The sequence below is a fragment of the Monodelphis domestica genome, chromosome 2, assembly GCF_027887165.1.
Source record: "Monodelphis domestica isolate mMonDom1 chromosome 2, mMonDom1.pri, whole genome shotgun sequence".
NCBI lineage: Eukaryota > Metazoa > Chordata > Mammalia > Didelphimorphia > Didelphidae > Monodelphis > Monodelphis domestica.
In genome coordinates this window covers 14,339,318-14,455,411 of record NC_077228.1, presented here as the reverse complement: position 1 = coordinate 14,455,411, position 116,094 = coordinate 14,339,318, and the positions used below count along the sequence as shown (strand labels likewise).

Below are 116,094 nucleotides of genomic sequence, written 5' to 3'. Positions count from 1 at the left end.
TTGCCAGGGACACCATCGACACCAACTGCATCACCATCCTCTGCTTCCAACCGTATCACTATCACTTCCCAATCTACCATCACCACCACCTCTATCTCCTCGATGACTACTTCCTCCATTTCTACTACTTCCTCCATTTCTACGACTTCCTCCATTTCTACGACTTCCTCCATTTCCATTACTTCCTCCACCTCCTGCACTGCCTCCATCGCAGATTGCTTCGCACTGCTTGCTTCCTCCTTGGCTTAGGTCTTGGCCCTGAAGAGCCTTCACAGTTGTCTTCCTTGTGAGCACCCCACTGGACTATCTTCTGGGGAGCCTCTGGGGTGGGGGGCACATCTACCAGCAGCTCTTCTAGGGAAGCAGCTTTCGTTTCTCACCCAGATACTCTTGGATCTCACTTCAGAGTCACTGAGGCAGAATGAGGGAACTCCTTCAGCTCTGTCTTAAATACTATCTTGGGTCTCCTGTGAACTCAACTGAATTCACACCTTCCAGAAGGTGTGAACTTCTCCAGAAATTCACACCTTCCAGAAGGTGTGAACTTCTCCAGAAATTCACACCTTCCAGAAGGTGTGAACTTCTCCAGAAATTCAGAATTCACACCTTTCCCCAGAAGAATTCTCTTCTGGGGAAAGGGCTGGAATCATCCAGGGGGAAAGCCAAGTCCTTTGTCCTCTTTTAATTTGGAGTTTTCAAGGGAATGAGGTCTCAAGTTCAGTGAGCAAACAAACATTTATATTTACTTGCTGGGACTTAATTACTGTGCTAAGAAGTGGAGATATAAAGGAAGCCAGTTCATGCCCTCAGGAAGCTTGCAGTTCTAATCTGATGAGGGAGAACCTGGTCTAGACAAGCTAGGAACAAATTCGATTGCAGGAACTGTGTTCAAGGGGCTCACCATTTAATGGGAGAGGCCGCAGGTGAGAAACTAAGCATATACCAAATATACACCGAGTTGTGTTGTTTCAGTGGTGTCTGACTCTTTGTGACCCCATTTGGAGTTTTCTTGGCTAAGATACCAGAATAGTTTACCATTTCCTCTCCAGCTCACCTCAAAGGTATAGAAATTGAGGAAGTGGCTAAAGTTGGATTTAAACTCAGCTCTTCCCCCTCCAGGCTGGGTGTTCTATCCACCCAGCTGTCCCTTTCACAGAGTAGATGCAGGGAATCTGAGAGCAGAATGCACTATCAGCTGGAGGGATGCTGAGAAAGGCCTCATTGGGAAGAAAGGCATCTGAATTGGATCTTGCAGGAAGCTAGGGAACCCAGGCAATGGGTAGAGAGTAGGGAGAGCATTCTGGGCCTGGAGGGACAAGCAATACAAATCTTAGACTTAGAGCCAAATGTAAAAGGAGGAGCAACAAGGAGGCAGGCCCATTTGTCTATCTGGTTAGCTGTGTGGATAGAAGGGAATCAAATGGAAGACTGAAAACTTAAATGCCATATTTTATATTTTATTCTGGAGGTAATAGGGAGCCACTGGAGTTCAATGAGGGGAGACAGTGACATGGTCAGACCTATGGTTTAGAAAAATCACATTAGCAAATCTAATCTAAGTGAAATGGATGAATATTTACAAAACCATAAATTGCCCAGAATAACAAAAGAGGAAACAAAATACTAAAGTAACTCCATTGCAGAAAAAGAAAGGGAGCAAGCCATCAATGAACTCCCTAAGAAAAAATTCCCAGGGCCAGATGGATTCACAAATGAATTCTATCAAACATTTAAAGAACAGTGAATAACGATGCTGTGTAAACTATTGGGGAAAATAAGCAAAGAAGGAGTTCTACCAAATTCTTTTTATGACCCAAATATGGTTATGTTACCTAAACCAGCAAGAACAAAAACAGAGAATGAAAGCATAGGCCAATTCCTTAATGAATATGTGTAAAGCTTTTAGATAAAACGTAGCAAGTAGACTACAGCAATATATCCCGAGGATCATTCACTATGACCAGTTGGGATTGACACCAGGAATGCAGGGCTGCCTTAATATGAGGAAAACCATCAGCACAATTGATCATATCGATAACCAACCTTACAGAAATCACATGAATATCTCAATAGATGCAGAAAAAGCCCATGACAAACACACAGCATCCATTCCTATTAAAACACTAGCAAGCATAGGAATAAATGGGCTATTTCTTAAAATGAGAAGTAGTATATATCTAAACCATCAGCAAACATCATTTGCAGTGGGGATAAACTAGAAGCCTTCCCAATAAGATCAGGAGTGAAGCAAAGATGCCCATTATCGCCTCTATTATTCAGCACTGTCCTAGAAATGTTAGCTTTAGTGATAAGAAAAGAAAATGAAATTGAGAAAACTAAACGATCACTCCATGCAAATAATAGAATGGTATCCTCTGAGAATCATAGAGAATCAGCTAAAAAACTAGTTTAAATGACTAATAACTTTAGCAAGATTGCAGGATGCAAAATAAGCCCCCATAAATCATAGCCTATCTATATATTATTAACAAGCCCAGCAGCAAGAAATAGAGAAATTCCATTTAAAATAACTCTAGACAATATAACTTACCTGGTGTGAAAGGGAATTCTTCATTCTCTGTCTATTTTGTGTTAATCAATCAAGAAACCCCTACTTAACACTTTGTTAGCCATCAAGTAAGAGAGTTCACAAGTCACTTACTTGGAGAAGGAGGAGAATTCACAAGTCACTTACTTGGAGAAGGAGGAGAATTCATAAGTCACTTACTTGGAGAAGGAGGAGAATTCACAAGTCACTTACTTGGAGAAGGAGGGGAATTCATAAGTCACTTACTTGGAGAAGGAGGAGAATTCACAAGTCACTTACTTGGAGAAGGAGGAGAATTCACAAATCACTTACTTGGAGAAGGAGGAGAATTCACAAGTCACTTACTTGGAGAAGGAGGAGAATTCATAAGTCACTTACTTGGAGAAGGAGGAGAATTCACAAGTCACTTACTTGGAGAAGGAGGAGAATTCATAAGTCACTTACTTGGAGGAGGAGAATTCACAAGTCACTTACTTGGAGAAGGAGGAGAATTCACAAGTCACTTACTTGGAGAAGGAGGAGAATTCGCAAGTCACTTACTTGGAGAAGGAGGAGAATTCACAAGTCACTTACTTGGAGAAGGAGGAGAATTCACAAGTCACTTACTTGGAAAAGGAAAAGGAAGAGAATTCACAAGTCACTTACTTGGAAAAGGAAAAGGAGGATAATTCACAAGTCACTTACTTGGAGAAGAAGGAGAATTCGCAAGTCACTTACTTGGAGAAGGAAGTAAAGCTTCCTCAGAGGGGAGAGAGAAGCTTTAAGGTAGGAAGATAGAGAAAGGATAGAAGTTTTAGATACCACGAGGGGGATGACGGAGTCGAATTAGAGATATGAGGTGGCAGGAATGAGTCACAAATGCATGTCTTATTAAATGTCAATGAGCCACAGCCAAGCTTTGATCAATGGACCCTTCCAAAGGCTTTTTACCAGTCCAGAGATCCAGGTTCAATACCACACAGGTTGGAGAGATGATAGAGAAAGATTAGAGATGGAGCCTGGCCAAAGGCCAAAGGCCAGGCTCCAGCAAGGACAGGCATCAGTGCGAGCTGGAAGGGAGGAAGAGCAGAAGAGGGAAAGGCAGAGCTGGCTGGGGCATATTTAATCTCTTTGATATACAAATATACACAGTACATAGGGATGATTATCATTGGTTAATGACAAGGTATAGGTGTGGTTTCCCTTAACCAGGTGAGCACAAAGAAACCTGTGTTCCCGCCTAACCTGGGAGAAGCTGGGGTCAAGGGTCAGAGGCTTTCCCAGCCACGTGCAATACTGAGCTTGCTCAAGACTGAGCATGCTCTCTTCTAAGGCAATCTGTACATACCAACTGTTTCCCTTGCCCATAGCTAGGGGTGGACTTCTACAGGAAGAGAATTCACAAGTCACTTACTTGGAGGAGGAAGAGAATTTGCAAGTCACTTACTTGGAGAGCTCCACCCTTTTAACCCAATCAATCAGAAAACTTGTGAATCACATGATAAAAAGTTAACACCTTCAGAGGCTTATGATAAGAGTTGACACCTTCAGAGGATAAGAGGTGTGAATCCACAGACCAGCCCCCCTGGGCTGTGCTAGGCAATTTGGAAACTATGATTGCCCCTGTGAAGAGGGGAAGGGACAAAAAGGACATGATCTTCTTTGGCTAGAGGTAGTCATTGTCATCCTCAGTAGTTGTCTTCAGCTGGTGACCTGCCTCTTGGAGATAACTTGGGGCTTGGACTGCCTCTTGGGTGAGTGAGTAACTGGCCTTCTTTTTGTGAAGATTGGATTTAGCTCTCTCCTGATTGTAACAATGAAGGTACTTAGTCCTTCCTTGGTTGTGAAGATTAAATTGTAATTCCCTGTCTATTTTTGGATTTAATCCCCAAAGTGTAAGCATGGTACTTAAAACTGAGTATAGAGATCTGTCTATTTTTAGATTTTAATCCCCAAAGCGTAAACACAGCACTTAAAGTGGAGTATGGAGATCTGCCCATTTTGGATTTAATAAAAAAAGGTGCAAACACCCATTTCACACAATGAGAGGAAGGTCTGTGACCCATGTGTGAAAGAGTGGGTGACAAATCAAAATCCACTGACCTTCTTCTGGGTGGCCCTAGAGCGGAGCATGGGCTGTGATTAGCAGATGTAAAGATTAGGGGAAGTGACACAAGAGAAAAGGTCTTTGAAAGAGAGTGACTAGGGCCTGAGTTCAGAGCTTCTGGAAGTTGAACTTGCACTTCCACTTCTGCTGGAGTTCTGTTGGCAGTTCTACTGGAGTGGAGAATAATTCTTCATTCAGAAGAGTGCTGACTGAACTTATTTCCTGGTGACCTTGTTCCTTTGAACTGGCACATGGTGAGTGTAAAGGCTGACTCCTTTTCCCTGGTGCCTCCGGAAAGGCCCATCATCTTGGAACTCTTTTCCCTTGGTTGGGACCTCTGAATTCCTGCCTAGCTCAGAGGAAGCTGGAGGAGCCATCTCTCTCCTTTTCTTGTCTTTCTCTTTTCCTTAATATCTTCCCTCCATTGAAAAATAAACTACCATAAATTCCATTCTGACTTTAGTCATTCATTTTGGGATTTAGTAATTAAATCCCTGGTGACCAACTAAATATTTTTAGTCCAACCATAAATTTAACACTTTCCTGGTGTCTGGAGAGAGATTAGTTTTGGAGAAGTCTTCTCTTCTTGGAGGAGGCCATGTGAGTGGAACTCTGGGTCCTCTGGTTGAGGGTTAATAAGCCCTGCTGGGCTGAGCCGAGCACTGGAACAGTACTTAAGAGTGATAGGGTAGACATCTTCTCTACCCTCTTTTTGTGTTTCTCTACTTTCACTCTTTCCATCCTTTTGTAAATAAAAGCTATTAAAAGTCATTTTGACTTGAGCTATAATTTAAAATGGTGACCACCATATTATTTTAGAATTCCCACATATTTTAGTCAAACTCTTAATTAAATTCCTTACACCCCCTGGCAGTGCTAGACAATTTGGAAACTGTGATTGGTCCCTGTGAAGAAGGGAAGGGACAGGAAGTGATGTGGGAAAAAGGACCATAAAACATCCAGAACTTCCTGTCCTTGTCACTTCTCCTTTGGACTTCTTCGTTGGAGGACTTCTCAGGACTACTGACTTGGAGAGATTTCTGCCTTGGTGGCTCTGTGAAGAGACTCTCTCACTGGGCTTCAGTGGGACACTCCCTTCAGGGTGAGTCCTATGGAGAGACACTTTTCCTTGGATCCTGCATTGGCTTGCTGGTGAGTGACTCAGACTTCCATATAGAGATTGGAACTTTGTCAGGGGGTGAGCTGAGTTGCATCGGATCAGCACTTAGGGTAGGCTAGGCAACTCCTTACCTCTTTCCCGCCTACATTTCATACTTCAGCTGTTTATCTTCCTTGTTATAAATAAAAACTGCTAACAGTTTTTTTTTCTGGCTTAGGGATAATATTTTTAATTCGGTGACCACAAAATTGAATTTATAACTCTTATTTATTCAAAACCCCAATTTAACCCTTACACTGGGAATCTATTTGCTAAGACAAACAAACACATAGGAATTATGTGAACACAATTACAAAACACTTTTCATACAAATAAAGTCAGATCTAAACACGCTCTATCAAGATAAGGTCAAAATGGGTATATGATTTAAACATAAAGAGTGATATTGTGCATAAATTGGGGAACATAGAATAGTTTGCCTGTAAGATCTATGGAGAAGAGAAGAATTTATAAACAAACAAAAGATAGGGAACTTTACAAAATGTGAAATGAATAATTTTGATTATATTAAATTAAAAGGTTTTGTACAAGTAAAGCCAATGCAACCAAGATTAGAAGGGAAGCAACAAACTGGGAAAAATTTTTATAACAAGTTTCTCTGATAAAGGTCTCATTTCTCAACCATATAAAAAACAAAGTCAAACTTCTATGAATCCAAATCATTCCCCAGTTGATAAATGGTCAAAGGATATGAAAAGTCAGTTTTCAGATGAAGAAATCAAAGCTATCATCAATCATATGAAAAACATGTTCTAAATCTCTCTCAATTAGAGAAATACAAATTAAAACAACTCTGAGGTACCATCTCACATCTATCAGATTTGTCAATATGACAGTTAGGGAAAATAATAAATGTTGGAGGGAATGTGACAAAATTGGGACACTAAAGCATTGCTGGTAGAGTTGATTCAATCATTTTGGAGAGCAGTTTGGAATTATGCCCAAAGGTCTATAAAAGAATGCCTACTTTTTGATCCAATAATACCACTACTAGGTCTGTATCCCAAAGAGATTTAAAAAAATGGGAAAGGACCTGTTTATACAAAAATATTTATAGCTGTGCCTTTTGAGGTAGCAAAGAATTGAAAACTAAACAGGTGCCCCTTAATTGGAGAATGGTTGAACAAATTGTGGTATATGATGGTGATGGAATATAATTGTGCTATAAGGAATGGTGAACAGGATGATATGGTTTCAGAAAGAGCTGGAAAGATCTATATGAACTGATGCAGAGGGAATTAAGCAGAACCAGGAGAGCATTATACAAAGTAAAAGCAATATTGTGGAATAATCTATTGTGATAGACTGTGCCACCAACAGCAATTCTATTATCCAGGACAACTCGGAGGAACTTATGAAAAAGAATGCTCTCCATCCCCAGAGAGAGAACTATTGGAGTATAAATGCAGGCAAAAACATATATTTATCACTTGTTTATTTGGGTATATGATTTGGGGTTTTGTAGGATTATTCACTTACAAAAATGAATAATATGGAAATGTATTTTGTGTGATAATACATGTATAACCCATATAAAATTGCAAGAAAATCACATTATCATCTTTGTAATAGATGATATTGGAGGGGGTATATTTGATGGTTACTAGATAACTAATGGATCAGGTAGTTATCTTCTTTTGTCTTACCCTCCTCCCTCTAAACCTCCCTTCCTCCCTCTTCTAATCTCCCTTCTTCCTCTCTTTTCCCCTTCAGTTTCTCCTTCCCCCTTCTTCTTCAGCCTCCTATTAAGTCACTCAGAAGAGCTATGCTGTTTCAGAGGAAATACTCTTTTCTTTATCTCAAGTAAAGGTTTATTGGGGAAAACAGGAAAGATGGAGGATGGAGGTAAGAGGGGTGGAGGTTTCCCTATTATCTACAGTGAGTCTTAGGTTGGAGAATATTGAGAGAAATGGCAATTCAGTCACTACCATGAAACAGCGCTAGTCAGAGAGAGCTATATGGACTATTGTCCTTCTTCTTCTGTCTTCAAATCAGACAACTTGATTATTCCAAGTCCTAGAGATAAACCCAGCTTCTTCCTTCAAAGTCACCACCATCAGCCCAGAAGCCCACAAATCAGTCAGCAGTTGGCTCTTGCCTTCAACTGTTTCCCGGTCACATTCCAAATGGAATTTTCCTTTGATTGACAGCTGATCAATCTCCAGCTTCTTGTCTTGGTGCATGCCTTATAATTTCTCTCTTCTCCACAGAGTGAAGCAAGATTTTAGACAGGAAAAACAGTTCAGAAGGCAATGGTCCAAGAGAAGGTGATGAGGGCTTGAACCAGGGGATGTAGTGGCTGCTTAGGTGTAGAAAAGGGGACATATATGAGATGCTGTGAAGTTTTGTTGTGTGATAGTGAAGAGTTCATCTTGACACCAAACTTTTAGACCTGAGTGTCTGGGAAGATGGTTGGAGTCCTCAACAATAATCTGGAAGCTTGGAGAAGATGGGGAAGGTGGGCAGGGTGGAAGGAATGATGAGTTCAGTTTTTGAGTCTGAAATATCTACAGGACTTTCAGTTCAAAATGTCCCCAAGACATCAGAGATCTGTAAGAAACAATGAGCAGATGCATTTTTTAAAAACTTGGAAAGAACTACATGAGATAATAAAGAGTGATATGAGTAGAACCAAGAGAACATTATATGCAGCTAGAGATGTAATATTTGAAGAGTAACTTGTGAATCTTTGCCTCCAGAGAATGGCCTGAAAAATAGAAACAAAAGACATAATCTCCCCATGGTGTGGGGAGGGGAGAGAGGAGCTGAGATAGCTGGAAATAAATTCTATTAATAAAACTTAAAAAAAAACAAAACCAAAAGATAGTTGATGTTTGATTGGTTCAGTAGAGAAACTAGGGCTTTATATCTGAAAATCATCTGCAAAGAGATGATAATTGAACCCAACAGCTGATGAGCTGGAGAGAGAAGAGGAAAGTCCGAACTTGGAGAGATGATAATAATAGCTAGCATTTAAATAGCTTTAAGGTTGGCAAGTCCCTTTCTATATGATCATTCACTTGATCCTAACATCGACTTTGGCTGTTTTTTCCTCCATCTATTCACAGATGAGCAGGACATTTTTCAAAGTAACATGATGTACTGGGGGAGATTATTTCAGCCAAACCCTAGAGAAGGAATAGATGGGTGTTGTGGGTCCTAGTGGGCATGGGGAGAGCCTTCACTTGAAGCCCTTTCCCCTTCACCCCGGGAGAACTTCAGAGAACTGGAAGACTGAAAAGTTTTCATTGACACCCCAACAATGTCCCTGGGTGGAGAACAAATTAGATACACAGAAGACTGAGATACACAGCTTCAAGACTCTACAAGAAAGCCAGCAGAAATGCATCTAGAGGACTTCAGTTTCTGGGACTTGGTTTCTTCAATTGTAAAATGAATGACTAACTAGGTGACTCGTAAATTCTCTTTAAACTCTAGACTTTGGATCCTATGAGTTTTGGAGAGCCTTTTGAGCACCACCATTCAGTCTTCTGTGTGTGGGGAGATGGGGGGGGGGCGACTAAAAGGGGGGGGCCTTGATTGGGCAAAAAAAGCAAATTCAGAAAAGCGACACAACTGACAAATTTAGAGAGCCATCTGCTGGCAGCCCCTGGTAATCTGCTTAATTTACGAGGTTTCCGGGTCCAAAGTAATTGACATTCTCTCCAAGGTACCATAACCAAATTTAATCTAAGATACCGACACATAACACTAAGTATCAAGTCCTTCGGCATCTCGCAGAGTCATCACAGCCTAAAGCCGGAAGGTGTCTCCTGAGACGTTTCTGGGCAAGACTCTCTTCCATGACTTCTTGAACAAGTGGTCACCCAGCCTGGAAGGAAGAATTCTGGTCGTTGAGAACTTCCCCCGGGGGCTCATTTCAGTCTAATTATTCGGAAGTTTTCCTTTACATTGAGTCCCAATCTGCCTCTCCTCCGACCCAGGGCTACTGCTTCTGTTTACTCATCAGAATGACTGACATTTCTGTATCCTTTTAAAGTCTGCAAAGAGCTTTGTAGATCTTATTTCAATTAAGCCTCAAAGCAGCTGCGTCAGGCAGAACCATCCTTCTGTAAGAATGAGGATGCTGAAGTTCTGAGAGGGTCCTCAGGAGTTCAGAGGCAGGGTTTATCCCAGGCATCCGACTCCAAGAGTGATGGGGGATCCTAGGGCTCTAGCCAGAAGGGACCTCTGAGGCCACCTAGCTCAACTTCTCCATTTAATTTTCCTCCCACTTCTCTTTATTACCAAAAGGATGTGATCGCAGATGTGGATGAATCATTATTGACGTTAAAATCAGCCCCAAGAGTGCAGTAAGAATGGGATGCTGGACTCTGCTGCGGGCATTGTCCCTGGGGCCATGGATGGAGGAGAGAGAGCTGGTCATGTTGAACTTATTCCTAGGGGTTAGGGAGGTGGCCCTTGGGCTGTGGGGAGGGATGAGAGTGGTTGGCATCTCCTTCACTGTGACCTGGTCCAAGTTTCTTTCTCATTTCCCAATTTCCTGCTCGTCTGTCAAATAGCCAGAAAGGAGCTGCTACAATGATGATGGATCAGCTCAGTTTCTTAGCTAGGGAAAGACTGGTGAGAGAGAACAGGCTTAAACAAGGAAGAGTTCGGAGACAAGTGTCCTAAAAAGGAAGTGGAAAACCCGGGCTTTGGAAGCCAGAGCAGTCCATTTGGAGTTAAAATGCTTGGTAGTTTGGGAGGTTGTGAACAAATCACAGGCTGTGCCTAAATCTTGTCTTCCTCATCCTTAAAGGAGTCAGACTAGATGATGACTGAAGCCCTTTTCACCTCTAATCTATAATCCTTTTACCTTTCCACATGAATATGTTTTCCTCACTTTCCATAATCTAATCCATAATCCCAAATGCTGTTTTAGAATAAGTGAATTGCCATTAGAACCTCTGTTTTAACTTGTCCCCAGGAATCTTTGAGGATTCTACATAAGGAATAATGGACTGTAAGACACTACCTAGTTCCTTGAGGAGAGCATCGTATGTTGACATAATTTATATATATTCCTTGAATTTGTGTTCATATTTATATTTAAGTCTGAAATTTGTGTAAAATATTATCTTGCCTGATTACTGGAAAAGAAAAAAGAAAAGCTGAAGTCTGGTTCTGACTTTGCCATTGATTTCCTGTGAGACGCTGGTTAGGTAATTGTTGTTCATCCTTCCTTTCAAAGAAGATCAGTGACCTCCAGGATGTCTTGACTCATATGTGAATTGAATTTAAGTGAGGCAGAGTTGTGTAAAGTCCATCAGCCTTAGTCTGTCTTCCAGAGCCATCCAAGACCTGTGGCAAGGCAAAAGTCGGGACTACTGGTGATGATCTAGGATTCAGTGGATGACCTTGATGTCTTCCATGTCTGACCATGGTCATTCAGGACACTGTCTGCCCGTTCTTCTCAGGGAAGTCTTTACACATTTAGAATAGATATTCCCCATAATCATGGACAGCTTTGAGGCCTCTCTGTTATCCCCAATCTTATTTTAGCCAGCAGGCAGTGGTCCTTGCACATGCTATAGCTTCTTTGGAACCATAGGTGAGAGTTGAGTGCCATCAGGACACCAAAGGTGGATGAGCAGCCCTCCCACCAGAGGTACCAGTCCTTCCTAAATATCCCATACAAACAGGAAATATGAGATCCAGATAAGGGAAACGATCTATCTAAGATCACAGGGGGAGGTTATTCCTGTCCCATAACTGGGACTAGGTTTCCTGAATCCCAGATTTATCCCAGACTTAAATAAATCTGAATCCCAGATTATCCCAGACTTAACTAAATCCCAGATTTATTTAAGTGACTTCTTACTGGCTGAGAAATCTGACTAATTGGTTAGATCTGAATGCCCATGAAGGTCTATTGAGTTCTTATTGGCTGGTGAACGTTGATTGTTCAAAGTTATTATCTATTTTTCACTTGTTTCAGTCCAGTCTTGTGACCCTATTTGGGGTTTTTCTTAGCAAAGATACTGGAGTGGCTATTTCTTTCTCCAACTCATGTTACAGATGAGGAAACTGAGGCAAATAGGATTAAGCAAATTGCCCAAGGCTATTTGCGTCTAGAGTATGTCTGAGCTAGAAGTGTCTGAGACTGGATTTGAACTCAGGAAGATGAGTCTTTCTGATTCTAGGTCCTACATTCTATCTACTGTGCCACCTAGCTCTCCCAAAGAGATGTTACTAGTCTTAATTCTCATTAATTTATTGGCCAATAAATTCCTAATGGCCATTAGTTTTATTAACTACTTAGCTATTTGTCATAACTCATTTCTTGCTGCTATCTTCACTGGTCATAAGGTCTTTTAAAAATATTTTATTTTTTTCCCAATTACATGTAAAAACAATTTGTGGCATTCATTAAAAAAAAGTTTGAGTTCCAGATTCCCTCTTCTCCTTCTCCTCTCCCTTCCTTGCAAAGGCAAGCAATTCAAAATATGGTATACATGTGTAGTCATGCAAAACATTTCTATATTAGCTATGTTTTGAAAGAAGACACAGACCAAAAAACTCCCAAGAAAAATAAAGACAAAAATTTAAAAGAATGCTTCCATCTGCATTCGGACTCCTTCAGTTCTTTCTCCACAGGTTGGTGGAATTTTTCTTCATGAGTCCCTTAGGATTGTCTTGGAACTTTGTATTGCTGAGAATAGCTAAGTCATTTACAGTAGACTGTTATTAAAATATTGTTGTTGTTGTGTATATTGTTCTCCTGGTTCTTCACTTTGCATGCAAGTCTTTCCAGTTTTATCTGAGAGCATCCTGCTCATCTTGTCACAAGGGCTTAATAACTTGGTACAGAGTTCTTATTGGCCACAAGTTTTCAATAGGATCATGAGTCTTTATTGGTTCCAAGTTCTTATTGGTTATTGTGATCTTGGTAGCCACAAGTTCTTATGAACTGATGGGGGGCACTTATCCAGAAGTTCTTATTGGCTCATCTAAGTTCCAACTATACACTATATCACTAGAAAATCAGGTTTTCCCCTCTAGATTTGAAGAACAAGAGAAAGAGGAATCTTTCCCTGGGAAGGCACTGGTAGGAAAAAAATCTGAATCATCCCTTCACCTTTGGAAGTGTGGGAGCCAGGGGAAGTCAGGAGGATAACTCATCTTTCTTCCCTAGTCTGAATTTCCCTAGAACCTCATTGATCTTGGGCTGAATCTCCTCTGGGGACATGATTGAGCCCCAGACTCTCACTAGTCCTGATGCAGGGGTACCAATTACTTCTAGAAATTCTAGGTATGTTCCTCCTAGAAGATTCAGCTCCATTTCTGAAGGAGGTATTGCCCCCGGGACCATGGATGGCAAACCTGCTTAACTTAGGGAAGAAGAGAAGGGAGGGATGGAAGGAAAAAAGAAAGGGATAAAGAGATGGAAGGAAGGAAGGAAGGAAGGAAAGAAGGAAGGAAAGAAGGAAAGAAGGAAGGAAGGAAAGAAGAAAGGAAGGAAGGAAAAAGAAAGGGATAAAGAGACGGAGAGATGGAAGGAAGGAAAGAAGGAAGGAAGGAAGGAAGGAAAGAAGGAAGAAGGAAAGAAGGAAGGAAGGAAGGAAGGAAGGAAGGAAGGAAAGAAGGAAGGAAGGAAGGAAGGAAGGAAGGAAGGAAAGAAGGAAGGAAGGAAGGAAAGAAGGAAGGAAGGAAAGAAGAAAGGAAGGAAGGAAAAAGAAAGGGATAAAGAGACGGAGAGATGGAAGGAAGGAAGGAAGGAAGGAAGGAAGGAAGGAAGGAAGGAAGGAAAGAAGGAAGGAAGGAAGGAAAGAAGGAAAGAAGGAAGGAAGGAAAGAAGGAAGGAAGGAAGGAAAAAGAAAGGGATAAAGAGACAGAGAGATGGAAGGAAGGAAAGAAGGAAGGAAGGAAGGAAAGAAGGAAGAAGGAAAGAAGGAAGGAAGGAAGGAAGGAAGGAAGGAAGGAAAGAAGGAAGGAAGGAAGGAAAGAAGGAAGGAAGGAAGGAAGGAAAGAAGGAAGGAAGGAAGGAAAGAAGGAAGGAAGGAAGGAAAGAAGGAAGGAAGGAAGGAAGGAAAGAAGGAAGGAAGGAAGGAAGGAAGGAAGGAAGGAAGGAAGGAAGGAAGGAAGGAAGGAAGGAAGGAAGGAAGGAAGGAAGGAAGGAAGGAAGGAAGGAAAAGCTTATTAATCACTGTGTGCCAGCACTGTGCTTAACAGTGGGATTCAAAGAGAAGCAAAAAGAAGGCAGGCCTAGCCCTGATGAAGCTTCCATTCCAATGGGGAAGACAACACACAAAAGGGAGCTGAAAAGGGTGGGATGGGTGGGTGGAGAGGTTGTTGCAAAGCCCAGAATGCCAGGAACAGGTCCAGGAGGGGAATGAAGGTAGGCCAGTCTGGCCAACACAAATAGAGGCTCCACAAAGACATCAAAGGAGAAGGTGCGGGGGGTGAGTCTTGTGGAGGTATCTTCCAGGTTGAGCAGGCTCCAAGGAAGGCAGTTCTAGGGCAAAGCAGTCCCTGTGGCTGCTTGAATGAGGGCCTTTCCAATATGACACAGAAGCAAAGGTGTGATTTTGTGGTCCAGAAAGCCAGAAACAGGTCCAGGAGGGGGATGAGGCAAGCTAGTCTCCTGTGGGGAGGAATGCAACCCTCCCATCCCTAACCAATGAACTCCAGGGGTTCCCTAATGCCTCCAGAATCAACTCTAAATGCTCTACTTGGCTTTGGATGCTCCTTCCCACCTGTCCGGTCTTGTATTTTACCTCCTTCCATACCCTCGACTCCCCGGTGACCTGGGCCTACTTTCTGCTCCTCACACGTGTCCATCCATGTCCCAACTCTGGCTCTCGTCACTGGCTGCTCTGGCGTGGGGAAGGCCTCGGCCCCACCTCTTGGTCTCCTTTAAGTTCACGTCTTCACTTCTTCTCTGGCCCTGGCTGAGCTTCTCGCATCCCTGAGGACAAACTTCTATCCCAAGATAGTGCCATATAGTCGGTCTGTCTGTCTGTCTGTGCTGTGGTTTGCCTGCCTGCTGCACCACGTGAGAATGAAGCTCTTGTTGGTAGCAGCTCCCCAAATACCAGTCACTTAGAAAGTCCCAAACGCGGGCCTTGGCTCAGACCCGGTCTGTGAGGCCAAATAAAGCAGGTTTTGAATGAAAGACAAAGAGCTCCACTTTGGACTTGGGAAGCTTGAGATGCCCTCAACTAGGGATACGGGATGACCTCAGCAGAGAAATGGTCACTGAACTTTGAGTGCTGGTGAGATCACCAAGCAAAAGTAGAGAGGAAGAAGGGAAGAGGCCAGAAAGCCTTGGGAGACATCCAAGTAGGGGGGACCTGGAGGAGGACCCCTAAAGGAGACTGAGGAGGAGCGCCCACAGAGAGGAAGGGATCTAGAAAAAAGCAACGCCACCAAAGACCCTGAAGCTGAGAGCATTTTTTGGAAGATTGAATCAACGGAGTCAAAAGCTACTTTGTAAGCCAGAAGGATTATAGCACTATCTGACTGGGAACTAGTATCATAATTAGTTTTCCCTCCCTGATTGCTGCTGCTTCCTTCTCTCTCTCTCTCTCTCTCTCTCTCTCTCTCTCTCTCTCTCTCTCTCTCTCTCTCTCTCTCTCTCTCTCATTTTCTCTCCTTCTGTCCCTCCCTCTCTCTGTCTCTCTGTCTCTGTCTGTCTCTCTCTCCCTCTCTTTCTCTCTGACTCTGTCTCTCTGTCTGTATGTCTGTCTCTGTCTGTCTCTCTCCCTCTCTCTTTCTCTCTGTCTGTCTCTCTCTGTCTCTCTCTCTCTCTCTGTCTCTGTCTGTCTGTCTGTCTCTGTCTCTCTGTCTCTCTCTCCGCCTCTCTCTTTCTCTCTGTCTCTGTCTCTCTGTCTGTCTGTCTCTTTCTTTGTCTCTTTTTCTCTGTCTCTCTCTGTCATCTCTGTCTCTCTGTCTCTCTCTCTCTCTGTCTCTCTCTCTCTGTCTTTCTCTGTCTCTCTCTCTTTCTCTCTCTCTGTCTCTGTCTCTCTCTCTGTCTTTCTGTCTCTGTCTCTGTCTCTCTGTCTCTCTCAATTGTTTTAGAGTTAGCTAGGTGGCTCAGTGGATAGAGAGCCAAGCCTAGAGATAGGAGGTCCTGAGCCCAAATCTGGTCTCAGACACTTCCTAGCTGTGGGACCCTGGGCAAGTCAACCCTACTTACCCATTTGTATTGATTCCTAGACAAAAGGAAAGTATTTTTTAAAAAAAGAAATGATTTTTACGAGCATTTGTTATCTCCCCCTCTTACTCCTTCCTTTAATTGAACAATAAGAAAAAAATCAAAACCTCATAAAAATGAGCATATTCCTCTATTTGCCTTGTCCAAAAATATTTGCCTCTTCTTGCCCTTTAATTTCATCACATCTCCAACTGTGAGTCTAAATGCCATTACGGTGTAAGCAGAGATTTTTGGAGCTATCCACACGCTGACCTGACTGTAAAATAACATGATCAGGAGATGGAGCAATTTCTGCAGATGTCCTTGGAGAGGGAATGCATAAGATGTCTATGAGGTGCCCGTAGTTTCCGTGACCCATGTCGAGATTCCTCGTAGCCATGTGGCTAAGAGGGTGCGTGCGTTGGGAGTCGAGGGCCACGGGTTCAGATCCCGACTCTTCCACTTACTACCTGCGCCATCCCAGGGAAGCTGATTAACCTGTCTGGGCGGTTTTTCTCTCCTTTGTAAAATGAAGGGGTTGGACTGGTTGGCCTCGGAGGTCTCTCCCAGCTCCAAAAGGATTTGGCTCCCCATGGCTGGAGTTTGGAGACGATTTTCAGAAAGCGAGAGAAGCTCTAATTATTCTCATCTTCTGAAATCTCCCGGGGCTGAGCCTGCAAAGCTCTCTCAGTGTAAATCAGGTCTGGAGCGCGGGAGTGACCTGCATAGTGATGAGGGATGTCCTGGAGGGCTTGCCTGTCATTAACATGCTCGTCATGGCTCCTCCTGCCTCTGCCTCCTGAGATTTATAATGAGCTTCACACAAATGCTGCCTTCAATGAGACGGGTAATGGGGCGAGAAGAGGTCTTCCAAGGTGTCAGGAAGGAGATGTTTTGACAGGAAGATTAGCGCAGCCCGGCGAAGTGGCGTCTTCTTCGCCTACCAGGGAACGAGCCAGGCAGATGAGCCTCCACTCGGGACTCTCCTTCTCCCCTTGGACGATCCGTGCGACGCCGTGATAACACAACACGGCTCAGTCATCCTGCAGGCTTTCCCAAGTGGTCCAGGATGAGTCCACAACCAGCATGTAAAACGATGCTTCTGCTGTGTATAAATGAGGTGGAGCGACAAATTCTTTTGAAGCCAGACAGAGCCTCAAACACAACAAAATGAGATAACTTTGTAAGGCGCTTTCCAAACATTAACTTTGTTGTTTAGTTGTCTAAACGTGACCCTGTGTGGAGCTTTCTTGGTGAAGACCCTGGAGGGGTTTGCCATTTCCTCCTCCAGATCGTTTTACCGATGAGGACTCTGAAGCAAACAGGGTTAATGACTTGCCCAAGGTCACACAGCTAATAAATGTAGTCAGTAGCTAGTAACTTTGCAAACCTTAAAGTGCTATGAAAATGTGAGCTTTTATTATTATCTCATTTGTTTTTGTTTTTAAATAAACCCTCATCTTCTGTCTTGGAATCAGTACTTTGTATTGGCTCCAAGGCAGAAGAGTGGTCAGGGCTAGGCAATGGGGGTCAAGTGACTTGCCCAGGGTCACACAGCTGGGAAGTGTCTGAGTCCAGATTTGAACCGAGGACCTCCCGTCTCTAGGCCTGGCTCTCCAGCCACTGAGCAACCCAGCTGCCCCCTATTATCTCATTTGTGATTCTCATAAAAAAAAACAAGCAAATGTGAGATGAAGGGTGAATGTCTTCAGAGAATTACAAAGTTAGCAGATTAAAACAGTGATTGGCTAAGGGTTGAAGGTGGGGAGGAGAGGATCCTGCACCCTGGGAGGGGTTTCTTACAGGCTCCTTTCCTCCTCATCCTCGAACCGCATCCGGTGAAGCTCCATCATCCCTTTGTTCAGGCAAATGTTCAAGAGACCTATAGCATGGAACAGGAGAAAGCTTTAAACTGGACGTTGGGGGAGACCTGGGTGGGTTCTTGCCTAGTTCTGAGACCAGAGGCAAGCCAATGGACTTTTCTGGGCTTGTTTCTTCACCTGTAAAATTGTGGTGGTAATACTTGTGGTCCCCGTCTCATTGGGCTCTTCTGAGGATCATGAGGTCTTGAGGACCAAAGCCCTTAGAAAGCCTCCAGCACTGCCGAAGAGGGCGTAATGTATGAGGGCTCTCTGTCCCAGAATCAGGCTGCCCTAGCTCATCCTCTGGATTCCAGGGGTACCTCTGAGGGGCTGCCGTATTGCTTTGGACTGCCCTCTGTTCAAGCCCTCATTCCACGGGTTCTTCCTGCTGTTAGCCATCAGCGACGGCACCATTTGAGAGCAATGAGCTACCAAGGCACATCTGTTTGAAGTTAGAGCAAGAAGAGAAATACACACCTTTCCCCCGACGTGCCAGGGACACACTCTTCTCCGTAGCACGCGGAGCTCACAGTTAACACAGTTCTTTAAACATTTTAAAATTTATTTTTAATTAAAAAATCATTTGAAACCCAATTCTTAAACAACATCCGTCCCACCACGGTTCCTCTCCAAACGTGTATGACCACAAGCGTGGTAGGAGGAAGCCTCTCCTCAGCTACCACTGAACTGGGGCAGGAAACGTTGTTCCTCATTCCTCTGGCCAGTGAGGCTGCTCTGGTGGCTTGGACTCTCCTCGGAGGCTCCTCGACCTGACCCTTCTTTCAAATCCTGCAGGGCGCAAGCCCAGATGAACTCACTTCACCTAAACGGCCAGACCAATGCCCGAGGACGTCCTCTATTACACACGTAAATGCTCTGTAAAGGATAACTATTATTATTGCTGTCGTGATGGTCATTAACAGTAACAGCAACACAAAGACGGAGAAAGGCAGCCCTGCCCAAGGGATGGAGGGCTGCCTTGGACGTGTTGGCCACCTCACCCCGTGGACGGAGTAGATAGTCAGGAAGACCGGAGTCACGTCCCTCCTCAGCTCCTCAGACCATTCTGTAAACCCTCACAACATCCACCGTACAGGAGCGCCCCAGGATGCCCCCCAATCCGAGGAATAAATCTTTGTAAGAAAACAAGGACGTCCATCGTCCCAAGTCTACAGCATTCATCTCGTCACTGTTGTGAGAGAAGGAAATGGCAACCCACGCCAGGATAGTTGCCAAGAGAATCCCAACGATGAGGTCAGGAAGACTCCCATGGCTGAAACGACTGAACAACAGCGTTGCTGACACGCAGCTGGAGCGTGTGATCCCTGGGCTAGAAGCCCGTCTCTTCTCCCTTCTCCAGACCGTTTCCCAGGGGGACTGCAATTGTACCCCCAAGGCTGGTGGTTGTCTAGGGGATCCACCACCTTCCTCAGATAGTGCTATGACTATCCCCCTTATCAGAGAGAAATAGAGCCCGAGAGCTGGAGGAAACCTTAGAGACCTGATCAATCCAATCCTTTGCTTCGATTCTAATCTGATACCCCCATTTTACAGATAAGGGAACTGGAGCCCGGACTGGGACTTGCCTCCTTCAAGGTCACAGATTTCTTGATTCCCAAATTCATCATTCTTTCCTACTTAATGTCCTTTTATGTATTGGTGTCAGCTTTTTACTATAGATAAGAACGATTAAATACTTCTAAGGTGCCATGAAGGTAGCTAGGAAGCACAGTGGATAGAACAGCAGGCTTAGACTCAGAAAGACCTGAGTTCAAATCTAGCCTCAGACTCTCCCTGGGTGTTCCTATGCAAGGCAACCTTGAATGCCTCAGTTTCCTCATCTGTAAAATGAGCTGGAGAAGGAAATGGCCAACTGCTCCATTAGCTCTGTCACAAAAATCTCCAAAGAATCAGCCACAATTGAAATGATTGAACAATAACAACACAGAGCCATGGTATCATTGGCATGGGCACAGATCACAACCTGTGCCATGAATCCTGGTGCACATCATCCACACAAGACCCGCCAAGTGGATTATGGGTCTTTTTCTAGGGTGTTTGTATTTTGTGGAAAACAGAAGACGACTCTGGCTATCCATCTGTTATTCTTCCCTCTCTCCACTTGGCTCTCCCCTCAGTAGTGTGGATGACCAGCCTCCCTACTTTCCCAGTCCGATTCCCTCCATATTATGCCCTTTTTGGAGTCCTGCTTGGTTTGGGTGCCTCGTGCCACTTTCCATTGTTTTTGAGTTACCTGGCACTGGCTGATAAAACACAATCACCTCGAGTGCAACAGAAGGATCGCACAGAGGTTCTCTGTGAGGCTGCAAACAAAGGACTTCCCCGTCGACTCCCAAAGGCAACAAGAGATATAATTTGATGGGAAATTGGGTCATCTGGTCTTGCAGAGCTCCTAATGAATATAAGAGAAAAAAGAGATCCTGGAGATAATTACAGGCCATGAGCCAATAGAGAATAGAAAGGCAGAGAGATTCTGGGAAGAAATCAGTGATATTCTTGGAGTCGTCTACATGAATAGCATCACTCGCTGACCTTAATGTGACAATGGCCACAGGGAAATTGTGAAGAATATTTGGGGCAGATTGGAGATTTTTAAGAGGCCACAGACTTGTAGGTTACTCAGAAGGCTTGTGTATGGGTCAGAGATTTTATTTAAAAGTTAAAAAGTTCTGTAAATGGTGAGTACTAAATATCACAAAAATAAAACTGTGTCCCAAAAGTGAGGGATTGGTTACTGACATGGGACTCATATCAGAAATGCCTCTCTAGGGGGCAGCTAGGTAGCTTAGTGGATTGAGAGCCAGGCCTAGAGATGGGAAGTCCTGGGTTCAAATCTGACCTCAGACACTTCCTAGCTATGTGACTCTGGACAAGTCACTTAACCCCCATTGCCTAGTCCTGACCACTCTTCTGAAGCCTTGGAGTCAATACCAAGATGGAAGGTGAGGGTTTAAAAAAAAAAGAAATGCCTCTCTATATCATTTGAACACAAAGAATATGGTAAAAAGGTCACAATTAACATTGGATTTGAAGAAAGACTAAATAAAGATGAGAAGATGACTGTGAGCAATTGCTGTAGCTTGAAATTGTCTCCTTCAAATGAATTGTTAGTGTTCTTGAGTCATTTTCAGTCATGCCTGAGTTGTCATGACCCAATTTGGGGTACTATTGGCAGAGATACTGGAGTGGTTTGCCATTTCCTTCTCCAGCTCATTTTACAGATGAGAAAACTGAGACCTGCAGGGTTAAATGACTTGCCCAGGGTCACACAGCTAGTAAGTGGCTGAGGCTGGATTTGAACTCAGGAAGAGGAGTCTTTCTGACTCCAGGCCTGATATTCTATCTACTGCATCACCTAGTTATCCTTTCAAATGAGTAGTCAATAAAAACAACAACTGAGAAAAGGAAAAATGCAGAGGGTACTGTTTATGAGAATTACCACTTCCTGCAAAGGTTAAAATGATGTTAAACAGTTGCTACAGTGAAGGAGATTAAAATAGACCAGAAACTTCCTTATTGAGGGTAGGACACCTTAATGGCACTGTTTGAATCCAGCCACCAGATTAATTTATTGCTTACTTCAGGTCCTAGGTTGTGCTAGCTAGAAACCCAGGCATAGCTGAAGCGTGATGCAGGGAATATAAGGAATTTTCTCCTATTATACATCTCATGTCTCATGTGGTGACAGTCTCTTTGCTGGTCCTTCAGCTACTGCTTCCTTTCCCCTTTGTTTGAATTCTAAATGATATGTAACTTACAGATGTTTGGGGTGAGCGGACAGCCCCTTTTTTGGCTCTGGCTTCCACCGGATGATTTAATAATCTTCTTTCTAAATTATTCCAGTTATAGATTTTATTTTCAGCCAAGATCAGCATACTCTGGTGACAGGGATGGAGGCTAAGACACACAGAACATGAACACTAGTGTATTTGTGAAATACTGTGGCCTGGGATGGCAGAAAGATAACAGGCAATCCTTCCTTTTAAAGCAACAAAGAGCAGCTGAGATACAATGCAAGACCCAAACAAGCCATCTTTTCCCCAGAGCTTTCATTGGTGAAACTGGTAAAAACTCTCTTATATCCTTACAAATCGCCATTGAAGCTGTGATTTCATTTCATTAGGAGTGTCCTCCTATGAGACAGACATTAACCCATCCATTCCTGCACATCCTGTGGGACTAAATCAGGTTCTTCTTAATTAGGTTCACCAATCCAACTATTCTGGAGGGCAATTTAGAACTATGCCCAAAGGGCGTTAAAAGACTGTCTGCCCTTTGATCCAGCCATAGCACTGCTGGGTTTGTACCCCAAAGAGATAATAAGGAAAAAGACTTGTACAAGAACATTAACAGCTGTACTCTTTGTGGTGGCAAAAAACTGGAAAATGAGGGGATGCCCTTCAATTGGGGAATGGCTGAACACATTGTGGTATATGTTGGTGATGGGATACTATTGTGCTAAAAGGAATAATAAAGTGGAGGGATTCCATGTGAACTGGAAAGACCTCCATGAACTGATGCATAGTGAAAAGAGCAGAACCAAGAGAACATTGTGCACAGAGACTGATACACTGTAGCATGATCGAATGTAACTGACTTTGCTACTAGCAGCAATGCAGTGACCCAGGACAATCCAGAGGAACTTGTGAGAAAAAAACACTCTCCTCCTCCAGAGAAAGAACTGTGGGAGCGGAAACCCAGAAGAAAACAGCTGCTTAATCACATGAGCCAATGGGGATATGATTGGGGATGTAGACTCTGAATGACCATCCTAGTACAAACATCAATAATATGGAAATAGGTCTTGATCAAGAACACATGTAAAACCCACTGGAATTGCTTGTTGGATACAGGAGGGGTGTGGAGGGGGGGGGGAAGAACATGAATCATGGAGCCTTGGAAAAATATTCTAAATTAATTAATTAAATAAAAAATTTCAAGTAAAAATAGGTTCACCACAGACAATCCTTCCAACTTCAGGTTTCATTTCCTCATTTTCTCCCAGCACTGTGGAGCACTCTCATTGTCTTACTGACCTTCCTCTCTCTTGCCATATGATTAACTCTTCTTAGCACATACATCCTTCATAGCATCTTCTACTCTTGTTTTTCTTTCAATTTCCTTTTTGGTTGTTTTTGTAACCTGTTCATGCCTACCATTTGCCTCTCCATTACTCTCTGTGTGAAACTAATCTTTGAAGAAAGCAATGCTCCATGTCTTTCTGCCAAGAAGCACCCAGGGGGAAACATTAGTATTGAAAATATGATATAAAAAAGAAAAAAATATGACCTTGGAAAATCACAGAATCTTAGATTAAGAGCTGGAATGGACCCAAGAGGCTATTATGTCCGATTTTTTCACTTTATAAAGAAATTGAGGCAATCAGAGATTAAGTGACTTGCCTAGGGTCCATTCAGTAAGTATCTTCAACAGGATTTGAACTTAGAGTCTTCTTGCCTCCAAATCTAGTACTTTTGCTTTAATGGGAAGCTTGGCATCAGCAAAAGGGCTTTGTAATTTCCCGACATCAGTTCATCCCACTCTCATCCTTTTCCTTTTCTATTCTGGGTCCAGCTCATTGTCTATCTGTTTGTATTGCATCTCCCTGATATGTGGACTGTTGGACAAATTCTATTATATGTTCATCAAATTTTATCTGGATTCTGTACTGGATTTCTACCATCACAGTGGTGAATACCTTAGTGAAGTAATGTTTCCCTGTTTTATGGATCTTTATTTATTTATTTATTATTGGATTCACTGAACAGGGTCATTTCTATTATTGCACTATACAAGGAATTCTGAATGACCTTGCTATATGAATGGAATACAACTGGCTGTAAAAAAAGGAAAAAAAAGTCTGTAAGGGGGCATCTAGGTGGCACAGTGAATAGAATGCCAGTCCTCCTGGAGTTGGGAAGACCTGGGTTCAAAACCTGTCCTCAAATACTCTCTAGCTGTGTGACCCTGGGCAAGTCACTTAACCCTGTTTGCCTAGCTCTTGCCCTTCTGTCTTAGACTTGTTACTAGGACAGAAAGTAAGGGTTAAAAAAAAAGCCTGTAAGGTGACATTTTGTTTTACCAAATCAAATACTTTTTCATGATTGCCAAATAATAAACACAATGGAACTTTTATTTTCTATGTTGATCAAGTGAATATGAAATAGCAAAGACGTGGACCATGGTTGACATCTTTTTGTTCCTCACTAATACTCTCAGAGGATGCTCATGATTTATGTAGAGATTCGGGGCTCTCATTAAGATTTTGTATAGATGAAAAAACAGGTGTATAGATTGGGAGTTGTGGATATTTTCTTGCTCACAATTTTTTGAACATTAGTATGGTTCCACTTTTGTTCAGTATTTGATATTTTCCCTTCCTTGAGATACCTTATATATCAGACTCTCACCAGCTTCATGATTGTTATCATTTCCATCATGGATCTCTTCTGTGTATATGGTCCATTGTGCTTGAGTTTCCCATCTTTGTTCTCTTTCACGAGAGTCCTACATTCTCTAATAGTAACTAAGGAAATCTGATGTTAGGGTCCAAGGATGGTGACTTTGTTGTCAGTGAGGGGAAAACAACTTCTCAAAATGGTTTTTACAGATCTTTTCCATTCTTCTATTATAGCTGTGCATAACTGGTTATCTTTTTTTTTTAACCCTTACCTTTGGTCTTAGCATCAAAGCTTTTATTGGTTCCAATGCAGAAGAAAAGTAAGGGCTACGTGATGGGAGTTTAGTGACTTGCCCAGGTTCACACAGCTAGGAAGTGTCTGACGCCAGATTTAAACCTGGAACCTCCCATTTCTAGGCCTGGCTCTCAATCTATAGGTTATCTTTCAAGCTTTATTTAAGCTGATTTGTATTCTCCACTGCTTCTGCTTAATGAAATTATATTGCTTATAATCATTCATCATCTTTCTTCATAAGATTTTGCAGATCAGTTTACATTTGTACATGGTGTTACCTTTGGCAGTCATCTTTTTCTTTTGTTTAGTAAGTCAGATGCTTACTAAGGCACTTTCTGGACTAATTTTGTCTCCTTGTTAGGGCAATTACTTTCCCTTGGCTAAATTTATGAATGGATGAAACAATTATAGTTAGTGTTGATGTCATTTCCGTTGTCCATTTCCCACTGTTATGGCAATTACTTTCCCTTGGTTAAATTTATGAATGGATGAAACAATTATAGTTAGTGTTGATGTCATTTCCGTTGTCCATTTCTCATTGTATGGCAATTACTTTCCCTTGGTTAAATTTATGGATGGATGATGAAACAATTATAGTTGGTGTTGATGTCATTTCTGTTGTCCATTTCCCATTTTTATTTTTAGTGACTTAAATAACTCATTTATTTATTTTATTAATATGTGCTATATTCTTTTATCAGTATTATTTTTTCTTCTTTTTTACAAATTCTGATCTTAGCTCTGAGAAGTTGATGAACTATGATTCAGGCATTATTCCTCAGCAATAATAATTTTTTCCTACTTGTTAAAATGTGTTCAGTTTTATTCTTTATGATGTTATTTGGGGTTTGCTATATCCAATACCTTAGAATTCTTTTTTTTAAAGTGTTCATGTTATAGACATATGAGGCACCTCCATAATTTTCACCACTTCAGCCTTTCTTGTCTCTTTCTCCTGGATCATACTTTCATAGAAATTCTCCTTATTCTTGCCTTTTCCATCCTTTGCATGGAAATCATGAAGCATTTAGCATATGCTGATTTAATTTGGACAGTCTTTAGAAGTTCATAATAGAATTCCCCTATCACTTTGTATTCAGCAACTGATGCTGGTGCAAAACCTGCAGTTATTTTTAAGGTTGCATTTCTGGAAAATACTTTATCATTATTACTTTAATACATAATGACCAATTATCCCTGGAAATAATGTTTCTTGTAGTTCACCCTTTTATTCAGCAGCAGGTTCCATCTTCCTCTTGGTTTGGTTAATAAGAATGATGTCCAGGGGGCAGCTGGGTAGCTCAGTGGATTGAGAGCTAGCCTTAGAGACGGGACATCCCAGGTTCAAATCTGGCCTCAGACATTTCCCAGCTGTGTGACCCTGGGCAAGTCACTTGACCCCCATTGCCAAGCCCTTACCACTCTTCTGCCTTGGAGCCAATACACGGTATTGACTCCAAGATGGAAGGTAAGGGTTTAAAAAAAATGATGTCCAGATTGGTGTGATTCAGCCCTTCTAGCAATATGTACACTAATTGCTCATTGGATGATGTTTTCACATTTAGAATACTAATAGCCAAATGGAATGCTCTTTCTCTCTCTTTTTTTAAAATGCTTATCTTCCATCTTAGAATCTATACTGTGTATTGGTACCAAGGCAGAAGAATGATAAGGGCTAGGTGATGGGGGTTTAGTGACTTGCCCAGGTTCACATAGTTAGAAAGTGTCTGAATCCAGATTTGAACCTAGGACCTCTATCCTCCGAGCCACTTAACTGACTGCTATCTTTTCCTTTTAAATGGAATCATCGCTCTTTTAGCTCTACAGCTAAACAGGATACTCTTTGCCATGTCCAAGCCTTTGAGTCACACATGGTTCCAAAGTTCCCATATGGACCCCCCTGACTAGGGATGTCAGTTTTCTTCAGGCTCCCATAGGCATAAGAAGTCTCATGCAAGGACCCTTATAAAACAATTTAGTCTTTGCTACAGTAGGATAATAGTGCAAGAGATGGGGAGCTGGAAGGATCTCAGAAGCCCCCCTATTTTATAGATGAGGAAATCGAGGCATAGGGAAGGAAGTTAAGTAACTTTGCACATGGGGAGCAAGTGGCAAAGTTGGGATTTGAACTCAGGTTCGGTGACTCCTCGGTCTGTCTTCTTTCCATCGAACCATGTTGTCTCTGCACCCACCCTGCATCCTTATCACCATAATAGCTCATCATGGTGGAGCTCTTTTTTCTGTTTGCTCATGTTTCCAGGCTCCTTCTAGACTTTGCACTTGATGGGAGGGCTGTTCTCTGCCGCACTTCTGTAACAAAGATCCGAGGGAGTCCCATTGCTGCTTCAGTGGGCTACTGAACGTCGTGTAGTTCTAGGATCTCAGGGACAGACTAGGGGCTTGCAAGGGGGTCTGACTGTTGCCCACCTTGCTCGAGTTCTGCATGTTCTCAGTCTGGATTCGGGTTTGTCCAATCCAGGAGACTTGCTAGGCTCTTGCCCTGTCAGTAAGTTGGAAAGCTTAGCTGGTTCAACGTAACAAAGGTGTAGGATTCTTCATTGGTCTGAGCTTCTTGCCTTGGCTATTCCTCTTCAGGCTGCGGTTTGAGCCCTGCCACTGGCTTCTGAACTTCCTCCTGGCTAGGTCCGCCGCCCAGGATGTCCCTGCTTGCAAAAGGCGGCCCCCTGGCCTCCTCCCTCGGCTCCGGATCTGTTCCAGGACCAGGTCGTGGGCCACAAAGCCGGCATTCAGCGCCTGTCCTCACTGCGGAGCCCCAGGCTGGGTCTGGCAGGAGAGCGCGCAGGGCTTCAAGTGCGAAAGACTCCTCTTCCTGGGTTCAGATCTGGGCAGCTTTTTGACCCTGGACGAGCCACTTGGCCCCGTTTGCCTCAGTCCCTCCCCTGTAAAATGAGCTGGAGAAGGAGATGGCGACTTGCCAATAAATCTGCGCATAACGACTGAACAACCACCGAGTGTGGGTCTGCCGGTGCCCAGGAGGGCTCGGGGACCCCCTTCCGGGCTGACGTTCTGATGCTCCCTGATTGCTGGAAGGTCCCGCCCGCCACGGGCTCCAGCCCCGGTGTCTCCAGCGCGCCAGACCTCTCCCTCTCTGTCGTCATGTCGAAGGGGCTGGAGCAGATTTTCTGCATTTCTCCATCTGGATCAGCCTGGCGCATCCTACAGAACTGTGTGGGGGAGTTACGGACGGAAGCTGCTCTCTAGTCCACCACCTCATATTCTGGGATCTGTAATGACAAACGTCTCTCGCGCCCCGGGAGCGGATCAGACTCTCGTGTTATTTAAAGATAAACGTGGCTTGAGCCATACTAAAGTTTTAAAAGAGATGCCCAAAGTGTGGATGGGTGGCTCAGTGGACAGAACGCCAGGCTGCGACAGGAGGTCTGGGGTTCAAATATGGCCCCTGACCCTTCCTAGCTGTCTCATCACGTGACCCCGATGGCTTAGTCCTTACCCCTCTTTTTGCTTGGAAACACTGCCTCGTGTGCATTCTAATCTGGAAGAGAAGGGGTTAAAATAAATGAGCGCCACAGCCTTTAAGAGGGAACCGATAAGAAGAAGGATCAGGAAGCATGCGTCCCCAGTGACTTGAAACAGAAAGCCTTCGTGGTTCAGGGGCAGAAACTGAAAGGAAGGCCAAGGAAGAGGCCAGCATGACCCATTGGGCCTCTGCGGCTATTTTAAGAGATGATTTAGGCTGGTATCATGTTTCCTTCTTTAAGAGTTGAGAGAAGTTTCTAAACGGTCTGTTTCCCCCCCACTTTCTCCTTCCCACGCTTGTCCAGTAGCAGATGCTGCAATACAGGCTGTTCATGTCTTTTACCTAGAGGCTCCCTGGATCTTCATTTTTGCTTCACAGATGGAGAGGCCAAAGATGATGGGGAGATGCCGAAAAATGTAAATTTGGGCAGAAATCCAAACTTCTGTTTGAACGTTAGAAAATTTCTATAACTGGGGGCTGTGAGCTATGGTGATTCCACCTATAAATTTTCATCTCCTATGTAATCCGCAAATAGCAGAGAAAAGGACCAAGCAACACACACACACACACACACACACACACACACACACACACACACACACACACACACACACATATTTGCTCCTAGCCCCCAAATGAGCTCACTGTTGTAATGGAGAATAGCTGCTTATGTCTAGAGAGAAGGGAGGTAAATTGGGAAGCTAAGTGTTTGGAAATCACCTCCCTGGGAAGAATTCGGTTCCACCTCTCTCCAAGAGGGAGGAAAGAGAAGAAAGAATCAAGTACCCGCTGGTGAGCCAGCCCTGCTCTCCTCAGTAGCCCCCAGAAACAGAAAGATGAAATCATGTTTATTTCTGCCTCTTCTGAACTTCTTACAATCCCCCCCCCCCCCCCATGTTTCTCCCCTCTGGTTCCTGAGTTCCTCACGCTAGTCAAGTTTCTTAATATACAAAGTTATCCCAATGGTTCCCCGTTGTCTCTACTTTTTCTTTAGAAAAAGGTCTATCTTTCCAACAATATTCCACTAAGTCTCAGTGATACCTGCCTCCTTTTGTTAGAACTTCTCATTTCTGTTGGGTAGGCATTGGGCCATTTGCCTGTAGACATAGGAGGCCAAGGGTTTTATTCCTGGCTCTTGGTTTTCATTTCCTATGAATGATTATTTCTTGAACCCTTACGTTCTGTCTTGGAATCAATACCCAAAGCAGAAAAGCGGTAAGGGCTAGGCAATTGGGGTTAAGTGACTTGTTCAGGGTCACACTGCTAGGAAGTGTCCAGGGTCAAATTTGAACCCAGGACCTCCCGTCTCTATATATGGCTTCCTAGCTTCCATTCCTAGGAATTCTCGAGTGTCTCAAATGTTCTTCTTCATTCACTGTAGCTACTCTCTGCGGTATCGAATGTGGGTCTCAGAGGTGCAGTTCCCTTCTTAGTCTCTTCCCTGACCTATGGAAATGAGCAGCGAGGGAGTCCCTCACCCCCTTTTCCCTTCAAAGAATCAGGAAGACGTGCAGGGGGACGTTAGGAGATGCTGAGGGGAAGTGCTGCCTGCGAGGGGCCCCTTTGCCGTTAGGTTGTGATGCTCAATTAAACAAGGAAGCCCAACCCATGGAATTGGCCTTGAATGAGTCAGATGATTGGTCAATAGCAGGAGATGTAGCACGGGGGCCTCCCCATTGGCACAAACCTTGGCCACGTCTCCTGTCTTTCCCGGAGTCTCCTTCAGAGCCCGGGCCAGCAAGCGCCTGTTAGCCCAGCTCTTCGGAGCGGAGCAGCAAGCACAGCTGGGCGGCTGGGAGAGGCCCCCAAGCTAGGGGTTTTGTTCTGCGCATGAGTCAAGCCCGACAGCATGGGGATGGTGGCTGGAGTAGCGCGCCATCTGCTGGGGAAAATGGTGCACTGAACGCTCTTGTTGGTTCATGGGAAAGTGATGTTTCTAGAGGTCTATAGAAGGATTTATTATATGTAAATATATGAATTTACATGTTATATATAAATGCATATAGAGCATATGCACTATTCCATCTATATCTATATCTTTTACAAAGAAGTTTTAGAAATATATATGCATATATAAAACTATTTCAATACAATTAATGTCCTTCATAATCTGGGTTTTATTTTATGCCTTTAAAAACACAATCCTGAGGAAGTGTCCATCATAGGCTTCATCAGACTCCCCAAGAGTTCCATAACACGCAAAAAAAGTTAAAAAGACCCCGTGCCAAGGAGATATATAAGATCATATTAAAGGAAAGTAAAATACAAAAAATAAAAAAATGTACAAATATACACTAACAGGGGGAATACGCACAGCTGGGGAACCAAAAAAGGCCTTTTGGTGGTTGAAAATTAGAGATCTACAAAGAATAATAGAAAAAATGCTCTATTCCCATTAACCGTAACCCTAAATTCCAAGTTTAATGATATTAGTGGAGAATGATTCCACTTCCTAAGTACCTTTTGGAAAAGGCTTTGAGTTCCTGAGATAAATGATATTATGTGTGTACAATATATTCTTTTTATGGATAGTTCTTTTTACAAAGATATTTTATTTTACCAGTTACCTGTCATACATTTCCACATAAGTTTTCCAAACTTAAATGATCCAAATTGTCTCCCTTCCACCCTTCCCTTTCCTTTTCAGAGCTAGCAAGCAATTTATTCTGGGTTATAGATGTATTATCATGCAGAACACATTTCCATATTGTTCATTTTTGTAAGAGAATACTCATATAAAACCAAAATCCCCAGATAAAAACCCAAATAAAGCAAAGTGAAAAATAGCCTGCTTTGATCTGCGTTCTGACTCCAGCAGTTCTTTCTCTGGAGGTGGGTAACATTCTTTGTCTCAGAATTGTCCTGGATCATCAAATTGCTGAGAATAGCTAAGTCGATCTATCACAGTTGATCATTCCCCAATGTTGCTGTTACTGTTGTACGATGCATACTTAAGCAACAAATCCTCTTATCTTGATGGATAGAGACCTGGACATTATGGTTAATCAAATATTTGTTTACAGTGAATCATTAGATACTGACCTCTAACCCAACTCTTTCTAACATGGTTAATTGGTCCACTGAAAACATGTTTTAGGTGCAACAACATCATGGGGAAGGTTCTTTTCACAGTAATTGTGTTGTAAGTGGGAGATACGTTTTAGGCAATCAACTCCTACAATAAAGGTCTCAAGTTTGTCTTTATTGGGAAATTAAGTCTTTAAGAAGAACCCATGGAGCTGTTCTCTCACAGGCAACAAGCCAGAAGTATGGGAACTCTGTGAAGATCATGAGGTTGCAGTGTTAGGGTGTGCATTCACATAGTACTGGGAATATTTGCTGGGTCTTACCAAGGACAGCTCTTCTAGGTTCCATGGGACGGCCAATGTGGGTCTCCATCCCCTAAAACGAACTTGAGCTGATAGAAAATATCTCCTATTCCTTTTTTTTAATCCTTACCTTCTGTCTTGGAATTAATATTGTGGTGGTTAGGGGTAGGCAGTGGGGTTAAGTGACCTGCCCAGGGTCACCCAGCTAGGAATCCTATTCCTTTTTGGGGAGCGTTGGCTAGACCCAAGTTATCCCATATACATAAGTCTTTGAAGCCAAGGGCCATTTTGTTTTTGCCTTCATATCTCCATGCCTGGCACACAGACACAACGCTTGTTAATTAGGCAATAGTTTTCCTAGTCCAGGTCTTGAGTGCCTTGTACAAGAACCTCACCCTCACTTAGGGGATTATTCCATATACTTCCTATTTTTAATTTTTGAAGGTTAGATTACAGATTAAGTAAAGGTTATTTACCTAATAATTACCAAATGGCTCTGGAGGTTTCTCAGTTTTTAGATCTTCAGTCATTTTGATTCTCCCACATAGATGAGTGGATTGAGAAAAAAGTACAAGTAGAAGCTAAGCTGCCCGAGGGAGCCTTTGCCTCCGCCACCCAATCTCTGCTCCTTCGGCAGGTTGGGCCAAAGTCTGAAATGTTCTCTGTCCCACATTCCGACCTCCGTCATCTCCTTCGGACCTTACTACAACCTTGTGAAGTGTTACGAGTATCCTTCCTATTTTAGAGATGAGGAAATTGGCCCTCGGACCAACGACGAAGTCATTTGCCCAGGGTCACACAAGTCCCAGCATTTAGGGCCACCAATCTCCTCATTTTTCTCTCCATTCCCAAGTACAAGCACCTTTCAGTATTCTTGGCTGCCCGTGGGCTAAGGGTGCACCATAGGGTATTTCAGTTGCACGGTGCTGGAAGGAAGCAGCTGCCAACTTGTACACAAGCCATTGACCTGAACAAGGTCTTCCAAAGGTGTGTGTTGAAACAAAGTGTGGAAGGTAAAGAATTTAGTAACCTCCTAAAAGGCACATGGGAAGAAGGGCTAACTTTTTGTTTCTCTTGGTAATCCTCTAATCTCTCATTTAAGATATTCTTAGAAATGAGGATTCACCTAAATTTGGATTTTGATCCTTAATTATATCCATTTCCCTATATTGATGCCTTTATATATATCTATATTAGCATCTACACTTATTTTCCTTTTTCTTCTTTCAAAACAAAAGGCATTTAATAAAATGGCCCAGCAAACAAGGTGGCAAAGAAAGATGTCATTGTCACCCAAGATCACCATTTACCCTATTTTCCTTTTTTATTGAGTCATTTTTTTGGGTTTGTTTCCAGTTACTTACTACGAAAAATGGCTACGAATATTTTTGCACAAGCAGGTCCTTTTTTTCCCTTTCATGGTATCTCATTGTTGTGGAAGGAGGTCTGATTCAGGAGCCATTCGTATCACCTGGGCCCTGAGATCACCCTGGTCATATGTGTATAGCCAGCACTTGCTACCAAGAAAGAAAGAAAACAGTGCCCAGGGTAAACACCGCCTGACCTGGGCTGAGCTCCAGCCAAGTCCTTTTTTCATGTGACCCAAGTTTCGCCTCGAGTTCCTATTTAAACCCCAGCTCAAGGTCAGCCACAGCAAGGGGGCAAATTCTTTTTTGTTCCAAGAGAAGTGCTAATTTACTAAGAACAAATTCCTGGTTCAAGCTGTTAAATTCCCAGGAAACGGAAACATTCCTATGCCAGGATCCCAGGATGCAGGCCCCATTCGTGTAATCGTATCCTCAATTCATGTTCCCATCTTCTACCATCCAAGCAAAATCCCCATTTCTCCTCTCTTACTGTTGGAAAAACTTGAACTGTCTGGGGCTGTCTTGAAAGTATTCACTTCTATCTACCTCCACGTATTCTTCAGTAAAGCTCATGGCCCCAAAGTCAACCATTCCTATTATAAATTATGTCATCATAGGGAAACCTTTGAATTCAAGACCCAAAATCTTAGGGTCAAAAAATATGATCACTCTTGTGATTCTTATTATGCTGATGGGAGACAGCATAGTGTTAGAGAGTCTGCCTTGAATCCAAGAAGACCTGAATTCAAATTCTCCCTCTGACACTCTAGGTAAGTCACTTAATCTCATTTTCCTGAGTATTAAGATATAAACTGAAGAGAAGACACTGGCCTAACTGGGTAGAGGGATTGAGTTCCTTTCCTATACCAATATAAACATAAGTCCAAACTCTATACCTATCATAGATGGCCATATTACGGTCCAAAATCCAACTCTCCTTTTCCAAAAGATTGTAGGTTTAAGGAATACAATGGGACAGTGACTTTAAAATGCCAGAAGTTGAGGTTGTAAGATCTAGAGCTAGAGGGTATTTTTTTTTTTCCAGATCATATAGTCCAGAGGTTCTTAATCTAAAGTCTATCGACCAAGGTCTATGGATAGATTTAAGGGGGTCTGTGAACTAGGATGGGGGGAAATTTTCATCATTATTTTCACTAGAATCTAAATGAAATTTAGTTTTTCCTTCAATTCTTTAAAATCATTATTTTGGGAAGGGGTTTATAGATTTTCTCAGACTGACAAAGGGGCCCATGACTCATAAAAGGGGTTAAACTAGAAAAATGCAGAACTATTAAATAGCCAGAAAAACCACTCTTCAGTTATAAATAGGAGTTCTACATTGTACTCCTGGGAGTGCCACTTCCCTAGGTGACAGCTCCTAAGGACAAAAAAATTTGGGGAACATACATACCCTTTTAGGGGAACTGAGGACCAAGGATGAGAGAGTAGAGTTTAAAGAAAGATTCTTTTGCACAGTAGGCAGCGTAGCGTCAGTCAGCGTTTGATCCTTGGGAAGGAGGGAGTGATATATTGGGAGAGGCTTCTGGAGACTAGAAGAGACACTCGACTTCAGCTTGGGCCTTCTTCTAAAACTACAAGTTTGGGGACTTCTAGATTCTACATTGACAGTTCAATTGACCAATTAAATTCTTTTCATATGTCAGCAAGGTTATGCTTAAAATTCTGCAAGCTAAGTTTCAGCAATATGTGAACCAAGAATTATCAAAAGATCAGCCTGGTTTTTAAGAAGCAGAGAAACTAGAGACCAACTTGCCAACATTCACTGGATTATAGAGAAAGCAAGGGAGTTCCAGAAAAACATCTACTTTTGCTTCATCGACTACACTAAGACCTTTGACTGTGTGGATCACAACAAAATATGACAAGCTCTCAAAGAGTTGGGAGTACCCAATCATCTAAGGAAATTGTATGTGGTCAAGAAGCAACAGTTAGAACTGAACATGGAACAACTGATTGGTTTAATATTGGGAAAGGAGGATGATAAGGCTGGGTATTTTGTCACCTTATTTATTTAAATTACATGCAGAATACATCATGAAAAATGACAGGCTGGATGAATCAAAAGCTGGAATTATGGTTACTGGGAAAAACGGCAAGAATCTCAGATATGCAGATGATACCATTCTGATGGCAGAGTGAAGAAGAATTAAGAAACCTTTTAATGAAAGTGAAAGAAGAGAATGTAAAAGTTGACTAAACATAAAGACACTAAAATATTGGCAATTGGTCCCATCACTTCCCAGCAAGTGGAGAGAGAATAAATAGAAGCAGTGTTAGATTTTATATTTTTGAACTCAAAGATCACTGCAGATGGCAGTAGCAATGTATGGTTGTGAGAAAGATGAGCCCTGCAAAATTGATGCTTTTGAATTGTGGTGCTGGAGATTTTTGAGAATTCCTTGGATAGCGAGGAGATCAAATCAGCCAATTCTTAAAGAAATTACTTCCAATTGTTCATTGAGAGGACAAAACTGAAGCTGAAGTTTATGCATTTAGTCTATAAAATGAGAAGACAGGGCTGTGTGTAAAAAAACTCTGATATTGAGAAAGACTGAAGGCAAAAGGAGAAGGAAATGACAGAAGATGAGATGGATAAGGTCATGGGAACAACAAACATGAGCCTGGACAGGTTTTGGGATAGAGTGGAGGACAGAAGGGTCTGGTATACTGTGGTCCATGGGTTCATGAAGAGTCAGATGACCAAATGATTGAACAATAACAGCACAACAGGTGAATCTATTCATTCAATGCCTGGGGTTGCTCTAAGAAAGGTTTCTCCCTAGTTAGAGGATGGCTTGAACAAACCTTATCTTTCTGTCCATAGCTAACCAGGAAGCAAAGAACAAAGCTCTATCCTTCCCTTCCCCCTTACCTGGGTTTTAGCTAAAGACATTTCAGGAACTTTGATAAGGCATTATTACTAAATGATGTTGGCAAGATCAACTTTATATATTCCACATGTGGTTTTCAATGTTTGAAAAATTTAGAAAACACTAAATTATGCATTTCAAATGCATATTTTATGATTAACCTATGCTGAACATAATTTAATGTGTTTTTTTTTTTTGAGTCATCAGAACGGACTTTATTTTGTAAGCTTTTATTAAATACCTCTGTATAGGACACTGAAGGATACAAAGAGAGATGAAATAGGTCTTGCTTTCAAGCAACTTATAGTCCACTGGGTAGGATGCCAAGCATACAAGGGATGGAGAAGGACTTGCTCTCTGCCCCACATCAGTGGATATAGTCATAGATGGTCTAGAACAGTCACAAACTTTTAATTATGCATGGGATGACGGTAAAGATGCAGATATCCCCTGAGCCCTTCCTGACCTGAGACCTTCCCAATTCTCTAGTCTCCCAACTCATTTCCTACTGTATGATGCAGAGCAAGCGAAGTAGCCATTCCTCTGAAAGCTTTAAAGCTACTTGGCTACTTCGCTTGCTCGTCGGAATTTGAAATCGTAGACCATCTGGACACTTGCAAGTCTGAGAGGAAGTTTAGGGCATATTCTGGAGGGGGGGGCGATAAACAAGAATCAATTTTTCTTTCCACAGCTACAAAAAAAGAAAGAAACCCGAAACCTTGCCACAAATATGCAAAGTCAAGCAAAAAAAAAAAAGGAATCCTCTATTGTCCATGTTCACAAATGGATCCTCCACTCAGTACCCTGGTTCACAGGTTTTCTTGGAGTAAAAGGCACATTTAGGTTCTCCTAGCACCCAACTCTTTATGGTTAGGTTTACAGAACAATCCCGAGGTCCCAGCGCCCTCAGAACAACCTTTAGAGAGCGCGGCCTGATGGGAATGGGGGGTAGGACTTGGCTACGATGCGATGCATGCTGGGGCTTGTAGTCATCGGGTTGTTGGCAGGAATTTGCAGTCAGGGCGTACTGCATACTGGGTCTTGGAATCCTGTGTGGGTCTAACCTCGGCGAGAGCCTTTGCGGGCCATGCTGGGATTTGAAGTCAGACCGGGACAGAAGGGACAGCTCATTTATCCCGGAGAAATACTCCTCAAGTCAAGCCGCCCTCCTTAGGAGCAATGCTCGCCCGCGATGGGAAGAAAGAAGGGAATGAAATAGCCCGGGGAAAGGAAAAGAAAGGATGTGGGTGGGGCCGTTGTCATGGCAGCCGGAGGAGAGCGTCCCCACGCTAATACCGGAAGGGGAAGTGTTGTTGGGAAAGCCGTTCTTCTTGGGAGCGGAGTGAGAGCGGGAGGGGCACGCCCTTCCGCCTACGGTGGCCCGGAAGGCAAAGGGGAAGAATTTTCGCTCTTGGGAAAGCTGACCCATAGGTGGCGGAGTGAGAACGGGAGGGGGGCGTGCCTTTGGTTTACGGTGGCCGAGAAGGCAATGGAGAAAAGGGTTTGCTCTTGGGAAAGAGGCCTGTAGCGGGAGGGGCGGACCTCCTGTGCTTACGGTGGCCTGGAAGGCACTTCACGTGCGTCCTTTCTTCTGGGGAGAGAGCCAGGAAAGGCGGAGTGAGAGCAGGAGGGGGCGGGGCGAGGTCCGGGAGACGGAGAGAGGCCGGTAGGGGGCGGGCTCTCATGCCTACGGTGGCCCGAAAGGCGGCGGGGGCTCGGGATGGACGGACGCGCGGAGCAGACGGCGGCAGTAGGTTAGTGTCTCTCTCTGCTCCTCTTCCTGTGGGCCCCGGCCGCGCCCCAAAGGAACGGATAGGGCTGGCCGCTGAGGGAGGGGGTCGCCCTGGCAGCTTCTGATACGAAGGGGGAAACTGAGGCCCAGCGAGGGGGAGCGTATTTCCTGAGGTCCGAGGTGAGATTGGAACTCAGGACCTCGCCCCTCCCCCTCCCCACCCCTCTGTTCCCGCGGCTCTGGGACTCTTCGCTCGTGGGGGGCGGAATGGGCATTGAAAGTAGTAGAACTTGAAGTGGATTAAGTGGATACCTGTAGAGGGTCAGCATCCTCCTAATTCTGGTGCAGGTGCCAGGCTAGAGTGGTAGAATGCTCAAAAGAGGCCGATGAAAAAGAAAACTTCTGACAGAATAAGTAGGATTATCCCGTAGCGGAGGCCTTTTTGGGTAACGGGCACACGATGTCTTGGAAATGGTCCTTCCCGAACAATATCGCGTCATTATATTGTTACAAGTATAGAAATAAGATTCCCACAGTTAGTAATGATGAATCCTGTAGTTCGTCCCGAGGCGCAGCTGCCAGCTCATTTAGAGATGGGACTGAGGACCCGGCCCTCTGGTGGGTGTCAGGGGCCGGACTGGAACTCCGGGGACTCCAGGATGGGGGCTGTCGGAGCATTTATGAAGTGCCAACTGAATGCTGGGGTCAGAGATGGGGGGAGGCGGAAAAGGGCTCCTGGGGACCCTGTGCCCTCCTTTTACAGCTGGAGAAACTGAGGCCAAGGGACCACAGCTAGGTCAGTAGGAATGCCAGGTCCTATCCTGGAGTTTCCTGGTCAGAGGGCGGGATGGGTGAGTTGGGGGGTATGGAGGAGGGATTCTGGGGGAGCACAACAGCCCTGAGCCTGAGGAAAGGCCTTTTGGTGCCAGTGGATGAAGGACTGAGTCAGGAGAGCTCTGGGGTGACAGCTAGTGGAAGGAGATCCAGGCAAGGCAGCCCCCTAGCAATGAGGGGGTGACTTTGGGGCTCCTGATTCCCATCTTTCTTTCCAGCATTCTCTGAAACAGCCTGAGATGGAAATGCAGCCCCCCCCCCCCCCCAACCGTCCTGGACCACCCCCTCCCATCCCTGCTGCAGGCTTTAGAGTACCCACATCCCTGTTGGTGGGTTTTTAGGGGACTCCCATCCCCATTAGCTTTTTGCTGAGTCTTGAGGTCTCATGGCACCTCTGTGGCAGGGCAGCCACTGACCCATGGCCTTTGGAGCGTTGCCTGGGGCAGAGGAGGGGAGGGACTTGTCCAGGGCTTTGCAGCCCCCTGTGGGGTGGGGGGAGGCCCTGCTGCTGGGCAGGGGGGTGATTGCCATGATGGTGGGAGGTTGGACTGACCCTGGGCGGGTGACGCATGCCTGACTTCATGGCTCTTAAGGCCGAGACTGGGCAGCCACAGCAGGGGGAGGCCTGGCCTGCCATTCCCACCCAAGTTCCGAGGCCTGGGGCGGCTCCTTGGCCGGAGTGGCCCATCCTGGCTCCGATTATTGGGTGCTGCCGCCGCCGTCGGTCCCAGAGGTGCCCTGGCCCTCTGCAGCATCAGCTCTCCTCCCACTGTGGGCTGGGCCCCGTAGTGCAGCCCCAGAGATGCTCCTTGTGCCATCGGAATGGGCCGAACAGGAGAGACTCCAAGGGGAGTGCCGAGACCACAGGGCCGAGTCTGGGGCTGACGGGGAGAAGCCAGACTGGGGAGGGGGCTGAGCCTTCCAGGTGGGGGCAGGCAGAGACCCTGGGTCAGGAGGGATGACAGATGTGGCACCCCCTCCCCACTGGCAGAGGATCCCACAGAGGGAGGCTGGAAAGGCTGAAAAGGCTGAAGGTCCTGGGGGAGGAGCTCCCAAGGAGCTGGGGGGAGGCTTTGGCCAGCATTGGAGAGACCAGAGGGGGTGGCAAGTGAGTGGACATAGCGGAGAGCCAGGCTTCAAGAGGATGGTCTGTGAGCTTGAAAACCGAGGTATGAGGCCACCCCAAGCTGATCAGTCCAGGTGACCAGACGGATGGGGCGGCCCAGCTTGGCCGGACTAAAGAGGGTTATCGAGGGTTTGGGGGAGGCTTCGGGGACAGACAGAACAAGTCCTCTTGGGCTCGGACAGTCTGAGGTGCGGCATCCATTGGGCAGGGGATGGTGGCCGCAGTGATGTGGCCTGGATGCAGGTCTGGGGGGTGACCATGGTGGAGCCCTTGGGAGCCTGGGAGGGGGGCAGGCCAAAGGAGGAACGTTCTGGGCCTCAGACTAGTGTTTCTTTAAGTCAGGATTGTTGGGGGCCGCCAGGTGGCTTGAGAGGTGAAAGGTCCCAGTGTGGCCTCGGCCCCTTCCTGGCGGTCTCACCCTGGGCAAATCACTTCCCCCCTGCTGCCTGGGGCTCTTCTGCCCTGGAGCCAACACACAACCCTGACTCTAAGATGGAAGTCAAGGGTTTACACCCTCCCCCACCCCCACCCCCAGACTTTAGGAATTATTTAAAGTTTAGTCGGATTTTAAAGAATTAAAAGTAGTAGTTGTGTCATTTTCAGATTTGGGCCCATTTTCCTTTTCTGTAGGATGGGAAATGCATTTCAGGGGTTCTTGGGGGTTCTCTCTGCATCTCTTCCGGCTACTCAGCCGCTCTGGGCCCCTGCTGTGAACCTTGAGCCTCCCCCCCCCACCCCCCTCCATGGGCTTAGGATGCTGTGTTTGATCTCAGCCTGGGTTCAAATCCTGACTCTGACCTTCCTGGTTTGGTGCCACCGGTGGGTAATAACAATAATGTTAGTATTAATAATGACAGTCCCTGAGAGTCCTCAGATCTAATTCTTTAGGGCTTTCAAAGCAGTTGACATCCTTTCGACCACCTGGGAGGGCTCATTGTCCTCATTTCATGGCAGAGAACTCAGCCTGAGAGAGGTTAAGGGACTTGACCAGAGTCACACAGCTACTTCCTGTGGCCTCCGTTTTCTTCTCTGTCAAATGAGGGGGTTGGACTACATCGTCCCCGAGATCCCTTTCGGCTCTGAATCTGTGATCTGCCTTCGTCTTTTGTGGAGATGGAGATTGTTATTGTTAACCCCCAAACGCCTTTCCTGGTGTTAATTGATTCACTACCACCCATCTCCATGGCTCTTCCATTCACGATACGAAGAAGAAGCGTTCTCGCAGCCTGCTGTGGAGTCCAGGCTGGCTTCCTGCCACCTTTGTAGAGATTGTCCTCAGGCGGTCTGGTGGATTCTGGATCCAGAGAGAGACTCGGGAGTCCTTCTTCTCCTTCGTTCCTTCGTCTGACAGATTCTTGCTGAGCCCTTGATCTGGGGGGGCCGCTGTGCCCCCTGCCTCTGCGCTCCCAAAGCTGATGTAGTGGGAAGGCTCCTGCCTGAAGAAGCTTCTCGGAAGGAGGAGGATGAACCAATGAAAAGTCATCTATCGGGGGCTTTCCATGGGCCCCTCACTGTGCTGTGGCCAGGACATGAATAGGAAGAAGGAGATCTGTGCTCTCAGGGAGCGCCACACTGAAACATCCTCCTTCAGGCCGTTTCTGGTCTTCCGGTCTCCCCTGTTTCTGGTGGGGCAGCAGACGTCCTTCAGAAACCAGACGCTGGCGTGGCTGTAGTTCCAGGCAGTGTCAGGGCCACGTAAAAGCTTGGAGGAAGCGATACAGGCATCCTGTGGAGCCTCACTTCCAGCAGGGAGAGAGCCGGTGCTGCTGGCGCTTGTCCTTAGTGGCAGGGCTGTTACGTAAAGTTGCCATGAACACTGTCACTTCCAGGAAGAACCCAGGGTTGCTTCCTTCTAGTCTGGGGTCCTGATGGTCACTTGAGTGCTTTCTGTGAGTTTCCTCTTTTTCTGGATGTCCTGCATTGCTGACTCTGAAACATTGGACTTGTGGCCGGCAGGGCTCTCCATGGCCTTTGCCTGCGCACAGCTTATCCAAGGCATGTGTTCTCTGTAAGGCACCTCGCAGCCTTTTGGCCTTATGAACATGATGTTGGAGGACCTTCAGACAGTGAAATCACCTCCCTAAAGCCCCCAAATGCAAACATCATGGCTCCAAATGGACTGTGGGAAGAGCCCTCGCTCATAGGATGGGACCTGAAACAAGTCAGAATGTAGTCTTGGTGTACCACAGCTGGGACTACGTGTTGGGAGGCTCTCTCTGTGTGGATCTGGGAATCCTGGGAAACGGTCTTGGGTATTGATTTTTTGGGTTACAAATAACGATGCAAATGCAGACTCCACAAATCGTGGGAATGGAGTTTGGTTCTAGGAGGAGACAGTGGGGCAAGCAGAGGTTCCTGCTCAGGGCATTCAGGGAACAGCAAATGTCTCCTGATGCTCGATGGGCCCTGTCTGCAGGGGTACCAGGAACTGTGGGAGATGTTGAGTTCTCAAGGGGGAGCTGGAGCTTGATTTGTGGGAATGGGAAACCTTGGATGGTTTCTGAGCCGCTGGGTCCCAGAACCAGCAGGGCTCCTGGAAGATTCGTCCTGGAAGAGGGACCCAGTAAGAATCCCAGCCTGGAGGCGAATGCAGTGATGAAAAGTGCCCAGGGTTGGAAGAGAAGGACTTGAGGACTTAGACATAACTACGAGGAAGTTGTCGGAGTGGCTTATGGTCCTTATGATGAAATAAATCTTTCAGTGCCTGAGGACCTAAGAAGAGAGCCAGGCACTAGTCAGGAAGACCTGGGTACAGATATATTCCTGGGTAAGTCTCAGGACCTGTGGCAGCACTTTAAGATGGTGAGGCACCAAGGAGCTGTTGATCAGCATTGGTGGATGGAATTTCCCTGCAGGATGTTCCCTATTCTGATGAAATCTTTGCATCTGGACCAAAAAAGCCCAGTCTGAAACTGATTTTAAATGAAGGGAAATGACTTCTTGTTGACCTTTTCTTGTGGGTTTAAGATGACAGCAGAAGAGGCCTGGAATGGGGGCTTTTTGGGCTGAGAAGAGCCATTGAGTCTTCTGAATGAGTTCAGACATTTTTTTTTGCCCCATTGTGTGGCCTGTGACACTGATTTGTAGTTTTTTCTGCTTACTCCTACCTCACTTTCAGTGAACACTTTATATGGCTACTGTTTTCTTTAAAAACAAACAAACAAAAAAACCTCTTGTAAAAAACCCTGAAAAACCAACCAACCAAAACCCTCCTGTAGACAGGTCAGGGAAATAGAACTGAGATAGGAATTTGAAGTTTGGGATTCTTGTTGACTTTGGCAGAGCAGAGAGAGACTCTTGCTCATTTAGGCAACTTTCCCCTTACCTCTCTTTTTTGCCATTAGCCAGATGAAATGAGGGAGAAAACTACAGGTTTTTCAATCCTCTGTTGAAGATACCAGAACCTTCCAAATAGAATCAAACTATTATTTTTGTTAATGAACACTTAGTCAATAGCCCATTAATAAGTGCTTTTATAATTATTATTCCTTAAAGCTATTCTTGTAAGGTTGTTATTTTCTGCATTTTATAGATTAGAAAAGCTAAGCTACTTAACACACTTCAGCATGCTAGAGGTGGACCCGGTCAAGAACTGCTCTTCAGGAGGGAGAGAGAATGTTCCCAGCTGCCCTTGGGAGTTCACGCTCCCAGGGAACTGAAAAACACCCCAAACTGGCAGACAGGATTGATGAGATGAGAAGAGATCTAGAAGGTTTTGTAGGACTATAGAAGGGCAAATGGCCAGTTTTCAGGAAAGGGAAGGAGAACAGAATCTGGGAACTTTGTCAGTGAGGTTGATTTAGAATGGTTCTTGCCCAAATCTGAGAATAAGTTACTGGAGAGATGGTTAGGGAACTCCTAGAAAGGGAGTAATTATCATTCTAGCCAAAGTGATCTTTCATCAAGAGTGGGTGCTTCTAGCCCAACCCCACTTCATTTTTTGATGGGGTCACTGACCTGGAAGATTAGGGGAGCACTGGAGGCGTAATTTATCTTTATTTCAGCAGAGCAGTTAAATAGTTTAACACTATTCTTGTGCCCAAGTGGAAAAAATATTGACTAGATCAGCAATTCTCAAACTTTTGCGTCTCGGAGTGCTTTACATATATTTTTTAAAAACACTTACCTTAGAGTCAATACTGGGTATTGATTCCAAGGCAGAAGAGTGATAAGGGCCAGGCAATGAAGGTTAAGGGACTTGTCACACAGCTAGGAACTGTCTGAGGCCAGATTTGAAGCCAGTATCTCCGATCTCTAGGCCTCTTCTTTATATTCTTAATTATTGAGGACCCCCTCAAATAGCTTTTGATTATATTATTAATATAATTATTAACATATTCTATTAATATTTACCATATTATAAAATCTAAACATCTTAATATTATTATGAAACTGGTTTTGACTTCATAGTCCCCAAGAAGGTTTTGGGATCTCTGGGATCCTTTGACCACCCTCTTAAAACCACTGGACTAGATGATACTTGGATTGGAACATCAGAGATCTGAGGCTGGAAGGACTCTTAAGGGCAGGCTGATCCAACCCCTCATTTTACAGAAGGGGAAACTGAGGGCCATGGGGGCTCTCTGACTTGGCTCCGTAATGGTAGCTAAGCAGTGCAGTGGATAGAGTGTTGGACCTGGAGATAGGAAGATCTGATTTCAAATCCAGGCTCAAACACTCTTGGCCATTCACCTAACTGCTATCTGCCTTAGTTTTTTCTGCTGTAAATTGGGGATAATTCCTCCCTCAGAGTTGTTTTGAGGATTACCTGGGGTTGTATTTGTGAAGTGCCTAGCACAGGGCCTGGTACACAGTAGGTGCTGAATAGATGTTTGTTTCTTTGCTTCTTTGGCCAAGGTTTAGAGGTTGTGGGTGTTAGAAGTCTGGCCTCTTCCCAGGTTCTCTAACTTCGGCATCAGCACACTGTTCACCATCAGACCTGGGCATTTATAAGAGGTTGGATGGCTAGACCCAAAGCACCGCTGGCAAAGACTTAGCATCTGCCTGGAATGGGCCCTTGGAGCTGTTTTCGGGTTGGGGACGCCTGTGACAGCCAGGCTGGTGAAGCCCGTGGATACTCCTCCTGGGTCTGCTTGTAAATATATAAAATAAAATACATCTTTGATCCCCCCCTTTCCTTTTTTTGCATATCATCGTATAGCCCTTAATTCCCCAATCTTTCCTATGAGTGATTCTTCTAATTCAGCGGTTCTCAACCTCTCAATTTGTAGCAATGAGAATACATAATGCATATCAGGTATTGACATTCCGAATCATAACTGTAGCAAAATTACAGTTTTGAAGTAGCCACCAAAATAATTTTTTGGTTTGGGGTCACTGCAATATGGGGAACTGTATTGCGGGGTCACAGCATTAGAAAGGTTGAGGACCACTGTTCTAATTACTATAATATTGAATACACTTTTTGAGAGTTACAAATAACATTTTCCCCATATATTAATATATATAATTTGATCTAATTATAGCCCTTAAAGAAGAGAGTTTGAATTAAAAAAAACAAAACCCAACACATTTTTCCTCTTTTCCCTCTCTTCCTTATTTACCTTTTTCATGTTTCTCTTGATCTTTGTGTTTGAATATCAAACTTTCCACTTAGTTCTGGTCTTTTCTTTACAAATACTTGGAAATCTATTTTGTTGAATGCCCATACTTTCCCCTGGAAGTATATAGTCAGTTTTGATGGATAGGTGATCCTTGGTTGAAGACCCAGTTCTCTTGCCTTCTGAAAATCATGTTCCAGGCCTTGCGGTCCTTTAGTTTGGAAGCTGCCAGGCCTTGTGTGATTCTGATTGGTGCTCCTTGGTATCTGAATTGTCTCTTTTTGGCTTCTTGTAGAATTTTCTCCTTAGCTTGAAAGCTTTGGAATTTGCCAATTACATTCCTGGGAGTTTTCTTTTGGGGATTTAGTGTAGAGGGTGTTCTATGAGCTCTTTCAATGTCTATTTCCCCCCTTGTTCAAGAACATCAAGGTAGTTTTCTTGGATGATTTCTTGTAGTATGATGTCAAGATTTCTGTTTATTTCTGGCTTTTCAGTAGACCAATGATTCTCAAATTGTCTCGTCGTGATCTGTTTTCTTGATCTGTCATCTTGTCAGTGAGATATTTTATGTTTTCTTCTATTTTGTCAGTCTTTTGACTTTGCTCTATTAATTCTTGTTGTTTTGCAAGATCATTGGTTTCCAGTTGCCCAAATCTGGTCCTTAAGGCCTGGCTTTCTGTTATAATCTTTTGGTTTTCTGCTTTAATCTTTTGAATTTCCTTTTTGGTTTGGCCTATCTTGCTTTTCTTGGCTTCCAGCTGTTTCTCCAATTGGGAGTTCTTGACCCTCAAACTGCTATTTTCTCTTTGAACTATTTCCCACTTTTCTTGCCAGAAGGCTTCCATCTTTTGGATAAGCTCCAATTTAAATTCTTCAAGAGCTTGTGGACAATTTTCATTTTTTGGGAAGGTTTTGGCATTGTTTGAATTTCCTCCTGTATTTCTTCTGTAGCCTGGGTTTTTCCATAAAATTTTTCGAGGGTCAATGCCTTTTTTTTTTGTGGTGGATGGAGGTTGTGGCTCCTTTGTGCAATTTGCCATCACTGTGGGGGGTTTTCCTTCCCTTTTTAGTCAGAGATCTGAGTGAGATGGGCAGGCTCTCTGTGTATGGAGTCAAGGAGCAAGGATTTTGCCTGAGGCAAGTTCTCGAATCTCAGCAGCTTCTGCTGTTCACTGCCCTTCTCTGTGCCTCCTTGCCGAGAGCGCCCATGGTCTGCGCTCCCCAGCCCGCCGGGGTTTCAGGTGCAGCTTCTGCTGTTCACTGCCCTTCTCTGCACATCTTTGCCAAGAGCGCCCATGGTCTGCACTCCCCAGCCTGCCGGGGTTTCAGGGGCAGCTTCTGCTGTTCACTGCCCTTCTCTGCACATCTTTGCCAAGAGCGCCCATGGTCTGCGCTCCCCAGCCCGCCGGGGTTTCAGGTGCAGCTTCTGTTCACTGCCCTTCTCTGCACATCTTTGCCAAGAGCGCCCATGGTCTGCGCTCCCCAGCCTGCCGGGGTTTCAGGTGTAGCTGCTCTCAGGGGTAGGTTCTCGGTATTTTTAGTCAGCTCCCAAGGACCTAGAGGTGCCCCTTGCTCACTCCAGAGGTGTCCCTCGCTCACTCGCTGATTCTGGTGCTCACTGGCTCTGACTCTGGCTCCGTAGGTGGGGTGGGGGAGGGTAGATCAGCTCACATTTGAGTGGAAGCTTTTTCACACCTCCTTATAGTGTGGAAATGCCCGAGTCTCACATACCTTCAATGTTGCGCCCTACTGTAGAGTCCCTTCGTTCTTATGAACATGTTTTTTTTGGGTCTTTGGAGGTAGTCTATATCGGTGGGTCTGAGGAGAGGAAGCGTCCCGCGTCTAGACTGCCGCCATGCTTACCCAGAAGTCCATAAAATAAAATGCAAAGGAGTCTGAAGGGAATCGGTCCTACTGAAATTGTTTAAAAGTCCTGAATCACTCTGATTCTCCAGGAGTGTCCTGTGGAGTCAGCTGCTGCTGCTGCTGGTGTTCTGGCCGGTGGCCAATGGCTGGGCGCTCCCCTGGTGGTGCCCAGCGCAGTCTGTGGTGCTGGAGAGGCTCAATGAGCTGTTTGGGTGCCCGAACACTCCAATGAATGACTTGGAGGTCGGAGAGCTGAGGGGCCCATCCAGAGAGATCCTGCATGCAAGGCGGGGTGGGGAGATGTCAAAGCCATGACAGGGTGTTCGGGGAGAGGCCTGCCTGCGGGGGAGAGGCCCGTCCACTTGCCCGGCACCAGCTTCAGAGGCTAGACCTGAGCCAGGAAGTGCTTTATTGCAATTGGATCCTTTTCTCTCAGACCCCCTCACGGCCTTGTGGGGAGCCCCCATGGGTTTGGCAGGGCCTCTTAGAGGCTCCCTCTTAAAAGAAGGGGGGCAGATCCAGAGGGTGGCTGCAGTGTCCTTTTGATGGTCACCATCTAAAAGAGGCCCATACCCAGGAGGTGACCGCATAATCATAGAAATGACGTTGAACATGTAACCACTTATAGGAAACAAGCCAGTTCTGTCTCCAGGCCCCGGGGCTGTGGAACTGTGGCTTGAGCTGAGTACCAGGAAGAGAGCCCAGCCCTTTGGTGCCTTGTCCGGATGACTCCTGGCCATGTTTCCCTCCATTCCTGGAGGCAGACACCTGGTTTGGTGGCTTCCTGGGCCCTGGCAAAGAGCCCTCCCTGCTGGCACCGTCAGCGCCTGTTTTTCAGATGAGGAAACTGAGGCTGTGGAGGGCAGCCCTGGTCATGGAGCCGGTGAGCTTTGGGGGCTCTTCAGGTTGGGCTGTTGTAGAATGGGTGATGGGGCCAGCTTGCTACTGTGGCCTCCGCCCTCTCCTGGGCAGTGACTGAGGACTTGGCTGGCTGGGGCTTTTATCCAAAGCTGTCCCTCAGCCTGGGGGCTGAGCCCTGTTGGGAGAGGACGTGTGGCGACCACCGGCTCCTGAGGCCCTTCTGCCACAAGCTCTTCCTGGGTACGCAATCCTGCATGCAGGAAACGTTGGGCCGCTGCCTCCCTGATGCCCTTGATGTGGATCCGAGCATCCCGGACGGGCTCTTCCAAGCAGGGCCTCTCAGACTCCAGCCCTGATTCCCTCATTGTATCTTCCCCCAGAGAGTTCCCCTTCCAGGCCTTCTGCTTCCCAGCATCGGCTCGTGGCCACTGCTTCATGGGTCAGTGAGGAGGCAGAGGAGAATCTGCCTCCGCAGGGTGGGCAAGAGCAGAAAGGCGGATGGGCCCTTCTGGCCAGGGAGGTCTTTGCAGCCTGGGATCTTCTCTTGCCGGCATAAGTGCTGCCCAAACAGAAGAGTTCTGGGCCCAGGAGTGCGTCCTAAGAAGTCCTTTAGGCGGTATAACAGTGTCTCTGAGAGGCTTTTTATTGGGGTTCCACAGGGAGGACACAGGGTGTACCAGGGACCACCAAGGGACCCCAGCCCTGGGCCTCCCCAGGAAGGTTGGGCCCTCTTAGGGGGCTTCGTAGGATCTTCTGTGCCTGCAGTGCCCAGAAGGCACTCGAGCATTGGCATTCTCCGATCAGTTGGGTCTGTCTGTGATGTCACACCTGATACCTGCGGTGCTCAGGGAGACGGTGACAGCATGCGTAAGTGACGGCCATTCCTTTACTCTGGCAGAAGATCCAGCTCAGGATGGGGGAGATTTTTGGAAAGCAGTTCCGTGGGCTCAGCTTGCTTCTGCCATTTTGCAGGGATGCCATTGTTGTGTTTCTTTGGCCCCGGCTCAGGCTCAGCGGATGTGAAGCGCAGAGCTGGCTGCCTGGAGGGACTTGGCTCACTTCAGCTTGAGGCTGTGTGTACTCCTTCCCAATTCTACCACATCAGTCCTCAGAAGAAACAAAACCGGGGGATGCTCAAAGGGGGATTCCAGAGCACTTTGTTTGGCCAGGGGGTGACTGGAAAACAATGTTGAGGAACTTGCGCTTTTCACATGACTGAACCAAGGCACTGGATTTCCTTAAATGTTATGAGAATATAATTTTTTGTCCTTTAAAAGAGGAAAGGAACTCCTTTGTCTCAGCAATTTTTCTTTTCCTACAGCTTGTTTAGGGATTTTGCAATGCCATCTTGTAGTAAAATATTTTCTTAATAACAGTTTTTGAGTAACAATTTGTATAGCATTATTATAATTTTGGGTACTTAGATTCTGGGACATAGCCCTTTGGAAATGATTGTAATTTTCTGGTTTTTGTTGACTTAATGATATACCCACGTGAGGGGACACCTTTCAAGTTCCAAGTCATTGACTCCCAGCCTTCGGATTTTAGGAAGAGTTCATTTCTGCTAGAGAAATAAAGTGGGAAGTTCCGCCTCGTCTCCTTAGAGCGAGTTGGGGTTAGAATCCTGTTATAGGAGGACTGGTTACTACCGAATTGTCCTTTATCAGAAGAGCTGCAGGGCTTCCTTAGTTTGGCTTTAAGATGGAGCTAGTACAGGTTTACAGAAAGTTTGCGGGGTAAACCCTTGTGGGTCTCTGACTTTGCTTAGCCAAATTAATGGACACAAAATAGCTAAAGTGATTTGTTTGAGATTGATGGCCAGTCACATTTCTAATAATGGAGGACCTCTAAAATAGGAATTATGCCTAAGAAAGATAGCAATTCCAGCTACCTTGCTGGCCTAGGACATCAGGAACCCTAATGAGGTAAAGACCAGTGAACTAACAGCAGGGAAGATGAATCTCTAAGCCCTGACTTACTCTGCAGCCCCTTATCTATTCCCTCTCCCCTCCTTTCCCCAGTTCATGAGGGATACACAAGAGGGTTCGCAACAGAACTCCACCTTCTCCTTGCTCTCCCCTCCCTTCCAACAGGGCTAAATGCTGGGGTTATAAGAAAGAGGCAAAAGACAGTCCCTGACCTCAAGGAGCTTACAAAGATTTCAGCAGAAAGAAAATCCCTTCAGAGACTGTGAGCAAAGTAGAGAAACCATCAGGGAAAATGCTACTGACAGAAGGGAACAGGGCCTCCAGGAGCCCCACCATCTATTAGTAAATACAGCAGAGGACCCCATGGCCTTCCAGGAGAGCAAAGAACCACATCAGGATGCTCCTGGATGATTTAGAAGAGAAATAAGAATTGGAAAAGTAGGATTTATGGCCTGCACAACAGAAATAATTGGCAGCCTAGAATAACAAATCCACAATGGCAAGTCTCACTAAAGAAACAAAAGAGAATTATTAATTGGGAGTGCAGATACATAGAAGTGAAGTCTCTCGAAGAGGAGCAAAAAACAATAATGTTAAGATAAAACGAGCTTGGGGCAGCTAGGTGGCTCAGTGGATAGAGCACCAGGCCAAAAGACGGCAGGTGCTGGGTTCACATATAGCTTCAGATATTTCCTAGCAGTCTGACCCTGAGCAAGTCACACAGTTGCCTAGTCCTTACTATTCTTCTGCCTTGGAACCAATACTTAGTATTGGTTCTGTGTAATAAACTTTATAAATAGAATACTTTTAAGTATTGGATATTCAATAACTCTTACAATTCCAAGATGGAAGGTTTAAAAAAAAGATAAAACTCGATCTCTAGGCAAGCAAACATATTCCTCTCAAAGGCAGGATCCGTGGAGATACTGAAGGACTTGCAGGTCCCCCAGAAGAATATCGGCTCAAACAACCTGAGCATCAGAATGCAGAAATGACAAGAAAATTGCCCAGAACTTCTGAGCCCAGAAAAAGTGCCCATCTGAAGAATCTACATGTTGCCTCCACAACAAAAAATACCCTTTGCTGCAAACTCCCAAGACGCAGAGTGGTTCAATTGAGCAGTTCTGCTGATAAACAACAACTCCTGCCAGTGATGGGGAGAAAGACCTTTGAATATAAAGGAACGGACTCTGTGCCCCAGAAACCAGGGGAGGTGTTGGAATAGTGTGTTCTGAAGATCCAAGGACCTGAAGAGTAGCTCCAAGGAGCCATCTCCGCAAACCCAAGCCTAACCATTAATAAACAAAGATGAACATTCAGTAAAAAGAGCTATTTGAAGTGTTCCTAGAAGAAAACAAAAACTAAGAAAATTATTTGCCTTTCAAACACCCCAAACCACAGAAACTCAAGAAAGGCAAACAGTTCAGTTTGATGAACATTTATTGAGGGCCTGCTCTGTGCTATGCTCTGGACATACAAAAAGGGACAAAAAATAGTCCCTGACCTCCAGGAGCTTCCAGGCCAGTGGAGGAAACAAGCAGCAAAGAAATATCTAAAAAGCAAGCTATAGGTGGACAAATAGGAAATGATTTAAAGAAGGAAAGCCCTGGACTTAGAGGGGTTAGGGAAGGCTTCCTGTGGAAGGCAGGTTTTTAATTGGGTCTTAACAGGGAGGTCAATAGTTGGCGTAGAGGTGGAAAAACATTTCAGGCAGGGAGGACAGCCAGAGATACAGAATGTCTTGTTCATGTAACCTCCTGGAGGCCAGATGATGAGTAAGATTAGAAAGGCAGGAGGTGAGGTGGCTGATGAAGGACTCCCAGGACAACAAACAAGGGTGGAAGGTGAAAGCCAGATAAAAGTGATGGGGTAGAAATTGGCCCAAACCGTAATGAACGTTCCCTTGTCTCCTGGTGAACCAGTGGTTTGCAAAAGTGCATGAGAGGAGAGATGAGGAAGGGGAGAGAGGAGGATATGATATTCTGAATTTAGCATTGCAGGGAATAACTCCTGTCCTGTGGGAAGAAGTGAGCCAAAGGAGGATTGAGACTGGAGGAAAGAAAAGGGGAAATGGACTCTCTGGTGGGAGGGGAATCCCACTGATGACTACTCCCAGGGGAAGAGGCATATTCTATAAAGGGAATATTCTATAAAGGGAAATGGATTCCGCAACCTTGGATCCAGCCCTCAAGGGTTTGGTGCTTACTGAGACTGTCTCGGGAGAAGGAGAATCTGGGCTCAGGGGCCAGTGACATCTAGATGAGTGGGAGGACACAGACATAGAAAGGAGATTTCTTGGCAAAGAAAGGAACAAAAAAATGATGATGGGGAAGACAGAGATTGAGAACAAATGACATAATTATGGGATGGAGGAAAATTCCAGTTATGGGTCAATATCCTTTCTATCCCTTACAGAAATTGGTGTTTTGAAGAGTAAAGCATAACAAAAAGAGGACCCCAGGGGGCAAGATCTATCAGATAGTGTCTTGGAAGTTAGTTAGAAGCTTTAATTCTATGTGGAATGCTGAGATTAAAGAAAGAAGTGTAATGATCATAAGTCAGTGAATCAACGAATAAGTCTAGAATAGAAAGAAAAGAGAATAAAGAGAATGAAGCTGATGGAAGGGCAAGAAATTTTTTTTTAAGAAAAATATGTATAAAATGAAATTAAGAAAAGGAAAGCCTAATGAACAAGACAATTTGTGGGGGAGAAGAGGAAGGAACATTTTACTTGACTACTTAGCCTAGGAGAGGAAAAAAGGGGGAGGGATTAAATAATTAGATTTAAAAAAATGAGCCAATAAGGTAAGTAAAACTACAAAACTAGAGAAAGGGATAACAAATACAAAAGTGAAGTGGACTTGAGGGTGAAGGGAAGAGAGCAATGGGAAAAGGCTTGCCTTAAAGTAGTTTTTAAAAAGCACTTTTGAATCTTTCTTTAAGGGGCAGCTAGGTGGATTAGTGAATAGAGAACCAGGTGTGGAGATAAGTCCTGGATTCAGATTTGACCTCAGTTACTTTCTAGCTGTATGACCTTGGGCAAGTAACATAACCTCAATTTCCTAGCCCTTCCTGCTATGACAGAAGATAAGTGTTTAAAATAATAAAAAAAAAAGAATCCAAAAAATCATAGAAACAATATGTTAAAATGATAATGCTCAAACAACACACAATTTTGGGGTTGCAGCTAAAACAGTTCTCACAGGAAAAAGCATATCTATAAACATATTAGCAAAATAGAGAGGATTAATGAATCTGAGACATTTTAAAAATTAGAAAACTAACAGACCTAAAATAAGCACCAAAGAGGAAATGTTTAAAATTCTAGGAGAAATAAATTGGTAACCTCCAAAACTATAGAAAAAAGTAAAACTAAAAGCTGATTCTTTGAAAAGCCTGATAAATCTAATTTAGCCTATCTGATTTTTTAAACTCTTACCTTCTGTCTTAGAATTGATACCGAGTATTGACTCCTAAGCAGAATAGGGCTAAGCAATTGAGGTTGTGACTTGTCTAGGATCACTCAGCTAGGAAATGTCTGAGGCCATATTTGAACCTAGGACTTCCTGTCTCCAGGCCTGACTCTATCCACTGAGTCACCTAGATACATCTTGCCAATCTGATTTTTTAAAAAGAGGGCAATAAATAAGATCAATAAAATGGCAAATAAGATGATTTAATAATGAGAACTAAAGAAAATGATCAGAACCTCTTCTGCACAATTATATGACTGCAGTTATACAAGAAAACCAAGAACAGAGCCGAAAAAATGAGAATACCTTAAAAAAGATAAAACATTTACACTAACAGTAGACTCAGGTGGAGGTCTTAAAGTAATCCAACCTCAGAAAAGGAAATAGAACTAACTATAAAGGACTGCCCATTTGGGAAAACAAATGTCCTGTCCCAATGGATTGGCAAGTCTTTAACAAAATATAACATTCTTTTGGGATAAAAGCCCAACAGAGAGTAGGCATAGAGAGACCTTAAAAAAAATCATAGAAAGTATTCAGAACCAAAAGTATGCATCCGTGCATCCTATGTAACAAGGACACTTGGAACCTTTTCCATAGAGATTCCATCTAGAAATGAAGCTAGGGTGCCTGCTTTCTCCATCTAAGATAGTTCTGGAAATTCTAGCAAAAGCGGTAAGACAAGAAAATGAAATTAAAGGTACACAGTCAGGTCAAGAGGAGAGAAAACTTTCTATTTGCTGACTCTATGATGATTAACTTAGAAAATCCTTCAGAATCAGCAAAGATACTTATTGAGACAATAGTTTGACCAAAGTTGCAGACTACAGAATATGCCCTCAAAAATCAACAGCATTAGGGGCAGTTGGGTGGCTCAATGGATTGAGAGTCAGCCTAGAGATGGGGAGTCCTGGGTTCAAATATGGCCTCAGACACTTCCTAGCTGTGTGACCCTGGGCAAGTCACTTGACCCCCCATTGCCTGTCCCTGACCACTCTTCTGCCTTAGAGCCAATACCCAGTATTGATTCTAAGACAGAAGGTAAGGGTTTAAAAAAAAATCAATATTTCAGTATAACAAAATCCAAGAGGAAATAATATGGAAATCTCATTCCAGATAACTGTAAATTATATAAAATGTCTGAGGATCAGTTCAGCAAATTACAGAAAATGCTTTTATAGATTCAATTATTAAATGCTTTAAAAAAAGAATGGATAACTGGAGGACTATTCAGTGCTCATGACTTGGTCGTGCCAATATAATAAAAATGATAATGCTACCAGAGTTAATTTATATTTTTAATATTCTGTCAAATTATCGAAGGGATACTTTACAGAATTTGACAAAATAATAGCAAATTCCTTTGGGAAAATAAAGGATCTAAAATACCAAAGGAAATCATGGAAAAAAGTAAAGACTAATGGGGAACAGCACTTTCAGTCCTTACACTATATTATAAAGCAAAAGTCATCAAAACCATCCGGTATTGATTAAAAAACAGAAGTAGATCAATGGAACAGACTAGACTAGGAAGAATCAGACACAGTGGAACTTAATAGCCTCATGTTCAATGAAGCACAAAATAAATTACTTAGGTGAAGACAGAACTCCCTATTTGATTAAAACTGTTGGGAAAACTGTAAAGCAGTCTGAGAAATTGGGTTTAGATCAACACCTACCGTCACATTTCACGATGCATTCTAAATGGATATGTGACCTTCATTTTAAAGATTCCACAGGAACAAAATGGGAAGAGAAGCAGTGGGGTCTTCATCAAAGGTTAGGGGGAATCACTGAAAAGAAATAGACAGCTTTGATTACACGAAACTGAAATGCTTCTGCACCAACCAGATTAATGACTTTTGGGGGAAAAAATCCTTGTATCAGATTTTTCCAATAAGGGGTTAGTATCCAAGATAGATAAACAACCCACAAATACAGATATGTCTGTATACTTATAGACACATATATGGGTATTCGGATATAGGTATCCATGTGTGTATATGTAGCCGTATGTCTATAGCATGTCTAGACGTGTATGCATGTATCTATATATTTCTTATTTGGTGTGTGTGTGTCTGTGGGGGTGTCTGTGGCATTCAAGGAACACTAGACCCTCTGACAGGGGGCCTTTCGGAGCCCTTTTCAGGATGGCTCATCTGCCTTTGGTGCCCCGCTTTCACCCAGTTCTCCCCTCTGGCTCTGGAGCCAGAGGGTGTAAGGGCTGCACCGGGTAAAATCATCTGTGCAGACGGGCTAACCCCAACGAGGTGCCCCCCATGATGTGGCGGGTCCTCTCAGGAATGAAAGATGGGCAACAACACGTGTAGCGAGCGCAGTTAGCAGGTCTTTTTTGAGAACGGTTTCTTCCCCTCCTTTGGGCACGTGTCTGTTGGTGCTTTGGTCATTTGCCAGTAGATAAATGGCTAGAAAATAGGAACAGTTAGTTCTCAGAGGCAGAATTGCTAACTGTTACAACCCTATGAAAGCCCGCTCCAAGTCCCCGGCAATCAGAGAACTGCGGATCACAAACTGCTGAGGTTTCACTTCACATCCTGAACGCTGGCAAAGATGATGAAAGAGAGGAAGTCCGTTTGGGGGGACTGCGGGCAGACAGGCATGAGCACATGGTGGAGCCCCTTTGGAAAGGAGGTTTGAATTGTGCACCTCACCCTCGAATTCAGGCCCTTTGACTTCAGGCTCACCCTCCCAAAAGACCACGGAAAGAGCATCCCCAGCACATGTACACTTAGGGGAGGGCACAGACTCGGAGTCAAGGCCGATGGCCATTGAGTGGAGCTGTGGCCTATTCATGTCATAGGATGTTACCACTGTGTAAGACATGATAGATGGGATGGATACCGAGAGGCTCGGAGAGATCTCTCTGCCCTATAGAGAGGGAAGCCCGAAGAGCCAAGACAACAGCAGAGCCAGAGCCCGGAGCCATAGCCCGGAGCCATCCAGAGCGCCTCCAAAGAAGGGGAAGCGACACCCCCTCCTTCACAGAGGTGGAAAGTCAGTGACCTTTATCCAGCCCTGTGCTGAGCCCTGGGGCCAGGAGGGCAGAGGACCGTCCCCTTTGGGCCCGGGGAGCCGGACGCAGGGCAAAAGGAAACGATGTACCCAGGGAAGGCTCTGGAACTAAGAGGGTCTGGGAAAGGCTTCCCCCAGAAGATGGATGATGGCAGCTGGACCTTGAAGGAAGCCAGAAATGGAGGTGAGGGGGGAGGACGGCAGGAGACGGAGTCACAGCGAGGAGGCCGATGGTATTGGATCAGCGTGGAGCGCCGGAGATGGGAAAGGTGGTGGGGGGCTACGTGGCGAAGCGCTCTGAGCACCGGGCAGACACCTTTAACATTTGGTCTTGGGAGCCGCTCAATACCTGAGTGTGGGCGCGACACAACCAGACACAATCGCTTTAGGAAAACCACTGAGATGGGGAGGAAATCGAGACTTTCAGTGGGTCAGCTGAGAGGGAGACGAGACGGCGGCATCTGTGGGGGAAGTTAGCCATAAAGCCAGAAGAGAGATGCCAGATAGTGAGGATGGAAAGAGAAGTTGAGGGTCTTTGGAGGAAGGGGGGATATGGAGGCAGCAGGGAAGGAGCCAGGAGCAGAGGAGAGACGGAGGAGAAGGGGTAGGGTGGGAGGGACAGGGGGGCAAGCTTCTGGGGGGGCTGGGATGAGATCCGGCCTCTCGTACAGGCCAAGAGAAAGGCCTTCACGTGAGATGAGAGTGAAAGGGGCCATGGGGCAGAAGGGGGGATGAGAGAAGAAGGAGCTCATCAGCAAAATGGGAGGCACGAGGGAGAGCCCTGGGTGGTTTGGAAGAGAGCTGTTGAAGGAGTGAGAGGGATTGCCCGGCAGCGGTGAGTGAGGGCCGGGGGGAGCTTATGGCCCTGGCAGGATGGTGCTGTGCCTTTCTAGTGTGTGTGGGAGGGAAGGCAGGGAGGGTGGGAGTGCCTGACCCAAGGCTGAGGCTTGGCAGGGCATCTCTGACACTAGGGGGATGGGCACGTGTGGGAACTGGCTCGCCAAGAGGTTATGATGGGCAGCTAGTGCAGGACTGATGACCCGGGAGAGAGCGGAGGGTGAAGGACGGGGAGTCACAGTAAGGACCAAGCACAGGCTTTGTGATATTGAGGGAATACGGAAAGCCCATTGGCAGGGAGTCTTTTTTTTTGTTTTTTTTTTTTTAAATATATTTTATTTGATCATTTCCAAGCATTATTCGTTAAAGATCATTTTCTTTTCCTCCCCCCCACCCCCCATAGCCAACGCGTAAGTCCACTGGGCATTAGATGTTTTCTTGATTTGAACCCATTGCTTTGTTGATAGTATTTGCACTAGAGTGTTCATTTAGAGTCTGTCCTCTGTCATGTCCCCTCAACCTCTGTATTCAGGCAGTTGCTTTTCCTCGGTGTTTCCACTCCCATAGTTTATGGCAGGGAGTCTTTTTAAAAAAAGACCCTCCCCTTCCACCTTAGAATCAAGACTGTATTGGTTCTAAGGCCGAAGAGCAGTAAGGGCTCCACAGCTAGGGAGTGCCTGAGGCCAGACTGGAACCCAGGACCTCTCGTCTCTAGGCCTGGCTCTCCATCCACTGAGTCATCCAGCTGCCCCCAGTGGTGGGGAGTCATTTCAGAGTTCCTGAACATTTAGAGGCTGCATTTATCAGTGGGTATCGGCCAAGTGAAACATTTAGGGAGAAGGACCCAAGGGTGCATTCAGAGCCATGGGCAGTCCGAATGAAGGAAGAAGGAGTGGTGATATTTGGAGCAGAAGGAGGGGTGATATTCTCCTTCCCTGAGGCAGAAGTCCAGGCTGGAAGCTTGACGAAAGGGACCCTCTGTCCACCCCTCTGCCCTGGGTGCCGCCATGATGAAATGGAGCTCCCTCTGCCCCAAGAGGCGCTAACGCGCCCCCTTGCTTCCCACCCCTGCAAGAGGCTGGAGATCCGGCAGAAGCCCTGGGGAGATGAGGGTGGGGTGGCTGTCCTCTCCCCCTCTCCCTTCGGAGGCTGGAGGTCAGGCAGGCATCAAGTGTCGGGGGATCGTGCCCCTTCTTCCCATTTCCCCGGAAGGGTGGAGATCAGACAGGGCCCTTGGAGGGCTGTAAGGCCCACAGTTGTACATCATACATGTTTTCAGACTTTTTCAATGAATCAGTCACACGGATTTTTTTCTGCTCTTTGTTGTCTTTAGAACATGCTGTTTGTTAAATGGAGCGGCTCTCTGGGAGGGGGAGAGAGAGGGATACTGGGAGAAATTATGGTGACACAAAAAGAAGACATTAATAAAAACAAATTGAAAATTTTGGGGGGTGAAAGCTTGTTTTCCTCCTTTGGAGGTGAATGTGGATTTGGCCGGCAGCAGTATTCTGAGAAAGGTCTTTGTATTGCTCAAAGAGCCATTCTAGAAACTCACTTTGGATTATTTAGAAATTTCTAGTGGACCCAAATCCCATATCCATGTACAAGGTGTGACCTTGTTAGATGGATCAATGGCTGCCTGCGGCAGCCTTTCCATCTCTTGCCTCCCACAATCCCCACCTGCCCAGAGATGGCCATCCTCGTCCCTTGTTCTGGACAGCAGCCAGAGTGCCCCGAGCGGCGGCTGCTCTCTGGTGGCCAGGCGGGAGAACTGCCTTCCTGCAAGTTCCCCTCCCTGATTTTAGGCTAGAAGTACTGCAGGCAGGCCTTAGGCTTGCCTTTACTTACACACGCCGTTAATGGTCTTCCTTTTACTAGCGTGGCTGGTAAACGTCTGGGATGCGATTTTCCTATCCAAGAAGAGATTTAGAAGATGAAATGCGATGTGGCAGGGCACTGGCGCTCTCCTACACTGTGCTTGAAGGTACCCAGAAGCCTTCACCTGCCTCTTCATCTTCCTCTCGCCAGACTTGTTTTTTCTTCACAAAGACGAGAGCCCCGGCTTGTATTTTCTTTTTTTTTTAAACCCTTACCTTCCGTCTTGGAGTGGTCAGGGCTAGGCCATGGGGGTCAAGTGACTTGCCCAGGGTCACCCAGCTGGGAAGTGTCTGAGGCCGGATTTGAACCCAGGACCTCCCGTCTCTAGGCCTGGCTCTCCATCCACTGAGCTACCCAGCTGCCCCCTCCCGGCTTGTATTTTGTAGCTTTCCTGCCATTTGCTCGTAGGCATTAGAGCAATGTTGTGGCCCGATTTCTCCTGCTTGAGCCGGTCACTCCCATAGGCTGCCGCGGGCCAGCCTCGAAACCTAACCATCGTTTGGAAGGGAAAATCGGTTTCCGTGCAAGTTCCCAACGACGTAGTTACACATGATCTTTACACGTGATTTACACGTGACCAGGGCCAGGGGTTCCCCAGTGATGATGTGCAGTTTGGTTGGGCTCGTGTCAGTCGGAGCCCTCGGGCTGCCTTTCGTGATGCGGCTTTCTCCGAGGTGTCCAGGGGGTGGCTGCCTGCCCTGACAGCTCCTGCCTTCTGGCGCTCCAGGCCAGTCTCTCAGCTGGGGATGGCGTGGAGCCCCTCACCCGCGTCTGTAGAGGAGTTTTCTCCCCTGGGGTGCCCTCTGCCGGGAAGTTACAGGTCCTGGCTCTGCCCCCTCGCCTTTTCCACGGCATAGTGAAGAGGGTGAGCACCAGGAAGAACCTGCTTCTTCCTTATTTAGCTGTGTGAGCTTGGGCAAGTCGTTGAACTTTGCTGCCTCAGTTTCTGCATCCATAAGTGGGAGCAATAGCACTTACCTCACAGTTACTGTGAAATGAATGGATATTTTTGAAGCATTTTGCAAACCTAAAAGTCCTCTCTAAACGTTCTTCTTATTAGCTGTTATTCTCCAATACTCACTTAACAGGAATCATTGATGTAATTATCTTGGTCATATGAGGTGATGTAAGTGGACAATCAAATTTTTACAGGGTGATTTCTGGGAATCAGTTTTTCTGTGCCTCCCCCCCTTTTTCCCTTCTACTTGATTGCTAAGTAAAATGCCTTGGGAGAGAGCAGAGGCAGGGGCTGCCCTTGCTCATATTCTGGAAGTCATCAGAATGAACAGTTTTCTTACAAAATGGATGCCTTGTTTTAAGGCCACAAAGAAGGAGCTTTGTGACAAAACAAAAAGTATAAGAAGCAGTGTTTTAAAATGAACGTTGTAATAGAATAGAATAAATATAAACAGGTAAATATAAATAAACTAGAATCTGTATATTGTTAGAAAAATAATTTTATCAATACTTTTGAGGAGATCTTTATAACTTGAAAGGTTAATGTTCTGTGAAATATTCTTTCCATAGAAAGTTAACTATGCATTATGATGAAGAACTGCAAATATTTTCAGATCTAATTTATTTTCCCTTCAGAATATATCCCTCGCTCCTAGCTTTGGTTCTGAATTGCCTCTGAAAACTCCAAGAAGTCTTGTTTTCAAATCAGAGCCTATGCAATGTCTCACAGTTAGGCCTCCTTCAGTGATGGAGAGTTTGGGGAATGTGAAGAAATGCCTTGATTAAAAAAAAAGTTTCAAATTCTTATGAAAACAGTAATCTGTTTCATATAAGTAAATGATTCCATTCTGAAAATAACCTATTTTTAAATACAGATTCCACTAGCCTTCTCTAAATACAAATAAAATAAAATAAAATTGTGGGTAGCTCATGAGCCCCAGAGTGGAGGATGTCTACATACTCTACCCAGGTTTGTTGTACAGTCGAGAGCTATTGGAGGAGATTTTTTGTTTGCTTTTATGTGATAATTTTATTGTTGTGTATTTGGAATTAAATGTTTTCATACTTAAATATTCATAGAACATATGATCACTTTCTGTTTCTATAAAGTGAAGGTTTTGACGGCTCTTTTCCTCAATGGGTTTACTATTTAAACATGGTGAGGCTATTTGGCGTCGCCTACTCTGCTTATATGTGTGTCTGCACGTATGTGTCGTGTGTGCGCGCGTCTGAGAGACATGCTTATGAGTATCTGATCTCTTGTGTTTGTACAGGAGGAAACGCACCACCACAGAAGAGTGCAACCAAGGGATGGCTTTCTCTCTAGTTGAACATGGAGGCCTCAGGATCGGATGAAGTTGACAAGCTGAAAACTAAATTCATGTCAGCATGGAACAACATGAAATACAGTAAGTTTCATGATCGTTATTGTGAAACGATTGAAACCTAAAGCTAAACAAATCAGCTAGTGGCTAAGGGCCTTGATTCCGTCAGAAAGACACCGAATTCCACTCTTTCCGGGGACATTTATGGGCTGTGTGACGCTGAAGCTCTTCCAGCTTCAGTTTTCCCCTCCGACCTCACAGAGTTGTTGGGAGAATTAAATGGGGTAATGCATGGGAAGAAAGTGATGTGCACACTGTAAAGTGCCGCGTAAGCGTTAGTGATTACTGTTTGACTGTTAGAAGATCCGGGGTAAAGCATTTTCCTCCAAGGGTAAGTTCTGCCGAAGGTTTCAGAGGGATCCACAAGGCTTCAGCCTAGACACTAGAGGCAAGCTGGAGAGCCTGGAGGGAGGGATCAGGTGCATGTGGGGAGCAGAGGGCCTGGCAAGGAGAAGGGGCTCGGGGGATGATGTTAGAGATGGCGCCTGGCGTGGAGGAGGCATCAAATAAGTGGTCGAGGCTCGAGTGGGTGAGGAAGAGGAGGACCTGCTCTCTGGCTTCCATTTTCTCAGGAAAGTAAGAAGGGGGCCCTCAGCGAGGGAGGGGAGCTTGGGGGAGAGAAGGGAATGGAAAACTAACATGGGGGATGGTCTTGTGGGACAAAATGGGGGGTGCCCTGGGGGCTGGGCAGACTGTGCTGCACAGAGAGAAGTGGGTGTCTGGCCTAGTGGACTGGTGCTGGCCATTTATCTTGGACTGGCTGTTTGGTTCCTTTGTGCCCTGAAGTACTTCGTTGGAATGTGGCTTGTTCAAGAATTTGCCCGAGTTCTTGGGCTCTTTCTAGGGCCCATTTATTTATCTTCCACTTTCTCTTTGTTGGTAGTGTGGCTTTCTTTAAACACTTGATTTTAGTGAAAACGAATTGGCACAAAGGACCTTTGTTTTGATTTGTGTTCAAATATTTTCCTCCTCTCACACATAGAGTGATAATTGTCAATTAATGTGTGGAGCTGGGCAGAGCAGAATGCTTTCATCATTTTTAACTCGCCATATTTTCATGCTGAAGCCTTTTCTTTTCCTTCTTTCTTTAGGCTGGGTGTTGAAAACAAAGACATATTTCAGCAGAAATTCACCAGTGTTATTGCTGGGGAAATGTTATCATTTCAAGTCTGAAGGTAAGGGTCCCACATTTGCAAACAGATTGGAAATGTTTCCTAGAAATTCAGTGTGAATATGTGCTCATCTTCAATTATTTTCATTGTTCCTGGGGATCTTGTTTTGGCCCATTTTCTTCAATATTTACACTTCTCAGTAACAATTCTCAGGGCATAACCTGCTGCCTTCTCTTGTCTGCTGCCACTTCAAATGTTTGCTCTTTTCTTCCATCTCAGCGCCAGGCTATGGGGCAGGGTCCGGGTCTTCGGTTTCTTTTGCTTCCTTCAGAGCACCTGGCCTCTTTCTGGAGACTAGCAGTAAATGTTACTGAGTATCAGCCATGTGCCAGGCTCCGGGCTAAGTCCTGGGGAGACAGAGATAGTGCCTGTCCTCAAGGAGTTACAGTCTAACGGGGTGAGAGAACACCCAAGAGGAAGCCAGCTTAGCGTGTTGGAGAGAGGCCTTCCTCTAGTAGGAGAAGGTGTTGGGGGGAGGATGATGGCTTGGGAGACAAACCTCCAGCCAACGGGCTTTGCTTTTTTTCAGTCTGGCTTCCGATCTCCTCATTCAGCTGAAACTCCCGAGTCACTGGGGATCTGAGTTGCCAAGGCCCGCGGTCTCTTCTCCCACTGGCCTCTCCGCAGCACCTGCCCATCCTCCCACGACCCTGGGATCCCTACGCATCGAGGGTTACCTGCGGAGTGCCGATGCTAAGGAGAAGGGCTGTGGAGGGAACGGGCAGTCCTTGAAACTGCCCGGGGAAGTCAAGCCGGGTGTCCTTTTCCTACGCCATTCTGGCCTCAGTTTATTATCCATCTGTAGTGCTTATCCAAGATCCACATATTGATGGACTAATTAGATGGGCTCTCATCCAACTGCGTGTCGTTATCTGAGCAATATGCATTCTTAATCTTGCCGCTTTTTGCAGGGCCTTCGCCATTCTCTTTTATGGTCCTGTGATCTCCATCAAGTAGGCTCTGAATTGTTGACTTTAACTGAGATTTATGAGGTGCCCACCGAGTGCCCGCCCTCTGCTAGGCGCCGGGACCCCCAAGGGAAAGCCCGACAGCCCTTTCTCTGAAGGCTCCTGCGTGCCTCTGGGGGAGGCAGAATGGAGACAGCTAAGCCAGCGCCCACTTCGACAGGGGGATTTCTGAGGGCCGCTGTGGGGGTCTGGGCATGGGGAAGAGGCCCTCTGTGAGGGGCAGCGTTTGAAGGGACTGGAATGGAGCCAGGGATTCCTAGGGGTGGAAGTGAGTGGAGGGGCGAGAGTGTTGATGAAGTGCAGACTGGGCCGAGCCCTCCAGTGAGAAATGCTGCGAGTGGGGAGGCGCCGGAGCCACCAAAGCTCCAGATGAGGGACCATCCACGAGCGGAGACTGACCAAGAAAGGCCCTTGAGGGTGCAGAGTTACAGGCCTGGGCCCTAGGGGAGTAGACTGGCACACGCCTTCCTGGCCTTACTTCTGGGGAAGGCTGTGCACCTGGTGGCTGGGCAGTGGGTAAGAGCGTGGCTAGGGATGAAGGGAGAGGGGCAGGAGAACCTGGTGATGGATGTTCGCAGAAACGAGAAGGAGGCCGATTAGAGCGGATCATGGACACGCCGGACAGTGAGTCTCTTGTCCTCTGCAAGGAGAAGATGCAGGAGGCCATTTTTGCCTTTTGAAGGACTGAACGTCTCCTCCAGAAATCCGTAGATGTTGCCCGAAGGAGGAGCCAGATCTGCCCTGGAAATGTTCGTGTACAAACGAGATTTTCACAGACGAAACCCGCTTTGCGCGAGGACGCTGCTCAGTGGGAATAACGTGCCACGAAGCGGCTTTGGACCCTCAGAGTGGCCGCCTACGCGCCCGAGGACGAGACGGCCCTCCCGGGAAGCTCGCCGTGACCGGACATGGATTGGGCCCGTTGAAAACTTACTGTGCTTCGTTTACCGAGGGCTCCAGTGCCTCCAAGCAACGGGCAACCAGTCGTCCGAGAGCCGGCGAAATCTAGAGTGAAGTCAATTGAGCCAAGTCGTTCCTGCCGACAGGGAGAGTCATCGTCGCGCTTTACGTTTGCGTAACGCCGACAGCTTGCTAGGCGCTTCCGCTTACCGGGTCCCCCTGGACCCTTCCCATGGCCTCGCGCAGTCGGTGGGACAGATGTTGTTCCTGCAGATGCTTGCTTTACAAGCCTGCTCTGCCAGGGGTCCGTCTGGGGCTGGGAGAGAACTCATCCCGCTGGACGGGTCACGGCCTCGCTGGGAGGCTCCAGAGGCTGCCCGTGCTTGGGCCCGCTCGTCCCCCTCCATGGCGGGCGCCTTGTCTAGCATGAATCTCATGCTTTTGTTTTACAGAAGAAAACGACCCGGCACCCGTCGGATCGGGATGGGCAGGAGAGAACGAGCACGTCGTCATTTATGGGAACGTAGAAGAATTCCGGAGAGATTTCATTTCTAGAATATGGCTGACCTACAGAGAAGAGTTTCCCCAGATCGAGGGCTCAGCATTGACCACTGACTGCGGATGGGGCTGCACATTGAGGACTGGCCAGATGCTACTGGCTCAAGGACTCATTCTCCATTTCCTTGGTAGAGGTAAAGTGTTCTCCCTTTGGTCATTCCTGCTCTTGGGGGGGCTCCCTAGACATTCTGGCCAGGCCCGAACATTCCCTGAGGCTTAGTTCCTCCTTATTGACCCCCTGATGTTGCACATGGAATTTACTATCAAGCCTTTGGCAAGTTCTAGGTCCAGTTTGTGATATTGTGTCCCCACTGCCTGTCTCTTAACAATTTTTTTAAAACCCTTATCTTCTGCCTTAGGATTAATACTGTGTATCAGTTCCAAGGCAGAAGGGTGGTAAGGATTAGGCACTGGGGGTGAAGTGACTTGCTCAGGGTCATGCAGCTAGGAAGTGTCTGAGGCCAGATTTGAACCCAGGACCTCCTGTCTCTGGGTCTGGCTCTCCATCTACTGAGCCATCCAGCTGCCCCTCCCCCCCATCAAATTTTTATTTGAGCATTTTGTTTTTTTACTTTTTGATATTTCTGATGAACTCTGACCTCCCCCCATTACTTTTCCTGGTAATAAAGAAAACTATTTAGCAGAACCAACTGAAACAAATATATAGATAGATACATATATCTATCTATCTATCTATCCATCCACCTATCTATCTATCCATCCACCCATCTATCTATCTATCTATCTATCTATCTATCTATCTATCTATCCGTCTCTATCTATTCATCTAATCTATCTATCTATCTATCTATCTATCTATCTATCTATCTATCTATCTATCCATCCATCCACCTATCTATCTATCCATCCATCTATCTATCTATCTATCTATCTATCTATCTATCTATCTATCCATCTATCCATCCATCCATCTATCTATCTATCCATCTATCTATCTATCTATCTATCTATCTATCTATCTATCTATCTATCTATCTATCCATCCATCCATCCATCCATCCATCCATCTATCCATCCATCCATCTATCCATCCATCTATCATCTATCTATCTATCTATCTATCTATCCATCCATCCATCCATCCATCCATCTATCCATCCATCCATCCATCCATCTATCCATCCATCCATCTATCTATCATCTATCTATCTATCTATCTATCCATCCATCCATCCATCCATCTATCTATCTATCTATCTAGATATATATAGAGAGAGACAGAACGACAGACAGATAGATAGACAGAGACAGACAGACAGACAGAGAGAGAGAGAGAGAGAGAGACAGAGAAGGGAGGAATATTGGGGTGAGATGCCGCCTGTGCCCCTTCCTCCTCTGTCTCTCTGTCTCCTCTCTATGGGTACATATGTGTCTGTCTCCTCTTTTTCTCTCTCTATGTGTATATAGGTATATATGTATCTCTCTCTGTCGCTGTCTCCTTTCTCTCGTCTCTGTTCTTCCTGCCTGACGTCTCCTCCCCAGACTGCACATTTCCATTTACCGATGTGCCAGTCCTCATTGGTCAAGGGCAGCTGCCCCCTCGTGTCCCCTCGTTCCTCCTTTGGGCCGTAGTTCTCTCATTTTGTTCTTCCTGAACGACCTCTTTCCATTTGTTCAAAAAGAGGAACTTTGTGATTGAGCAGCCAAAGAGACCTGGCAGTAGAGTCAGGAAGACCATAGCTAAGGGCTGCCTCTGACTCAGGCTGGCTGTGAGACTGGGTGAGTCGCTGCACCTGTCTCGGTTCCAGACTACTCTGTGAGGATAAAGTGCTAGGAGAGGGCTGGTCCTCTGTGGTCAAGGGAGTTCCTCCACAGTCCCAGGGAAATCCCAGGGCTACTGCCTAGCCTGTCCCTGCCCTGTACCTTCCTTTTTATTTGAGCATGGTTATTTTTGTTATGCATTTGTTTTCAAAGAGATTCTTTTCTTTTTTTTTTGTTTCTTGTTCTTTTTCTTGTTAATTATATTTAAAAATGCTTTAATCATCAACTGTTTCATTAAGAAATTCCTACCCATTGTCAGTCAGTATTTAGGAAGCCCATTGGACTTGCAGTGACTCTCAAGGATGCCTTGTGGAAGTCTGAACTTTACAGTGTTTTTTTTGTTTTTTTTTTACCTATGATATTTTGGCTAGTTAGCTACTTTACCTAAACAGTGAAGTATATTTTGCTTTGATTTATTTCATAATTATTTATTCTAATACAAATTTTTATTTTTTGCTGTTAAACTTTGAGATACAGTTCATAGATTAGTCAAGATTTTTGTTTTTGGTTCATTTTTTTAGGATAAAAGATATTTATGATCTCATTTTATTCCTCTACTGTTTACCTACCAAAGCATGCATTGGTGAATTAGGTTTTGAAACTTGCAAATTATGTGTGTGTGTGTGTGTATGAATTGCATATATATGTTCTATTAGACTTTAATATAATTATTTAATATAACTGTCTATCATTTTGCTAATAGAAAGGTTTTAAAACAATATAATAAATAATGGAAGGAAGTTGTAAAATCCTTTTTCTTTGGAAATCTTAGTCTTTTTTCTGGGGCAGGTTAGCTATAATCCTGTGTGATGGTGGAGCAATGCTGAATGCTTTCTTAAGGCCCCAGTGGGCTGGCTTTCTGATTCTGTGGTTCCTCTTGTCATCTTGAATGAAATGCATATTTGCTCCTCACTAGGCTAAAGTCTGTCCCGGCCACATTTGTATATATTTGAAGCCTGTTTGGGTGTTCTTTATTCTATAGTTGCTTCCTCAACCCTCCTGCCACCATATATCTCTTCCTTGTTGGAATGTAGTTAAGCTAAGCCAACCTGAGGCAATTGTATCTGACTGATAGTTTATAGAACATTCTACCTAGAAGAGTGACATGAATCTCTTCATCTGTCTTCTGCAACCAACGTTGAAGACTTCTGACTTGGAGTGATGATAGAAAATATAGTGACAGGGCCCTTGGAAATCATTGAGTCCAGGAACTCTTAACCTTTTCTGTGCCTTGGGTTCTAGAAGGAAATGCTAAATTTAATTGAGATTCAGGAAAATAAAGATGTAATTTTCCCCATTCAAGTTCATGGAATCTCTGAAATTCCAGATTGAGAATCCCTGATCTAGTCCATTCCCCTGAAACCCAGAGAGGTGTAGAATTGGGACATATGTGACCAGAACTCAGAGATTTCTTCGATCCTAGTCAAGCTCTCTTTCTCCCTCATCGTGAGGCCTCAATAATTTTTCTCCAGAAAAAAAAAAATCTTTTAGAACCGCATCCCCCATTCAACTTATGTTTAGTCCATACGTGTAGGAAAATCTCATTCTTTTATAACCTTTGCTATTTACAAATATCATAAATGTTTTGTTCTCTTGCTAAATCTGTTTTGCTTTTTTAATAGCAAAGACGATGTGGTTGATAGAGATAATTCCAAGGGTAATTTGAAAAGTGTGGCCTACTCAATACAGTGTAGTTTACTAGTTTTAATAGGCTTCATCTCTGTTTAGTTTTGTTAAAGTTTGGCTGTTTAAAAAATGAACACCTTGTTTTGAAACTACTATAGCTTGGACCTGGCCAGATGCACTAGACATTGAAAACTCAGATTCTGCATCATGGACTTCTCACACCGTAAAAAAACTCACAGCATCGTTTGAGGCATCCCTTACAGGAGAAAGAACACCCAAAGTCCCACCGTCCATTCTGAAAGAACCACGCAGGACAGGCTCTGAAGATGAAGAAGGCAGAAATGAGCTCTGCCACAGGAAGATCATCTCATGGTTCGGTGACTCCCCATTGGCCTGCTTTGGCTTGCATCAGCTAATTGAATATGGGAAGAAGTCTGGGAAAACAGCTGGAGATTGGTATGGCCCAGCTGTTGTTGCACACATTTTAAGGTAAAGTTCTCTTAAGATTCTCATCCTGTGCTAGAGGGGAGGGAAGGGGTGGGGGAGAGTGAGAAAAAGGGGAAGGAGAGAGAGAAAGAGAGATTGAAGGGGATGGAGAGAGAAGATGCAAGAGTTTTCCACCAGATGTAGTAGAGCTTTTCATTTTTAACAGTCAGAGGATCTAACTTAGAGAATTCTTTTTATTTGCAGCTCAGAGAAAGCTCAGTACAGCTCCAGCCTAGTCTGCCCACTCATCCCCTACTCAGTTTATTTACTGAAACATGCCACTTTTCCCCTGGCTGGTCGCAAATGTCCAAGGTCTCTTTAAAGCTCTGGCTTTCAGTCGATGGAGCACCTTATTGAAATGTTCTAAAAACTAACAACTCTTTCAACCTTGAAACATGCATAACATTATAGATTTTTTTTTAATACTGTAACCTGGGGGCTGTAATGTACTGATAGTGTAATGAAATGTCAGAGTGAAAATTGATGTTTTCAGCATTTCTTTGCACACATCAGATCCTTGTGAACTGTAAATGTATGGGACTATTAATATTATAATTATATCATAGTAAAAGTAAAGGGTCTGTGACATTCAATGTGGGCGGAAAAAAGTCGAAAGTCAAATTTCACTCTACTTTGCGTTTTTATGTGCCATTTATTTGGATACTACTTGATTTTTTGTTTTTTATGGTCTTAGGTGTTCTGTGCATGTCCCAGTATTGTCATAAACGGAATCATTAATATGTCATCCAAGTATGAGGGGTCAAGGTGCAGATGTAAATTATTCCATTTAGACACATCGATCAATTTTAAATTTTTCTTAAGTCTTGACTCATGTCTTCCTACACTTCGACATTTTACAAACTAAGCCACGACAGGCAGAGGCTTAGCTCCTGTTGTCTAGTTTTTGTTTCATCAGCATAATAATCAAATGATATTTATTATTCCCGAGTTGGCGTAGGATTTATGAAAAGTATAGTAATTCATGGGCTCATTTCTACCCTCCAGGCCTTCCTCTCATTATGACAGCATAGACTGGAACACATATATAATAGAACCTAATTTAATCTAGAGAATATAAAGCTATCCTAGATAACATCAGAAGAAATACTTCTGGGGAGTTGATCCAACCTATCTTTATGGTTATTTTCCATATGAATCTTTTTTTTAAATCCCTACCTTCCATCTTAATTCAATACTATGTGTTGGGTCTAAGGCAGAAGAGTGGCAATAGAGGCTAAGTGACTTACCCAGGGTCACTGAACTAGGAAGTGTCTGAGGCCTGATTTGAACCCAGGACTTCCCATCTCTAGGCCTGGCTCTCAATCCATTGAGCCATCTAGCTGCATTTCCCTCCCCATACCTCCACTATTCATTCTTAAAATAGCTGTATGACCCTGGGCAAGTCCTTAACCTCTGTCTGCCTCAGTTTCCTCTAATGTGAACAAAAGATACTAGTAGTACTTACTCCTCAGGGCTGCTGTGAGGATCCAATGAGATCCTGTTGTGCAGTCACTTTGCAAACCGTAAAGTTCTCCAGAGGGGAGCCGCGTGTGTGTGCGTGTGCGTGCGTGTGTGCGTGCGTGCGTGTGTGCGCGTGTGTGCGCGTATGTGTGTGTGTGCGCGTGTGTGTGTGTGTGTGTGTGTGTGTGCGTGTGCGTGCGCGTGCACGCTGCCATCTTTTCCCGGTGGTCTTTCTGGCCAGTTCTCATGGCTGACGAGCCGTCCCCCGGATGGCGCTTCACAACAGAGCCCACTCTGCTTGCTGCTTGGCTCTCTCCAGGGGCAACGTGTCTGCTGGTCCTTCCGTGGCTCCGCAGCTTCCTTTTCCCTTCTGGTCCACCCGGGCGAGGATGTGCGGAGGAGCGGGATGCGCTTCCCCTCCTCGCTGGCCGCTGCACGCGCAGGAGCCACGGGTCAAGTTGTTCGGGCCCGTCTGGCCGCAGGGGCGCTTCCCATGTCAAGTGTGCGCTCTGCCGGGCCGCTCCCCCGGCCTAGGTGATGGCGCGTCTCCAGGGTGCCCCGAAGGCTGCCGCCCGCCCGCGTCCTCTTCCCTCCGCCTCGGCCCGAGCCCTTTGAGGCCGGCTCCCGGCGCCCAGGCGCTGTACTTTGCTGCTGACCCGCCGAGAGCGGGCCCGATGTGTCCGCAGGACCGTCCCCAAAGCCTCTGGCAGCTTCGCGTTCTCCCGGCAGAGCCCCGGAGCACCCCGGCTCGGCTCTGGGCCACCCGTGCTTAGAGCAGGGCGTGCTGTTAGAGCGAATGAAATTAGGCCAGTTGTGGCTGTTTTTAATAGTTTAAAACCCTTACCTTCTGTCTTAGTATCCTTTCCATGGCAGAGGAGCAGGCAGGGCTGGATGATTGGGGTGAAGGGACTTGCCCAGGGTCACACAGCTAGGAAGGGTCGGAGGCCAGATTCGAACCCAGGACCCCCTGTCTCTAGGCGGGGCGCTCTCTCCACGGCACCCCCAACTGCCCCACGATAGGAACCTGATACATGCTTTTGTTGAACTTGAATTTGTTGGGACACTGGCTTAAGTGGATCAGAAGGTGCCGTAGTAATGGTGCCGGCACCGTATAGCGGGCGCGGGCCAAGAGCCTTCCCTGCTGTTTGGTCCTCACAGCAGCCCCGGAGCCAAGTTCTGCCATCGCCCCTGAACAGCCTTGGCCGGGCACGCCTGGCGCGGGCCGAGATTCTCGGGGAAGCTCAGCATTCCCGCCTCGGCGTTCCAGCCTGGGCTCCGGGCGACGGCAGCTCCGCCTCGCTGCCGTGCTCGCTCGTGGGCCTCCTTTGCCTCGTTTTTGGCTGAAGACAGGTCGGTCCGAGAGTGAAGTTGGGTTCTAAAGGAGAGTCCTGTCTGCTCTTGTCTTTGCAGAAAAGCTGTGGAAGAAGCCAGACACCCCGATTTACAAGGAATCACCATTTACGTGGCTCAGGATTGCACAGGTCGGTAAGATCCCCAGCCTTGGCCCCTCTCCCAGCCTGGGTCCCCACAGGAGCCGCCGGCCCTGAGGGGAGGGAGGGTCCTTGGCCCCTCTCCCACGCTCTGTGTTCAGCCTGGGTCCCCACAGGAGCCGCCGGCCCTGAGGGGAGGGAGGGTCAACAGAGTGTGTATTCTGGAAGCTTCTATTGATTAAAAGTCCATCTCGAAACATTCACTTCCCTCATAAAGGCGTAACCAAAGTATGGACAACGACAAATGGTGGGGAGCTTTTCGCCAAGATAATGACTTTTAGGGGAGAAAAAGTATTCTTTCCTCCGCCCTTAAGGAGCCGTGTTTTGGGATATGGCAGTGAAATCTGGCTGCCTGTGGCTGTTTCTGGACTCCCGGTTTGCTGTCTGTGTTATTTTTTATTTCATCCCGAATAGATAAAGTTTGGAGCTTTCCTGGGGGTGAGAGAGAGGCCTCGCCCAGTGTAGATACCCCGGAAGGGTCAGTTTTTATTTTTTAGGAGTGCTGTTAATGTCTTCTGTACATTTGAATGCGCTCCAAGGGAAGTCCTGTTGGTCACGTGTGCTAGTTGAATGCTCGTGATGGCCTTGGGCTGTCCAGAGTAGAACAGACTTGGCCCGAGGCTGCTGGGCTTGATGTTGGTGATCTCAGGGCCCCTGAGCAGGGGCAGCCCGCGCTGGCAGCTTTAACCCTGACTCGTGAAGCGCCCCGCTCTGTTTTGGGGCACGTTGTGCTGAGCTCAAGTCTACCTCCCCACAAATGCTGCTGATGTTTGCCATAGGGGCAGGAATGTTCCCCATTTAGGTGACAGCCCTTCAAATAAAGATGCAGAGGTGGGATTCGTGGCCAGGCCAGGCCAGGCCCTGTGCTGCAAATGGATTCCAGCCTTGAACCGCTTTCCCAATAGAAGATGGCGGTTTGTCCCCACCAGAGCAGCTCCCCACGGCCCTGACGGCTCCTCCATTCTCAAATCTAGGTATATGGGGAGCAGGGGTGCTCCGATGCTCTTCAGATTGCCTTCCTTGGTTCTGGAGCTCTCTGACCTCTCCTTTAATGGAGCCCTTTGGAAGACGGCTTCCCTCTGATTTGTCCTGGCCTAGGCTGGCCTTGGCTCTCTCCTTCCCTGTCTGCCAATTTTTTCATAATATTGCTTTTTTGTACACATTCTCAGTCAACCTGCCTGAATTTCTCACTGTTCTGTGTGTCTATATGTTAAAATCTGAGCCTGGTGGTGGGGAGGGAAAGCTGGGTGGCTTAGTGAATGGAGAACCAGGCTTGGAGAGGGGAAGTCCTGGGTTCAAATCTGTCCTCAAGCACTTCCTAGCTGTGTGACTCTGACAAGTCACTTAACCTCCATTGCCTAGCCCATACCACTCTAATGTCTTAGAACCAATGCCCAGGTTGATTCCAAGACGGAAGGTAAGGGTTTAAAAAAAAATCTGGACTTGTCGGGGCATTGTGTCTGTAAAGATTAAAAATGGGGAGTCTGGCCATAGGTTTAATGCATTATTAATCAGAAAGGAGAAGGGGAGAAAGATGAGAGAGAGACTAGAGGTAAGTCGCTCCATAGTAAAGATTAATAGAGAGCCCATTTTGCTGACTAAGGCCTACCCTTTCTTACCGCAGCGTTGGCCTTGTGTGTCTGATCTGTCTCCCTCCTGGAAGCCAAGAGCCTTTCCTTCCCGCATTTCCCTTTTTAATTCTACTAGCTCTTCCCTCCATAGGGGCAGCTAGGGACACCTACGCTCATGCTGGGCATCACCAGGCCCTTGTGGATGCCATGAAGGGGGCGTGCATCTATTCTTCTTCTGCCACGTCTGAGGATCCATCTCCCTCTTTGGGATCATTAATGATTGGTTGTGTAGAGTGCATTTTGTGCTTGGAGATCTCCTCATTGTCTTTCTTCCAACTTCCCATTTAGAGATCCAGGTCATGAGGACCCCATTCTCTTAGTTCTACTTCATGCCTTTGATTTTGAGGGAAGATTATTAACAGACTTGGGTTTTTTGGTTTGGTTTCTAAAAACACTAGAAAGACTTTTTTACTATATATTTTATTTTATTTTAAAATTTTTATTTTTAAGTATTTTCCCATGTTTCCATGTTTCATTTTTTCCCCTCCCCTCTTCCCTCCCCTCTCCAGAGCCAACAAGCCATTCCACTGGACTGAATAAATATTGTCCCTCGATACCTGTTTCCATATTACTGATTTTTGTTATAGAGTGATCTTTTAAAGCTTAAACCCCAAATCACGTACCCATATATACATATGATAAGTGATGTCATATGTTTTGCTTCTGTGTTTCTGCTCCCACAGTTCTTTCTGGGGATATAGATAGCGTTCTTTCTCATAAGTCCCTCTGGATTGTCCTGGGTCATTGCATTGCTGCTAGTAGCAAAGTCAGTTACATTCGATTGTGCCACAATGTATCAGTCTGTGTACAATGTTTTTTTGGTTCTGCTCTTCTCTCTCTGCATCACTTCCTGGAGGTCTTTCCAGTTCACATGGAATTCTTCCAGTTCATAAATTCCTTATACACATAGAATAGAAAGACTTTTTTTGGTTTGGTTCTAGCTTTTAGCAAATGAAAATGTGTATGTATTTTGAAAATGTCCTATTTCATATTAGGGAGGCAGGCTTCTGCAAATGGGCTTCTGAATGTCAGGGATAGGCACTGGAATTCATTCCCCTTCCAGGGCAGGAGATTCCCTCTGCCAATCAGATTCTTAGAGTGTGGATGAGAACCCTGGAGTGATCATTTGTCCCAGGACACACAGAGACCAGACTGGTTTCTGGGCCAGCCCTTTAGCCACTACTTCATGCTTCCTCTCACTGAAATATTGCCCCTTCTTCTAAGGGCAAAAGGCCCCAAAGAGCGAGATGCCCTGAGGGAGAGAGAGGGCAGGTCCACCCTTCACTTCTCCTTTGACAGCCATCTCTTAGGCCCTGAAGGGCACACACCAAGAGCCATCAGGATTATGTCCAGCCGAGCCCTTGCTGCTGTAAGAGTTAAAATGGTTGAAGGTCATAAACTGTAGTGAGTAAAATAGTGGAAGATATAAATTGTGATAGATATAAGAGTGGGTGAGTAAATTGTGACTGCAGAAAATGTTTCACTACAGTGTCTTGGTTTTAAATCAAATATAAGGTGGTCGCCAGGGAATATATTCCCAATTATTCAAATACCCAAGTCAACTGGGTTTTATAGAGATTTTAATTAATACAAATGTGGAATTAAAGAAAAGAGAGAAAAAGGGAATAAGTATGAAGGGCCTTAAGCCAACATGGCCTAGACCTGAGTCTTAAGAGAGAGAGATCAGTCAGTCAGTCTTTTATCACTCACCACAAGATTTGTCTTAAGCAAGGATGTCTGGGGAACAGAGTCTCCCCAGAGGGAGTTCCAGCCAGAGTCAGCCTCCCAAGGGACTTTTTCTCAAGAGATCTTCAAAGGGCCTCCTCCAAAAGGATCTATCTCCAAGGATCCAAGGCTCTAAGGATCTCCAAGCCTCCTAGGATTTAAGGATGCCTTGCTCAAGAGATTTCTTTTCTTATATAGGGGTTTTTTTCCTATGTCACCTCCCCTAAGTTCTTCCATCTACCAATCACTGTAGATGTTTTCCAAAGGACTGCCCATCTGAATTCCTGCTAAGTCGACTAATCCCTTTAGTAAGTTTGAACCAGAGAAAATGCTGCTGTGTTGACTAAACCCCTCAGTAAGTCTGAACCAGAGAAAACACAGCTGAGTCGACTAATCTCATTAAGAGAAAACCTGCCCGACCCTTTTAGGTACCTAGCATCCCATTGTAGCAATTCTAAAAACCGGCATGGCTCAAAGAACTCCTTGCCTTATTATAAGCATGGGTCCAAGTACTTTCATTGTTTAGCAAGGAGTTTTCTCCCCTAAAGCAGTCTTAAGTACGGGTGGAGTAGAGGTCCTCCCATTTCTGATCCTGGCGAGTTCTCACATCAAAATGGGGAATGTTTCCAGTAGGGAATTTGTTCCAATGGAGGATTCTTCAATGTGGAAATTTTTAACATTCACAAGTCTGAGAAATTTCAAGAATTACACTGCTATCAGAGAGGGAAGCAGTCATTGTAGAGAAGGGGCCCATCTTTCTCAGCAGCAACAACTGCTGGCCAGCATTCCTCAGTGGGTGAGTGAGCCCTGAAGGTGGCAGCAGCTCCCAGGCCTCTGGCCCTGCTACCGACCCAGCCCTTATGGCCATCCCCCGAGGAGGCAGTCCTTTTGGGGCTAGTGGTGGGGCTAGCTGTGCCTACCCATTGGTGACCCCGGAGCAGGAAGCCAGCCTGACTGAGGGACGGACCAGAGGTTGTGTGTTCCAGGCTGGTTGAACTGCCATGTCTGATCCTGAGGGATAACCCTGAATGCACGGGCCTTTGGAATGGCAGTATATGCAGCCCAGTGCCTGCCGCTGTTATCCTCAGAAACAATTCCTCTGGACATACATCCTGGCAGGTGTTTACAGCTAAAGGCCCCTGCAGAAAGTCCAGCCTTCAAGGCCCTGACCCTGTCCAGTGACTCAATAGCCGAAGCTGATGTGATTTTATCATTGGAGATGACACAGAACAGCCACAGCCTCAGGATCATGGGACTTGTCTGCCTCAGAGCTGAAAACTTCTTTTGGGGTGGTTTGGAGTGAGAGCCAAGAGCAGGGACCGTCAGACTTTGCACAGAGACAGCCTATTCATTAATTCGTTCAAACTGGTAATTTTGGCTCTGTCTGGATGAGGCAGACGCAGGAAGGTTTCTGCAGTCTGGATCAGAGAAGAGGGGCTGGATCCTGCAGAAGGCTGCGGGGAGCAGGGCTGGGGTGTTCGGTGACAATCAGCAGTGTGCTGGAAGAGCCGAAGAGAGGAGTCGAGGCAAACTGACCATGCCAGTGGCTCCCTAAGGGTCTTTGGTGTCAAGGTGAAAATTAATGGTTGGACAATAATTTTATCAAATTATGTGGTCGCCAATATTTATTATATCTTGAGTCAGAAATGTATTTACAAAACAGAGAGGAAACAATAAAGTAGAGAAATGTGAAGGGGATAGAAAAGTTATCTATCCTATCTAATCCAGGCAGAGATTAATTAGCTTTCAGCCAGGAAGGCCAGCAGTGAATAATCATGCGGCCTCCTGCAAGATGCTCTCTAGTCAGTCCGGGAGTCAGAGTCCAAGTTGAAGCGGAGCTCCAAGCCTATGATCCAAGCCTCCGTCCCCAGCGAAGCTCCCTGGAAGACTCTCCAGGCAGGAGTCTATCTCCACAAGACTGCCTCAAGCCGTAGGATTCATGGCTTTTATGGTGACTTCCTGTCCTTTCCCCTCTTCATCGGGGCCAATCACAGTTTCCAAATTGTCTAGCCCTGCCCTGGGGCCAGTGTTTGTAGTGAGCTTCCTGACTGACTGAGTTTCTGAGGGCATACACTCTGATCCCAGCATTCCCACATTTGGGACTGAGTAAGTCCCAAACTTACTCTCTAAGTAAGTGACTTGCTAGCTTGCCACCTAGCGCGAAGTAGGGTGTTCAGTCTTTTGTGGATTCAGCTCAAAAGTAGACAAAGGAGAGTTGTCTTGTCTTCCCGATCTAAGTAGGGTACTTAAGTGAGGGTTAACTCAAAATAGTCCAAGGCCATAAAGGATTCCCTTTCACCAGTGTAAACTCAGAGAGAGCAAAGAAGTCTCTTTTACATTGGGAGACACTGGACAATCTTGCCTATTTTGCTTCGGGAGAGGTTGGGATGCTGTGTTGCTGTGCCAGAGGGTAGAGGGGCATGTCACTGAGTAGGAATCCAGAGAAAAGTGGGGGAGATCTAATGGGGGTTCATGATCTCTTTTCCAGTTTACAAAGCGGATGTCATTGACAAGCAGGGCATTTCTGCGGGCCTGGAGACTACTGAAGACAAAGCCATTATTCTGTTAGTTCCTGTTCGACTGGGAGGGGAGAGGACCAACATGGACTACTTAGACTTTGTGAAGGTAGGAAACCGAGCGCCGCCACTGTTTAAAACAGCCACCCTGGCGAATGGGAGAAATACTCAGGCGGGCAGCCTTCCTTCTGTGAACTGTGTAGTGGTGACTTTATAGTCCATGTTGTCAAGTTTGACCAGAGATGTTAGATCCCAGAATCCCGCGACCAGACCTAATTGAAGCGCACCCCGCGCTCTGTGGCCAGGTGGAGGATCCTCTTTCTCTTCCTCAGTTACGCAAGGGGAAGCCATCCTCACAGATTCTAGATGCAGTTCAGGGCACCTGCCTTTGCGACGTCTGGAGGGGTAGTAAACGCCACCTCTGAGTGAAGCCACCGGCAAATACTCAGATATTCAAACATGCGCTTTTCTATCGAATCGAGCTATTTTTCCTTACTGTTGATTTGTTTTCTGGTGCTACCAGGAGGTCAGTAAGAGCGGATTAGAATGGCTCTTTGTAAAAGGAGAAGCGATGAGGTGAGATGGCCGCCTGGGCTCTGCCAGGCAGAAGTGCTTGGTGGGAAGGGAAAGAAAATATTCTGAAGAAAGCTGCATTGGACTCTAGACTCCCTCTGCCCCCCTGGCACTGCGGATACCCGTGGAGTCCATGGATTATCCACGGGTTATCCCTCCCTTTTTTTTTTTAAACCCTCACCTTCTGTCTTAGAGTCAATACTGTATATCGGTTCCAAGGCAGATGAGTGGTAAGGGCTAGGCAATGGGGGTTAAGTGACTTGCTCAGGGTCACCCAGCTGGGAAGTGTCCGAGGCCAAATTTGAACCCAGGACCTCCCATCTCTAGGCCTGACTCTCAATCCACTGAGATACCCAGCTGCCCCCTTCATTTACTTTTTTTAATTATGGAGAATCTTTTTTTTTTAGGAAGAGTCTTCTTATTTAAAAGTTACCTTAAAAAGAATACTTTTACCTTCTATCTTAGAGCCAATAGTATTGGTTCCAAGGCAGAAGAACATAGGGGTAGGCTCCTGTGGGTAAGTAACTTAGCCAGGGTCACAGAGCCAGAAAGTTCAATGGCTAGATTTGAACCCAAAACTTCTTGTCTCTAGGCCTGACAGTCTAGCCACTGTGCCGCCTAGCTGCCCCAAATAGTTGCCTTTTCAGAGGAAACTATTGTTTGGTTACTAAAGTCCTAGAGCACACACTAGTCTAAATTTTAGTCCTCTTATACTGAATGCCAACGTGTCTCTTCTTTTGTTTGAAGGATAGTGGCTTAGGCGACTGGTTAGTTTTCTTGGGATTTCATAACACTTCACCTAGTACTAATGATGTTCTAGAATATATTAGAGACATTTAAAGTGACAAGATTCCCATTTTAAAGAATGTAGGATCTACTTAGATGGTAGGATTATTTTCTGTAGTAGGAACCCTTCATAGATATTTTAAAGAATAAATTATATGGTAAACCAGAAGCTCAAGTAGAATCCTACTACAGGTAGAGTAAATATATTGGATAATCTTTTTAGTTGTCCTTGTAATTAAAAAAATTATAAGAAATTTAACAACCATCAAAGTCAAATAATCAAATAAAATAATACATAAAACTCTTAACCTTGAGCAAAGTAGAGCTAAATGAATGGAAAATAAATATTTCTCCCAAATCAATGTTGTTTAAAACCCTTTCCAATCCTATCAAAAGTTCCATTATCTTTGACTCGTTTTCTTTTAAAAAATATAGTTGTCTAGAGTGGTTCCTGTTATACTAATTTCACTTTGTTTCATTTAATAAAGGTCTTCCCGTATTTCCATTTAGTATTTATACATTTTTATACTACCATTATATTTCATTACATAAACATACCATAATTTACTCATTTTCTTATCATTTGTATATATGATTATGATTATATATATATATATACATATTGTATTTTTTTCTGTTACAAATAAAGTACCTATGAATATTTTTTGTATAAATAGGGATGGTTTTTCCTTTATCATAATTTTAGGAATGTCCTAAGATCATGAATTTCAGGGCCAAAAGACATGAGCCATTTTGTCACTTGTGTTGAATATTGTCCTAGTGCTGTGTTGGTGAACCTATGGCATGTGTGCCAGAGGGGACTGCTCCCCTCCCCCTTTCTACCCTGCCTGAGGACTTTTCCTATGTGACCCACCCCTCTGCCCACTAGCCCAATAGGAGAACTTCCTCCCTCCCCTATCTAGGTAAGAGGTGGCTCCCAAGCAGTGTGAAGGTGTAGTTTGGGCACTCGGGCTCTAAAAGGTTCACTGTCACTGTCCCAGTGCTTTCTCAAATATCAGCATTAGTCTCCAGGCCCACCAAAAATGTAATGTTCAAACTTGTTTTGTCCCACCAACATTGGATTTTAGAATTTTTAGTAAATTGAGAAATTTTTGCTATTTTTGCCATTCTGATGTATTAGGGCTATCTCGCTTTGTATTCCTCTGATTATTGGGAAATCCAAGCATCTGTTCTGGTGGTTAACAGTTTCTTTTTTCATAAATAGCCTATTCTTGTACTTTGACCATTACTCTATTGGAGAGTGTGTATTATGATTCTTAAAAATATATGTAAAATTAGCCAATCAGCAAGCAGCTTTTAAATGCCTATACTGACTGCACTTCTGGTACATGAATACCAAGAGTAATAGCAGTTCTTTATAGATTTTGGTGTCAGACAATTATCCATTATGTTTATTCGGATATTTTCCCCGATAGCTTTCCTTTTAATTTTGTGTCTTATGTTATATACATTTTTTTTGTTCTTTGTAAACTCATTGGTTTTATCTTAAAACTTCCATTTGATTGATTTTAATTTTCTTTCTTTCATTATCAAGGCAAATATATTAGATTTCTTTTCCATTAAATAAAAATTTCAGTCCCTTTTCCAGTTATCATTTATAGTGTTATATGGTATGAGAAATAAATCCAATTTACTATTTTCTTGACTATGTGATTATCCAAATTTCCCCCATTTATTTTTGACTGGTTATTTTTTAAACATGTTTTTTTTTTTAATCAAAAACTAACATGGGTAATTGCTCAGAATTTAGGTCTAGAGAGTTTTTATGAGCATTGCTTTATTTTGAAATTAGTAGATCTAATAATAATCTTTTCCCACAATTCCTAATGTTTTTCTCTGTCTACTTTTTGGAATCAGTTTTTTTAACCAGTTTGATCCCATTCCACGAAATAAACTATTGTTACTTTGATTGGTCCTGTGTAAAATCTATCAACTTGCTTGAGAAGTCTTGACCTATTCCCTTGACCTTACCATGAGGCTGTGACTACTTAAACACTAGCTGTGTGACCCAGGAAAGGTGATTAGATTTTTCTATGCCTCAGTTTCCTCCACTGCAAAACCAGGAGATTGGTCTCGATGGCCTCTAATATCTCTTCTGTTCTTTATTTATGACCCCACAAGGCCTTGGGTTTTTAGGGTCAGTAGAGCCAATGAAGGAGATGATAGCCCTAATTATTCCAATAAGTGCTTTGTTTTATTTTTCAGTTCTGATTTTTACCTTAAATAATATTTTCGTAGTGAATGTAACACTGATTAAACCTTGGTAGAAACATCTTTGTTGCCTTAAAAAATTAACTTTCATTTTTCTGTTGACTTTCATTAAATATGAATTAATTTTTGTTGACAGGGAATTTTAAGCCTTGAATATTGTGTGGGCATCATTGGTGGAAAACCTAAGCAGTCATATTACTTTGCTGGATTTCAAGGTTAGTGATTTAATAAGATTATGTTTCTTCACAATTTTCTTTAAAAACGCGGAAGTTAATATGGGATCACTTGGAAACAAGATGATTAAAATAGCGAAATGAGTGCCTTATTAATTCATCAGCTCCACTCAAGTCCACTCATTTGTCATTTGCCCCACAAAGTAATTGGATTCCGTAAAATGTATGTTTAATTTCAGTCGTTGCATAAACAAGACAAAATTTATGGTTTCCCAAAACTTTAGAAGCCGTTGCTGTTACAGTCTGGCAGTTGTTATTTACAGATTTACTTTTTAGCAGTTTTTAGTGGTGCTGCTTGATGTTAAAATGACAAGCAATACGGTCTTCCTGTCAGGATAACGTAGCACAATACATTTTTCATATGCAAACTCTAGAATATAATTGTGTGTTTGTAAAAGTAATTTTATCACCCCAAATTAAATGACAGTCTCATCACTTTATAAAAATTCTGCTTATACAAGCATATTTGATTATGCAGAAGTTAATCTGTCCTGTGAAAACCTATGTTTCAGTCAATGAATATCAGTCTGGCGAGCTGGTACTCCGAGGAGGTTTAAAAAAAAAACTGTTCTACATAGAAATTGGATTGTAAGCAGCGTAATAATAAGGTGTTTTTTGAATTACTTGTCTTCTGTTTTGTCCTTGTAGATGACAGTTTGATATACATGGACCCTCATTACTGCCAGTCTTTTGTAGATGTCAGCATAAAGGATTTCCCTCTTGAGGTACTCTCGATAAAGAGTTGGTCCTGTTTTCCTTCCATATGAATCAAATGCTAATTATTTAGAGATGTTCTAGGGAGAGCTGCTTTTACGGTGTTAGGGTTACATATTGTTCATCAATGTTTTACTCCTCGTAAAGCCACAATAAACAAAAATGGCCAAAGGTTAAATGCTTGATGCAGAATTTTAATTTATGATATACTTAAGACTTCATTTATCTCTGTCTCTCTCTTGTGGATACCAGAACCTCCCTGCTCCCCCTACCTCCCCCCAGCCCCCTAATATAAATGATCATGACTCCAAGTAATTTTCTTGAAAAGACAGCTGGGCTGGACCCAAGACCTTAAAGTGTTAAGCATATTAAAAAAAAAGAAAAAAGGAAAAACATTAAGAGAGCAAAAGTGGGGGAAGGTCAGGCATGATAGATTGAGGGGAGGAAAAATATATTTTGTTAAGTAACAGGCATGTTGGTGTAATTAGTTTTAAGTAGAATATATTAATTATAATTCAATTTCTTTTGAAAGAAAATTTTAAAGTTTTAAAATCTCTGCTTTGGTTGTTTGCTTTAGCCTCAGGGTTCTTCACCTTTTTTGTATACAAACTCCTTTGGCAGACATTCTGGTGCTTTGTGGACCCTTTCTTGGAGTAATATTTTTAAATGCATAAAATGCAATTCATAAGATCATAAAGGAAATATTTAAAAAGCAAATTTATGTAGTGCAAGTCCAAAATCTCTGTTTCCAGTATTTTTTTTAATGCCTCTATCATTCTGTTTAGCACCATAAATTAGAAATTTGGGAATGTATATAAATGAGACACATGGTTATTGTTTTCTTTAGAGTTACTTCTATTAACAGGGTTTGAAAACATTTTAAAATAAATTTTATTGATTTTACCCAATATCTTTCTCCTGTCCTCCCAGAGAGCTAGCCACATAACAAATAATGTTTTCAAAGAAAAAGAGTAGAAAAAACCCCAGCAAAACGGATCATTCTGAAAATGTGTAGTGTCCCACAGCCTCGGCAGATCTCTTTCCATCATTCTCTTTGGACCATTGCATTTACATTGTTGAAGTCATTCTCTATACTTGTCTATTGGCTCTAGCACGTTTTTTCTTCTTAATTCTTTTTTACCATGATATCTGAATGGATCAGTAAAATTCAGGGGCCTGACAGGAAGCTGGAAAAGGCATATTGAGTATTTCTTATATTACAGTACTTCTGGCTAATAACGACACTTGATGCTCTTTGTGCTTGGCTGTGTCAGGCTTTCCTGGGTCATTTTTTTCAATTTCAAAAATAAGTTTTATTTTTTAAAACTTTGCTTTTACTCTTCAAAGGTGTTACCCTGCCAGAACTGCCTCTTGTGATAAAGAAGTGAAACAAATACACACATTAATCATGTTTGGCACAGTGTGCCTATTTATCCATCTGTGGTCCACTTTTTCTGCAGAGAATTGCATCATTGTGTCTCTGGCAGCCAGCCTGGTCATTCTATTGATTCAAGTTTTGATGTCTTTTAGGGTTGTGTTCTTCTTTCTTAATTTTTTTTCAATCAACAAAAATTACTTTTTCTACTTCCTATCTCATATTCTCTCCCCCCGCCCCCCCCCCCCCGACTTAGAGGGAAAGAACTCCCCACCCCCAACAATTCCTTTTATAAACCTTTATGATCAGACAAAATTCATTCTTATGTCTTGGTCTTCACTCTGAGTGTATCAGCTCTCTATCAAGAAGATATTTCATCACGACACCTTTGGAGTCATGGCTGATCATTCCAAGGATCATCATTTCGAAGTTTTAGGAAGTTGTTCATCTTTACAATATTTTGTATAACTTGTTCTCCTGTTCTGCGTACCTCACTGTCGCTGATCAGTTCATTCAAGTCTTTCCAGGTTTCTCTGAAGCCATCTCTCCGGTCAGTTCTTTCAGTGTGTGTCCCATCACAGTGATACTTTCTTTGCCTGTTCAGCTGGTCCCAAACGGATGGGCAGCCCCTCCGTTACACCTCCCTGGAGTTTGACTTCCTAAGGACGGCGCCCTCCTCTAATCTCCTCCTCCTCATCTTTCTTTTCTCCTTCCCTTCCTGATTCTCCCTTGAGCGAAATGTAGTTCTGTGCCTTTGTCCAGTTTTCCTTTCTTCGACTCCTTCAGGTGGTTCTGGTATCAAGCAGCCCTGAGCCATTTCCTCCTTGGTGGTTTGGCACTCTATGCTCTAGCTATGGGGTGATTTTCTCCTCTCTCGCTACCCCTCCGGTGGACTTTCCCCTCTCCTGTCCTTCATCTAAGGTCACACCCCCCTCGCAGGCCCTCTGCGGGGACGGCTGCCATCTCGAAACATCTGTCCTCGTGCAGGCCTCTGGGATGGCTTAACGTCATTGCTCGGGGTTCCTGTGCTCGCACTCAGACGCTTCCCTGCAGCTCTGCTCTGCTCGTTAGGAATGTTTGGAAATCTTCTTTTTCATCAAAGGCCCATGTTTCCCCTTCTTCTCATTTTTTCTGGGCAAGTTATGCTTCATTGTAAGCCCAGATGAAGCCTCCCAGGGACGTTGTAACCAAACTGTAGAACTTCCAGAGGAGAGAAGTGTCTGAGACTGCCACCTCCAGGCCTGACTCTTCCCTGAGCGGCTCGTTGCCCGGAATGATAGCGTTTTGACCTTTTTGGCTCTGTTGTTGTTCAGGCAATTCAGTCAGGTCCGACTCTTTGTGACCCTGGGTGCTGTACTGGCCGTGGCCTTTTCTTGGCAAAGAGACTCAAGTCGTTTGGCCATTTCCTGTCTGGTGGATGAAGGCAACCAGGTTAAGTGACTTACTCAAGGTCACACAGCTAGCATGTGTCTGAATCTGGATTTGAACTCGGGTCTTCCTGACTCCTGGCCCAGCAGTCTGTCTGCTGAACTACCTGCTGTCTCCGGATTATAAAGTTCATAAGGCAGCATCTCACCAGAATGTGGGGAAAGAATCTAAGAAGCTGTGCAGCACTTTTTTTTTTGATGGAGACTCTGGTCGGAGATTGAAATAATTTATTTCTAAAGTTGAAGAATTTTTGAATCCTTTTTTTGATTCTAAATGTTTGAATCAAAGTCGATTCACAACTAGAAGGATAGCTTTACACTTCCCGGTCTTTGGGGGCTTCACTGCTTCCTAGTTCATCCTGTGATGGTGCCTTTGCTGCGGACGCATGGGCAGGGAGGCCCGGAGTGTGTGGTCCCACTGGGCTCCTTCGGATTGCTGTGAAAGCCGCCCTCTGCCGCCAGCTTTCCCTCCCAGGCAGGCCAGCACCCACAATTCCTGTCGGCGGCCTGGGGGGAGGGGCTCTCCAGCCGGGTTCCTCAGCAGGGAAACCTGGGAGCCCGGGGCCAGGAGAGCCAGTCACGGGGGCGCGGGAGCTGAGCCTCCCCTGCGACCCGAAGGAGGAGCAGATGCGGCCACGTCCCCCTCCGCCGGCTGCTGAGCTTCTCCTCAGGCGAGGCCCTCTCCGAGCCTTCAGGCCCGAGAACCGTCCTTCCCCACCCCTTCAGAGGGGCCTCGTGAGCCTGAAGACGGCGTACTTGTCCAGGAGCCGCCGCCGCCGATATGAGCTCCTGGGAGAAGAGGAAATCGGGGGCCGAGCTGAGAGCCGCCCCTCCGGAGAGGGGCAGCGGCTGAGGGGAGGCCGAGGGGAGGCCGAGGCCGAGAGCCACCCCTCCAGAGAGGGGCAGCGGCTGAGGGGAGGCCGAGGCCGAGAGCCACCCCTCCAGAGAGGGGCAGCGGCTGAGGGGAGGCCGAGGCCGAGAGCCGCCCCTCCAGAGAGGGGCAGCAGCTGAGGGGAGGCCGAGGGGAGGCCGAGGCCGAGAGCCACCCCTCCAGAGAGGGGAAGCGACGGTGGCTGAGGGGAGGACAAGGCCAAGTCAAAGCTGAGAGCCGCCGCTCCAGAGAAGGGAAGCGGCTGAGGGGAGGCCGAGGCCGAGAGCCGCCCCTCCGGAGAGGGGCAGCGGCTGAGGGGAGGCCAAGGAAAGTTTTACAGGAATCAGCCGTGTGACCGAACAACGAAAAGTACTTGTTCCAGGGGACGCGTGACTTAGAAAAGGCCGTCCAGCCATTCCCCTCCCACTAGCCATAAGCGGGAGCCGTTCCCATCCGGGGCCCCTTTTCCTGCAGTCAACCCAGGAAGGGCTCCACTTTGGACGTGGCCCTCTTCCGATGAGGTGGGAAAGCGCTCATTGGGGTGGGCCCAAGGCCAGGGCTTGCAGTCTGCAGCTTCCGGGCCGGGCCGGCCTGTCCTAGAGTGCGTCTCGGTTGGAGCATCCTGAGAGCTGACTTGGCGCGGGTGCAGGCCGTGCTGGCCGGGACCTTTAGAAAGCGGTTTAGTTTCCGGGTCACCGAAACAGGCCTAGCAAAGCTCTGCACTGCCGTGGGGAGAGGTCGGTGCCGAGTAAGGCCTGCGCCAGGCCCGATTGTCCGTGTGTGCAGACACTGGTTGGACCAGAACTCGGTGCGGGGACGGACGCGGACCGGATCCCAGCCACGCGGCTTTCTCTCCCCGTCTCCGAAGCTGCGGCCTTGTTGTTACTGAATCCCACCAGTGGGCGGCGCTTTGGGAGTCCGGTTGGGGTTTCTTGGCAGACCCTGGGGTGCTCGGCCATGTCCTTCTCCAGCTCATTTGACAGGAGGAAACAGAGGCCAACACGGGAGAGGGACTTGGCCAGGGTCACTCAGCTGTGCCTGAGGCCGGATCTGCCCTCCAAAAGATGAATCTTTCTGACTCCGAGCCTGGCACTCTTTCCTCTGGGCCGCCCGGCTCTGTACGGAGCGCGCACGTGGTGGCCCAGGAGCCCGAAGCGGGGCCGGCCGGCCCTGGCAGTTCTTCGGGCCCCCGGGCTTTGCCTGGCTCCTTTCACACAGGCGGCTTTCGAACGGAAGTGGAAATCTTCTCCCCAGACCTCATGTCTTGACTCTCCCTCCTTGAAGCCTGCCTTGATTCCCTCTGCCGAAAGCTCCTTCTCCCTCTCTTCTCTGATGACGGTCAGTCCGCTGCCCCCGATCACGCCTCCGTGGGCGTAGCAGAGGGCAAGGGGCATGCCTGGCATGGATTTGGCATGAGGAGGAAAGCCTCCACCATGCAGGGTGGCACCCGCTCCTGGAGGAACAGAGGGGCCAGTGACTTGGCCAGGGTCACACAGCCAGTATGGGTCAGAGGCAGAACCTGAACCCACCCCTTCCTGGCCCTCTTCCGGCCCTGCAAGGCCGCTCCTTAGGAAACGGAATTTTTTTTTTAAACCCTCACCTTCCGTCTTGGAATCAGTCCTGTGTATTGTTTCCAGGGCAGAACAGTGGTCAGGGTTAGGCTGTGGGGGTCAAGTGGCTTGGCCAGGGTCACGCAGCCAAAGTGGAACTGAGGCAGAACCTGTATTGTTTCCAAGGGCTAGGCCGTGGGGGTCAAGTGACTTGGCCAGGGCCACCCAGCTGGGCAGTGTCTGAGGCTGGGTGGGGGCCCAGGACCTCCCAGCTCTAGGCCTGGCTCTCGACCCCCAGGCGAGTTATTCACTAGATTAGTGCTTTGGTGAAGGGAAACGAGTTGGGCATTTCCAGGGAGATTTCTCCGTATGTTAGGATTCACCGTTGGGAAGGTGGAGGGACGCCTCGTGCTTTAAGCCGAGAGAATCTGGTGAGGCTGGAGCTGGAGCTGGAGCTGGAGCCAGGGGAGACGCACGCCCGGATCCCGGCTCGCCCCCTCGCTGAGGCTGGGTAAAGAGCTCTCCTTGCGCCGGGCCCTGCCCTGCCGTCCTCGGGGGCGCCCGGGTGCTTTGCCCCCCCTCGAGCCCAGGACGATGTCCGTAGGCGGCTGGGGAAGGGGGGGCGTCCGGAGGGAGCCGAGGTGGGCCCGGGGAGGGGCCGCGGAGCGTTTGGCCGCCGTGCTCCGTCCATAGAGCGTCCCGGCTGCGTGTCCGGGGAGGAAGCGGCTCCGCGTCTCAGCCGAGCCGGACACTCGAGCGCGGCCTCCGACTGCGGAGATGACAACCCGCGCCAGCCCTTCGGGGCCCCCCGGCCGCGGACGTCTGCCATCTTGCGGCTCTTCTTCCCTTGGGCGGATGGGTTGGGTGCCGCCGGCCCTTGCGCAGGGCCTTGGCCGAGGGCATTGGAGGGGGGAGGGAGGACGATGCAGAGGAGGAGGACGGCTTCCCGGCAGCGGGCCGGCAGGGCTTGGGTCAGAGGCCCGAGGAGCGGCCATAGAGAGAGAATCAGGACTGTGCAAGGTGGCCGAGCGAAGGAGCAGCTGACAAAGCCCGTCCGTGCTTTGGGCCAGCGGGAGGCTCGCCGGGACGGGTTCAGAAGGGTTTGGGCGGCTGGGAAATGAGCAGCCTGGCCGGGCCAGCTCGCCCCGAACGCTGCTTCTCACTGTTAACCTGTGCAAATGACATGCGTTGCTTTCGTCTCCTAAAAGAGGGTTTTTTCCCCATTGCAGTCCTTTCATTGTCCTTCTCCAAAAAAGATGTCCTTCCGGAAAATGGACCCGAGCTGCACCGTGGGGTTTTACTGCAGAAACGCCCAGGACTTTGAGCGCGCCTCCGAAGAGCTCACCCAGGTAACAGCTAGCGCTGTAGCGAGCCTGGCCGTCCCCGCGGTCAGTGCTGCAGCCGCAGCTCTGGGGCCAGGGCTTTGGGAGGGCGGGCGGGCTGGGGAAAGGGGGCGCCCGTGCCTCCTGGAGAGTTCTGCGTTCTCGGGCTGCTCCCTCGCCTTCTCATGAACATACTGGTGGAATCGGGGGCGAACCGGGAAACGGGGAGGCACGGGGACCCCTGAAGCCCCTTTGAACGGCCAGCTGGGCAGCCAGGGGCCACTAGGTGGCAGTGTTGAAATAGAAATGCGCTGGCAAACGCTACCCCGTGCAAGCAATTAGATGCGATTCCATTTGAAGAGGATTTTAAAAGGGCGATCCCTCAGGGGGAGAGGAAAAAATTAATGAAGGATTTGATCAAACCAAATTGTGCATTATTTCTTGTTAGTGCAAGTGCTTCTCGATTCTTAAAAGAGAAGATGGTCTTTTGGGCGCCCGCAGAACGGAGTTATCACATGAGTCGCAGTGTTCCCTTCCCGTAAACTCCCCTAACACGATCTCTCACTTAAAGGAGATGTGAAATGGGTTTATCCAACTTCTTCTCAGTATCGTTAAACGTGCACATTTTTCTCTGGTCTCTGAGTACCGCTGAAACATTCCCTGAACTTTAACGGCCAGCAGCGCCTCGTGCTGCCCAGCGTCCAAAGAACTGGCGCGGGGGGGAGGGCGTCGGCAGCGTCGCGTCATTGGAGGCCAGGCCTGCTTTTGTCCATGAACAGAACACGACTCGGTTTGAACGTGGGCTCAGGACAGTGGTCAGCGGCTCCGGAGGCACGTTTGTTGTCACTTAATGCTAAGGCGGAAAGAAGGCTCTGCGGCCACAAACCCATTTTTCACGCGTGAGAAAAATCAAATGACTGAAGTGAAATCAAAAGTTTCCTTTAAGTTATGTTTAGTTGACATGACCTGCCATGCAAAAGAAGAAATTTAACGGGTTCATGGCAGAAAAATGAATGAGGAGAGGAGAAAATGAGATCCGTGAGAACCTTTCCATGGGCTTCATTTTTCAGTTGTCTTCCCTTCCAGGCTCTTTTTTCAACATGGCAGGCCAAGAACACTGAAACGTCTATTTCCCCAGGCTCCAGGGTCTTCTGTTTGACAACAGGGGGCAGAGCCTCTATTTCCAACTGCTCGTGAGCGAGATTTGGTTTTTTGTTTTTGGTTTGTCCTTTGTTTGTCTTGATAAGGCCCTAAAGCAGATGCTAAAACAGACCGAAACGCTTAGAGAATAATAGGAATAACAACAATAATAACTAAAAAGCTATCACTCATATCGTAAATAAGATTCAACAAGTGCTTTATAAACAGTGCAATAGTGCCTCCAAAGCCACACAACAGCCCTAGGAGGCAAGTGCCGTTGTTATTCCCAGTTTACAAATGAGGAAATTGAGGCAGACAAATTCAGTGACTTGCTTAGAGTCAAATGTCTGAGTATTTGTCTGAGTCTGAATTTGAATTCAAGCCTTCTTGACTGCAGGTCCGGCCCCCTGTGCCCCGGGGTGCCCCCTTGCTGCCCGCGTAGATACCCGTGGCTGTGTAGGGCTCCGTGGCCCTATCCGTACGGATGCCCGTCTCCTCCTCCTCCTCCGTGGTCCTTTTCTGTGTCTGCCCTTTGCTGGGGGAGCTCCAGCCTCCACTGCCCCAGAGGCATCCTGGTAGTCCTCCTTTGAAACGGTGGAGCCACCACAACCACGCGTGGGTGGGAAATGTCCCACCCAATGAGGAGCCGGGACCGCCTGGGCCAAGGGCTGCCCGCACGTCTGTCGTGCCTCTGGGGGCGCTGTTTGGCCCTGCGGTGCCTGCGCTTCTTCCTGGGTGAAATGTGAAGCCTCCACTCTATGCGCGAGTGGTTTGTCAGGCGCTCAGAACGCTGCGGAGCACGCCGGATTGGGCAGCCTTGGGGTCCGGCGGGGCCTCCCACCAGCCCTGGCCCTCTCGGCCTCTGGGTCCTGGTCTGTGACGGGAGCGCGGAGGCTGGAGGTCTGTCTGTAGGTCTCCGTCCTCCGTCAAACCCATCAGGGATGCTCGGAAGCCCCTTCAGCAGGTCCTTCCCTGATTTCTGGGGCAGAAGCCGTAAGAAGTGCGGCGAGAAGGCCTCGGGCAGCCCTTGTGGTCTTTCTGGAGGGCTGAGCCGGGACTGTGTCCCTTTTTGAGAGTTGTTTTTGGCTTTTCTCTCACTTTGGTTTCTGAATCGGCCCTTTTCAGAGGAGGCGTTCTTAGAGGAAGGAGGAAAAGGCCCCAGTGGAGGGCAGCCGCCCCTCTGGGCCAAGGCAGGGGGCCCCCAAGCCCCTCTCCCTTTCCAGGGTCGGCCTTGGCTCCTGGGGCTTCACGGCGCCATCCTCGGCCTCTCCTTGTGTCCCGTCCTTGGTCCAGCAGCCCTGCTGGCTCTTCATTGGCGCTTTGTCAGTACCTTTCCCGTGCGCTCGCCCGCGGCCTTCGGGCCCCACTGACGGGCCCCGGGTTCCAGGTGTTGCTACGGCAAGCTCGCCGCGACGAGGCTTCGGTGGGCGCAGATTGTCCTCCCTCCTCCCCCGCACCGGGCGCCCCGTGCGGGGTCTCTGGGTCAGACGGGCGCGCGGTGTAGCTTCCTTCCTTCCTTCCTTTGCTTTTGGGGAGCCGGACGAGGCAGGAGGCAACAGAGGGCGCCTCATGAAGGCCGTCGTTCTCTGGAATCGGCCCCTCGATGCTGCCATTCAGCTGGATGGAGGCCTTTTGGTGAAGATGCTACAAACTCCACGTGATAATTGTGTAGTCCGGAGTCGAGGGTGAGCCAGCATCTCCCCCAGCGGGGAGCACGGCCGGAGCCTCCCCCGGCCCTCCCGCAGTGGAGCAGGCCCCGATAAAGCCCCCGTTTCGCCTCTTTTTCCTGTTGAGGGATCCCTCCGCGGCCTAGAAAACGGCCAAACGGGGCAGGCCTCGGGGTGCCCGAGAACATCCCCCGAGACCTCAGCCGCTGTGCCCAGGCCAGGCCGGGCGCCCCGACGCGCTGCCTCTTGGAGGAGTGGAAGAAGGAGGCCAGTCAGGGAGGAGAAGGGCGCCGCGCAGGGGGCCGCCGCCGTCCCTCGTGGCCAGGGTTCCGGCCTCGGTCACTCTGGGAGATCCCGGAACGCGGCCCCGCGCCCTGCTGGAGCCTCGTCCTCCGGGGCAGTCTGGGAGGCCATCCGTTCTCCGGGCTGCTCTTCCTGGCCGCCGGGCTCCAAGTACTGGAATCGGGGGGTACCAGCCGATGGAGACGTCTGGGGACGGCCGGTGTGGAGGCCGAGGAGGCTCACGGAGCTGGGGCAGAGCTGCCGGGCGGAGGGGGAAGGCGAATCTGAGGCATTTCTGGGCAGCGTCTCGGGGCGGGAGCCTGGTCAGAGAGGTCCGGGTGCGGGTCTGCCCTCGGAGCGCAAGGGGCCCCGGCCATTAGCCGCTTGTCCCTGAGCCTCCTTGGTACAGCGGGGCCTCGCTGGAGAGGGAAATGGGGAGCCCAGGCTGGGGCTTCAGCCCCCCAAATGCTGTAGGACACGCCTGAGCGAGTGAGCAGCGGGGCGCCAAGCCCCGGGCCAGCGCCTACAGGTGGCTCACAGAAGGCCAGTGCGTGCCCTGGGGGCAGCACCGAGAGGGCTGGAGCCCCGCAGCCCCCAGGGTGGGCCTCAGGCTGTGGCCCTCTCCAGAGGGAATGTGGAGGGCGGTGGCAGACCTTCCAGTGTGGAGATGCTGTCACCCTCGGTGGCGGGGCCGCGCTGGCAGTGCCCTCCCCAGCGTGTGCCCAGCTTGCACAGGACGCTCTTGTCCCTGCCCCCGACAGTGAGCTGGGGCGGTGCACGTGCCGAGGCCTGGTCACTGGTGCGGTGTCCGCGCCTCTCCGTCGCTCGGAGCCCTCTTCAGCGTCCCCCCCGAGTGACCCTCCTCAGCCTCGGTGCCCTGCTCTGGAAGTGGGCCCCCAGGTCCCGTCCGCCTCTACACGTTGAATCCTGTGCAGAGGGCGCCCCGTCTGGCCACGCACTCGCAGCGACTCACGGCGAAGGCGGGGGAAGCGGGAGAGCCGCGGCCAAATCACGGACCAGCTGACCGGAAGGGGCCGGCCACAGAGACGGAGGAGACTCCAGAGTGGGCCCAGCGGCCCCGCACGGGAGGAGGAGACCCCTGGAGGGTGCAGGGGCCCGAGTCCGGGAGGGATTCGAGGCGGTGGAGGGGAGGAGGCACCGAGGGAGCCACGGCGCAAGCATGGAACCAGGCGTGGAGAGGACGTGGAGCGGGGAGGTAGGAGACCCAGAGTGTGGAACAGACACCGTGTGTGTGCCCGTGTGTGTGTCCGTGTCCATGTGTCTGTCCATGTGTGTGTCTGTGTCTGTGTTCGTGTGTGTGTGCCCGTGTGTGTGTCCGTGTCCATGTGTCTGTCCAGGTGTGTGTCTGTGTGTCTGTGTTCGTGTGTGTGTACCCGTGTGTGTCTGTGTCCGCATGTCCATGTGTATGCACTCGTGTGTGTGTGTGTGTGTGTGTGTGTGTGTGTCAGGGGCAGGGCAGGGGGAGGGAGAGGTGGTCACGAGGGCATCTTGGACAGTTCTAGGGAGTTTGGGAAGAGGGACACGTTTTCAGAAAAGATCATCTACGTTTTATTTTGGATCCCCCGTAATCGAAGTCTGTTCTTGAAGTAAAACCCAGCTTGAAAAGATTCTATTTCTGAAGTCTACATAGTATGTGGTCGTCTTGATGCTTCATTTCGCCCGTTACATGCCATAAATGTCGACCTGAGTCTCCCCACGTCGGGGATCCCGAGTGTCTCCCTCGGCCGTCTGGGGAGGCTCGAGTGGGATCTGTTTATGCTGTTCCTTTCGCAGGGATGGCTGTAAATCGTGGAATGCTCCAGTGTAGCCAAAGAATTCTTACCTTTCGTCTTGTAGCTGTTCCTACGCAGAAGAGTGGCCAGGGCTGGGCCACGGGGTTGTGACCTGCCTGGGTTCACACAGTTGGGGAGCGTCTAAGGGCAGATTTGAACCCGGGACCTCCCGCCTCTAGCCCTAACTCTACCACTGAGTAAGCTAGTTGCCCCCAGTGGATGCATCTATAACTAAATTGCTGGACAGCCGATGAAGAAGCAGCCCTCAGTAGGGCTTCAGGTTGCTGCATGGTCATGGAACCAAAAGAAGTCGGGGTGCAGGGACCCCCCGAAGCTTGTGGCCGCCTGGAGGCCCACTGAGAGGCTGAGTGGGTGTCCGCATGCCGCTGCTGGTGGTCTCTGCTGTGCACTGCTGTGGCTCACGGATGCTCCTGGTCCCTGGCCAGGCGAGCCAGCGTTTCATGGTGCTGCTTGGAGGCGCGGCTTTATGTGCCCTCAGCTGAGGTGCCCCCAGAGCGCCATCCTCAGGCTCTGGCCGTCTTTCTGGGGGATTCGCCTCCAGGCCTCACCCTCGGCTCAGTTCAGTTCGGCGGGCTTGTCCTGTGCCGGGTTCAGGAGCAGCCCCGGCCCAGCTGGGCAGGAGCAGCGTTTTACAGGCTGCTGGGACCCAGGCAGGAAGAGGAGGCCCGGGTGATGCTGGGGCCCCCTCCAGGCTCTCCGCAGGCCTTCCCAGGGGAGAGCCGAGCTCCTCGCAGACCTCTGCGGCTTCTCTGGCAGTGCCTTCCTCTCCCCGGCCGCGCGCTAGCCACAATCGCATCTGCGCCACCTTTGTGCACAGAGTCCTGGCTGCCCCGCCAGGCTGCAGAGACAGCTTTTTCCCCCTCAGCCTTTCCCCCTTTTGCCCCTCACCCTTCCTGACCCCGAGAATACGGGGCCCCACACAAGTCCTCAACGTGCTGGCTAGATGGCTGGAGATCGGGCTCCCCATCGCGCTCCCCATCGCGCTCCCCATCGGGCTCCCCATCGCTCTCTCCATCGCTCTCTCCATCGCGCTCCCCATCGGGCTCCCCATCACGCTCCCCATCGCTCTCTCCATCGCTCTCTCCATCGCTCTCTCCATCGCGCTCCCCATCGCTCTCTCCATCACGCTCCCCATCACGCTCCCCATCGCGCTCCCCATCGCGCTCCCCATCGCGCTCCCCATCGCGCTCCCCATCGCGCTCCCCATCGCGCTCCCCATCGGGTTCTCCATCGCTCTCTCCATCGCTCTCCCCATCGCGCTCCCCATCGCGCTCTCCATCGCGCTCCCCATCGTGCTCTCACCTGTTTTCGGGCTCTTCCAGTACTGTCTGGCCTTCCATGCCCGTCGTGCCGGTGTCCCTTTCCAAGCTGGCTCCGCGTTAGCACCTTCCCCGTGCTCTGAGCTTCCTCCACATGTTCCCTGTTCCCACCTTCTCCCCTGTGGGGAGAGGGGCTCCCCCTAAAGAGTGACCCCGACCCCTCGTGTGGGGCCAGGGGGGGCTTCAGTGCTCGTTCACCGATTCCCAGTGGAGCCGTCCGGCCTGGTCGCCCTGCTCGCCCCCCTCCTCTCTTGTGGTTCTCTGGGAGGGGATGGAACGTTTAGGCCCAAACAGGCCCAGAGGCCCAGTGTTGGCCCCTCCTCCAGCCTGCTGGTCCCTAGATGGGTCCTCACGCCAGACCTTTCCTGCTCTTGAACTAAGTCCTGGAAGCAGTGGTTGTTGCTGCCTTTCCCACGGCTGTCTCTGAACACACGGGCCCACGGGCGCCTGGATGTTCAGAAAGGCCATGAAAGGTCCGTCAAAAGGCAGGACAGAATCGCAGTCGGATGCGAGGCCTCGGGAGCCAGGAGGGAAGGCCTTGACGGGACCGGCGCGTCCCCGGGCAGCTCCCGACTTCTGCCCTTTTCTGCACGTTCTCTTTGGCCGTTTCTTCCTTTCACACCTTCTTTCTCTTGGTAGGATCTAATTAAACGAGGTGAGACGGAAGAGTAAAACAGAAAAGTCTGTAAAGGTCCTACCGTCGGCTTTTCTTTGCGGGTTTGCTTCTGACAACAGTGTGCGGAGTCGCTCCTGCCCGCCTCTGCTCGGGCGTTTGAGCCTTTGCTGGGTCGCATCCGAGTTCTCTCAGGTACAGATGACACGCGCAGGTCGGACTGCGTGTTTGCCGTGTCATCGCACGCCGGAGGGCGTCGGCCAAGCTCAAGACGTTGTTGGTGACCCCGCGCCAGCGTGTGGACGTTCCGGGGGGCTGGATTGGGCCTCCCCGAGTGGCCTCTTGCTTTTCCCTTTGTGAACAAGGCAGGGGCCCAGCCGGGGCTCTCGGGGTTCCGTCTCCCACAGACGGCCCTGCAGGCCCTTCCTTTCCGCAGAGCGTTTTGGTTGTGAAGTGGCGCCACGGCGAGGCTGCCTTCAAATCCTGCCTGATGTGCTGCTGATTGTGGTCTGACTTGGAAGGAGCCAGGCAATGGCCGTCTCCCAGGGGAATCGGTGGGGCGGGCTGCGGAGGGGGCACAGCACCCCATTCCCAGGAGGCCTCGGGAGAAGGCCAGCTCCGAAGGGGGACGCCCGCCGTCTGTCTCCACATCCCCGAGGAGAGGACTCCATCCGAGTGACCTGCCCGATGGTGACGGGCACTGCTGGAGAAGCACCGTCAGAACGAGAGAAGGCTCGCGCCGACACCTCCGAGGAAGGCCGTCCCCGCCCTGCCCGAGTCCTCCCCGTTGGACTGGTGGGCAGCTTGTTCAGTCTGGCACCAGAGGAGGAGACGCCCGAGGCCACCCCCGCCTTGGATCTCTTTAAGCAAAAGCCAGAGGAGCCCACAGGGGAGAGGAACAGCCTCAGAGGCCCTTCTGATTCCCAGGTGGTGTTTTCTCATTTAAAGATGAACTGAGGGGGCAGCTGGGTGGCCCAGTGAATGGAGGGCCAGGCCCAGAGATGGGAGGTGCTGGGTTCAAATCCGGCCTCAGACTCTCCCCTGTGTGACCCTGGGCAAGTCACTTGACCCCCATTGCCCAGCCCTCACCCCTCTCCTGCCTTGGAGCCAATGCACAGTATTGATTCCAAGATGGAAGGTGAGGGTTTAAAAAAAAACAAAGATGAACTGACCGAGATGTTCCTTGAAGTGCACCAGAAAGTGACTTGTCCAAAATGGCCCAGCTGCTGAGTGGCCTTGACACTAACCTAAGTCTTCAGGCTCCTCTTTGTCCTGTGCTTTATCAGGAATTAGTAGAGTCACAAGTAAAGAGGATGCAGCTCCCAGGGTAGGAGCAGCAGAGAAGACCTTGTAGACCCAGGCCAATGGGCAGGCACTGCATGAGAACTGGGTATGTTGGAGAGGCAGTCATTTGAATGTCAAAGGACCTCTATTTAAAGTCTGAGCCCAGAAGGAAAGAAAGATCCCTGGGGACTGGGGACTTCTGGGGGATGGCCTTGAGCCAGAAGTGGGAAGAAGGAAGCAAGGAAAGAAGGAAGAGGGAGGGAGGAAGGAGAGAGGAAGGAAAGGAGGAATGAGGGGAGGAAGGGGAAGAAAAAATAGGGGGAGGGAGGAAAGAAGGAAGGAAGGAGAAAGGAGAGAGGAAGGAAAGGAGGAATGAGGGGAGGAAGGGGAAGAAAAAATAGGGGGAGGGAGGAAAGAAGGAAGGAAGGAGAAAGGAGAGAGGAAGGAAAGGAGGAATGAGAGGAGGAAGGGGAAGAAAAAATAGGGGGAGGGAGGAAAGAAGGAAGAGGGACGGAGGAAGGAGAGAGGAAGGAAAGGAGGAATGAGGGGAGGAAGGGGAAGAAAAAATAGGGGGAGGGAGGAAAGAAGGAAGAGGGAGGGAGGAAGGAGAGAGGAAGGAAAGGAGGAATGAGGGGAGGAAGGGGAAGAAAAAATAGGGGGAGGGAGGAAAGAAGGAAGGAAGGAGAAAGGAGAGAGGAAGGAAAGGAGGAATGAGGGGAGGAAGGGGAAGAAAAAATAGGGGGAGGGAGGAAAGAAGGAAGGAAGGAGAAAGGAGAGAGGAAGGAAAGGAGGAATGAGAGGAGGAAGGGGAAGAAAAAATAGGGGGAGGGAGGAAAGAAGGAAGAGGGACGGAGGAAGGAGAGAGGAAGGAAAGGAGGAATGAGGGGAGGAAGGGGAAGAAAAAATAGGGGGAGGGAGGAAAGAAGGAAGAGGGAGGGAGGAAGGAGAGAGGAAGGAAAGGAGGAATGAGGGGAGGAAGGGGAAGAAAAAATAGGGGGAGGGAGGAAAGAAGGAAGGAAGGAGAAAGGAGAGAAGAAGGAAGGAATGAAAGGAAGGATGGATGGATTTTAGCTAGTCCCTACATGTGTTCAGAGGTTTGGGTCAGCAGAGACATTTAAGGGGTAGCTTTTTCCTATGGCTGCAAGTGGTGCTAAGGGAGAGGCTGCCCTGAGGAGATTCAGGGGGAGTCCAGATGCCTGATTCTGTCCCAACTGAGGGTGTCTTCTCTGTCCTTTGTGCAGGTACTGAAGGCTTCCTCCAGAGAGAAATATCCATTATTTACTTTTGTCAAGGGCCATGCCAGAGACTATGATTTTACCTCCACTCCAACCAACGAAGACGACCTTTTCTCAGAAGATGAAAAGAAAAGATTGAAAAGATTTAGCACAGAAGAGTTTGTCTTGCTCTAAGGACATTTTTCATTAGAGTATTAGTAGCAATTCAGAACATTTCTTTGAAAATAAAAAAAGAAAAAAAGAGAAACCTGCAACACAGAAACGGATCTATTTTTGTAAATATTTTAGTGATTTTTAAAACGTTCTTTCACAAAAGAGCATTTGAAAATATACATTGTCAAAGATGTGTCTATTTCTGAAAGCCGACTGATTGAGAGAATCTTTGTTGCTAATATAAATCCGGCAGTCCTGGTGAATGCTGAGTGGATGGTGGATGATCTGTGTATGTGTTTTCTGAATGAATCCCCCATATTCCAGTAAACCATGGGCTGCCTGGGGGTTTTGTCTGGCACGTCTGTGATCTTGGAGCTGAGGCCACTGCACACCGACCGCGATCTACACTTGTCTTCCTGATGGACAAGACTGGACGACTAGCCCCTGATGTCTCCTGCCTTCCACTCCCCGTGTTAATACAACCAGAGGCTCCATCTAGGTCTACCTTGTTAAATCTAAATAGCAATTATTCATTGTAACGGATGTAATTATATAGTCAGAATTGTGCGTTAAGCTGCTCCTTAGCAATATGATTTTATAATGGCTGCTCCTTAAGCTTAACATGGAACCGTCTTATGAGAAGTGACTATGAAGTATTGGCTTTCCCCCCAATTTTTAAAGCGGATGTTATTAATAGTAACTGCAGCCAATCAGGCCAGATAAAGGCAATTATTACATGGGAACGATGTTTGTTTCCTGTCTCAACCACGTCATTTTATTAAGACTCGACTTGTGCTGTGGCATGAAAATCTCAGCTGAAACCCTGGAGGGGGAAAGCCAGTAAATATCGTTGTTTGGGAGCTGTCCATCCTGTGACCTCTGGGCTGTGACTGTAAATCAGCCCAGGAATGTTCAGTCACTGAGGCTATCCTCGAGATAAATCTCCCTTAAGTAGTAGTATGCTTGCACTAAGAGCAAATTTGTGATTTAAAAGTGCAAGAACTCGTATGGAGCCAGGATTGTAAAATAAATGCGTTAATAAAGATGTGAGAACATTAAATGCCTTCGGTTTGGTTTTAATGTTGGGATTATTTTAGGCCTTCCATTTGAGAGAATCATTTCTCAAATGAATCCTGTTTATTTGTAATAAAGGCAAATAGTATTATTGCTCTACAAGCAAAATATTAACTTTTTTATGAAGCTTCCCTGGCTCGGTGGAAATTGGTGGTGAATTTGTAAAAGTGCTCGTGGGCACTCCAGAGCCGCCGGTCTCTATCACAAAGGTGACTTGCTAGGCTATGAAGGCTGAAACAGGGTGGAGGGTGGATTGCTTTAATAAGACCTGGGCAACAGTTTGAAGTGAAGATGTTTTACTGCAATAAAGAGAACATTTGAATATCCCACGCTGATCTTTGGTCGACAGAAAATTGGGCCAAAGAACCATAGAATTTCAGAGCTGGAAGGGACTTGAGTAGCCATTTCATCGAACTCGCACCCAAAAAGAATCCTCACTACAACCACCCAGTCACTGGTCATCCAGCCTCTCCTTAAAGATCTCTAGTGAAGTGGAACTCAGTCCCCTTAAAGCAGCCCATCCCTCTCCCTGGAAGGTCTTCAAGATAAATTTTGATGTGATCCATTGACGATTGGGTTGGTCTAAATGGTCACTTTGAGGCCTTCCAACTCAAAATTCCATGATTCTCCTTTAGGTTACCTGATTGTTTGAAAGCTTTTCCTCATTTTAAACTTCAATTTGACCCTTTTGAACTTCTCCCCCTAGCTTCTCATTCTGCTCTGTCCTCTGACACTAAGCTGAAGAACACGGCAGATCAAAGACCGCCATCACGCCAAGCCCGAATCTTCTTTTTCCAGTTTAAACAGTCCCATTTCCTTCAGTGGTCCCATCTGGACTGGACTCGGAGCCCTTTGCAATTCTGGTTGTCCCCATTGGAACGCTCTAGCTTATCAAAGCCGTGTCTAAAATACAGCACTCGGAGTTGAGCACGAACTACCAGTTAAGCCCTTCTTGCATTTCACCATCATAAACGAGCTTTCTTGGTGTGATGCTCGATTTGACAGAGCGGCACCCGCTGCAGGCTTCCATTGCTTTTTGGTCATATCATGAGTGTCCTGGTCACAGGCCTCAGCAGTAAAGCCGTCACACAAGGATGTCCACAGGCAAAGAAGGGCCAATTTTAAGTTTTCTCCATTAAAAAGTGCCCAGGAATGTACCGTTAGGAGTAGAAAGAGGATGAGGATATTGCTGTTTCTCATCGCACTGAAGCTTTACTTTGCAGAGGGGTTTGGAAGAGGAACACGTCGTCTGAGCAAATGTCCTCAGGACACGGGCCTTCAGCATCATCCCATAGATAACCGAACATCAGAGCTGCTCTAGCCATGGCTGACCACATGTTCCTCTTGCTCTCTGGGTTTTTGTGACACTCATCTCTTGGTTCCGCTGCAGACTGTCTTCAGTCTTCTCTCCTGGATCACCATCCATGTCCTGCCCTCACATCTAGACTGTCTTTTTTTTTATCATTTTAAATTATTTTATTTATTTTAAACCTTTGATTCCAAGGCAGAAGAGTGGTAAGGGCTAGGCAATGGGGGTTAAGTGACTTGCCCAGGGTCACCCAGCTGGGAAGTGTCTGAGGTGAGATTTGAACTTAGGGCCTTCCATCTCTAGACCTGACTCAATCCACTTAGCTATCTAGCTGCCCCTAAGTCCCAGACTATGTCTTTATCAACATCTTCTTGGTGACCTCCTCAGTTCTCATGGGTTCAGGTCTCAATTCCCCCTGGGAAGCCACTCCCAGATCTCTATGTCCAGTCCTGAGTCACAAGCTGTTGGGCATTTTAGATGAGTCCCCAGCCCACATCTTGAACTTAATGGTGTGAGTGAGCAAATCACTCGAAGTTAGAGGTGAGGGTAGAGTGGAATTTGCTGATTATGTGAAAAAGCTGGAGAGGAAGAAGTCAAAGAACAGAACGAAATAGCTTGGGAAAGGACTAAGGGTGGAAAGATTGGCAGTTTCCAGGAAGAAGAATGGATTTAGGAGTGCGGTATAGGAAGTTATGGTCATACAGAGTCATGTCAAGAATTTTTCTGTAGGGAAGTAAACATGGGGAATGGTGAGATCTGGTAGTATGTACCCAATACCCTCATTTGAGGGGCCACCTAGTTGGCACAGTGGATAGCGTGCTGGACCTGGAGTCAGCAAGTCTCATCTTCTTGACTTCAAATCTGATCTCAGACACTGACCCTGGGTAAGTCCCTTAACCCTGTTTGCCTCAGTTGCCTCATCTGTCAAATGAGCTGGAGAAAGAAATGGCAAATCGCTCAAGAATCTTTGCCAAGAAAATCCAAACTGAGGTCAAGAAAGAAAGAGAGCACATAGTAAGTGCTTAATAAATGCTTGCTTGCGTGCTAGCTTTCCTCCCTTCCTCCCTTCCTCCCTTCCTCCCTCCCTCCCTCCCTCCTTCCTTCCTTCCTTCCTTCCTTCCTTCCTTCCTTCCTTCCTTCCTTCCTTCCTTCCTTCCTTCCTTCCTTCCTTCCTTCCTTCCTTCCTTCCTTCCTTCCTTCCTTCCTTCCTTCCTTCCTTCCTTCCTTCCTTCCTTCCTTCCTTCCTTCCTTCCTTCCTTCCTTCCTTCCTTCCTTCCTTCCTCTATCCTTCCTTCCTTCCCCCCCCTCTCTATATATATTTCATTCTGTTTTATTTCTTCCTCTCCAGCTTTTACACATAATCAGCAAATTCCACTCTACCCTCACCTCTGCTTTCACATCCCTTATTCTTCCGTCCTATCACAACACATCCCTTAACAAAACTGTGATCTACCTTCTCTGCTCTTCCTAATGCTGCTGGCTGGAGTTGGAGGAAGGTCCACCACCACGTTTGAGTCCTAAACAGGTTCTTAACTGACTTCAGGTGGGTTCTCACTATAGTGAAGAAAGATTTATTCCTCCCTAACAGATCCCCAGCCCAACAAAAGCTTTCTGAAATATTCTCTTCTCTCCTCAAGCCTCTTGATCTTGCTAGCCCCTTTCAGAGGAAAATCTCAACTGTTCTTTTACTGAGAAAATTTAGGCCCTTGACATCATGTCTCATTCATTCCTCCTTTCCCCATCTCTGACAATGAGGCAACTCTTCTTGCCAAGGCTAAGCTTTCTATAATGTGCCAGTTGGTCAATAAACAGTAAGTGCCTACTATGTGTCAGGAACTGTGCTAAGAGCTAGGGATAGAAATGAAAGAAAATCCATGCCCTTACAGAGCTTACACTATTTTTGGGATAGGGAAGCATGCCTAAAAGGTTCTGTGGATTGAGAGCCAGGTCCAGAGATGGGAGGCAAGACTGGTTTCAGAAACATTCTAGCTATGTGACCTGGAGTAAGTCACTTATCCTCCATTGCCTAGTCCTCACTGTTCTTTTGCCTTGGAACCAATACACAATATTGATTCTAAGATGGAAGGTAAGGGTTTAAAAAAAACTGGAAAGAGAGAGGGAAAGGTTCTTTGCAGGGCCAAAGGAATGCAGTGGAAAATGAAGAGATGGCTGGCCTGGGCACCCTCCTTAAATGAAGGCTTTGGGCAAGTTCTGCGATGCCTTGCAATCAAAGGAACAGAGTTCTTTTTTATTTTATTTGATTCTATTTTCAATTTATTTAGTTATTTATTTAGTCAATTTTGAACATTATTCCTTAGTTACAAGAATCATTTTCTTTTCCTCCCTTCCCTCCCCCCACCCTTCCCATAGCCGATGCACTATTCCACTGGGCATTACTCGTGTCCTTGATCAAAACCTATTTCCATGTTGTTGGTGTTTGCATTAGGATGTTCATTTAGAGTCTCCATCCCCAATAATATCTCCCTCGACCCATGTAATCAAGCAGTTGTTTTTCTTCAGTGTTTCTACTCCCACAGTTTGTCCTCTGCTTGTGGATAGTGTTTTTCTCCTAGATCCCTCCAAGTTGTTCAGGGTCACTGCATTGCCACTAATAGAGAAGTCCATTACATTCGATTGTACCACAGTGTCTCAGTCTCTGGGTACAATGTTTTCTGGTTCTGCTCCTCTCACTCTGCATCACTTCCTGGAGGTTGTTCCAGTCTCCATGGAATTCCTCCACTTTATTATTTCTTTGAGCACAATAGTATTCCATCACCAACATATACCACAATTTGTTCAGCCATTCCCCAATTGATGGGCATCCCCTCATTTTCCAATTTTTGGCCATCACAAAGAGCGCAGCTATGAATATTCTTGTACAAGTCTTTTTCCTTATTATCTCTTTGGGGTACAAACTCAGCAGTGCTATGGCTGAATCAAAGGGCAGACAGTCTTTTATTGCCCTTTGGGCATAATTCCAATTTGCCCTCCAGAATGGTTGGATCAATTCACAGCTCCACCAGCAATGAATTAATGTCCCTACTTTGCCACATCCCCTCCAACATTCATTACTTCCCTTTGCTGTCATGTTAGCCAATCTGCTAGGTGTGAGGTGATACCTCAGAGTTGTTTTGATTTGCATGTCTCTGATTATAAGAGATTTAGAGCACTTTTTCATATGCTTATTAATAGTTTTGATTTCTTTAACTGAAAATTGCCTATTCATGTCCCTTGCCCATTTATCAATTGGAGAGTGGCTTGATTTTTTGTACAACTGGTTTAGCTCTTTATAAATTTGAGTAATTAGACCTTTGTCAGAGGTTTTTGTTATGAAGATTGTTTCCCAATTTGTTGTTTCCCTTCTAATTTTGGTTGCATTGGTTTTGTTTGTACAAAAACTTTTTAATTTAATAATTTTTTATTTTACATTTTGTGATTTATTCTAGCTCTTGCTTGGTTTTAAAATCTTTCCTTTCCCAAAGATCTGACATGTATACTGTTCTGTGTTCATCTAATTTACTTATAGTTTCCTTCTTAATATTCAAGTCATTCACCCATTCTGAGTTGTGTAGGGTATGAGATGTGGATCTAAACCTAATCTCTCCCATACTGTCTTCCAATTTTCCCAGCAGTTTTTATCAAATAGTGGATTTTGGTCACAAAAACTGGGATCTTTGGGCTTATCATAGACTGTCTTGCTGAGGTCACTTACCCCAAGTCTATTCCACTGATCCTCCTTTCTGTCTCTTAGCCAGTACCAAATTGTTTTGATGACCTCTGCTTTATAGTACAGTTTGATATCTGGGACTGCAAGGCCTCCTTCCTTCTCATTTTTTTCATGATTTCCCTGGATATCCTTGATCTTTTGTTCTTCCAAATGAACTTTGTTATGGTTTTTTCTAATTCAGTAAAAAAGTTTTTTGGCAGTTCGATGGGTACTAAATAAATAAATTAATTTGGGCAGGATTGTCATTTTTATTATGTTGGCTCATCCTACCCATGAGCAATCAATGTTTTTCCAATTGTTTAGGTCTAGTTTTAATTGTGTGGAGAGTTTTTTGTAGTTCCTATGTAGGAACAGAGTTCTGAGGGTACTGATGATGGATAAGCACCAAGGCTGAGGAAATCTTACAGGTTGATGAAGTTTTTGATAACAAAGTTCCTGGATGATAGAGAACCTTCATGATGGAGAAATCCCAAGATTACAGCCTGATGGGAAATGAAATTTGCCCTTAATTGCATCTCTTTCTGTCTTCTCCAGTAGACTGTCACCTCAAGCGTCATACTGTTTCTTTCTCTAATCTTCCATCTCTCCTTGTCTCCAGGTCCCTTCCTCACTGCTTCCAAACATGTGTGTCCCCACATCTCCTGGCTCTCTCATCCCTTCAAGCTAGCATTCTCTATCTCTTCTCTTTTTCCAGCCAAATTGCTGTCTCCATGTCCTCTCTTCTTATTTCTCAAGCCTTTGCGATCATTTGACTGAACCTTCTCTCTCTCCAGTTCGGAATGATCTCTTAATTACTAAATCCGATGGCATTTTCAGTCCTCATCCTTCTGGAGGAGCTTGTCACATTTGACAGTTGCTTACCCTTTGACTCTTAGGTCTTTCTCTCTGTTGATTGTCCTGCCTTTTTGACTAATCCTCTACCTCCTTGTTAGTTAATCACGCCTATGATGTCCCCAAGGATGGGCACCTTGTTTCTTGAGGCTCTGTCTTGGGCTCTCTTCTTCCTCTTACATTTTTTCCTTGGTGACTTCATTGTCAGTGACTCGGAACTTTGGGTCCAGCCCTGGTCTCTCCCCTGAATGTCAGCCCTTCATCGTTAATTGCCTGTTGGGCATTTCAAACTGGATAGCTCACCAGCATTTTAGTTCCGACTGTCCAAAATAGAATGAGTTCATTATATTTCTCCCCAAATCCTCCCTCCTCTTTTCATGGAAGGTCCATCCTTCTAAGAGTCTTCCAGTTGGTGCTTTGGCATAATCTTGAACTCCTAGACTCCCCTCTCCCTATTATCCAGTCGTTTGCCAAGGCTTGCTGTTTTAGCGTGCACATCTCTAGCATCCTGTCCCCTTTCTCCACTCACAGTCCCTACATTAGTTTCAGGCTCACACTGGACAGCTAGCTTTTATCAGCTGGGCCAATCGTGAAGTCTGCAGTCCGAGCATTTACCTTCTCCTTGGAAATAAGCGAGTATTATAAACGAGGACTTGGGTTATTGGTCTGTTCTTGGGTTAAGAAAGTGATGGAGAAAATATTCACCACATTGCAGATTACATTTTAAAACTCTTCAGAGATCTCATTGTTCAACATTTACCAATATGCCCCTGGCTCAGGCCCTTATCACCTCTCTCCTAGACTTCTGCAATAACCTCCTAATGGAGCATCTTACCTTGTTTGTCTTCACTTCCAACCACCTTGCACCACCCATGCCAAAGTACGTTCCCTCCAGCTCAGCTCTGGTTGCCTTAGGCCTCTAGTCAACCTAGCATATCTATAATATAATAATCAATCTAGTGCTTCCCTAATTGCCTGCAGGATCAAACGTGTACTTCTCTGATTAGGTTTTTTTTTAACCTTACCTTCCATCTTAGAATCAATTCTAAGATAGAAGAATGGCAAGGGTTAGGCAATGTAGGTTAAGTGACTTGTCCAGGGTCACACATCTAGGAAATAAGTGTCTGAGTCCAGATTGGAACCCAGAACCTCCAGTCTCCTGACTCGGTTCTCTATCCACTGAGCCACCCAGTGCCCCTCTGATTACTTTTGAAGCCTTTCAAACCTTTCTTTGTGTCTAGCCTAGCACATAGTAGGCAAGTCAACAAATCAAGTCAACTAACATTTATTAAAGTGCATGCCACCATGTTAAGTGCTGGGTATATAAATACACAAAGAAAGACAATCTTTTGTGCTCAAGAAGCTTTCATTTTTTAAACCCTCGACTTCTGTCTTGGAATCAATACTGTGTCATGGTTCCAAGGCAGAAGAGTGGTAATGGCTAGGCAATGGGGGTCAAGTGACTTGTCCAGGGTCACACAGCTAGGAAGTGACTGAGGCCAGATTTGAACCCAGGACCACCCATCTCCGGACCTGTCTCTCAATCCACTGAGCCACCCAGTTGCCCCCAAGAATCTTTCATTTTAATGGGGAGAGTCAGAATGAAGCTGAAAAGCAGGCTTATGAGGAGAGAATACTGGAAGGGTGGAGGGTATTTCCAATGTGTTAACCTCAATAGCAGAATGAACTTTCAGGGTAAAGAGGTTTCACTATAGAGAAAGACCAGGAGTCAGGAGTCCAGCCTGGAGAGAAGTTGCACGAGACAAATACTTCTTGACTTGAATTGGTCATTGACGATGAATGACGAAGAATCAAAAACAGAACTCTGATTCTCTCTAATTTTTAAAAAATAGACCCTTAAATAGACCCAAGACTTTTGTCTTGGAATCAGTACTGTGTATTGGGTCCAAGACAGAAGAGTGGTAAGGGCTAGGCAACAGGGGTCAAGTGACTTGTCCAGGGTCACCTAGCTGGGAGGTGTCTGAGGCTGTATTTGAACCCAGGACTTCCCATCTCTATACCTGGCTCTCCTGAGCAACCCAGTTGCCCCCTGATTATCTCTAATTCTTGTTCTGTTTCTGTTTTCTCTTCCAAGGAGAATGGACTCAGAACCAGAAATGACTAAAACAGAAATAGATGATGAGTCCTTGATTCTAAAGATGGGCAGGAGGATAGTCAGAGAATACCCAACTGCTTAGACTTGATGAGTTCAACTCCTCAGGCTAAGATGAACTCCATCCTCAAGTATGGAAAACAGCATAATAATAACTCTCTGATGGGGTTCTGAAGTCTTTGAATCTTTGAGAGATCTTCCAGGACAACAGATAAAGTCTGCAGGATTAGAACTGGAGAGAGGTCCAGACTTTGTTTGTTAAGGAAGAGAGAGTGGAGCGTGTAAACTAGAGGTCAGTAGGCTTGACTTCGATTCCTGGTAAAATTCTAGAATGTGTTAATGAAGAATTGTTTAGGGAACATGCAGAAAAGGGAATGCCAGCATGATTTTGCCATGAATGGGTCATGGTGCACCTTTGCTCCAGGCCTCTCTGGACACGGTCACTAGACTGGGGCTTTGGGAGTGCTGCTGATAGAGTTTTCAAAGACGTTAGCGCAGTATTTCTCAAGATCTCTCCTCCTTTTCTTGTGGAAGGTGAGATTGGCTAGTTTAGTGCATTGCACTCAAATCAATGGTTTGATGCCAACTTTGAAGGAGCCTAGTGGAGTGCACCCAAGCCTTGTCCTGTTTAACATTGTTATCAATTGCTTGGTAGAGGCATGGATGGCCTAATTATCTCATTTGTGGGTGACACCAAGGGGACAGGAATACTTAATCTACTGGGTGATATGATCAGGATAGAAAAATGACCTTGGCAGTCCAGAGCGTTGAGCTGAATCTAATAAGATGGAATGTAATGTGGATAAATGTAAAGTATCACATCTGGGCTCAAGCAATCACATTCACAAGTCATGTATGGGGGCAGTGTAGTTAGGCAATACTTTATTTTTTCTGAAAAAGATATATAATATATATATATATGTGTGTGTATGAGAAGTTTAATAGGAGTTAATCATGTGCTATGTCAACCAAGAAAAGAAATGTAATTACATTTTATTTTAAAAAATAGCCCTTACCTTCTGCCTCAGTATTAATTCTAAGGCAGAAGAGTAGCTAGGACTAGGCAATAGGGATCAAGTGACTTGCCCAGGGTCACACAACTAGTAGTGTTTGAGGTCAGATTTGAAACCAGCTCCTCCCAACTTCAGGCTTGGCGCTCTATCCATTGTACTACCTAGCTGCCTCACAGGACATATTAAGAAAGATATAACATCCGAGATTTAGGAGGTGATGAATTGGCTGTTCAAACCATAACTATAGTATAATGTCAATTCTGGGTGCTACTTTTTGGAAGTGCATCCATGATGCCTGATGAAGGGTCTAGGATTTATTCCACAGGCAGACCAGTCAAAGGAACCATGAGTGTTTAGCCTGGAGAACAGAAAACTTGGAGTGTGAGAGCTATTTAAAATTATCTAAAGGGAAATGATTAGATTTGTTTTCTTTGGTCCCAGAAAGGCAGTGGGAGGAGGTAGTGAGGAGTCAGGATAAGTCTTCATTTCAAGAAAATCTTCTTACAACAATGAGAGCCATCTCCAAGGGTAACCGGCTCCTAGAGAGCATGGGTTCCTTTTCCCCAGAAATTTTCAAGTAAAGATCAGCTCACTATCTAGCTGCTGTATCTGTTTTCCAGGAGATTCTTTTCTAGTCTAGAAGATGGTCCTTAAGGTGCTGTTCAGATCTGGGATTTTGTTGTTCTGTTGCCAGTGAAGAGATGAGCTCAGTGCTGTGCATGGATAGCACAATATGGACAGATGAATGAATGAAAAGTGTGATCCTGGAGGCTGACACATTTATCCAGCCTGTGCCAGACAATACACAAACTCTTAAGGAGAGTATTAATTTGGCTTTTAATTTTTATTCAGAAAGTGCACTACAGAATAGTCCCCTTCAGGAGATAGCACAGGACAGATTAGAATATTCAATGTATACTACTGACTGCTAAACAAGATCCGGATGGATTGCCATGTACGTTTACAGATTTATACATGATAGTGATAGAAATTAGACCTTTAATTCTTTGGTCTGTTAGTGTTTCTAAAACACTTTAAGGTTTGCAAAGTGCTTCACATGTTGTCTTACAACAACCCTCTAGGGCTACCGTTATTGTCCCTTGTTTCTAGAGGAGGGAACAGGCAGAGGGTAAGTGATTTGCCCAATCCAGGTCATACTGCTATTATATGCTTCAGGTAGAGTTTGAACTCAGATTTTTCTTACTCCAAGACCAGCATTCTATTTGCTGTGCCACTAACTAGTGCTATATCTATATCTATATTATCTATATCTATATCTATATCTATATCTACATCTACATTTATATCTATATATCTATATATCTACATCTACATCTATATCTACATCTACATCTACATCTATATACATATCTATATCTAAATCTATCTCTATGTCTATGTCTATGTCTACGTCTACGTCTATGTCTACGTCTACGTCTATGTCTATGTCTATGTCTATGTCTATGTCTATGTCTATGTCTATGTCTATGTCTATATCTATCTAATGTGTGTGTGTGTTTTTAAACCCTTATCTTTTGTCTTAGAATCAATACTGTGTTTTGGTTCCAAGGCAGAAGAAAAGAAATGGCTAGGCAGTGGGGGTTAAGTGACTTGCTCAGGGTCATTAGGATGTGTCTGAAGCCTAATTTGAATCCAGAACCTCCTGTCTCTAGGCCTGGCTCTCAATCTATAGGTTATACTTTAATTCTTTCAACCTTAAAAACAAAACACAACACTGCTTAATTGATTTAAACATGAATGGATTGGGAAATCCTAGACGAGATCACCTAACGTTTAAAAAAGAAAGAAAAGACAGCACCCATTTCAGCACAGGGTTGATTCAGAATCCTTAGCACCTTTCCTCTCCCATCCATCCCCAAAGAAGCATGGAGCATATTGCTTGAGAGGTTTCTTACAGAGAGGTTTATGCCTTCATCAGAAATGTTGAGATTCCTGCAGTTGTGACGTAGTGGACAACATGTAGGATTTGTAATCAGAGGAGTCGAGCTCAAATGCTCCTTCTTTTACTTACCGACTACTTGTACCACTTCAGGCAACCCTTTCAGTTTTCCGGTACAGTGGGAAGGTTAGACTTGCTGATCTCTTGTGGTCTCTTCTAACTCCAAATTTACAATCGCAAACCTAAGTGATGGCTCTGGAGTAGAATAGAGTACCACATTGTCTTTAGGAAATATGAACCCCTATGATAATGGTTCATGGTTGGAGACAACTTCTCTACAGAGGGCCAACCGGATGTCGTGAAGACTGTGATAAAGGCGCCTGGAGCTTGGTGGTACTTTGTCCTTCCTCTCGCTAGATTTAGAGGGACTGTATATTCTGGGTTTTGATTTTGTTTTGAACTCAGAGATTTTTTTTTTGTTCCTTCAGGTTCTGACAGTGGGTAAACTCAGTAAAACTGATGGATGGTCTCTTTCAGCCAGGAATCAAGGGAAGTCAGAAAAGACAGGAGTCTGAGACAGGTGTTCTGTGAGAAATCACACCAGAAGGATTCTCGGCTTAAGAAACAATTGTGAGACCCAGGATCTGAGCATTAACATTTCAGAAATGAATTTTTAAAAATTCTTAATGGGACTTTTGGATGGTTACGGTTTCTCTTCTCGGGTGTTCAGGAGATTTGACACTTTAAATTCCCCTTTGTCATGTGCTAACCACCAGCAGGCAACCTGGAGACTTATCATTTGCTGAGTGACTGAATGAAAAGATCCTTTATGGTATAAGTAATATCAAAATTTTTTTCCTGGAGGTATTCATTTTTCTGTCTTTATATTAACCAACCCCATTAAATCTGTACAAGTGAGGAGGAAACTTCAGAGGGTTAAAAATGAAAGTCATTTCTATATTCTGCTCCCTTTAGGATTTAACATTGTCCAAGGGCAAATGCACCCAGCAGTGTGTGTATGTATATATATATACATATATATAAATAATACACATAGACATATATAAATAATAAACTGTAGGATTTCTTCTGCTTTTATTGTTTTAAAATGAAAAGAATGGCTTTCATTGGCTTATCTTATTACCAGTCTCTTTTCTAGCTTCTATGGGGTTTGATGGCTTTGAAATAAGGAGAATGAGTTTCCAGTACTTGCTTAGAAGGGAGGAGGATCATGTATTTGTCACTGATTGTTGATGACAATCCCAAGTCTGACAAAGTCTTTGGCTTCCCGGTGACTAAAACTGGTGGTGTTTGTTTCTTTTTAAGTGTTAAAGAAAAGGGCAGCTTAATGAATTGAGAGCCAGGTCTAGAGATGGGAGGTCTTAGGTTCAAATCTGGCCTCAGACCCTTCCTAGCTGTGTGACCCTGGGCAAGTCACCTAACCCCTATTGCCTAGCCCTTACTGATCTTCTGCTTTGGACAGAAGGCGAGGGGTTAAAAGAAGAGTTAAAGAAACAAGTTTTTGAACATTCCTAGGCTCTTAGCCACATAATCTACAAAGACAACTTCATTGCCTAACTGTAGAATTTCCCATGGCTTGACTGCCCTCTCTGTTTAGGGATCTCCTGTTAGCATTTGTTCTTGTTGTTTAGTCATTCCGGTTGTGTCTGACTCTTCTTGGTGATCCCATTTTGGGGTTTGCTTGACAAAGATACTGGAATGGTTTGCCATTTCCTTCTCCAACTCATTTGACAGATGAGGAAACTGAGGCAAGCAGGATAAAGTGACTTGCTTGGTGTCGCACAACTAGGAAATGTCCAAGGCTGGATTTGAACCCCTGAAGATGAGTTCTTCCTGATTCCAAGCCTACTCAATGCTCTATCCAGCTGCCTCGTGTTCTACTCTCCTATACTCCGTGTGTATTTTCTATTGTCTTATCTGTGCCTGTTGTTTCTTCCCTGTAGAATGTAGCTCTTCCAAAGAAAGGACTGTTTCATTTTTACATTTGTATCTCCAGCATCTGGTACGGCGTCTGGCATCATATACAGTTTCTCGTTTATTTGCTATTCAGAAATGCTACATACCTAAGAGCGTAATGGGATCACCAGTGATGATGCGTGCAGTGTGTTCCTTTGGATCTTAGATATCAAATAAGTAATAGCTGTTACATTCACCTGCAAAGACTGCACTAACTGTTAAAAGGGAAAAAGGAAGGAAGGACTTACCACAACTAGAGAAAAAGATGAGAGGCGAAAGTGGGCTCGAAACAACGAGGTGAGGGGGAAATGGAGAATAAAAATAATGGAGAAATTGAAGTGAGCTCTTCTCTACCTTCTTCCGCAGTTATCAGGACGATGGAGAAGTGAAAATGATCATCCATGAAAAGAAAAGTACCTCAAAAAATGATAGACAAATAAACATTGATCATCTGGCATCATCTCGGGCTTAATCCTGACAATCAATGACAATTGCCTCCCATCGTTCACTCGGGCTGTTAGGCTCTGTTGGAATTTTCTCCTCAATGTTTCATAGGATCCCAGATTGAAAAGGTGAAGCAGCAGATGGGGAGAAATTGGACACAGCCTAATAGTCCTGGAAAACAAATTCCTGTCGTATTTTAGTTTGAATCCCAAGTCAGTTTAGAAAGCCTAAGCACTTTTGTGTGGTTTTCATAGTTATTTAAAGACTTTCTCCTAGCCTATAAACTTTGAAAAATATTATATTTAGAGCCACTATTGCAGATATGTTTCTGAGCTAGTATTTTCCTCTCTTTCCGTTTACAATCCTCTTCAACATTATTGGTGGCAAGCAATGGTCCAAAACATTCACAGCTGCAGTTATAAAATTCACTTCTTCCCTCACCATGACAGGAAAGACTGGTTAGAAACGGATTATTGGGAAGGGCTACATGGGTATTCTCAGAAGAATTTCCTTTGATGTGCCTTGAAGAGTTTAGGGCTGAGAGTCCTCTCAACAGAGGCCAAGTTCTGGGCCACATCGACAGTTGATCATAAAAATAAAAGAAGAAATTCGACAAAACATCATCTTTCAGGCTGACAGTTGGAAAGCCGCCCAAGCAAATTCATGACCATTGAGAACTCATTTTCAGGAGATGTTAAGGAGGAAAGCTAGCTGAGGGAGGAAATCCAGGAGAGAAGCTGATAATAAAAACATCGGAGAGCGGATGCCATTACTTAGCAGTGGGTGTGGGTCATTGATGTCTGACTGTTCCAAAACCACAAAGTGTGAATTAAAAGCTTCTTGGTGCTACTAATACCAACATGGGGAAGAGTAACCGAATGGAAGTAAAATGCTCCTACTTGAATTCTCGACTGTGGCTGTTCCAACCCCCTTTTTTCTTGAGGTTCCCAACTTTGTTTCTCACTCTGAATAGGTAACCCCTGAGTGCTACATTTCTGAGATTGGGAATACCCTTGACTTCCCTTTCCTACCTCAGTATCTTTTAGCATCTTCTCCCTTTGTCTCCCTTTTCAGAAGATAACATTTACATGAATTCAAGCTGGGGATTTGATCCTTTCACATCAGTTTCCTAGAACTTTGTCCCATCTGTTATTATCTGGCTTCTTCTGTGTTTACACACACTCTCAGGTTTCCCTTAGTCTTATCCACTCAACCCCCTTCCAGCAGTAGACTCCACTCAACAAAATATCTTTTTCATTGGCTTGCCTTTCCCATTTGTAGTTGTCTTACCCATTATTAATGAGTTTCATATACTTTTCCTCTTGATTAATAATTATTAAATATTCATTTGTGTTCGAAGTGATATGTAATCCTTTTTTTTAATTTGAAAATTTTTATTTAATTCATTAATTTAGAATATTTTTTCTATGGTTCCAAGATTCATGTTCTTTCCCTCCCTTCTTCCCACCCTCCTCCCGTAGCTGAAGTGCAATTCCACTGGGTTTTACATGTGTCATTGATCAAGACCTATTTACATATTATTGATATTTGCATGATATTGATATTGATATTTATCATTTAGAGTCTGCATACCCAATCTTATCCCCATCAACCCATGTGATCAAGCAAATGTTTTTCTTCTGCATTTCAACTCCCACAGTTCTTCCTCTGAATGTGGATAGCATCTTTCTCAGAAGTCCTCAGAATTGTCCTGGGTCACTGCATTGTTGCTAGTAGAGAAGTCCATTACATTTGATTGTGCCACAGTGTATTGATCTCTGTGTACAATGTTCTCCTGGTTCTGCTCCTTTCAATCTGCATCACTTCCTGGAGGTCGTTCCAGTCTACATGGAATTCCTCCAGTTCATTGCAATATATAACTCTTAAATCATAGCTCTTACTATATTTCACTTCAATTAAAAATCCTTCACGGGCTTTCTATTGACTATCAAATAAAATATTATTCTGGCATCAAGGCCTTCTTTTGTATCATTCCAATCTATTTATGTTTATATCCTCAGAGTATTCTAACAACCTTGCCATTCTCTAAACATGACATTTATTTTCTTGCCTCCACACTTTATCTTTATCTGGCAATCAGTAGGTACTTAATAAATTCTTGTTCCCTTCCCCACCCCCTTAATAGCCCTTCTTATCACCTCTACCTGATGAATTCTTGCCCATCCTTAAAAAAATCTGTAAATGTCATCTGAAAGTAGAATGAAAGAGGAGAGGAAGGGAACAAATACTAAAAGATATCAAGGTAGGATAAGGGAAGTTGAGTGTGCTCCCAATTTCAGAAATGTAGGAGTCAAGAGTTACTTATTCAGAGTGAGTGAGGAACAAGTGCTCAAATGCTACTGCCAAGTCTGCCCTGATCTCACATTTCTGTTCCCAAAGCTGGAGGGGATTTCTTCTTCTCTGAACTCAGAACTCTTGGTACTTTTCTTATATTATTTATCAAAAAGTACCCGTTATTAGCATTATTTTGGAACCTACCTTTTCCCTTCTAATAGATAATTAGCTCCTTTGAGGTCAAGGACTGGGTCTCATGTATCCTTGGATTCCATAGAATGGCTGGCTAGTGCTCGTGTTGGCCAGTTAGAAGGTACTCAGTAAAGCGTTACATGAATTGAGTTATTTTTGTTTGTGGAAGAGAGAGATGGCAAGGAGGGAGGCAGGAGAAAAGGAAGAGTAGAGGAGAAGGAAAAGGAAGATGAGAAAGGTCGTTTTCTACAGAGACAATGAGGAGACCACAATATTTCCTGCCCTCTATCCTTCATAAGAGAAAAAAAGTGATACAGGTGGAGGGAGAGAGAGAATTTCAGAGCTGCAAAGTTGGAAAGGGATAGTCTCTGGTCCAACCCTAACAGAAAAAAAATTCTCTCCATAACAGTGAGAGAAGTGATTAGCCAAGTTTTGCTTGACACTCTTTTTTTTTAAACCCTTAGCTTCCATCTTAGAATCAATACTGTGTATTGGCTCCAAGGCAGAAGAGTAGTAAGGGCTAGGCAATGGGGGTTAAGTGACTTGCCCAGGGTCACACTGCTGGGAAGTGTCTAAGGCCATATTTGAACCCAGGACCTCCCATCTCTAGGCTTGGTTCTCAATCCACTGAGCCACCCAACTGCCCCCATTGACACTCTTCTAATGAAGGGAAACCTCTTGTTTACTGAGGCAGCTCATTCCACTTTTGGTTTGTTCTATTTGTTAGTAAGATTTTCTTCCTATTAAGCCTAAATTGCTCCTTCTTCTGCCCTCTGAGGCCAGAAAAAGTCTAATCCCTCCTTCATATGATGCCTCCTCAGATAATCTCACACTGCTATTTTGGGTCCCTGGTCAGATGATTGAATGCCACCATCATGGGTTCCTCCCCTGGTCAGATAACTGAACACTGCCATAAGATATCCCTGGCTTTTCTTCTCTGGGGTAAACCCATTTTGCTTTACTCTTTCTCATTTGGCCCAAGGCATAAACTTAGGGTCTTCACTGCCATTGTAATTCTTGGGACTTTCTTCAGCTTCCAAATGGCTGTTTTAAGGAGTTGTTATTACTTTTGTTTTATATTTTAAAGAAAACCCAACACAGTACATACATAATTATATTTTAAAATTATATTTACATGATTATACTTTTATTTATTATTAAATATCATATAATTATATTTTATACTCTTTTATACAATCCTGGTTCTTCCATTTCCTAATTGTGCGA

The 116,094-nt window shown here is 46.0% G+C and overlaps 1 protein-coding gene across 6 annotated transcripts; it reads left to right on the top strand.

Moving 5' to 3' along the window:
• The first annotated feature begins 36,923 nt into the window (after positions 1-36,923).
• On the top strand, positions 36,924-99,052 carry ATG4C (autophagy related 4C cysteine peptidase). Of its 6 annotated transcripts, none has more exons than XM_001364937.4 (11): positions 36,924-37,370; positions 60,977-61,111; positions 62,179-62,262; positions 64,580-64,819; positions 68,252-68,582; positions 71,451-71,521; positions 77,375-77,511; positions 81,130-81,208; positions 81,875-81,951; positions 88,393-88,512; positions 97,846-99,052. In XM_001364937.4, the coding sequence occupies exons 2-11, from the start codon at positions 61,036-61,038 to the stop codon at positions 98,011-98,013; spliced, it is 1,383 nt and encodes a 460-aa protein (XP_001364974.1). In that variant the 5' UTR covers positions 36,924-37,370; positions 60,977-61,035; the 3' UTR covers positions 98,014-99,052. The 6 variants fall into 6 exon arrangements, with proteins under 6 accessions (XP_001364974.1, XP_016285357.1, XP_007480538.1 ...); XM_056814101.1 differs by having other exon boundaries at positions 37,348-37,528; XM_016429870.2 differs by lacking the exon at positions 36,924-37,370 and adding an exon at positions 55,964-56,214.
• The last annotated feature ends 17,042 nt before the right edge of the window (positions 99,053-116,094 follow it).

Bases quoted from the DNA above. Each gene is read 5' to 3' on its own strand.
- ATG4C (XM_001364937.4), top strand. From the start codon at position 61,036: ATGGAGGCCTCAGGATCGGATGAAGTTGACAAGCTGAAAACTAAATTC. The intron at 64,820-68,251 runs GTAAAGTGTTCT...AAACTACTATAG, and splicing joins TCTCCATTTCCTTGGTAGAG to CTTGGACCTGGCCAGATGCA. The intron at 81,209-81,874 runs GTTAGTGATTTA...TTGTCCTTGTAG, and splicing joins TTACTTTGCTGGATTTCAAG to ATGACAGTTTGATATACATG.